The sequence below is a fragment of the Ovis canadensis genome, chromosome 3, assembly GCF_042477335.2.
Source record: "Ovis canadensis isolate MfBH-ARS-UI-01 breed Bighorn chromosome 3, ARS-UI_OviCan_v2, whole genome shotgun sequence".
In the NCBI taxonomy this organism is placed as follows: domain Eukaryota; kingdom Metazoa; phylum Chordata; class Mammalia; order Artiodactyla; family Bovidae; genus Ovis; species Ovis canadensis.
Genome location: NC_091247.1, coordinates 70,741,438 through 70,885,616, shown reverse-complemented (window position 1 = coordinate 70,885,616; position 144,179 = coordinate 70,741,438).

The following is a 144,179-nucleotide window of genomic DNA, read 5'->3' as shown; positions in this document are numbered from 1 at the left end:
TACTGAGTCAAACATTTTACAGGGATCCCAGGAATACAAAACAGACTTTCAGTACAACTTTGAACAATGTATTTGAGGTCAAAAGAAGCTAAAATCATAAGACCTTAGATATGGAAACAGGAAGTGATGGAGAAGAGATATGCCAACAGCATGCACTGAGTTTGCCCTCAGCTGTTATGACTCAAACGGGCCATTACTGGAAGAGCACTGTTGCTCAGCCTCAGGGTTCACACAGAGATTACTAGCTTGTTCTTTTATCTTTATTGTTACTACTATATACCCCAGCCATTACTGCTGTGTAGGACTGAACAACTGGTTGTTCTGACGTGGTTTTAAGCCTTTCCTAGATGCACCTAGCATTAAGCACTGCCAGTTGGGATAGGAAAATAGATGGGAAAGGGAAACCATTTCTTCTCCCCTGTTGCACTTTAAATCTTACAATACTCAATCAAGATTCTATGAAACAGCTGATTTTTTTTTTTTTTAAAGCACTTTTTCCTGATTTCCTCAACAGCAATGCCTGGAAGCATATTTGCATGCAAAATACACTGTGCTATAAAGTTGATAGCTGTGTTCCTTGCGAGAGCCATTTAGCATTGCTTTGTTTTGTCATTTGTGTGAGTAAAAGAGACCTAGTTTTATTTTTCAGAGATTTATGGGATCCAGTCATTTGTTTCAATGCAGGGCAGTTGAAATCTGTGCTTAGTCACCCAGTTATGTCCAACTCTTTGTGACCCCATGGACTGTAGCCTGCCAGGTTTCTATGTCCATGGGATTTTCCAGGGAAGAATAGTGGAGTGGGTTATTTCCTACTCAAAGGGATCTTCCTAACCCAGGGATTGAACCCACATCTCTTGCATCTCCTGCATTGGCAGGCAGATTCTGTACTACCGTGTTGAAAATCTAGCTGATCATTGAAATGACATATGACATTTTCTGGTGGTGAAGATGAGATACTTTTTTTTATAAGGCTTCTTTCACAATAGAGAAAGGGCCACACAATAATTAAAAATAATACTGTATCACAAGAAAATACAAAGCAGTGTCTATCCTATAATTATATTATCTAAATATTACATAGGATAGTGTGCAAAAGCTGCAAATATTATTAAAAATATAAATGTTGATCTGTTGGTAAATAAATTCATTTTAAATTTATTACTATGTTTTTGATAGTGTTAGTGCAATACATATTTTCTTCAAAAAAATTTTAAGTAGCAGAAGAATAACAGCAGTATATGTGTGAGTGGCCTGGTCAAGTCCGACTCTCTGTGACCCTTTGGACTGTAGCCTGACAGCAGTATAAACCTTCTTAAATACTTAAACACTTTATTGCAGATTCTGACTTAATGTATCAAATTACTGCTTTGAAACATATTCAGAGGCTTAGTGTTAGCCCCTTCCTGAATTACATATGCTTTTATTCTATCCTGAAGCAAATTCATAAAGAACTCTTGAAAATCTAAGAGGCCTGAATATGTGCTACGATAAGTTTCTCAAACCACTCACTTCATCTAAGTCTGGGGAAAGCAGTGAATATTCAGGATTCAAGGAACATATGTAAATTTTATAAATTAGATTAACAGCTTGATGAGGGCATCATTTTTTAAAGTGCACATTTCTGCTGCCCCAATACTAATATTCCTCTAGGAGCTGGCAGTACCTTAAAAAGCAATGATCAACAGAAATGAATGACTTCTTATAAATGGGCAATTTTATTACAGGAATCAAGAAGGTTTATAATTACTTCTGTTGCTGTTTAGTCACTAAATTGTGTCTGACTCTTGCAATCCCCTATCCATAGTCCGCCAGGCTCCTCTATCTGTGGGATTTCCCAAGCGCCATTTCCTTCTCCAGGGGATCTTTTTGACCCAGGATCAAACCCATGTCTCCTGCATTGACAGGCAGATTCCTTACTGCTGAGCTACCATAGAGGCTCCTGATTATGCCTATACATGTCCTTTAACTAATGTTACTGATGATAAGCCTCATGTTAAACAGTTACACCTTCTTTCTAAATTGTGTCATTCAAATTCCTGAGTCTTTCACCCTGTGTTACGTGTAAGGTTTGAAAGTATAATGGTGAATGTTGAGTCCCCAAGCCATCTCTTGTTTAAAAAAAAAAGATCATGCTTATAGTAATAATAGCTACAATTACTGAGGGTATGTAAAGTACTCTATCAGGCATGTTACATAATTCTCACTATAACATTGTGAGATCGCTTATTACTCCCATGTTATAACCATGATGTAAATGAAAATTCAACCCTAGAATAGTTGATTTACCTATTTCCTTCAAACTGGCTGGTATTACCTTGTAAGCTGAATTGCAAGCTATTTGAATTGGAAGCTGTACAAGCTGATTAAAAATTCTTCTTTTACTCTAGGGAAAAACCTCTGAGAATTGGGCTCCCAGCTATCTGAATATTTTGAGAGTGCCCACCTATAGGGACTCTGGCTGATTTTGTGTTTAAAAACCATGGTCCTTTCTCATCTACATTTCTAACTAAATAAGCCTACCTGACCAAAGGTAATTTAGAATATTAATGGCCATTATGGGCAATTTTTGAATCCCCAAACTTAATTCTCTTAAAAATCAATTTGGATTACAATAGCTCAAAATTTTCCATAACTGAATGGTAGGCCTATTTCAATTGGTGTTTTGAAGCTTACAAACATTATCTGGAGCTTAAAATTGCCTTTCTGCAAAATAAGATTTTAAGGTTAACTGAGGCAAACAAAGTGACTGACAAGGGATTACCCTCCAAAACATATAAACAGCTCATAGGCTTAATATTTAAAAAACAAACAACCTAGTCAAAAAATGGGTATAAAATCTAAATAGACATTTTTCCAAAGAAGACATATGAGTGGCCAAAAAGCACATAAAAAAATGCTCAACATCACTAATTATTAGAGAACTACAAATCAAAACTACAATGAGGTATCACTCACACTGGTCAGAATGGCCATTATCAAAAGATCTACAAACACTAAATGCTGGAGAGGTGGTGGAAGAAAAAGGGAACCTTTCTACACTGTTGGTCAGAATGTAAATTGGTACAACCATTATGAAGAAGAGTATGTTGATTTCTTTAAAAAACAAAAAAAATAGAACTACATATGATCAGGCAATCCTATTCCTAGGCATATATCTAAAGAAAATAATAATTTGAAAAGATATATGCATCCCAATGTTCACTGCAGCACTATTGACAATCGGCGGGAAATGGAAGCAACCTAAATGACCATCGATAGATGAATGGATAAAGATATGGCACATATATACAAAGGAATATTACTCAGACATATAAAGAATGAAATAATGCCATTTACAGCAACATACATGGACCTACAGAGTGTCATACTGAGTGAAGTGAGTCAGATAAAAACAAATATCATATGATATCACCTATATCTGGAATCTAAAAAAAAGTGGTACAAATGAATTGATTTACAAAATAGAAATAGAGTCACAGATGCAGAAAACAAACGTATGGTTACCAAGGAGATAAAGGGGGGATAAGTTGGGAGACTGGGATTGACATATACATACTACTATATATAAAATAGATAATAAGAAAGAACCTACTGTGTAGCACAGGAACTCTACTCAATAATCTAATGATTTATATGGAAAAATCTTAAAAAGTTGTTTTTCAATTGCTCAGTCATGTCTGACTCTTCTCATCTCATGGACTGCATTATACCAGGCTTCCCTGTCCTTCACCATCTCCCCAAGTTTGCTCAAACTCATGTCCATTGAGTTGATGATACCATCCAACTATCTCATCCTCTGTCACTCCTTTCTCCTTTTCCCCTCAACCTTTCTCAGCATCAGGGCCTTTTCCAATGAGTCGGCTCTTCGCATCAGGTGGCCAAAGTATTGGAGCTTCGACTTCATCTCAGTCCTTCCAATGAATATTCAGGGTTAATTTTCTTTAAGACTGACTGGTTTGATCTCCTAGTTTCAATTCTTTCTGTTTCCCAATTTTGATATCTTTTATTTCTTTTGTTGCAAATTTCCATGGCTAGGATCCATGATACAATATTGAACAGAAGTGATGGGAGTGAACATCTTTGTCTTAGCAGGGAAAGCATTCAGACTTTCAACATGAAGCATGGTGTTAATTGTGGGTTTATTGCATATATCTTTTATCAGTTAAAGTAAATTCCCTTGTATATCTAGTTTGAGGTTTTTTAAATCCTGAAAAAACAATTTTTAGCAAGTTCTTTTTCTCCATCTATTGAGATGACTTTTATGTACTTTCTATCCTTTTTTCCTGTTAGGTTTTCTTAAACCAACCTTGCATTGATAGGATAAATACCACTTAGCCGTGGAGTGTAACCCTTTTAAGTTTCCACTCAGGATTTGTTCAGCCAAACTGAAATCAAAGCCTTAGGCAACTGTGATATTACTACTATTTTCAGTAACATCCTGGGGGTGGGGGAGCAGGGCATTTCCACTGAACTCAATTCTAAGTGTAATCAGATACCCATATCACCCTGGAAATAGAGATTTTCCAGGAAGCTGCAAATTTGGGGGGTGGGAGAGTGTGGGGTGGGAAATGTACTGTCTGGGGATAGAACATTTAATGAAGCTCCAAAAGATGTCAGTCCTCATTGTTCACAAGGCTGCCAGCAGGAACCATGACACTGAGCTGGGAAAACAAAGAGGATGAGACTAGCCCCCAGTTAAAATACTAAAGATCCTTTCAACTTTCTCTTGCACAATGCTGTATAGTTTTTTCTTTGTCTTTGGTTAATTTCCATAGTTCTGAAATGGTTGTTTTTGTTGTTTTGCCATATTTTCTCTGTTTTTTATGAGAGGCTTAGTTCACTAAGGTCCCAAATGGTTCACTACCCACCAGTTCAGAAGACCTACTATTGCCTGGCTTAAGAGGATGGTTTGTGTACAACTGGACACACGATAGTTTGATTCACTGCAATGACTTGCATAACATTTTGTGAGAATTCAGAGCTGGACAGGACCATTTTTTCGTAACTCATTCAACAAATATTCATAAATATTTAAATTTTTAAATAATGTACATAATAATAATCAATGAATAAGACTACACTCCCATCGTCAACATGAGTAAGTCTGTCTGGAGCAGACAAACTATTATCGAGCATATATTATTTGCCACTCCTATTATTGAGATCACTTTTAGAAAACAGAGGGAAAAAAAACTGAAGAATCTTATATAAAAGACACTATATTAAGCTGAGACATGAAGGATGAATATGACATTTCCAGTTGAACCTAGCACAGGAGAATATCCCTTGGTATAGAACATGGACTTCAGAGAATGAAGGATCACATTTAATAAGGGATTATTCCTGATATTGGAGGCAGAATATTTAATAAAGCTAATGGTTCCTGCCTATTTAGTTTAACTCAACAGAGGGAAGAATAAATATTTTTTAACTGAGGAACTATATCTTCACTTGATCAAGAATTTAATAACAAAAATTTTAGATAACAAAAGGAAACAAATAAAGTTTGCCATTATAACATACCTAAGAATTTCATTGCATTTAGATGACAACTGGCTATATAAGCTATGCTTTACTGTCATAGTCAAATTCAGAGTTTATAAGTCTATAGTACCTATTTATTCCTGAGAAGTCAAATACTAAATTAAAACATATTAAAATCCCCCCAAAAAATCTACTTCTGCTTTATTGACTGCGCCAAAGCATTTGACTGTGTGGATCACAACAAACTGGAAAATTCTTCAAAAGTTGGAATATCAGACCACCTTACCTGCCTCCTGAGAAATCTGTATGCAGGTCAAGAAGCAACAGTTAGAACCAGACAAGGAACAATGGACTGGTTCCAAATTGGGAAGGGAGTATGTCAAGGTTGTATACTGTCACCCTGCTTTTTTAATCTATATACACAGTACATCATGCAAAATGCCAGGCTAGATGAACACAAGCTGGAATCAAGATTGCTGGGAGAAATATCAATAACCTCAGATATGCAAATGACACCACCCTTATGGCAGAAAGCGAAGATCTAAAGAGCCTCTTGATGAAAGAGAAAAAGGAGAGTGAGAGAGTTGGCTTAAAACTCAACATTCAAAAAAACCAAGATCATGGCATCTGGTCCCATCACCTCATGGCAAACAGATGGGGAAACAATGGAAACAGTGTCAGACTTCATTTTCTTGGCCTCCAAAATCACTTCAGATGGTGACTGCAGCCATGAAATTAAAAGATGCTTTCTCCTTGGAAGAAAAGCTATGGCCAACATAGACAGCATATTAAAAAGCAGAGACATTACTTTGCCAACAAAGGTCCATCTAGTCAAAGCTATGGTTTTTCCAGTAGTCATGTATGGATGTGAGAGTTGGACCATAAAGAAAGCTGAGTGCAGAAGAATTGATGCTTTTGAACTGTGGTGTTGGAGAAGACTCTTAAGAGTCCCTTGGATTGCAAGGAGATCCAACCAGTTAATCCTTAAGGAAATCCATCCTGAATATTTATTGGAAGGACTGATGCTGAAGCTAAAACTCCAATAGTTTAGCCACCTGATGCAAAGAACTGACTCATTGGAAAAGACCTTCATGCTGGGAAAGATTGAAGGTGGGAGGTGAAGGGGAGGACAGAGGATGAGATGGGTGGATGGCATCACTGACTCGATGGCCATGAGTTTGAGCAAGCTCCAGGAGTTGGTGATGGACACAGAAGCCTGGTGTGCTACAGTCCATGGGGTCTCAGAGTCAGACACAACTGAGTGACTGAACTCAACTGACCTATTTATTCTTAAGAAGTCAAAAACTAAATAAAAGCATATTAAACTCAAGCAAAAAGATTATATACAACTTTGTTTAAAAAGCAATGTGGGAGGAAGAAAAATGAAATCTGTTTGGTTTTGACCTTCCACCATACACAGTCTGAACTGCTCTGGTTAATGAAGACATTACCCAGTTGGAAAAATAGCTGAACGAAGCCCTTGAGTTCATAGAGCTCAGTGACTTCATGTGGGTGATTCAAGGAAAATTTCAAAATGCCAGATGTATACTTGCCATCAGATCTCATGGCATGTGTGCAACACAGGGAAGAAAACTGAATCCTAAAAACTGGCATTTGGGCCAAAGCTGCCTTTATTCAACATAAATTAGAATACACATTTCACAAGACTACAAATTCCATGTGGTAATATTTTCAAGTGCCACCAGTACTACTACCTTCTTACCTCAAATGCATGAAACAAAGCAGGGAAGAAGAATGAGGGAAGGGATAGTTAGGGAGTTTGGGATGGATATGTACACACTGTTATATTTAAAATGAACAATCAACAAGGACCTACCATACAGAACAGGGAACTTTGCTCAATGTTATGTGGGAGCCTGGATGGGAGTGTAATTTGGGGGAGAATGGACACATGCATACGTATGGCTGAGTAGACCTGCTTCTTCAACAACTCTAAAGTCTCTCTTGAATCACACTCCCATGACCAGGACAACCTCTCATCTTATCAAAAGACTGTGATCACTTTAAACCAATCATCTGTCCTCTTGTTTCTTCCCTTTCCTTTCAGGAGCTGCTTAAACAGGTTGCCTAGCAGCTTTAGGGTACTTTTTGGAAAAAGTTATACTAAGACCTTAAGAGACGATGTACATTTTAAATTATTTCCAAAGACAGAGAATAGGAACAAACTTATTGACCTTGCAGGCCTACAAGTCCTGTCTATTTTAGAGGGAAGGACAGAAGCTCAAGTCTGTAAGGTAGGAGACTCTTCAGCATCTGAGAAGAAATCATTTATTAGGCTTGTAATTGTGGTCCCTCACCTTCTGTTTTCTGGACTCATTAACTATGCTGTAAAGTGGGGAAAGCCTTATCTGTTCAGACATATTTTAAGCAACTAAGTATAAACCAAATATGTTTCTGTTAATGTTAAAAACCAGCACATTTACAAAGAAAAAAAAAGATAACACCTTTGCTATTCATCTGAAATTATCGCAAAAAATCCCCATGGAAAAGAAATGCAAAAAAGCAAAATGGCTATCTGGGGAGGCCTTACAAATAGCTATGAAAAGAAGAGAGGTGAAAAGCAAAAGAGAAAATGAAAGATATAAGCATCTGAATGCAGAGTTCCAAAGAATAGCAAGAAGAGATAAGAAAGCCATCTTCAGTGATCAATACAAAGAAATAGAGGAAAAGAACAGAATGGGAAAGACTAGAGATCTCTTCAAGAAAATTAGAGTTACCAAGGGAACATTTCATGCAAAGAAGGGCTCGATAAAGGACACATATGGTATGGACCTAACAGAAGCATAAGATATTAAGAAGAGGTGGCAAGAATACATGGAAGAATTGTACAAAAAAAGAGCTTCACAACTCAGATAATCATGATGATGCAATCACTAATCTAGAGCCAGACTTCTTGGAATGTGAAGTCAAGTGGGCTTTAGAAAGCACCACTATGAACAAAGCTAGTGGAGGTGATGGAATTCCAGTTGAGCTGTTTCAAATTCTGAAAGATGACGCTGTGAAAGTGCTGCACTCAATATGCCAGCAAATTTGGAAAACTCAGCAGTGGCCACACGACTGGAAAAGGGCAGTTTTCATTCCAATTCCAAAGAAAGGCAATGCCAAACAATGCTCAAACTACCACACAATTGCACTCATCTCACATGCTAGTAAAGTAATGCTCAAAATTCTCTAAGCCAGGCTTCAGCAATATGTAAACCGTGAACTCCTTGATGTTCAAGCTGGTTTTAGAAAAGGCAGAGGAACCAGAGATCAAATTGCCAACATCTGATGGATCATGGAAAAAGCAAGAGAGTTCCAGAAAAACATCTATTTCTGCTCTGCTGACTATGCCAAAGCCTTTGACTGTGTGGATCACAATAAACTGTGGAAAATTCTGAAAGAGATGGGAATCCCAGACCACCTAACCTGCCTCTTGAGAAATCTGTATGCAGGTCAGGAAGCAACAGTTAGAACTGAACATGGAACAACAGACTGGTTCCAAATAGGAAAAGGAGTACGTCAAGGCTGTACGTTGTCACCCTGCTTATTTAACTTCTATGCAGAGTACATCATGAGAAACGCTGGACTGGAAGAAACACAAGCTGGAATCAAGATTGCCAGGAGAAATATCAATCACCTCAGATATGCAGATGACACCACCCTTATGGCAGAAAGTGGAGAGGAGCTAGAAAGCCTCTTGATGAAAGTGAAAGAGGAGAGTGAAAAAGTTGGCTTAAAGCTCAACATTCAGAAAACAAAGATCATGGCATCCTGTCCCATCACTTCATGGGAAATAGATGGGGAAACAGTGGAAACAGTCAGACTTTATTTTGGGGGGCTCCAAAATCGCTGCAGATGGTGATTGCAGCCATGAAATCAAAAGACGCTTACTCCTTGGAAGAAAAGTTATGACCAACCTAGATAGTATGTTCAAGAGCACAGACATTATCCTGCCGACTAAGGTCCATCTAGTCAAGGCTATGGTTTTTCCAGTGGTCATGTACGGATGTGAGAGTTGGACTGTGAAGAAGGCTAAGTGCCGAAGAATTGATGCTTTTGAACTGTGGTGTTGGAGAAGACTCTTGAGGGTCCCTTGGACTGCAAGGAGATCCAACCAGTCCATTCTGAAGGAGATCAACCCTGGGATTTCTTTGGAAGGAATGATGCTAAGGCTGAAACTCCAGTACTTTGGCCACCTCATGCAAAGAGTTGACTCATTGGAAAAGACTCTGATGCTGGGAGATTTTGGGAGCAGGAGGAGAGAGGGACGACCCAGGATGAGATGGCTGGATGGCATCACTGACTCGATGGACGTGAGTCTGAGTGAACTCTGGGAGATGGTGATGGACAGGGAGGCCTGGCATGCTGCAATTCATGGTGTCACAAAGAGTCAGACACGACTGAGCGACTGAACTGAACTGAACCTGAGATAGCAACCCAAACTGTGGGATAGCCAGAGAGAGAATAAAAAAAGGGGGAGAAAGAGAGAGAACTTACCAGCAAAAAGCTCTAACCTAAAGCACTGTCGAACCCGCTCACAGAACAAAACACTGAGCAAATACCAAAGGAGAGCTAGCTTGCTGTGGACCGGCCCCTCCCCCCACGGGAGGCAGAGAGACCGGCGTGCAACAGCCAGAGCCACAAGGCGAGGGGCAAACTCAGCTGCAGAGATGGCATGCTCTACCAAACTGCAAGCAGGCTCCCAGTTGCTAACCAAGTCTTCCTGGGATCCTAGACGGTTGACATCTGCCAGGAGAGTCACGCCAGAGATGAGCTCCCCAGAGGAGACACACAGCACACCTGAGATGTCGCTCTCACTGCACACCCAGGAAACCGAGCAGCTGGGACCAGGGAGGTGATAAGATGTACCGCCCCACCTGGGGAGAGTGTTCTCACCAAGCACCTGGTCACCTGAGCTGCTCAGACCTGGGAAGGGCACAAAACACAGTCCCAACCGAGTCTGTGCCTTTGTGGAGTACCCAAGAACCTAAACCTGAGTGGCTTAGACCTGGGAAGTGCAAGCAACTCAGGGCCCACTTTAGACAGTTCCCCTCCAGAGCAACCTGGAGACTGAGCAGTGCAGGCTGGGAAAGCACACACACTGTGAGTGGGGGCAAACCCAGTGTGGCCCAGACACTGCGAGCACTTCCTACACATGCCAGTGATATTTGTTTGTAATGTTCCTCCCTCCCCACAGCACAACTGAACAAGTGAGCCTAAATAAATGACCACCTTCACCCCTTTGTGTCAGGGCAGAAATTAGACACTGAAGAGACTTTCAAACGAAGGAAACCAAAATAAACAAAGAAGAGGGAACCGCTTTGGAAGTGACAGGCGCAACAGATTAAAACCCTGTAGTTAGCATCGACTACATTGGAAGGGGCCTACAGACATTGAGAAGTATAAGCTGGAACAAGGAACTGTCTGAAACTGAGCTGAACCCACACTGCCCTCAACAGCTCCAGAGAAATTTCTAGATATATTTTACTATTATTATTTTTAATTTTTTAAAGTTCATTATACCTTTAATTTTCATTTTTAAAACCTACTATTACCTTGCAAGAAAAATACCCTATTTTTAAAGCAAATTTCATATATATATTTCATGTATATATCTGCTCTGAAGAGCAGAGACATTACTTTGCCAACAAAGGTCCGTCTAATCAAGGCTATGGTTTTTCCAGTGGTCATGTATGGATGTGAGAGTTGGACTGTGAAGAAGGCTGAGCACCGAAGAATTGATGCTTTTGAACTGTGGTGTTCAAAAAGACTCTTGAGAGTCCCTTGGACTGCAAGGAGATCCAACCAGTCCATTCTGAAGGAGATCAACCCTGGGATTTCTTTGGAAGGAATGATGCTAAGGCTGAAACTCCAGTACTTTGGCCACCTCATGCGAAGAGTTGACTCATTGGAAAAGATTCTGATGCTGGGAGGGATTGGGGGAAGGAGGAGAAGGGGACGACCCAGGATGAGATGGCTGGATGGCATCACTGACTCGATGGATGTGAGACTGAGTGAACTCCGGGAATTGGTGATGGACAGGGAGGCCTGGTGTGCTACGATTCATGGGGTCACAAAGAGTCGGACATGGCTGAGTAACTGAACTGAACTGAAACCTTTAATTTTCATTTTTAAAACCTACTATTACCTTGCAAGAAAAATACCCAATTTTTAAAGCAGATTTCATGTATTTATATTTTATAATTTTTGTGATTTTGTTTTGTTTTCTTAATATTATGTTTTGGATAATCTAACCTCTACTCTAGATTTTTAATCTTTGCTTTTTGGTATTTGTTATCAATTTTGTACCTTTAAGAATCCAATATTGAGTACTCATTTTTACTTAGGATTGTGATTGCTGGCTTGATTGCTCTCTCCCCTTTTGACTCTCCTTTTTCTCCCCCAGGTCACCTCTATCTCCTCCCTCCCCCTTCTCTTCACTAGTTAACTCTATGAATCTCTTTGGGTGTTCCAGGCTGTGGAGAACATTTAGGAAACCGATTACTGACTAAATTGGTCTCTCTCCTTTTGACTCCCCCTCCACTCCCCCTGGTCACCTCTATCTCCTTCCTGCCTCTCGTCTTCTCTGTGTAACTCCGTGAGCCTCTCTGAGTGTTCCAGACTGGAGAGCAAACAGGGAATTGATTACTGGCTAGATTGCTGTCTCCCCTTTTGATTCCCCCTCTTCTCCTCCTGGTCACTTCTATCTCCCTCCTCCCTCTTCTCTTCTCCATGTAACTCTGTGAACCTCTCTGGGTGTCACTCACTGTGGAGAATCTTTTCACCATTAACCTAGATGTTTTATAATCAATGCTGTATGGATGAAGAAGTCTTGAAGCTACTACAAGAATAAGACTGAAAACCAGAGGCAGGAGGCTTAAATCCAAAACGTGAGAACACCAGAAAATTCCTAACTCCGGGGAACATTAATCAACAAGAGCTCATCCAAAAGCCTCCATTCCTGCACTGAAACCAAGCTCCACCCAAGAGCCAACAAGTTCCAGAGCAAAACATACAAGCTAATTCTCCAACAACGCAGAAACACAACCCTAAGCATCAAAATACAGGTGGCCGAAAGTCACTCCAAACCCACAGACACCTCAAAACTCACTACTGGACACTTCATTGCACTCCAGAGAGAAGAGATCCAGCTCCACCCACCAGAACACTGACATGAGCTTCCCTAACCAGGAAACCTTGAAAAGCCACTTGTCCAATCCCACCCACAGGGAGGAACCTCCACAATAAAGAGGTACCACAAATTTCCAGCATACAAAAAGGGCACCCCAACACAGCAACCTAAACAAGATGAAAAGGCAGAGAAATATTCAGCAGGTAAAGGAACATGATAAAAGCCTTCAAAACCAAACAAAAGAGGAGGAGATAGGGAGTCTATCTGAAAAAGAATTCAGGATAATGATAGCAAAAATGATGCAAAATCTTGGCGGGGTGGGTTGGGGGGGAAATGGAGTTACAGGATTGAGACAAGGATTGAGAAGATGTAAGAAAGGTTTAACAAGGACCTAGAAGAAATAAAAAACTCAATCAATAATGAATAATGCATCAAAAACATTCTGGAGGGAACAATCAGTAGAATAACTGAGGTAGAAGACAGGATAAGTGAGGTGGAAGATAGAATGGTGGAAAAAAAATTGAAGCAGAGAGGAAAAAAGAAAAAAGAATTAAAAGAAACGAGGACAACCTCAGAGACCTCTGGGACAATGTTAAATGCCCCAGCATTCAAATCATAGGAGTCCCAGAAGAAGACGACAAAAAGAAAGGCCATGAGAAAATATTTGAGGAGACAATAGTTGAAAACTTCCCTAAAATGTGGAAGGAAAAACCACCTGAGTCCAAGAAACAGAGAGAGTCCCAAAGAGGATAAACCCAAGGGGAAACACCCCAAGACACATTTTAACCAAATTAATGAAGATCAAACACAAAGAACAAATATTAAAAGCAGCAAGGGAAAAAACAACAAATAACACACAAAGGGAATCCCATACGGATAACAGCTGATCGTTCAATAGAAACTCTTCAAGCCAGAAGGGAATGGCAGGACATACTTAAAGTGATAAAACAGAAAAACCTACAACACACATTACTGTACCCAGCAAGGATCTCATTCAAATATGAAGGAGAAATAAAAAGCTTTACAGACAAGCAAAAGCTGAGAGAATTCAGCATCACCAAACCAGCTCTTCAATAAATGCTAAAGGATCTTCTCTAGACAGGAAACACAGAACAGGTTTATAGACTCAAATCCAAAACAACAAAGTAAATGGCATTGGGATCATACTTATCAATAATTACCTTAAATGTAAATGGGTTGAATGCCCCAACCAAAACACAAAGACTGGCTGAATGGATACAAAACCAAGACCCCTATATATGCTGTCTACAAGAGATCCACCTCAAAACAAGGGACACATACAGACTAAAAGTGAAGAGCTGGAAAAAAGATATTTCACACAAATAGAGACGAAAAGAAAACAGGACAAACATATGGAGGCTAAACAACACACTTCTGAATAACCAACAAATCACAAAAGAAATCAAAAAAGAAATCAAAATATGCATAGAAACGAATGAAAACGAAAACACAACACAAAGCCAATGGCATTCAGTAAAAGTAGTGGTAGCAATACAAGCCTATCTCAAAAAACAGGTGAAAAATCAAATAAACAACCTAACTCTACACCTAAAGCAACTAGAAAAAGAAGAAATGAAGAACCTCAGGGTTAGTAGAGGAAAGAAATCTTAAAAATTAGGGCACAAATAAATGCAAAAGAAACAAAGGAGACCATAGCAAAATCAACAAAGCTAAAAGCTGGTTCTTTGAGAAGATAAGTAAAATAGGCTAACCATTAGCCAGACTCATCAGGTAAAAAGGGAGAAGTATGAAATCAACAAAATTAGAAATGAAAATGGAGAAATCATAACAGACAAAACAGAAATACAAAGGATCATAAGAGACTACTATCAGCAACTATATGCTAATAAAATGGACAACTTGGAAGAAATAGACAAATTCTTAGAAAAGTATAACTTTCCAAAACTGAATCAGGAAGAAATAGAAAATCTCAACAGACCCATCACAAGCACAGAAATCGAAACTGTAATCAGAAATCTTCCAACAAACAAAAGGCCAGAACCAGACGGCTTAACAGCTAAATTCCACCAAAAATTTAGAGAAGAGCTAACACCTAACCTACTCAAACTCTTCCAGAAAATTGCAGAAGAAGGTAAACCTCCAAACTCATTCTATGAGGCCACCATCACCCTAATACCAAAACCTGACAAAGATGCCACAAAAAAAGAAAACTACAACCAAAATAACTGATGAACACAGATGCAAAAATCCTTAACAAAATTCTAGCAAACAGAATCCAACAACATATTAAAAAGATCATACATCATGACCAAGTGGGCTTTATCATAGGGATGCAAGGACTCTTCAATATTTGCAAGTCAATCAATGTGATAAACCACATTAACAAATTGAAAGAAAAAAATCCATATGATTACCTCAATAGATGCAGAGAAAGCCTTTGACAAAATTCAACATTCATTTACGATTAAAAAAACAAAAACCTCCAGAAAGCAGGAATAGAAGGAACATACCTCAACATAATAAAAGCTATATATGATAAACCCACAGCAAACATTATCCTCAATGGTGAAAAATTGAAAGCATTTCCCCTAAAGTCATAAATGAGACAAGGGTGCCCACTCTCATCACTACTATTCAACATAGTTTTGGAACTTTAAGCCAAAGCAATGAGAGAAGAAAAAGAAATAAAAGGAATCCAGATTGGAAAAGAAGAAGTAAAACTCTCACTTATTGGAGATGGCATGATCCTCTACATAGAAAACCCTAAAGACTACACCAGAAAGTTACTAGAGCTAATGAATGAATATGGTGAAGTTGCAGGATATAATATCAACACACAGAAATCCCTTGCATTCCTATACACTAACAATGAAAAAACAGAGAAATTAAGGAAACAATTCCATTCACCATTGCAATGAAAAGAATAAAATACTTAGGAATAAATCTACCTAAAGAAACTAAAAACCTATATATAGAAAACCACAAAACACTGACGAAATAAATTAAAGATGACACAAATAGATGGAGAAATATTTCATGTTTATGTGTCGGAAGAATATAGTGAAAATAAGTATACTACCTAAAGCAATCTATAGATTCAACACAATCCCTATCAAGCTACCAATGGTATTTTTCACAGAACTAGAACAAATAATTTCACAATTTGTATAGAAATACAAAAAAAAAAAAAAAAAAAACCTCAAATAGCCAAAGCAATCTTGAGAAAGAAGAATGGAACTGGAGGAATCAACCTGCCTGACTTCAGGCTCTACTACAAACCTATAGTCGTCAAGACAGTATGGTACTGACACAAAGATAGAAATATAGATCAATGGAACAAAATAGAAAGCCCAGAGATAAATCCACACACCTATGCACACCTTATCTTTGACAAAGGAGGCAAGAATATACAATGGAGAAAAGACAATCTCTTTAACAAGTGGTGCTGGGAAAACTAGCCAACCACCTGCAAAAGAATGAAGCTAGAACACTTTCTAACACCATACACAAAAATAAACTCAAAATGGATTAAAGATCTAAATATAAGACCAGGGGGGCGGTCCTAAGATGGCAGAGGAATAGAACGGGGAGACCACTTTCTCCCTCACAAATTCCTCAAAAGAACATTTCAACGCTGAGCAAACTCCACAAAACAACTTCTGAATGCTGGCAGAGGACATCAGGCACCCAGAAAAGCAGATCATTGTCTTCAAAAACAGGTATGAAAAAATATAAAAGATGAAAAAAGAGACAAAGGAGGTGGGGAGGGAGCTCCATCCCAGGAAGGGAAGCCCAACCCGGGAAGGGAATTTTAAGAAGAGAGGTTTCCAAACACCAGGAAACACTCTCCCTGCTGAGTCTGTGGCGAGCCTTGGAAGCACAGAGGGCAACATAACAGGAAGGAAAAATAAATAATTAATTAAAACCAACAGATTATAAGCCCAACAGTAACTCCCCCAGCAGAAAAGCAACACAGAGGTCTGCATCCGCAACTAACAAGTGGAGGCAGGGCAGGGAGGCGCGGGAGGCACGGGCTGCAGTGCTTTGTAAGAATCACTCAGGAACACCCAGCGCATAACCAGAACGAACTAACTTGGGCTAGCAAACCAGACTGTGGGATAGCTACCACGTGAAAAGCTCGAACATAAGACACCACCAGGACTGCACACAGAACAAAGGACGGAACGGAAATAGCTGGCTACAGACCATCCCCCCACCGGGGACAGGCAGCCAGAGCTGTAAGGGCTAGAAAGAGGCAATGGCAGCCCCGGAGAGACTTTACCTACCAAACTGCAAGCAGGCTTCTTTGCTAAGACTTCTGGGGGTGCTGGACAGACACCATCTGCCTCACAAGGGGCGCCAGCGGTACACCCAGAAAACTGAGCAGCAGAGACAGAAAAGGTGACAAGTTGCAGCGACCGCGCTCACCAAACTACTGAGCTACTCGAACCTGGGAAGGGCACAAAACACAGTCTCAACCTAATCTGCGCCTCTGAGGGCCACCTGAGCGCGGAACCTGAGCGGCTTAGACCGGGGAGGTGCACACAGCCTAGGGCCGGCCTCAGACGGTTCCCGGCTGAGCATCGTAGAGCCGGAGCGGTTTGTGAGCAGCGAGCAGGGACAGGCCCAGCGGGGCTGAGACACTGTGTGCACACGACAGTGCTATTTGTTTGCAGCATCCCTCCCTCCCCACAGCGACTGAACAAGTGAGCCTGAAAAAAAAAGTGTCCACCACCTCCCCACTGTGTCAAGATGGAAATCAGACACTGAAGAGACCAGCAAACAGAAGAAGTTAAACAGAGGGAACCACCTTGGAAGTGACCCCACACTGCCCACAACACCAGAGAAAGAACTATTTTTACAATCACTCCTTTTTTTTTTCTTTTTTTTTTGTTGTTGTTGTTGTTTTTGTTGACGCTGTTGTGGGTTTGTTTTTTCTTCTTTTCTTTTTCTTCTTTTTTTTTCTAACTTTTTTAAATTGTTAAGTCTTCTATTTCTCCTCTAATTTTTATTTCTATAACCTACTATTACTTTTCAAAAAAAAAGACTATTTTTTAGAGCAAACACCATATATAGTCTTTGTGTGGTTGTTGGTGGTGTTTTTTAATAATTCTTGTGGCTTTGTTTGGTTTTTTGGGTTTTTTTGTTTGGTTTTTTTTTTTCTTTTTTTTTTCTTTTTTCCTTCTTCTTTTCTTTAATATTGTATTTTTGAAAATCCAACCTCTACTCTAGATTTTTAATCTTTGCTTTTTGGTTTTTGTTGTCAATTTTGTACATTTAAAAATCCAAACTTCACTACCCAATTTTACCTGAGAGTGAGATTAGTGGCTTGACCACTCTCTCCTCCTTTGGACTCTCCTTTTTCTCCACCAGGTGGCCTCTGTCTCTTCCCTCCCCATTCTCTTCTCTATCCAACTCTGTGAATCTCTGTGTGTTCCAGACGGTGGAGAACACCTAAGGAACTGGTTACTGGCAGGATTTGTCTCTCTCCTTTTCATTTCCCTCTTTTATCCTCCTGGCCACCTCTGTCTACTTCCTCCCTCTCCTCTTCCCTGTATAACTCCGTAAATGCCTCTGAGCGGTCCAGACTATGGAGCGCACATAAGGAAGTGAATACTAGCTAGCTTGCTCTCTCCTCTTTTGATCTCACCACATCTCATTCCAGTCACCTCTAACTACCCCCTCCCTCTTCTTTTCTCCATGTAACTCAGTGAACCTCTCTGGGTGTCCCTCAATGTGGAGAAACTTTTCATCTTTAACCTAGATGTTTTATCATCAGTGCTGTATAGATGGAGAAGTCTAGAGGCTACTGTAAAAATAAAACTGAAAACCAGAAGCAGGAGGCTTAAGTTCAAAGCCTGAGAACATCAGAGAACTCCTGAATTCAGGGAACATTAAGCAATAGGAGCTCATCAAACGCCTCCATACCTACACTGAAGGAACAGGAGAAATGCCCACCAAACCAAACAAAAAGGAAAAGATAGGGAATCTACCTGAGAAAGAATTTCGAATATTGATAGTGAAAATGATCCAAAATCTTGAAATCACAGATAAATAGCCTGGAGACAAGGACTGAGAAAATGCAAGAAAGGTTTAACAAGGACCTAGAAGAAATTAAAAAGAGTCAATATATAATGAATAATGCAATAAATGAGATCAGAAACACTCTGGAGGCAACAATTAGTAGAATAAAGGAGGCAGAAGATAGGATTAGTGAAATAGAAGATAGAATGGTAGAAATAAATGAATCAGAGAGGAAAAAAGAAAAACGAATTAAAAGAAATGAGGACAATCTCAGAGACCTCCAGGACAATATGAAACTCTCCAACATTCGAATTATAGGAGTCCCAGATGAAAAAGACAAAAAGAAAGACCATGAGAAAATCCTTGAGAAGATAATAGTTGAAAACTTCCCTAAAATGGGGAAGGAAATAATCACCCAAGTCCAAGAAACCCAGAGAGTTCCAAATAGGATAAACCCAAGGCGAAACACCCCAAGACACATATTAATCAAATTAACAAAGATCAAACACGAAGAACAAATATTAAAAGCAGCATGGGAAAAACAACAAATAACACACAAGGGGATTCCCATACGGATAACAGCTGACCTTTCAATAGAAACTCTTCAGGCCAGGAGGGAATGGCAAGACATACTTAAAGTGATGAAAGAAAATAACCTACAGCCCAGATTACTGTACCCAGCAAGGATCTCATTCAAATACGAAGGAGAAATCAAAAGCTTTACAGACAAGCAAAAGCTGAGAGAATTCAGCACCACCAAACCAGCTCTCCAACAAATGCTAAAGGGTATTCTCTAGACAGGAAACACAAAAAGGGTGTATAAACCAGAACCCAAAACAATAAAGTAAATGGTAACAGGATCATACTTATCAATAATTACCTTAAATGTAAATGGGTTGAATGCCCCAACCAAAGGGCAAAGACTGGCTGAATGGATACAAAAATAAGACCCCTCTATATGCTGCTTACAAGAGACCCACCTCAAAACAAGGGACACATACAGACTGAAAGTGAAGGGCTTTAAAAAGATATTCCACGCAAATAGAGACCAAAAGAAAGCAGGAGTGGCAATACTCATATCTGATAAAATAGACTTTAAAACAAAGGCTGTGAAAAGAGACAAAGAAGGCCACTACATAATGATCAAAGGATCAATCCAAGAAGAAGATATAACAATTATAAAGATATATGCACCCAATATAGGAGCACCACGATATGTAAGACAAATGCTAACAAGTATGAAAGGGGAAATTAACCATAACACAATAATAGTGGGAGACTTTAATACCCCACTCACATCTATGGACAGATCAACTAAACAGAAAATTAACAAAGAAACACAAACTTTAAATGATACAATAGACCAGTTAGACCTAATTGATATCTATAGGACATTCACCCCAAAACAATGAATTTCACCTTTTTCTCAAGTGCTCATGGAACCTTCTCCAGGATAGATCACATCCTGGGCCATAAATCTAACCTTGATAAATTTAAACAAATCAAAATCATTCTAAGCATCTTTTCTGACCATAACGCATTAAGAGTAGATCTCAATTACAGGAGAAAAACTATTAAAATTTCCAACATATGGAGGCTTAACAACACGCTTCTGAATAACCAACAAATCACAGAAGAAATCAAAAAAGAAATCAAAATATGCATAGAAACTAATGAAAATGAAAACACAACAACCCAAAACCTGTGGGACACTATAAAAGCAGTGCTAAGAGGAAGGTTCATAGCAATACAGGCATACCTCAAGAAACAAGAAAAAAGTCAAATAACCTAACTCTACACCTAAAGCAACTAGAAAAGGAAGAAATGGAGAACCCCAGAGTTAGTAGAAGGAAAGAAATCTTAAAAATTAGGGCAGAAATAAATGCAAAAGAAACAAAAGAGACCATAGCAAAAATCAACAAAGCCAAAAGCTGGTTCTTTGAAAGGATAAATAAAATTGACAAACCATTAGCCAGACTCATCAAGAAACAAAGAGAGAAAAATCAAATCAATAAAATTAGAAATGAAAATGGGGAGATCACGACAGACAACACAGAAATACAAAGGATCATAACAGACTACTATCAGCAATTATATGCCAATTAAATGGACAAAGTGGAAGAAATGGGCAAATTCACAGAAAAGTACAACTTTCCAAAACTGAACCAGGAAGAAATAGAAAATCTTAACAGATCCATCACAAGCACAGAAATTGAAACTGTTATCAGAAATCTTACAGCAAACAAAAGCCCAGGTCCAGACAGCTTCACAGTTGAATTCTACCAAAAATTTAGAGAAGAGCTAACACCTATCCTACTCAAACTCTTCCAGAAAATTGCAGAGGAAGGTAAACTTCCAAACTCATTCTATGAGGCCACCATCACCCTAATACCAAAACCTGACAAAGATACCACAAAAAAAGAAAACTACAGGCCAATGTCACTGATGAACACAGATGCAAAAATGTTCAACAAAATTCTAGCAATCAGAATCCAACAACACATGAAAAAGATCATACACCATGACCAAGTGGGCTTTATCCCAGGGATGCAAGGATTCTTCAATATCCGCAAACCAATCAATGTAATTCACCACATTAACAAATTGAAAAAGAAAAGCCATATGATTATCTCAGTAGATGCAGAGAAGGCCTTTGACAAAATTCAACATCCATTTATGATAAAAAAAAAAAACTCTCCAGAAACCAGGAATAGAAGGAACATACCTCAACATAATAAAAGCTATATATGACAAACCCACAGCAAACATTGTCCTCAATGGTGAAAAATTGAAAGCATTTCCCCTAAAGTCAGGAACAATACAAGGGTACCCACTTTCACCGCTACTATTCAACATAGTTCTGGAAATTTTGGCCACAGCAATCAGAGCAGAAAAAGAAATAATAGGAATCCAAATTGGAAAAGAAGAAGTAAAACTCTCACTGTTTGCAGATGACATGATTCTCTACATGGAAAACCCTAAAGACTACACCAGAAATTTATTAGAGCTAATCAATGAATATAGTAAAGTTGCAGGATATAAAATCAACACACAGAAATTCCTTGCATTCCTATACACTAATAATGAGAAAGTAGAAAAAGAAATCAAGGAAACAATTCCATTCACCATTGCAACAAAAAGAATAAAATAACTTAGGAATATATCTACCTAAAGAAACTAAAGACCTATATATAGAAAACTATAAAACACTGATGAAAGAAATCAAAGAGGACACTAATAGATAAATATACCATGTTCATGGATCAGAAGAATCAATATAGTGAAAATGAGTACACTACCCAAAGCAATCTACAGATTCAATGCAATCCCTATCAAGCTACCTGTGATATTTTTCACAGAACTAGAACAAATAATTTCGAGATTTGTATGGAAATACCAAAAACCTTGAATAGCCAAAGTAATCTTGAGAAAGAAGAATGGAACTGGGGGAATCAACTTGCCTGACTTCAGGCTCTACTACAAAGTCACAGTCATCAAGACAGTATGGTACTGGCACAAAGACAGAAATATAGATCAATGGAACAAAATAGAAAACCCAGAGATAAATCCACACACCTATGCACACCTTATCTTTGACAAAGGAGGCAAGAATATACAATGGATTAAAGACAATCTCTTTAACAAGTGGTGCTGGGAAAACTGGTCAACCACTTGTAAAAGAACAAAACTAGATCACTTTCTAAAACCACACACAAAAATAAACTCAAAATGGATTAAAGATCTAAACATAAGACCAGAAACTATAAAACTCCTAGAGGAGAACATAGGCAAAACACTCTCCGACAGAAATCACAGCAGGATCCTCTATGATCCACCTCCCAGAATTCTGGAAATAAAAGCAAAAATAAACAAATGGGATCTAATTAAAATTAAAAGCTTCTGCACAACAAAGGAAAATATAAGCAAGGTGAAATGACAGCCTTCTGAATGGGAGAAAATAATAGCAAATGAAGCAACTGACAAACAACTAATCTCAAAAATATACAAGCAACTTATGCAGCTCAATTCCAGAAAAATAAACGACCCAATCAAAAAATGGGCCAAAGAACTAAATAGACATTTCTCCAAAGAAGACGTACGGATGGCTATCAAACACATGAAAAGATGCTCAACATCACTCATTATTAGAGAAATGCAAATCAAGACCACAATGAGGTACCACTTTACACCAGTCAGAATGGCCGTGATCCAAAAGTCTGCAAGCGATAAATGCTGGAGAGGGTGTGGAGAAAAGGGAACCCTCTTACACTGTTGGTAGGAATGCAAACAAGTACAGCCACTATGGAGAACAGTGTGGAGATTCCTTAAAAAACTGGGAATAGAACTGCCTTATGACCCAGCAATCCCACTGCTGGGCATACACACTGAGGAAACCAGAATTGAAAGAGACACATGTACCCCAATGTTCATCGCAGCACTGTTTATAATAGCCAGGACATGGAAACAACCTAGATGTCCATCAGCAGATGAATGGATAAGAAAGCTGTGGTACATATACACAATGGAGTATTACTCAGCCATTAAAAAGAATACATTTGAATCAGTTCTCATGAGATGGATGAAACTGGAGCCGATTATACAGAGTGAAGTAAGCCAGAAAGAAAAACACCAATACAGTATACTAACACATATATATGGAATTTAGAAAGATGGCAATGATGACCCTGTATGCAAGACAGCAAAAGAGACACAGATGTGTAGAGTGGACTTTCGGACTCTGAGGGAGAGGGAGAGGTAGAGGGTGGGATGATTTGGGAGAATGGCATTGAAACATGTATACTATCATGTAAGAAACGAATCTCCAGTCTATGTCCGATGCAGGATACAGCATGCTTGGGGCTGGTGCACGGGGATGGCCCAGAGAGATGTTATGGGGAGGGAGGTGGGAGGGGGGTTCATGTTTGGGAACGCATGTACACCCGTGGTGGATTCATGTCAATGTATGGCAAAACCAATACAGTATTGTAAAATAAAGTAAAAATTAAAATTAAAAAAATAAATAAACCACAACAAAAAATAGTAAATAAATACAGGACCAGAAACTATAAAACTCCTAGAGGAAAATATAGGCAAAACACTGACATAAATCATAGCAGGATCCTCTATGATCCAGCTCCCAGAGTAATGGAAATAAAAGCAAAAATAAACAAATGGGACCTAATTAAACTTAAACTTGTACTTCCTTTTGTACAACTAGGAAACTATAAGCAAGGTGGAAAGACAGCCTTCAGAATGGGAGAAAATAATAGCAAATGAAGCAACTGACAAAGAATTAATCTCAAAAATATACAAGCAACTCCTGCAGCTCAATTCCAAAAAAATTAATGACTCAATCAAAAAATGGGCCCAAGAACTAAATAGATATTTCTCCAAAGAAGACATACAGATGGCTAACACATGAAAAGATGCTCAGCATCACTCATTATCAGAGAAATGCAAATCAAAACCACAATGAGGGACCATCTCACGCCAGTCAGAATGACAGCTATCAAAAAGTCTACAAACAATAAATGCTGGAGGAGGTGCAGAGAAAAAGGAACCCTCTTACACTGTTGGTGGGAATGCAAACTACTGCAGCCACTATGGAAAACTGTGGAGATTCCTTAAAAAACTGGAAATAGAACTGCCATACGACTCAGAAATCCCACTGCAGGCATACACACCAACATGTGTACCCCAATGTTCATCGCAGGACTGTTTACAATAGCCAGGACATGGAAGCAACATAGAGGTTTGTCAGCAGATGGATAAGAAAGCTGTGGTACATATACACAATGGAATATTATTCAGCTATTAAAAAGAATGCATTTGAATCAGTTCTAATGAGGTGGATGAAACTGGAGCCTATTCTACAGAGCAAAGTAAGTCAGAAAGAAAAACACCAATACAGTATATTAATGCACATATATGGAATTTAGAAAGATGATAATGATGACCCTATAGGCGAGACAGTAAAAGAGACACAAATGTAAAGAACAAACTTTTGAACTTTGTGGGAGAAGGCGAGAGTGGGATGATTTGAGTGAATAGCATTGAAACATGTATATTATCATATGTAAAACAGATCGCCAGTCCAGGTTCAATGCATGAGACAGGATGCACAGGACTGGTGCACTGGGATGACCCTGAGAGATAGGATGGGGAGGGAGTTGGGAGGGGGGTTCAAGATGGGGAACATATGTATACCCATGAAACAAAGACATGGTTTAAGCACAAGTATTCTACATATATATATATAACATGAAAAAATACATGAAACCCATTTCAAATGAAAAAAAGCTTCAAGACATGCCAGTGACTGGTTCAAACAGTGATGTGCTATAATTACATATAAGACAAATATTTACCTAGCCAAGAAGAAAAGTCCAAAGACAAAGATATGCCAGTTAGAATGTCTTCCGTGTTAAGCAACAAAATACATAACTACATAGGTCTTAAAGGATAAAGGCATTTATTATATCACTTAAAAAGAATTTGGAAAGAAACTGGTCCAGCTGGTTAATTTAGTGACAGATTGGAATAAACAAAGACCTGAGTGCTTTCTCTGCATTTTGTTATCTTCAAAGTGTTGCTTCCAAGTCTGTCAGATCAAGATAACAATGTGGCTGCCATTACTCCAGGTATCTATCCAGCAAATAATCATATCCAAAGTCCAGAAGGTGAGTTATTCCACACAAATATCTATCAGGGAGGGAAGACCATATATATGACTGCACAGGTTGAACCTAAGAACCCCAGAGAGGAGGTCACAGAAGCCATAATGAGTATGCATACTGTAGAGGTGACCATCTTTTTAACAGCCACATAGATACTCTATACTATAAACAGCTACAGTGACATTTAATTATTTTAGGCCAAATAAATTCTGATATCATGTTAAGCCTGTGAAAGTGAAAGTCGCTCATTTGTGTCTGACTCTTTGTGACCCCATGGGCAGCTTTATGGTCTATGGAATTCTCCAGGCTGGAATACTGGAGTGGGTACATCGTCCCTTCTGTAGGGGATCTTCCCAACCCAGGGATCTAACCCAGGTCTCCCACATTGCAGGCAGATTCTTCACTGTATGAGCCACCAGGGAAGCCCAGTAGATATCTTTAAACATTTTAAAGGGACAAAAATCACATCAGGAAGTTATATGTAGAAATATATAGCAATTTGCCATTTTAATTTTCACACACTGGTTCTTAATTTTTCAAACCTAGCAATTCCAGCAATTGCTTTCTGCTCCCAGAGAGCAACTGAAAGCAAACATAATTTGTTCTATCATTTCAAGTCATTGTCTTTTCCATAATCATAATCTCGTATATAATAAGATTAGCAGCTCTACTTTTTCTAACATGGCATTAAACCACCTTTCAATTGTCACTCTTAAATCAAAAATACTCCTAAATGTCAACTCATAAAAATTTGACAAGTCACTCCATTATTCAGGCTGTCCTTAAAGTGATCAGTAGTGGGCTCTGTGAGAGAATACACATTCCTCCCCCATAAAAACAATTTTAATGGTCTCAGCCACTCATTTTTTACAGAAAATATTTTCACTCCTGCTGCTGTGTAACCTCAGTCACAATCAACTCCAAGTATTAAAACGCAAAGGACATGCTAAAATAAACTATTTAATAACTGAAGTATGTTATCAACCCTATCCACTCCTCCCCTAGATTAGTCATTCAGTCTTACTTCGATACAGTGCTACACAGTTATTGGTGGCTTGTCTAGGACTTGATAAGCACATAAACTTAGAAAACCATGACAATCACTCCAGCCTCATAAAATATCATTTTTATGACTGCTATTTATGTACATCCAGGCCTCAGCATGGCTTGAAGATTTATTTAATAGAGGATGATAACAATCATGCTGAGTTACAACACACCAATATTAAGGTTGGAATTCATACTTTATTCTGAGTAGACATTGATGCTAGAGCTAGATGGAGGAACTTCTGTAATGGTCACATAACATGGGATTCCCAACCCAACCAAAAGACAATGAATTTCAATTCAGAGGTTTTTTGCTGTGTGTGTGTGTGTGTGTGTGGTGTTTGGTTTTGGTTTTTTTTTTTTTTTTTTTTTTGCATATATTTTTAAACAAGCAAGAGATGTAGATAAGATAAGCATCAATTCTTGTGCTGGAATATTGGCAAGAATCTCCAATCCAGAGGTAAAGAGGGTTAGTGGACCATTCAGTAACAGGAAACTAGAGGAGAAAATTGCAGTAAATGAGCCCAACCAGCATGTTAGTTCATTTCATCATTCAAGGCAAAACTTTTAGAAGTACTTTTCTACTAAGTATATGCTCTAAAGCTGGCATCCCCATTCTCTCCCCAACTGCCCCTATTCTAAACATGCAATCTATCATTTTAAAAATAATGATGCATTCAGAAAACCTCAGAAAGTCTTCAGTGTCTTAAAATAACTCCAACTGTGGCAACTGCCTGATTTTAAAAGGCCTTACTGTACATTATTCTGTGTCACATAATAGTCACATTGCTGTATTGATAACAAGCATTTCCAGAGATTTAATGGCATTCTCCAAAACCTCTTCATCATTTCTCTGAGCCACCTAGGGAGAGTGTACATTTCCCAGCTCCTTTTCCTCATTCCCCTGCTAAGAAACAAACAGCTTCTCTGGGATCCCACCCCATTTTAGAAATCTTGATGAGAATGCCAGACTTAGTTTCTACCTGAACCCCAGATTTCAGGACTTGCTAATGATGTGCTCATGTGGTAAGATCCAGAAGTGAAGAGAATGCTTTGAAATGAGGCCAAGAAGAACCAAGGATCCTGGCCTGCTTTTAACCATGCTAGTCCCATGTGTGACTCCAAATCCAAAATCTTTAGCATCTTAGTAAATGAAATGCAGCATCAGTTCAGTTCAGTTCAGTCGCTCAGTCATGTCTGACTCTTTGCGACCCCATGAATCGCAGCACACCAGGCCTCCCTGTCCATCACCAACTCCCAGAGTTCACTCAGACTCACGTCCATTGAGTCAGTGATGCCATCCAGCCATCTCATCCTGGGTCATCCCCTTCTCCTCCTGCCCCCAATCCCTCCCAGCATCAGAGTCTTTTCCAATGAGTCAACTCTTCACATGAGGTGGCCAAAGTACTGGAGCTTCAGCTTTAGCATCATTCCTTCCAAAGAAATCCCAGGGCTGATCTCCTTCAGAATGGACTGGTTGGATCTCCTTTCAGTCCAAGGGACTCTCAAGAGTCTTCTCCAACACCACAGTTCAGAAGCATCAATTCTTTGGCGCTCAGCCTTCTTCACAGTCCAACTCTCACATCCATACATGACCACAGGAAAAACCATAGCCTTGATTAGACGGACCTTAGTAGGCAAAGTAATGTCTCTGCTTTTGAATATGCTATCTAGGTTGCTCATAACTTTTCTTACAAGGAGTAAGCATCTTTTAATTTCATGGCTGCAATCACCATCTGCAGTGATTTTGGAGCCCAAAAAAATAAAGTCTGACACTGTTTCCATTGTTTCCCCATCTATTTCCCACGAAGTAATGGAACCAGATACCATGATCTTCATTTTATGAATGTTGAGCTTTAAGCCAACTTCTTCACTCTCCTCTTTTACTTTCATCATACACATCTGCAAATTCAGTCTTATTCATAGGCATATAAAAATTAAAATCAGGTATCTCAAAGTTAAATTTACATTACTTTTTACTACTGGCATTCCTTTCTACCCCACCAGTAACCAGAATAAAGCTTTCATATGAGAGATAAGCAAAAACACCTAAGAGATAAAAATTGTACAAAAATTAACAGTCTAAATATGAAGCAAACTGAAATGTGGTACCATTTTTGAGCAAGTGTTCAAGTGTTTAAAAAAGAGAAAAAATTAATCCTTGACATCATGTTCCTTTGAGAGGCATGAAATTAATGTCAATGGATTCTCTTTCTTTTCTAAGGGCCCAAACGTACTACTTGGTTTTACAGGGAACAACATTCACATACTTACACTATTGTAAAACCTACTTATTGGATTATAATTTTTAGAATCAACCTGAGGACAAAGTATAGCATACTTACTAACACTCACATCTAAAAATAATATCTTTACCTAGACCATACACAAAAACAAACTGCAGGGGGAAAAAAGGGCGATTATTTGATATTTTAAAGAGGGCCAAGAGGCCATGAAAAGATGCTTAATATCACTAATAATTAGGGAAATGCAAATCAAAATTACAGTGAGGTATCACCTCATACCTTTCAGAATGGTTATCAGCAAAAAGTCTACAAGCAATAAATGCTGGCAAGGGCGTGCAGAAAAGGGAACCCTCCAGTGCTATTGGTGGACATTTAAATTGACACAGCCACAATGGAGAACAATATAAATGTTACTTTTTTAAAAATCTAAAAATAGAACTACCATATGACCAAATAATTCCACTTCTGGGCATACGCTAAGAAAACAATAATTTCAAAAAGATGCAGGCACCCCAGGGTTCACTGTAGCACTATTTACAATAGCCAGGATATGGAATCAACCAAACTGTTCAATGACAGATGAATGGATAAAGATGCGGAACAAATACAATGGAATATTAGTCATTCAAAGGAATAAAATTGGGTCATTTGTACAGATATGAATGGACCTAGAGACTGTCATACAGAGTGAAGTATGTCAGAAAAACAAAATATTGTATATTGATGCACATACGTGGAATCTAGAAAAATGGTACAGATGAACCTATCTTTGGAGGGTAGGAATTATATACACAGACACAGAGAATAGAGGTATGTAGACGCAGGGGATGGAGGAAGAGAAGGTGAGATGAATTGGGAGGTTGGAATTGATGTGTACACACTACCATGTGTAGAATAGCTAATGAGAATCTGCTATACAGCACGGGGAGCCCAGCTCAACCCTCTGTGGTGATCTAGATGGGAGGAATGGGGGGTGGGAGGAAGATCCAAAAAGGAGGGGACATATATATGCATGTGGCTGGTTCCCTCTGTTGTACAGCAGAAGCTAACACAGTGTGCTTATTTGTCCAGTCACCTCTGACTCTTTGAGACCCTGTGGACTGTAGCCCACCAGGTCCTCTGTCCATGTGGATTCTTCAGGAAAGAAAACTGGAGTGGGTTGGTACGTCCTCCTCCAGGGGATCTTCCCAACCCAGGGATCAAACTCAGGTCTCTCACACTGCAGCTGGATTCTTCCCATCTGAGCCACCAGGGAATCCTGGCACAGTATTATGAAGCAACTACATCCCAACTTTAAAATAATAAACAAGACCCTATCTGTAAAACTAAAAACAAGTGACAAACTGATATGCATTATATTAAGAACTTCTCCAAATCAAAAGGAAAATTGATAATTGCATAGAAAAGATAAGGGAACATTATGAACAGGTAATACATAGAAGAAATAATGAAAGAGTAAGAGTATCAAATTCTGACAATTATGTGAAGGAAAATTAAAACAATATCATTTCTATCAGGTTGACAAAAATTAAGATGATTAACAACATTATCCAGTAATTGTAAGAATTTGGGAAATCAAGCAGTCTCATGCCTTATGAGTGAGTATGTAAATTGGTAATGCCCATCTCAGAATAATATGGCATTAACCAACACAGTTTATAATGTTCATACCCTTGGTCCTTTATTTTCTATGTACAGTTATCTATACTAAAGCATTACTCCATCTGATAACAAAGATGCATATAAAAATATTGTCACTGTATATTTTGTGAGTAAAAACTGAAAATAACTATCAAATTGATGAATGGCTACATAAATTACAGGGCATTCATTTTATATGCATTAATCTGAGAGATATGCTTGATGTATTACCTGAACCAAAATAACAGGTATCTGTGCAGTGTAAACAACATGACTATGTTTTTAATTTAAAAAAGAAAAAACTGAACTACCATCTGTATATATGTGTTAAGGTGGAAACATTTCCAAGTTCCTCTATTCATCATTAAAAAGGACAAGTCATAATGCATTCTTTGTTAAGATACACAATTTATACATAAATATGCATGCTGCTGCTGCTGCTAAGTATCTTCAGTCCTGTCCAATTCTGTGCAACCCCACAGTCGGCAGCCCACCAGGCTCCTCTGTCCCTGGAATTCTCCAGGCAAGAATACTGGAGTGGGTTGCCATTTCCTTTTCCAATGCATGCATGCATGCTAAGTCGCTTCAGTCGTGTCCGACTCTGTGCGACCCCATGGACAGCAGCCCACCAGGCTCCTCTGTCCACAGGATTCTCTAGGCAAGACTGGAGTGGGTTGCCACTTCCTTCTCCATAAATATGAATACATATGTATATATAAAATGATTTACGTAGTACAACATATAATATATAAATCAGTTGGAATGATATAGGCCAAATAAGTGATATTCTAGGTTGGTAAGGAAAGCATGAGGGAGAATCATAATTTTTAACAAGAATATACCCATTACTTTTTTACACAACAAGCAAAATGAACCAATTCTATGTAATACAGACTGACAATAAAACCATTCTAAAAAATAAATTTAATAAACTAAGCATATTTGTAAAACAGGAAATAAACCTGAACCAGAGAGTACCACCTCTCTCCATCTCCACACCAACACTATCCAGCTGGGTTAAAGGCTGTCAGTTTTCTGCTTACATTCTACACTGAAAATCTAAAATGTAAAGGGTCAAACCTTTCAGAAATGAATTCCCCCTATCTAACCATCAAAACAATTATTCTTTTGAATTTGTCATTCTTTTAAAAAATTATTTGACCAAGGGAAGACTAAAATGAAGCAGAATGTATTGATTACTAAGGAAATGAAGATAAGAATTCTGCCTTAATTCAATAATTGCATTAATTACTACTAAAGAGATGACGCTGAAACACTGTTACTGTAAGAAAATGCTACAGTGAAAAGTAATCAAAATAGTAGATTTTATCAAATGGTGAAGGTTAAAAAGATACACAATTTTCTTGGTTAACTACTCAGCTTGAACAAGACTTCTACATTTTTGGCATAATTCATTTAAGAATGAATATGCTGACTATGTTCTGTTAGGAGTAAAGAGGAGCACACATCTAATCAGAGTAGTAATCATCTTTGTGGTTTTTTGAAATTTCAAATAGCTCAAGACACATCAAGGAATTATAAGCATATTAACAAATCTATAGCTAGAAATTTTAAAAACAATGTCAGACTAGGATATGTTTTAACTACAAAACATCTGGGAATTGATAACTTAAAGAACCACATTCCACAAGTGCATAATTAAAGACAAGTCCTGTATCAGCTGGAGGGTCCTGATATGTTTTGGCTAGATTAAAATGAACTCAGATAATCTTCGCCGGCCTCATTCTAGTTAGGACCAGTTACTCAAGTTCTCCTAAAAAACCTGAAGGAGCACTAATTCTATCTGGTGTGTTAGTACTCTCATTCCAAATTCATCCTTGGTACTAATGTACTTCAGCTGTACTACTTGAGTTCACAAAAGCATTAATGTGGCTGTTGTTGTTGTTTAGTTGCTAAGTTGTGTCCAACTCTTTTGCAACCCCATGGACTATAGCCCACCAGGCTCCTCTGTCCATGCGATTTCCCAGGCAAGAATACTGGGATAGGTTGCCATTTCCTTCTCCAGGGGATCTTCCCGACCCAGGGATCGAAACCACATCTCCTGCATTGGCAGACAGGTTCTTTACCACTGAGCTACAAGGGAAGCCCAAAAGCATTAATATAGTTAGTTAACAAGGTAGCACATAGGGAAAGACGTGCAGTACAATCTATTTGAATTGATTTTAGCCCTCAGAATTTTCTCTTTCCAGCCCTCCTTTCTAGTCATCCAAAACCCCTAGATGTAGGGTTCACACTATTGGTCCCGAGCCTTTATCTTTTATGTGTATTTCTCTTAAGAGAAATCTACAAAATGATTAAGAAGAGATTATTTATTATGAAGACAAATTAAGCTTCCCCCATCTAAGAATGTAACATATTTCCTCCTCTTCTTCATAACTTTCCATTATTTTGCTCTTGGAAATTATATGCTTGTCTAGATAATTTGACTTTAAATTGCTCTATCAGAAAGGATGAGTTTAATGATAACAAGTTTAATGATAACAAGATGTATGCAGAACTCTCTCAAGAATGTTTCATTTTTTTAATTTCTCTTTTTTCAAGTACTTACATGTTTTAAAAAATATATTTTCTGAGTAATTCCACATGGTATAAATGCTTAAAATCTAAACAGATTCAAAGGCAGAAAAGAGATTCTACTTCATATCAGATTAACAAGAAATGGTCTAGCTCTGGGCGATAAAAAAAGCACAATGGGTTACTTGTTCTACACTTAAAAAAAAAAAAACCAGTTCAGAATCCCTAAAGAATGATGATCCTAACTTTTATTGCTTCCTAATACAGAAGCAATTTTAATGTGTGGCTTTGATTAAACAACAAGGGCAGCTCAAAACAATGACATAAGACATGAAAGGCTGAAGTATCTGAAATCTTTAGCATATTTATCATGTCCTGAAATAGATGGGCACAGAACAGATGAAGTGAAGGAGACATGTACATCTCAACCACAGAACTGAACTTAGTGAAACTTGCCGTTTCTTGAGTGAAGTATACTTTTGCTTCTACAGCTCAAATGCTGTCAAAATAAGGTTTCTCTGGAATTATGTCATAGATCATTATTGAGGAATTGGAAATCTTCAATTGTTCAAAGTGAACGTGAAGTCACTCAGTCGTGTCCGACTCTGTGACCCCATGGACTGTAGTCCACCAGGCTCCTCCCTCCATGGGATTCTCCAGGCAAGAGTACTGAGTGGGTTGCCATTTCAAAGTGCTTATGAAATGGGACCTGACTTTTATGCTCTTTGAATCACTGAAAGGTAAAGAAAAGAAAAAAGTCTAACTAATAATAACTAAGAGTATATTTACCCTCCATCATTCATTTTCAAGGTGTCTCTTTGTTACACTTTTGTTGTTGTTGTTTGGTCACTAACTTATGTCTGACTCTTTGTGACCCCATGGACTATAGCACGCCAGACTCTTCTGTCCTCTGCTGACTTTCAGGGTTTGCTCGGATTCATGTCCACTGAGTCAGTGATGCAATGACCATCTCATCCTCTGCTGCTCCCTTCTCCTCTTGCCTTCAATCCCTCCCAGTATCTCTCCCAGGGTTTTTTCCAATGAGTTGGCTTCTCACACAAGGTGACCAAAGTATTGCCACTTCCACTTCAGCATCAGTCCTTCCAATGAATATTCAGGGCTGATTTCCTTTAGGATTGACTGATTTGATCACCATGCAGACTCCTTGAGAATCTCCAAGGGACTCTCAAGAGTCTTCTCTAACACCACAATTGGAAAACATCAATTCTTTAGCACTCAACCTTCTTTATGGTCCAGCTCTCACATCTATACACAACTACTAGAAAAACCATGCTTTGACTACACAGACCTTTGTCTACATAGTGATATCTCTGCTTTTTAATATGCTGTCTGGGTTTGTCATAGCTTTCTTTCCAAGGAGCAAGCATCTTTTAATTTCCTGGCTGCAATCACCACCCAAGAAAATAAAATCTGTCTCTGCTTTCACTTGTTCCCCTTCTATATGCCATGAAGTGATAGGACCAGATTCCATGATCTTAGTTTTAGGGTTTTTTTTTTTAATGTTGAGAAAAATTCTGAAAAAGATGGGAATACCAGACCACCTGGGAAAGATTGAGGGCGGGAGGAGAAGGGGATGACAGAGGATGAGACGGTTGGATGGCATCACTGATTCGATGGACATGAGTTTGGGTAAACTCCAGGAGTTTGTGAAGGACAGGAAGGCCTGGTGTGCTGCGGTCCATGGGGTCGCAAAGAGTGAGGCATGACTGAGTGACTGAACTGAACTGTTATCCTTAATATAATCCCATTACATGAGTAGCTTAAGTATGACCATCTACACTTGTCAGACACAGATCTAAAGTCATACAGGTAGTGATAGAGAAAAGAGGAATTAAAACTCCAATATCCTTGCTCCTTTTCATTATTTTTTTTGGTTACCATTACCCCCACTGTCAAAAAATAAATAAGCCCCAAATGGAGTCACTTGTGCTAGGCTATGCCACCAACTGGGCCTTAATATCCAACCTAATTGATGCTTTAATCTCCCCAAGGGATGCAGTTTTATGTAGTCAATCAGAATTTTCTGATCAACATTAATGAGGTAATTTGTCACATGGGAACTTTTCCATCCCCCATCCAAAGGAAGAAGAGGTTGTAACCCATCTAACATTTTGTCCCCAAAAGGAGATGACCTAAATTGAAAAACTCTCTTGCTTGGTTATGGCTTCTCTGTTTTCCCTTTCTGTGATTGTGGTTTTCATTCTGTCTGCCCTCTGAGGGACGAAGGTAAGAGGCTTGTGGAAACTTCCTGGTGGGAGGGACTGGCTGTGGGTAAGACTGGGTCTTGCTCAGGTGGGCAGGGCCATGCTCAGTAAATCTTTAATTCAATTTTCTGCTGATAGGAGGGACTGTGTTCCCTCCCTGTAGTTTGGCCTGAGGCCAATATGGCAGGGGTAATGTTGACCTCCTTCAAAAGGACTCTTACCAACACACTTCAACTCCCAGGACTCTTGTAGTCAGTGCCCTTGACCACACAGCAAGCCACTGTCGACTCACACCTACACCAGAGGCTGCTGAACATTCGCAAGCAAGTCTGATTCAGTCTCTTGAGGGGTCGCCGCTCCTTTCTTCTGGGTTCTGGGGAGCACACAACGTTTTGTTGTGCCCTCCAGGAGTCTGTTTCCCTGGGGCTTCTCAGTCCTTTTGCCAGATTCCCAGGTTGGGAAATCTGTTGTGCGCCCTAGAACTTTTGCAACAGTGGGAGCACTTCTTTGGTAGAATTGTTCTCCAGTTTGTGGGTCATGTGCTCAGCCGTTCTATAGTGGCTCTAATGGCAACCTCCTCCAAGAGGACTTAGGCCACATGTTGTGCCTCCCAAGTCAGCTGCAGCCAGAGGCCCATCCCTGCAGCTGGCCACTGCTGACTCACGCCTCCACTGGAGACACTCAAACATTCAAAGGCAGGTCTGGATCAGTGTCATCCCTTTAGAAACCTATCCCTTTCTGTAGACTTCAAATTACTTGATGGGACACTGTCTGATTTATGAATTACTCAATGAAGTCAACTTGATTTTAAAAATTTACTTGGTTGAATTTTGTTTTGTAACACTACATGTCTATTCTTAGTTTGGTTCTTTTTCCTTCCTTTGGTTCCCACATTGCTATCCCTCATTTTGATTCCCAGTATCTCTCTGACTCAATGCAGACCATTTGGGGTTAAAATATCCAATTCAATATTTTGATAGGAACCATTCAATAAGTCAAGAGCCTCTTGATGAAAGTGAAAGAGGAGAGTGAAAAAGCTGGCTTAAAACTCAACATTCAAAAAACTAAGATCATGGCATCCAGTTCCATCACTTTAGATGGGGAAGCAATGGAAACAAGTGACAGATTTTATTTTCCTGGGCTCCAAAATCACTGCAGATGATGACTACAGCCATGAATACTTGCTCCTTGGATGAAACACTATGACCAACATAGACAGCATACTAAAAAGCAGAGACATTACTTTGCCAACAAATGTCTGTCTAGTCAAAGCTATGGTTTTTCCAGTAGTCCTGTATGGATATGAGAGTTGGACCATATACAAAGCTGAGTACCAAAGAATTGATGCTTTTGAAATGTGGTGCTGGAGAAGACTCTTGAGAGTCTCTTGGACTGCAAGGATATCAAACCAGCTAATCCTAAAGGGAATCAGTCCTGAATATTCATTGGAAGGACTGGTGTTGAAGCTGAAGCTCCAACACTTTGGCCACCTGATACGATCAGCTGACTCACTGGAAAAGATCCTGATGCTGGGAAAGATTGAAGGCAAGAAGAGAAGGGGATGAAGGAGAATGATGGTTGGATGGCATCACCAACTCGATGGACATGAGTTTGAGCAAGCTCCAGGAGTTGGTGATGGACAGGGAAGCCTGGTGTGCTGCAGTCCATGGGGTCACAAAGTCGGGCACAACTGAGTGATAGAACTGAACTCAATAAATACAAATGAACTTGAATCATTCATATAATCAGCAAGATTCATTCTCTTTTGCCTAATGCCTGTGTGTCTCTATAGGAATATCTTTAATTGTTCTTTATTTCTGCCTATTCTAGGGATATTCATCTGAAACAGCAAGAAGCCATGCCTTTTTTGCAGAGTACAGTACCAGAAGAAAACCTCAATCCTTCCTTCAAACAGTATCTTTCAAAGCATTTTTGAAAACATCATCTCTTATGCCTAGGCAATGAGACGGCACTGAAAATACACTCTTGACTTCTCCAAACAGTTTGGAGTAAGAATTTTCATAGCAGGCTCACCATTAAAACATTGACCAGATTTGTTCCAAAGGGACTCCAGTTCTATCTATCTCTGAAAATAGAAATTAAAGAGGCAGAGGGGAAAAGCTCTTAAAAATCCACAGCATTAAGTAATTCAATTGAAAAAGAGATCTTACCTACTGCAAGTTCTAATTAAAGTAGATTTCCACTTGGAATGGTTGTGTCTTCAAACAAAGGTGTTATTTTAATGAATACAAAAGGAAAGTGTTTTTATTCCTTTATACCAAAGAGCTGATAGTTGAGAAGAGCTTGGAAGGGAAGTGGGGTTGGGGGGCGAGGGGCGCTCACACGTCACTGAATCTGGAATATATGCAGATGTGTAAATCCAAATAAAAATTTTGATTTACAATTGACCTTATTCTTTTCTTTGATTTAATACTAACAGATTTTTTTTTAAGGAATCTGAATACTCTTCAGATATTTAGGCTTTGAGAAGTGGTTCTCCCACTGCATCAAAACCTAACAGACTTTTAAGGTTAAGTCTTTGTGATCACTGTAAATGATAAGAAGAGGAGTCATACCATGAGCCCACAGTGAGCCCATGTGTGTGTACTCAGTCACTCAGTTGCGTCCAGTTCTTTGCCACCTCATGGACTATATAGCCTGCTAGGCTCCTCTGTCCATGTAATTTTCCAGGCAACAATACTGGAGTGGGTTGCCATTTCCTACTCCAAGAGATCTTCCTGACCCAAGGATAGAACCCATGTCTCTTGTGTCTCATGCAGTGGCAGGCAGATTCTTTACCACTGCGACACCTGGAAGCCCACTGTGAACCCATTCTCTTCATATTTCCACAGCACTTGAATATGTTAATTCTTTGAAGTTATACGTTTTCATTTTAATCAAGTTACCTTGAACCACTGTAGCCACTGCATTGACCTTGGCCTTCAAAGATGGCAAGTAAGTGTAGCTTTTCAAATAATACATTTTAATCCATGCTCTGACTAAATTAACAATTTGTTCCTATGCTTTTCCATTTAGTACTGACAGAAAGCTCTCACAGATTTTCCTCGCTTACCATCCCATTTCCTTCTACTCTTTACACATTCTTAAGAAAATGTTTTAGCTGCCAAAAGCATTCCCATTAGTGAAGACTTTAATAAAAATTAATTATAAATGGAAACTTGAATAAAAGTTTTTTTAAAAAGAGGATGCCTTTCTATTTTACCCTGAATTTAAAGAAAACTGCTTCTGTAACAGTATTTCAGATTTTTGGCAGCTCTTCTTCCAGTTACATTTAAATTTAAAGGGAGAAAATTTCATCTTTAATGAGATAGCATGGAAGCACTTCTGTGTAATCAAAAAGAAATTCATTTGTAAATGTGGAACTTGTTTGACAGAAGGGAAAATTTTAACAAAGCAGGTTTGACCTGTAAAGAAATATCCAATCCTTCAGAACTACTGTCTAAAAATGCACATACGGCATTCACTGTAGAGCTCAAACATGCCCTGAGCACAGAAACTGAGAATACTAATCTAACTTACAAATGCAGAACTTAAGAAAGAAGTTGCACATTTTCTGCTGGAAAAGTCACTCTGGGGGTCAGGAAGACCAGATTCTAAGAGAAAGTCTCTTCACTAGGCTCAGGAAAGCTTCCTCAGGGAAGGAAGGAAAGGAGGGAAGGAGGGAGAAGAAGTGACAATCATTCTGCTCTGTAAGGTTGCTTCTTACTCTATCATTCTAACACTCACAAATTGTGATGGATGTCCAATCATCTTCAGTTCTGCTAATAAATCTGTACAGAACAGGCAAGTGAAGCTTTACTATTAAAAAAAAATGATATTTGCAAAAACGAATCTACAAACAAACAATCTGTAACAGCACTTATAACTCTAGGGGCAAATTTCAAAGTAGGAAAGCCATTTATAATGTTTTGATTTTCCTTCCAAGTGGCCACTTCATTTGGTCAACAAGCATTCTTCTAGGTAATCTATTAAGGATACAAAGTTGAATAAGACACACGTCCTGCTCTTCATAGTTTCACTAATGTAAGGAAAGAGAATCAAACAAATCATGGCAGCAATGGAAGTGCTATAACCAAGGTATGAATGAGGAACAAAGGTAAAAGCTTGTCTCTTCCCAGAAACATCATGGAAGTCTTTCTAGAAATGGTAGCAGCATTATATAATGATTAAAAGTGTGGACTCTGGAGCCATACAGCCTGGGTTCACCTTATTATTTCACCACTAATGAGCTCAGTGTCCTTGAACTGTCATTTAAACTCTCTGTGCCTCGGTTTCCTCTTCTTTAAAATGGGGGCAATAACAGTACTTATCTCATAGAACAGTGTGATGATCAAATGAATCAAAATATGTTTGAGCACTTAGAAAATTATTTTGTTCATAATAAGCATGTTAGGAAACCATTGACCAAAACTGTCCACCCTGGCCAGGCACAGTAATAACTACTTTGTGATTTGTCTCACAACAAGAGGTCTCAATAAGGAACACAGTGCTTCAGAAAACTAACCAGGAGAATTCTGGAGGGGTCAAAATGAGGGAGAAGACACCAACCCATAACATGTCCTGTCAACCTCTCAAAAACCCTCACGTTAGAAACCTTCTTGACCAAGAGATAGCACACCTCCAGGATGGGAATTGAATCAAACCACATACAGGCATAGGCAAGATGACTGGCCAGAGAAAACCCAGAAGGCTAACCCCACCATGGTAAGCCCTGAGACTTCAAGCCACATGGTCGAGCAGTCTGGGCTTCCTTACCCTGCTGCTGTCTGCCCAGGTGCCCCATCCCAAAGAAGTCTTTTGCTTTCCTGTATGTGTATCTCCTCAGACAATTCCTTTCTAAGTTTAACAAGAGCCCACCAGCAGTCCCTGGAAGCAATCACCATGCTGGAAAATATAAGCACAAAAAATATAAGGTGCTATTACTATTATTTTGAAAATCGATTACACATCATCTAGGAAGAAAAATATATGGGGAATAGTGGGCAGAAGGAGCAATATGTATAAAGCAGATTTTTATACAAAGGGACAGAATGGTGTGTTTAGGACATTTCAAAGAGTTCAACGTGGCTGGAATATTGCATACACCTGTAGAAATGAGGAAAGATGACACCAGAGGGATGGACAGGACATTTCATAAAGGCTTCATGCAACATGGTTAAAATATTTTAAAATAATTGAAAGATTTAAAGATTTACCTGGGTTCCTATGAAAGGCCTTATAGGCACAAGAAATGTAGGTGTTAGATGTAGAAATTATGCTCCCCAAAACAGAGGTTTTAAGTGTAGACATTTCTTTTAAAGTCTATGTTTTAAACTTGTAGGTAGGTAATAATTTCAACAACTTATACTGATAAGCACATAATTAGATTGGCAGTTTCCATTTTCTCAAACAGTAACACGTGTCTGACCCTTTGTGACCCCATGGACTGTAGTACATGAGGCACCTCTATCCATGGAATTCTCCAGGCAAAAGTATGGAATGGGTAGTTATTCTCTTCTACAGAGGATCTTTCCAACCCAGGGATTGAAACTAGGTCTCCGGCATTACAGGGAAATTCTTTACCTTCTAGGCCACGAGGGAAGCCCAAAGCTTACATGGTTAACTCTGAATTTAGCATTTTTAGTGATATACTTTGGAGGATATCATTCCAAAGCTTCTGCTTTAAATCTCAGACAATTGTGAACAATAGACATATCCTGTGTTTATTTACACCAATATTTCATTCACACACTAATTGTATTTCCCATTCATTTCTCCAAGTTCCTTTCCATGAGACTATGAATGTTAGCTACAGAAATGTATAGCCTGATATATCAGGAAAGCTGTCAGAAATGGCCAGAGGGAGAATTTAAGCTTAACATATATCTTAAATAATAATCCAGATATAGACCCTTTAAAGGAGCCTGTGAGTAGAATTGTGAGATTCATTATCAATGTCCTAGTTAGCATCTTATCAATAGCTCAAATTTATAATAGACCTACATCATATTTAGTTTTATCACATTTTTATGTAGTCAAGAAATAAAAAGAATGATCCACCTGTCTAACACTCATGAAATATTCCAGATTTTCTTTGGGATGCATCTAAAAATATCTTCAAGCCCTAAGCAAAAATAGTCCTTGCCTGGAAGATACTTGAACACAAAATCACAACTCCTGAGGCAAAAGAATAAAAAGTCAAATCTCTGTCCAGTTGCTCTGAAATCTGAAAGCCAAGGAAGAAAGAAAGATGGAATTTTCCTGAATATTTGAGATGATGCCACATATTTGATTAACACTGAGAACGACTGTAGCATGATGCAAAATACTCACCCACACAAAAAATAAATTTAAAAAAATAGATGGTGTAGGAGTAGGTGGATGTGAAGTACCTCTCTCTTCATGGATACATCAGGAATACACCTTCAGACACAGAAGTGCATGCAGAACACCAGCTGAGAGCAGACAGGAGTAACTGACCAGCGGAAAAGAATACATAGAACCACACAAAACTTGGGAGGAGGAAGGAACTAGGGGAAAAAACAGGAGTGTTAGTGGGACTGGACCTGCCCTCAGTGGATGGGGGAACTGAAGCAGGGGTCTGATCCCCACATCAGGGCAACGGTCTGAGTCAGAAGAGAAACATTTAAGGCTGAGAGTGAAACTGCTGATCTATGGCAGCCTAAATGGAATGAGAATCAGACAGTCCTTGCCACAGCCATACATATCCTAGACAGGAACCCTGGTCCCCTGGAAGGGGCAGCGGCTGGGAGCTGGAGTTTGGGGAGTGTGGAGTGATCCCAGGGCGAGGGCTGCTGTTGACTGTGGAGAGAAGGATTAAGAGGATGTAAGGGAGGAGATCGTGGTGGGAAATGCCGGTGGAGGAAAGCCAGGCAGCCATGGATGCAGGGTGATACTGCTGAGTCAGGTGTAGGGAGTGGAGCCATCATCATAGCCTCTCTCTCCCCACACACCAGCATCAGCAGCTGAACAACAGAGAGGCTAGTCCATCAAATGCCTGACACATTGAACTACAGAGTAGGACCCCACCCAGGGTGCCCCTTTAAGTTCCTAATACACCGATCTACAGAGTAGACTGCAGCCAGGAGGACCCCTCTATGTGCCGGACACAATGAACAACAGAGAAGGACCCCAGGCAATGGAGCCTTCCAAGTGCCTGAACGGGTGGAGCTATGGAGAAAGACAGGCCAAAGAGGTCTTCTGATTGCCAGTTTACAAGAGGCTTGAAAAACAGACTCTTATAGGGCCATAACTCCTGTGGTGGAGGCAGTCTGTGTTCCTGCACACTAGGTGCCACCAGGGTCCCCGCAAGCCAAGCAGCTGCACCACCTTCACGCTCAGCTCTCACTGGCGCAGAGCTGCCACAGGCAAAAAAGTCTTGCATCTATACATGCAGGGTTACTTTGGTCGTGTCTGACTCTGTGACCCTGTAAACTGTGGCCTACCAGGCTTCTCTGTCAGGGATACGGGGTCTCCTGGCAAGAATACTGGAACATATTGGCCAATACTGGTTGCCATACCCTTCTAGAGCACTATATTTCCTGCTGCCCTAGCCACCAACTCCCCTGAATACCTGGTGCTGTCAGAACCCCTGTGACCCAAGCAGCTGCACCACCTCCACACCTCGCCCTCACAGAGGCAAACCCAAGTCCTCCAGGGCAGCCTCAGGAGCAAACCCCAGTGGACAACCCACATGTAGAGGTGGAAATAAAACCACAGTTGACACCCAGGGACAGTGTGGCTAAGGAAGAAGACCCAAAACTTTCCCACCAGCTGTACAAGCTGCAGATTAAATCCACATGATCAATTAGGCAGACTCTGTGTTTATGGGATATATAATGGATCATCGAGAGCTCCCACAAAAGAAAAAGCACTAGTTCTGATAGCTGTGGACATTGGAAGCAAGAACACACAGGAGTATGACCACATTAGAATCTGAGATGCCACCACAGCAGGTCCAGAGATCAGCAGTGTTGGAGGGCATCCTAGGGTAAGGTAGATTGTGACCCAGTGAGGGAAAGGGCTCTGACAGCAGGGACTCAAGAAAAACATTTATTATTCTTATATTTTGACTTGTTCTGTAGAGTCTTTTGGATGTTTCTCTCTTTTTTTCTCCCCCTCACCCCGTGTTGTAGTTGTCAATTTTATTGGCACTATGAAATCTACTTAAGTTTTTGTGCATTTTTTTTTCTCCTCAGTCACATTTTTTATTGTTGTTATAAACCTCTGCCTCTACATTGGACTTTTGCAAGCCTGTAGAGTTTTCCTTTTTTTTTTTTTCTTCTCTTTTTTAATTTTTTTAAACCTATTATTATTTTTCTATATTTAGTCCTTTGTTTTCTTCTACTATTCTTTTCCCCTTGCAGTTAGTCTTTAATGTATATAAATATTCTTTATCTACCTCTATTTAACTTTACATAACTATTTTTTCTTTCTTTTCTTTCTCTCCTTTCCTCTCAACATATTTGTTAGTTTTATCTTCATTGCTTTATTCTCCAATTGGCACTTTGCTTTAGTTTTGTTGTCCAGTTTATTCTTTAGTTAGTTTTGTTCTGGTACGTATAATTTTTGGTTTCCTTTGTTCGCTGGGTCAATCTATTGTACTTTATTTTTGTTGGACTGTTTTGATTTTGCTTATGGGTATGTATGTATATGTGTATATTTATTCACACTTTTATTGTTGTTACAAACCCCTGCCTCTACATGGGGCTTTTGCAAGTCTGTAGAGTTTTGCTTTTTTTCTTCTTCTTCTTCTGTTTTTTCTTTTCTCTTATTATAACTTTAATTTTTTTAACTGATTATATTTTTCTACATTTATTCCTTTGTTTGCCTTTCCTACTGTTTTTTTCCCCTTTCAGTTAATCTTTAGTGTATATAAATCTTCTTCATCTACCTCTGTTTAACTTTGCATATCCATTCTTTTTTCTTTTCCTTCTTTCCTTTCCTCTCAACATATTTGTTAGTTTTGTTTCCATTGCATTATTTCCCACTTGGCAACTTGCTTTAGTTTTGTTTTCTAGTTTGCACTTTAGTCAGTTTTGTTGTTAACTGGTTAATAGATTTTTTATTTCCTTTGTTCACTGGGTCAAGCTACTGTACTTTATTTTTGTTGGACTGTTTCTACTTTGCTCATGGGTGTATATGTATATGTGTATACTCCATTATTTTAATTATTATTTGCCTGATTTTGTAACTGCCATTTGTCTGGGGTTCATATTTGGTTTCTCATTTTGGGATATTTGTTTTATTTTTATTATTTTTTTTATTTTTACTTTATTTTACTTTATGATATTTGTTTTAATCTCAATTAATGCCATAATAAAACACTTGTGGAATCTTCACTCCTGACCAGAAATCAAGCCCTGAGCCTTTGGAGTGGGAGCACTGACTCAAGACCCTAGACTATCAAAGAACTAATCCTAGGGAGTATCAACCAGTGAGAACTCACACAAATGAAACCACCTGAATACAAGATTCAGCATCGCCCAACCACCAGTAACATCCTGTGCATGACACCTCACCTAAACAACAAACAAAACAAAATACAAACACAATCATCAGCAGACAGGATAACCACCTCACTCAGCCTTGCCCATCAGAGGAAAATCAAGCAAGCAAACAAACAAACAAAAACTCAGCACAAATCTCACCCTATACAAGGCTTACACAAACCACTGGACAAACCTTAGCAGGGCAGAAACGAAAAGGAAGAAAGAATTCAACGTTCTTTGGGGAAAGATTTCAACTTTCCTTGAAGCCAGGGAAAAGGAGAACTCAAACATAGTAAGTTAAAAAAAATAATGAAAAGGCAGAAAAATACTACACAAATGAAGGAAAAAACCAGAAACACAGAAGTCCAAATAAATGAAAAGGAAATGGGCAAACTACCTGAAAAAGAATTCAGAATAATGATAGTAAAGATGATCAAAAACCTTGAAAATAAAATGGAGAAAATGCAAGAATCAATTAGCAAAGACTTAGAAGAATTTAAAAATAAACATAAAGAGACAAACAACACAATTACTGAAATTAAAAATACTCTGCTGCTGCTAAGTCGCTTCAGTCGTGTCCAACTCTATGTGACCCCATAGACAGCAGCCCACCAGGCTCCTCCGTCCCTGGGATTCTCCAGGCAAGAACACTGGAGTGGGTTGCCATTTCCTTCTCCAATGCATGAAAGTGAAAAATGGAAGTGAATTCGCTCAGTCGTGTCCGATTCTTAGCAACCCCATGGACTGCAGCCCACCAGGCTCCTCCATCCATGGGATTCTCCAGGCAAGAGTACTGGAGTGGGGTGCCATTGCCTTCCCTGCAGACACCTCTGGGACAATATCAAATGCACCAACATTTGAATGATAGGGGTCCCAGAATAAAAAGAAAAAGAAAGGGTATGAGAAAATTTTTGAAGAGATTATAGTTGAAATGTCCCCAACATGAAAAAGGAAATGGTCAATCAAGTCCAAGAGGCGCAGAGAGTCTCATACAGGATAAGTCCAAGGAGAAACACACCAAGACACATACTAATCAAACTAACAAAGATTAAGCACAAAGAAAGAATATTAAAAGCAGCAAGGGAGAAGCAACAAGTAACACACAAGGGAAACCCCATACACTTAACAGGTGATCTTTCAGCAGAAACTCTGCAGGCCAGAAGGGAATGGCAGGATATATTTAGAGTACTGAAAGGGGGAAATCTACAACCAAGATTATTGTACTCAGCAAGGATCTCATTCAAAATTGATAGAGAAATAAAAAGCTTTTCAGACAAGCAAAAGTTAAGAGAATTCAGTACCACCAAATCAGCTTTACAACAAATGTTAAAGGGACTTAATATAGTCAAAAAATTCAAGAGAAGAAAAAAGATCTACAAAATCAACCCCAAACAATTAAGAAAATGGCAATAGGAACATATATATCAATGATTACTTTAAATGTAAGTGGATTAAATGATCCAACCAAAAGACAGACTGTTTGAATGGATACAAAAACAAGACCCATATAGAGGCTGTCTACAAGAAACTCACTTCAGACCTAAAGACACACATAGACTGAAAGTAAGAGGATGGAAAACTATATTCTATGCAAATGGGAGGCAAAAGAAAGCTAGAGTAGCAATCCTCATATCAGACAAAATAGACCTTCCTTAAAATAAAGATTACAAGAGATAAGGAAGGACACTACATAATGATCAAGGGATCAATCCAAGAGAAAGACATAACAATTGTAAATATCTATGCACCCAACATAGGAGCACCTCAATACATAAGACAAACACTAACAGAGATACAAGGAGAAATTAACAGTAACACAATAATTGTAGGAGACTTTAACACCCGACTCACACCAATGGACAGATTATTAAAACAAAGAATTAATAAGGAAACACAAGTTTTAATTGATAACATTAGATGAGATGGATGTCATTGATATCTTCAGGACACTCCATCCAAATGCAAATGAATACACCTTCCTTCTTCTCAAGTGCACATGGAACATTCTCCAGGACAGACCACATCTTGGGTCACAAATCAAACCTCAGTAAAGTCAAGAAAATTGAAATCATATCAAGCATCTTCCACAACTAGATATCAATTACAAGAAAAAAATGTAAGAAACACAAAAACGTGGAAATTAAACAACACATTTCTAAATAATCAACAAGTTACTGAAGAAATCAAAAGGGAAGTCAGAAAATTTCTAGAAACAAATGAAAATAAAAAAACGGCAACTCAAAACATCTATGGGATACAGCGAAAGCAGTTCTAAGAGGGAAGTTTATAGCAATACAATCCTACCTCAAGAAACAAAAAAACATCAAATAGACAACCTAACTGCACCTAAAACAACTGGAAAAAGAAGAACAAAAAAACCCCAAAATTAGTAGAAGGAAAGAAATCATAAAGATCTGAGCAGAAATAAATGAAAAAGAAATGAAAAAAACAATAGTAAATATTAATAAAACTACAAGCTGGTTCTTTGAGAAGACAAACAAAATTGACAAGCCTTTAGCCAGACTCATCAAGAAAAAAGAGAGAAGAATCAAATCAACAAATTAGAAATTAGAAATGAAAAAAGAAAGGTTACAACAGACAATGCAGAAATACAAATGATTATGAGACTATTATGAACAACTATACAGCAATAAAATGGATAACCTGGAAGAAATGGACAGGTTCTTAGAAAAGTTCAATCCTCCAAGACTAAACCAGGAAGAAATAGAAATTATGAACAACCCAATAATAAGCACTGAAATTAAAGCTGTGATCAAAAATCTCCCAAAAAACAAAAGCCCAGAACCAGATGGCTTCACAGGAAAATTCCATCAAGCATTTAAAGAAGAGCTAATGCCTATCCTTCCAAAATCCTTTCAAAAAATTGCAGAGAAAGGAACATCCAAACTCATTCTATGAGGCCAATATCACCCTGATACCAAAATCAAAGAAAACACACAAAAAAGAAAACTACAGGCCAATATCATTGATAAACATAGATGTAAAAATCCTCAACAAAATTTTAGCAAACAGAATTCAGCAACATATCAAAAAGCTCACACACCATGATCAAGATGGGTTTATTCCAGGGATGCAAGGATTCTTCAATATATGCAAATCAGTCAACATGATACACCATATTAACAAACTGAAAAATAAAAAACATGATCATCTCAATAGATGCAGAAAATGCCTTTTACAAAATGCAGCACCCAGTTATGATTTAAACTCTTCAAAAATGGGCATAGAAGGAACCTACCTCAACATAGTAAAGGCCATATATGACAAGCCTACAGCAAACATTATTCTCAACAGTGAAAAACTGAAAGCATTCCCCCTAATATCAGGATCAAGACAGGAGTGTCCACTTTCACCACTATTATCCAACATAGTTCTGGAAGTCCTAGCTACAGCTATCAGAGAAGGAAAAGAAACAAAAGGAATCCAAATTGGAAGAAGGAAAGCTCTCACTGGTTGCAGATGACATGATACTGTACATAGAAAACCCTTAAGATAGTATCAGAAAATTACTGGAGTTAATCAGTGAATTTAGCAAAGTTGAAGGATACAAAATCAATACACAGAAATCACTTGCATTTCTATATATTAACAATGAAAACTCAGAGATAGAAATTAAGGAATCAATCCCCTTCACCACTGCAAAAAAAGAATTAAATATCTAGGAATAAACTTGCCTAAGGAGACAAAAGAACTGTACACAGAAAATTATAAGACACTAATGAAAGAAATCAAAGATGACATAAACAGATGGAGAGATATTTCATGTTCCTGGGTAGGAAGAATCAATATTGTGAAAATGACTATACTACCAAATGCAATCTACAGACTCAATGTGATCTCTATCAAATTCAGTTCAGTTCAGTTTAGTCACTCAGTCGTGTCTGACTCTTTGCAACCCCATGAATTGCAGCACACCAGGCCTTCCTGTCCATCACCAACTCTCAGAGCCTACTCAAACCCATGTCCATTGAGTTGGTGATGCCATCCAACCATTTCATCCTCTGTCATCCCCTTCTTCTCCTGCCCTCAATCTTTCCCAGCATCAGGGTCTTCTCAAATGAGTCAGCTCTTTGCATCAAAATCAGTCCTTCCAATGAACACCCAGGACTGATCTCCTTTAGGATGGACTGGTTGGATCTCCTTGCAGTCCAAGGGACTCTCAAGTGTATTCTCCAACACCACAATTCAAAAGCATCAATTCTTCAGTGCTCAGCTTTCTTTATAGTCCAACTCTCACATCCATACATGACCAGTGGCAAAACCATAGCCTTGACTAGACGGACTTTTGTTGACAAAGTAATGTCTCTGCTTTTTAATATGCTGTCTAGGTTGGTCATAATTTTCCTTCCAAGGAGTAAGTGTCTTTTAATTTCATGGCTACAATCACTATCTGCAGTGATTTTGTAGCTCCCAAAAATTACCAATGGCATTTTCACAGAACTAGGACAAAAAAATTCACATTTTATATGGAGACACAAAAGACCCCAAATAGCCAAAGCAGTCTTGAGAAAGAAGAATGGAGCTGGAGGAATCAACCTTCTTGACTTCAGATTATACTACAAAGCTACAGTCATCAAGACAGTATGGTACTGGCACAAAAACAGAAATATAGACCAATGGAACAAGATAGAAAGCCCAGAAATAAACCCATGCACCTATGGATACCTTATTTTTGACAAAGGAGGCAAAAATATACAATGGGGCAAAGAAAGCCTCTTCAATAAATGGTGCTGGGAGAACTGGATAGCTACATGTAAAAGAATGAAATTAGAACACTTCCTATCACCATACACAATGATAAACTGAAAATGGATTAAAGAAACTATGAAACTCTTAGAGGAAAACATAAGCAGAACACTTGATGACATAAATCAAAGCAAGATCCTCTATGACCCACATCCTAGAATAACAGAAATGAAAACAAAAGTAAACAAGTGGGACGTGACTAAACTTAAAAGCTTTTGCACAGGAAAGGATAATAAGCAAGGTGAAAAGACAGTCCTCAGAATGGGAGAAAATAACAGCAAATGAAACAACTGACAAAGGATTAATTTCCAAAATATACAAGCAGATCATACAACTCAATACCAGAGAAACAAACAACTCAGTCAAAAAGTAGGGAAAAGACCTAAACAGACATTTCTCCAAAGAAAACATACAGATGACTAACAAACACATGAAAAGATGCTCAACATCACTCATTATTAGAGAAATGAAAATCAAAACTACAATGAGATATCAACTCACATCGGTGAGAATGGCCATCATCAAAGTCTACAAATAATAAATGCTGGATAGGATGCGGAGAAAAGGGAACGCTCTTGCACTGCTGGTGGGAATGTAAATTGATACAGCCACTATGGAAGACAGTATGGAGATTCCTTTAAAAACTAGGAATAAAACTATCATAGGACCCAGCAATCCCACTCCTAGGCATATACCCTGAGGAAACCAAAATTGAAAGAGATACACGTATCCCATTGTTCAGTGCAGCACTATTTACAATTACTAGAACATGGGAGCAACCTAAATGTCCATCAACAGATGAATGAATAAAGAAGATATGGTACATATACACAATGGAATATTACTCAGCCATAAAAAGGAATGTGTTTGAGTCAGTTCTGATGAGGTGGATGAACCTAGAACCTATTATACAGAGTGAAGTCAGAAAGAGAAAGATAAATATTGTATTCCAACTCATATATACATAATCTAGAAAAATGATAATGAAGAATTTATTTACAGGGTAATAATGGAGAAACAGACATAGAGAACAGACTTATGGACATGGGGAGAGGGAAAGAGAGGGTAAGATGTATGGAGAGAGTAACAAGGAAACTTACATTACCATATGTAAAATAGATAGCCAAGGGGGATTTTCTGTATGGCTCAGGAAACTCAAGCAAAGGCTGTGTATCAGCCTAGAGGGGTGGGATGGGGAGGGAGATGGGAAGGAGGTTCAAAAGGGAGTGGATATATGTATACTGATGGCTGATTCATGTTGAGGGTTTGACAGAAAACAAAATTCTGTAAAGCAATTATCCTTCAATAAAAATAAATTAATTTTAAATAAATATAAAAAATTTTTTAATTGTTTTTAAACTTGAAAACAGACATTGTATGTTTGTGTAAATGTATAAAATTACTGCTATTAAATCAAGTCACTTAGAAAATCAAGTGGAAACATCTGAAAAGAAATAAGGAACAGAAGTGTATTGTTTTCCCCAGACCAGTAGTTAATGTCTCAGGACCACTTTACATTATTAACAATTATTAACAACCAAAAAGAACTTTGATTTTGTAGGCGATATGTATTGATGTTTACTATTAATATATTAGAAGTTTTAAATATATTTATTTAATAATTTATATGAAAATAGCCATAATAACCAGACAGATTAAAACATTTTTTTAATAAAAAGTGGTTTTATTTTTAAAACATAAAAGTAGTGAGAAGAAAGGTATTGTCTTACAGCTTTGCAAATATCTTTTAATAGGCTCAGTAGAAGACTACTGAATTCTCTATTGCACTATGTTCTTTTGTTTAAAAGACATGAAAGGTTAGTTGAAAAAGGAAGTATATTAATAACATTTTCAGATAATTTTGGGTATTACATATGCATACTAAGTCCAAAGTGAACAAATGGTAGTTTCTTAAAGTTTAGCTGCAATGTGAAATTTGGAACTATGTCAATGAATTTTGTATACTCATACTTATGTTAAAATCACTTATCTATCTTGTATTTCAAATGGATCTTTTACTTACGCATGATTACGAATCTCAGCTTTGGTCATTTGGAAAATATTGGTTCATGAGTTATGCAAACCTCCCAAATGTTGGTTGTTGTTGTTCAGTGGTTAAGTCATGTCCAATTCTTTGCAACCCCATGAACTGCAGCATGCCAGGCTTCACCGTCCATCACTATCTCCCCGAGTTTGATCAAACTCATGTCCATTGAGTCAGTGATGCCATCCAACCATCTCATCCTCTGTCATCCCCTTCTCCTCCTGCCTTCAGTCTTTCCCAGCGAGTCAGCTCTTCACATCAGGTGGCTAAAGTACTGGAGTTTCAGCTTCAGCACCAGTCCTCACAATGAATATTCAGGGTTGAATTCCTTTAGATTCCTTGATCTCCTTGCTGTCCAAGGGACTCTCAAGAGTCTTCTCCAGCACCACAGTTCGTAAGTGTCAATTCTTCAGCACTCAGCATTCTTTATGGTCTAACTCCCACATCCATACATGACTACTTGGAAAAACCATAGCTTTAACTATACAGAACTTTGTCGGCAAAGTGATGGCTCTGCTTTTTAATACACTGTCTAGGTTTGTCATAGCTATTCTTCCAAGGAGCAAGCTTCTTTTAATTGCATGACTGCAGTCACCATCCACATTGATTCTGGATCCCAAGAAAATGAAATCTGTCACTTTCCACATTTTCCCCGTCTATTTGGCATGAAGTGATGAGACAAGATGCCATGATCTTAGTCTTTTAAATGCTGAATTTTAAGCCAGCTTTTTCACTCTCTTTTTTCACCTTTATCAAGAGGTTCTTTAGTTCCTCTTCACTTTCTGGTAACTTCTATCAAATAATATAAAAACCAAATTCATTAATATATCACCAAACTCATCAAAAAATCTTCAATTATTGGGAAGCTATCAAGCTTACAATTACAAATACAAGTTTTCCAAAATTCTAATTTTCACTTGAAGTCTCAAATTTCATCACTGGTGAGTATTGTGTATGGAAGAAACAGCCTCACTTCATTTATACTCATGAAAATAGCTGACTAAATGTACAAGTTTGATAGTTTTTCTGTCTCTATTTCAAAAATTGTGTTCTATAAGTGGCTATTGCAGCTGTCAACTCAATCATACAAATGCTTCTTCTAAAGACAATTCACATATTTCAGTGTGCTTTATGCATGTATTCTTAATATAAAATACTAAAAAGACATGTACTCAGGGATCAAATTTTAATTAAATATTTATTACTGCTTTTTTGAGAACAATCTTTATTTTTTTAATAATAGTACATGTATGGTGGTGGAGAATGCAGTTTAAAGCTATAGCTTTGATTTACAATTAAGGTATCAACAGTTTGTCATTCCTTTTGCACCACTGTATAAATATCAGTTCAGTAAAAATAATAGATAACATCTTATCAAAGGGTCTCAGAGATGCCAGGTTTTGTGGACTACAATTTAGGAACAGCTGTTCTAGCCCTTCTGTTCTTCAAATGATTCCTATGACTTCAAATCCCCTTAGTTTCCCCTAGTATCTCTCTTGTCTATATACAAAGCCTATCAAGGTTGAAAGTGATGGCAGTCAATCCTAGCTTCTCTGCTGCCTGAACTTTATCTAAGTGTTAATTTCATCCCATTGTAATTGCTAGCAAGTAGATCAGATTGATCAATAAATTCATAGTCAGTGTTATTTTTATCTGTAATATTTACTTCCACAGAAACTACAAAACTAAACCATACCAAGAAAATGATTAAAGTTTCCACTTCTGGATGTATAACCAAAAAATTGAAAGCAGAGTCTCAAAGAATTAGTTGCTTACGCATGTTTATAGCAGCACCGTTCACAACAGGCAGGAGGTGGAAGCAATACAAATGTCCCTCCACAGAAGCATGGATAAACAAAATATGGCACGAACATACAGTGGAGTATCATTCAGCCTTCAATAGGAAAGAAATTCTGTCACTTGCTACAATATGGATGAGGACATTATGCTAAATGAAATAAGCAAGGCACAAAGAGGTAAATACTATGAAATTCCACTTACACAAGGCATCTAAAGTAGTCAGATTCACAGAAACAAGAATGGTGGTTGTCAGGGGCTGAAGGAGGAGGGAAAGGGAAACTGTTTAGTAGACATCAAGTTTCAGATCTGGAAGATGAAAAAGTTCTGGAGATGTGTTTCACAATAATATGTGTACTTAACACAAAAATGGCTGCGATGGTAAATTCCATGTCTTTCACCACAGTAAAAAAATGTCAATTATATTTCTAAATACATCATACACCCAGTAACATTCAATGTATGTTTCATTTATATTAAGTACAAAGAGAGGCAAAAATGATCTAAAATATAAGTCCCTTGGACTGCAAGGAAATCCAACCAGTCCATTCTGAAGGAGATCAACCCTGGGATTTCCTTGGAAGGAATGATGCTAAAGCTGAAACTCCAGTACTTTGGCCACCTCATGCGAAGAGTTGACTCATTGGAAAAGACTGATGCTGGGAGGGATTGGGGGCAGGAGGAAAAGGGGACGACCCAGGATGAGATGGCTGGATGGCATCACTGACTCGATGGACATGAGTCTGGGTGAACTCCAGGAGTTGGTGATGGACAGGGAGGCCTGGCATGCTGCGATTCATGGGGTCGCAAAGAGTCAGACGTGACTGAGTAACTGAACTGAACTGACTTAAAAGAAAGAAAGAACGAAAACTACAGAAATAATTATCAATAAGGTCAAAATCAAGATTAGCTTTAGTGTGGAAAGAGGGGTTGTGATCAGGAAAGGACTGAGAGTAGCTTCTGGCAGGCTGGCAATGTTCTGATTCTCAACCTCTGTGGCAGAGACAGGGGTATTTACAGGTATTGTAACAATCTGTTAAGGGTAAATCTATGTGTTATGCATTTTTCTGTCTGTGTGTTATTTTTTTTCTTTTTACCACCAGAACAAAAAAAAATCGAAAGAAGGAAACCAAGGCACTGAGACCTTGTAAGTTTTCTGTCTTCACATGACTTATAAATGGCAAAGCTGAAGAACTCAGTTCTCTGGACCACAGGGCCCATTTTTGTAGCTAGTTAATGGGTACAAAATTAAGAAATAAACCTTGAGTCATGAAAACTAAGGTCTGAAAGTATTAGACTGGAGAAAATCTCAATGACACGTAAAGATAATCCAAAATACAATTTGCAGAAGCCAAACAACCGCTCAGTTCAACAAGAATCAGATGAACTTATAAAATGTGCCAGACCCTACACTATATATTGAAAATAGAGAAATAAATAAGACACATTCCCAGCACTTGAGAGTTTTGTAATATAGTGAGACAAATATATCAGTTTATCATTACAACACAGTGTGGTCTCTCACAGCCTGGGAGGTCTTGTGTGGGGTGGAGGGGGTGAGGAATGGGGACAGGACTGTGGGAGCTTCAAGAACTCTTATTCTGTGAATCACAGTTAGAAATGAGTTGGAAATAGGAAAGAGTAGAAAGGGTCTTTCAGACAAAGAAAACATCAGCAGAACTGGAATCAAGAAAACCCTCAGTATTATACATATTGCAGAAACACGATGTGTGTGATAGAAAATGGCCAAGACAAAGCTGGAAAGATTTGGACAAAGATCCATTTCTCCCTGCCACCTAACAAGTTACCAGCTAATAACGAACAGATAGCATTATGCCTACAACTAGCTCTAAGGCTTGGGTATGTCATTTCCTCTGTCAGAGCCTCAGATACCTTGTTAAAGAGTGACCTTGAATTATTAACGGATAGCCTCCAAGATCAGCCACTCCTGGATCTGATTCTAAAGTCTCATGAAGCAATGTCACATCTGGCAATCAGTGTCATTAAACACTTCTGTGAAAAAAAGAAACTAATATAGAGGTCTATCCTATATAACTCAGAAAAACTGAAAGCTCAAGCAAGGAATCAAAAATGAAAAGGTATAGAAACTGCCTCATCAAATACAAAGATTACCAAATGCAAATCAAAACTATACCTAGTGTATAAAATGCCTCAGACATACCGCTAATATTTTTTGAATGTTTACCCTACATCAGATGCCTTACCTGTATTATTTCATTTAATCCTCAAACACCTCTGAAACTGGCCTTCTTGCCTTGATTTTAAATAAGAAGAGTCAGAGTTTTGGGATACTAAAAAACTTCTCCAAACTCCTCATGAAGGAGGTAGGAGAGCTGAAGTTGTGCAGGTTTGTCTGCTTTAAAGCTAGTTCTCTCAACTTTCCGAATATATTAGGATTCCTATAAAAGTAAGTGGAAAGAATATGCTATTTCTTGAGAATCCATATACTCAATTTACATAAGCCCAATATCACCACTCTCAATTCTATGTAATATTTATGCTTCACTTTGCATGCTTAGAAGATGTAAAAAACATGACAATGATAGCTTTTAGCAACTGAATTAGTTTATCCAGAAATTATCTGTTCAAAATAAATGAAATTATATTTACAACTACCCAGGCTGTACTGAAAACGCTTTTAAGCAGCCCAAAATGCTTTTAAGCAGTCACTGTAAGTTTATTCATGTGTTGAAATAAGCACTGAAACAGTAACACAAAAAGAAAAAAATGGAGTATACTAAGACTAAATTAAGAGTCTCCTTAAAATAGCAATCCCCAAGGCAGTCATAGACACTAACAAATCCATTTCTAAGGAGTTATTTCCAAGGAAGGAAAATAAAGATCTTGAGGCCTTGGCTGTTGCTATTGAACAGAAAAGCAGATAATCAAATGAAATAAGGCATTTCCAGTGACTTCACAGGAGAGGTGATTGCTTGGTTCAGAAATTAGCTATTCTCTATCTTTAGATAAAAAATGGTTTCCCCCTAAATCTAACATAAATATTTAATTCTGTGCAGGCCTTTTATTTTTGATTAGCTATTAGTATATGATGAGCATGACAAAAGGAAGAACAGTGAACACCACAGCAACAGCAATGAGACAGGAACAGCACAGAGCCGTTCAAACTTCATCTAAATGCCGTTCTTGAACTTGACTGGGTGCCAGAATCCCCTGCAGGGCTTATGAAACACAGCTTAGTGAACCTCACCCCCAACCTCCGACCCCATCCCCACACACCCAAGCTTCTGATTCAGTAGTCAGGAGAGGGGCCCAAGAACTTGCATTTCAATTACCTTCACTGGCAATGCACTCTGTAAACCACATCTATGCCTGGTTTTGGAAGTGAAGTTATAAATTTCCATGTACTATTTATAATTAATAAGTGGATTCATTGTTGATAGATGACAATCCTTCAAGTGTGTGGTGGACAGTTAACAGACAGATTGCTTTGGTTATTTGCTAAATGTAAAATTGTTGTCGCTATTGTTTAGTTGCTAAGCTGAGTCCAGCTCTTTTGTGACCCCACGGACTGTAGCCCACCAGGCTCGTCTGTCCATGGGATTTCCCAGGCAAGAATACTGGAGTGGGTTGCCATTTCCTTCTCCCATTCTGACCCAGGGATTGAACCCATGTATCCTGTATTGGCAGGTGGATTCTTTACCACTGAGCCACCAGAGTAGCCCAAATGTAACTCTAATCAAACTTTAATCATTGGGAAGATTAACAGTTAATGTTATGCTTAGACAGAATTCTAAGTTTGCATTTTTGCTATAAATATTTAATAAAAAATCATAACATCTATTGAAAAGCTATTGCATGCCAGGAACTGTGAAACTTATCTTAATACCTAGAATTTGATTTAATCTTAATTAATAATCTAATATACAAATTTCATTATTATTGTTTTTCCCAGTTATAATAAATATTCTTAGAGAAGTGAAATCACTGCCAAAGTTTACACTGTTAGTAATTGATGGAAGCAAGCTACAACCCAAGGAATCTGACTCCAGAGTTGGAGTTTCATTTTGCCTCATAGTCTATGGCTTCCTGAATAAATAGCACAGTGACTATCAGCAGTGAAAATTATCATCTCAAACTCTAAACCGAAATGTGAAACTCTAAAACCAAAACACGAAATAATTTATGAGCATAGGCACAGAATTCCACAGGATCCCAGAGCCACTGTACCAAAGAATGTGTGGTGGTTACACCACTAAAAATTTTAAAAAGGAGAACTTGGTGTATAAAAAGTTGATGGTGCTGAATTAGCCATTCTTCTTCTTTTTATTATTTTTACTTTATTTTACTTTACAATACTACTGGTTTTGCCATACATTGACATGACTCCACCACAGGTGTACGTGAGTTCCCAAACATGAATCCCCCTCCCACACCCCTCCCCATAACTTCTCTCTGGGTCATCCCAGTGCACCAGCCCCAAGTATCCTGTATCCTGCACTGAACATAGCCTGGCGAATCGCTTCGTACATGATATTATACATGTTTCAATGCCATTCTCCCAAATCATCCCAACCTCTCCCTCTCCCTCTGAGTCCAAAAGTCCCCTCTACACATCTGTGTCTCTTTTGCTGTCTTGCATACAGGGTCATCATTGCCATCTTTCTAAATTCCATATATATGTGTTAGCATACTGTATTGGTGCTTTTCTTTCTGGCTTACTTCACTCTGTATAATCGGCTCCAGTTTCATCCATCTCATCAGAACTGATTCAAATGTATTCTTTTTAATGGCTGAGTAATACTTCTTTGTGTATATGTACCACACCTTTCTTATCCATTCATCTGCTGATGGACATCTAGGTTGTTTCCATGTCCTGGCTATTATAAACAGTGCTGCGATGAACATTGGGGTACATGTGTCTCTATTCTGGTTGCCTCAGTGTGTATGCCCAGCGGTGGGATTGCTGGGTCATAAGGCAGTTCTATTCCCAGTTTTTTAAGGAATCTCCACACTGTTCTCCATAGTGGCTGTACTAGTTTGCATTCCTACCAACAGTGTAAGAGGGTTCCCTTTTCTCCACACCCTCTCCAGCATTTATTGTTTGTAGACTTTTGGATTGCAGCCATTCTGACTGGCATGAAATGGTACCTCATTGTGGTCTTGATTTGCATTTCTCTAATAATGAGTGATGTTGAGCATCTTTTCATGTGTTTGTTAGCCATCTGTATGTCTTCTTTGGAGAAATGTCTGTTTAGTTCTTTGGCCCATTTTTTGATTGGGTCGTTTATTTTTCTGGAATTGAGCTGCATAAGTTGCTTGTATATTTTTGAGATTAGTTGTTTGTCAGTTGCTTCATTTGCTATTATTTTCTCCCATTCCGAAGGCTGTCTTTTCACCTTGCTTATAGTTTCCTTTGTTGTGCAGAAACTTTTAATTTTAATTAGGTCCCATTTGTTTGTTTTTGCTTTTATTTCCAATATTCTGCGAGGTGAGTCATAGAGGATCCTGCTGTGATTTATGTCAGAGTGTGTTTTGCCTATGTTCTCCTCTAGGAGTTTTATAGTTTCTGGTCTTACATTTAGATCTTTAATCCACTTTGAGTTTATTTTTGTGTGTGGTGTTAGAAAGTGATCTAGTTTCATTCTTTTACAAGTGGTTGACCAGTTTTCCCAGGACCACTTGTTAAAGAGATTTTCTTTACTCCACTGTATATTCTTGCCTCCTTTGTCAAAGATAAGGTGTCCATATGTGTGTGGATTTATCTCTAGGCTTTCTATTTTGTTCCATTGATCTATATTTCTGTCTTTGTGGCAGTACCATACTGTCTTGATGACTGTGGCTTTGTAGTAGAGCCTGAAGTCAGGCAAGTTGATTCCTCCAGTTCCATTCTTCTTTCTCAAGATTGCTTTGGCTATTCAAGGTTTTTTGTATTTCCATACAAATCTTGAAATTATTTGTTCTAGTTCTGTGAAAAATACCGCTGGTAGCTTGATAGGGATTGCATTGAATCTGTAGATTGCTTTGGGTAGTATACTCATTTTCACTATATTGATTCTTCTAGTCCATGAACACGGTCTATTTCTCCATCTGTCAGTGTCCTCTTTGATTTCTTTCATCAGTGTTTTATAGTTTTCTATGTATAGGTCTTTAGTTTCTTTAGGTAGATATATTCCTAAGTATTTTATTCTTTTCGTTGCAATGGTGAATGGAATTGTTTCCTTAATTTCTTTTTCTACTTTCTCATTATTAGTGTATAAGAATGCAAGGGATTTCTGTGTGTTGACTTTATATCCTGCAACTTTACTATATTCATTGATTAGCTCTAGTAATTTTCTGGTGAAGTCTTTAGGGTTTTCTAGAGTTTTACTTCTTTTCCAATTTGGATTCCTTTTATTTCTTTTTCTGCTCTGATTGCTGTGGCCAAAACTTCCAGAACTATGTTGAATAGTAGCAGTGAAAGTGGGCACCCTTGTCTTGTTCCTGACTTTAGGGGAAATGCTTTCAATTTTTCACCATTGAGGATGTTTGCTGCGGGTTTGTCATATATAGCTTTTATTATGTTGAGGTATGTTCCTTCTATTCCTGCCTTCTGGAGAGTTTTTATCATATATGAATATTGAATTTTGTCAAAGGCTTTCTCTGCATCTATTGAGATAATCATATGGCTTTTATTTTTCAATTTATTAATGTGGTGAATTACATTGATTGATTTGCAGATATTGAAGAATCTTAGGGTAGGTTTCTTTCCAAGATTTTTTTCCATTTTCACTAAATATTAAAATTCTATGTTAAATGAAACTCAACTATGAGAGCAAAATGATGCCCAGGGAGTGGGAGTAAGGAAATGTTCAAAGGACATAGGAAGCTCAGTCATGTTCAAGATTAAAGTCATGTTCAATATTAAAGCCTGCAGTATTTCAAAGGAATACTAGACTCCCAGAAGTTGGATATAGTGCAAAGATATGACATTAAGACTAGACATAACCTAGAGGCCAAGCAACAAACAGATAGGTATCAGAGAGATGCATCCACATATATCAGCCTGTGTTGTAGTTAGAGAAAAACTGGGAAGCAGTACTAAAAACAAACAAACAAACAAACAGAAATTATTTTAGGAGTTAGAATACATAGAGATAAGCTATGCCTCAGGAGAAAATAATGAAGTATCATTGATCATAAACTGGAGGCACTAAATTCCAAACAAGATTTCCAGGGAAAGTTAAAGTAAGATTCATGGATATCTCCACCTGGGAACTTACTAGCCAGCACCACAGATCCTAACTCTGGTTGGGGAAAACAGCAAGATATTAGGGTTGAATCTTGCCAGATTAGAAAGACCAAATGAGCCAAGAAATGCAGGTGGCCTCTAAAAGCTGGAAAAGTCAAACAGCTTCTCCCCAAAAGCCTTCAGAAAAAAATGCAGCCTTCTTGATACCTCAGCTTTTAATCCAGGGAAATTTATTTCAAACTTCTGATCTCTAGAAATATAAGAAAATAAATTGGTGTTGTTTTATTCCAGTACATTGTGGTGATTTATTCCAATAGCAAGTGGAAACAAAAATAAGAAGTAAATAATTTGATAAGCAGAAATATGGGTAAATACAATAGACTTTCCTTCTTCTCTAAAGTTCTAAATTATGTTTGATGGTTGAAAAAAAATTATAACTATCCAATGTGGTTCTGCTGCTGCTGCTAAGTCACTTCATCCATGTCCAACTCTGTGCAACCCCATAGATGGCAGCCCATCAGGTTCTAAATGTATATAAAATAATAATATAATTTTATTATAAACATTTATAAGTTAACAGATACCATAATTGTTTTTACATATTTATAAACAAGGGAGGAGAAACAAAGTGTAAAGGGAAGTAAGGTTTCTATATGGTGCTTGAACTGGCAAAGTGAGTACACCAGTAGATTCTTATAACATTTTGTATGTGTAATGTTATATCTAGAACAACCACAAAAGAACTATATATAGAGATATACTCAAAATCACTATAGATATTGATATATTTTGGATATTAATCTCTTACTAGTTATATTATTCACATTCTGTAGGTTGTCTTTTCACTTTGTTAATGGTTTCCTTTGCTGTGCAAAGACTTTTAAGTTTCATTAGGTCCCATTTGATATTTCTATTTCCTTTGTCTTAGGAGACAGATCTAAAAAATTACTACTACAATTTATGTCAGTGAGCATTCTGTCTAAATTTTCCTCTAGGAGTTTACAATTTCTGGTCTTATATTTTGGTCTGTAATCCATTTTGAGTTTATTTTTGTATATGGTATTAGAAAATGGTGTACAATTTCATTTACATGTAGCTATACTGTTTTCCTGTGTCATTTATTGACTCTTTCTCCAGTGTATATTGTTACCTCCTTTGTTGTAGATTAATTGACCATGAATGCATGGGTTTATTTTAGGGCTTTCTATCCTGTTCTATGTGTAGATCTGTGTGTCTGTTTTTGTGCCACTACCATTCTTCTTTGACTACTGTAGCTTTGTAGTATTGTCTGAAATCAGGGAGTATGAGTCTTCCAGCTCTGTTCTTCTTTCTCAAGATGGTCTTTTGTGTTTCCACACAAATTTTAAAATTATGTGTTAGTTCTTTGCAAAACTGACATTGGTATTTTGATAGAGATTTCACTGAATCTAGTTCCAAAGAATAGCAAGAAGAGATAAGAAAGGCTTCTTAAGTGAACAATGCAAAGAAATAGAGGAAACAATGGAATGAGAAAGACTACAGATCTCTTCAAGAAAATTAGAGATACCAAGGGAATATTTCATGCAAAGATAGTCACAATAGAGGACAGAAATGGTATGAACCTAAAAGAAGCAGAAGAAATTAAGAAGAGGTGGCAAGAATAAATAAAAGAACTATACAAAAAAAGTGTTAATCATCTGGATAACCACGATAGTGTGATTGCTCACCTATAGCCAGACATTCTGGTGTGTGAAGTCAAATGGGCGTTAGGAAGCATTACTATGAATAAAGCTAATGGAGGTTATGGAATTCCAGTTGAGCCATTTCAAATCCTAAAAGATGACCCTGTTAAAGTGCTGCACTTAATATGCCAGCAAATTTGGAAAACTCAGCAGTGGCCACAGGACTGGAAAAGGTCAGTTTTCATCCCAATTCCAAAGAAGGGCAGTGCCAAAGAATGTTCAAACAATGGTACAATCACATTCATCTCACATACTAGCAAGGTCATGCTCAAAAATCCTTCAAGTTAGGCTTCAAACTATGTGACCCAAGAACTTCCAGATGTAAAAGCTGGATTTAGAAAAGGCAGAGGAACCAGAAATCAAATTGCTAACATCCACTGGATTATCAAAAAAGCAAGAGAGTTCCAGGAAAACATCTACTTCTGCTTTATTGGCTATGCCAAAGCCTTTGACTATGCGGATCACAACAAAATTTGGAAAATTCTGAAAGAGATGGGAATTCCAGACCACCTTACCTGCCTCCTGAGAAACCTGTATGCAGGTCAAGAAGCAACAGTTAGAACTGGACATGGAACAAAGGACTGGTTCAAAATTGGTAAAGGAGTACGTCAAGGCTGTATATTGTCACCCTACCTATTTAACTTATATGCAGAGTACATCATGCAAAATGCCAGGCTGAATGAATCCCCAGCTGGAATCAAGATTGCCAGAAGAAATATCACCAACCCCAGTTATACAGATGATACCACTTTAATGGTAGAAAGTGAAGAAGAACTAAACAGTCTCTTGATGAAGGTGAAAGAGGAGAGTGAAAGTTGGCTTAAAACTCAACATTTAAAAAACTAAGATCATGGCATCTGGTTCTATCATTTCATGGCAAATAGATGGGGAAAAGATGGAAACAGAGACAGACTTTATTTTCATGGGCTCTAAAATCACTTTAATAATTATAATCCTTTCAATCCAAGAACATGGTATATACTTCCATCTGTTTATGTCATCTCCAACTTCTTTCATCAGTGTCTTATAGTTTTCTGAGTATTACTCTTTTACGTCCTTAGGTAAGTTTACTCCTAGGTATTTTGTTCTTTTTGATGCAACAGTCAATGTGTTTACTTCCTTAATGTCTCTTTCTGATATATAAATAGCTCATACTACTCAACAACAACAAAAAAAACAACAATTAAAAAAATGCACAGAAGACCTGAATAGACATTTTCCCAAAGACCACACACAGATAGATGGACAGCAGGCACATGAAAAGCTTCTCAATATTGTGAATCATTAGGGAAATGCAACTCAAAATCACAATATCACCTCACATCTGGATAGCTATTATCAAAAAGAGCACAAATAACAAATATTGGCAAGGACATGGAAAAATAAAGAACTCTTATGTACTACTGGTGGCAGTGTAAAGTGGTGGAGCTGCTGTGGAAAATAGTATGGAGATTTCTCCAAAAGTTAATTAAAATTCAAGTCAATTTAATTCTAATTAAATTTAAAAATTAATTATGAGCCATTAACTATCACAACTCATCAATTCCACTTCCAATATAAATTGAAAAGAAACAAAAACACTAATTCAAAAGATACATGCATCCCAATATTTATAGCAGTATTATTTACAACTGTCAAGATATGGAAGCAACTTCAGTGTCCATCAACAGATGAACGGATGAGAGGATGTGGTATGTATATATTTACATATAAATGTATACGTATACACAATGGAATACTACTCAGCTATAAAAAGGGTGAAATTTTGCTATTTGTAATGAAATGAATGAACTTGGATGGTATTATACTAAGTGAAATAAGTCAGATAAATAAGGACAAGTGGCATATAATAGCATGTTCATGTGGAATCTAAAAAAGACAACAAACTAGTGAATATAACAAAAAAGAAACAGACTCACTGAAACAGAAAAGAAATTTTTGGTTCCCAGTGTATAGGAGGAAGGAGGGAGGGGCTATACAGGGGTAGGGCTTAAGAGGTAAAAGCAATTATGTATAAAATAAGGTACAAGGATATATTGTACAATGCAAGGAATATAGCCAATATTATCTAATAACTATAAATGGAGTATAACCTTTAAAATTGTGAATCATCATATTGTATACCTGTAGCAAATAATATCATACATCAACTATGCTGCTGCTAAGTCACTTCAGTCATGTCCGACTGTGTGCAACCCCATAGACGGCAGCCCACCAGGCTCCCCGGTCCCTGGGATTCTCCAGGCAAAAACACTGGAGTGGGTTGCCATTTCCTTCTCCAGTGCATGAAAGTGAAAAGTGAAAGTGAAGTCACTCAGTCATGTCTGACTCTTCGCAACACCATGGACTGCAGCCTACCGGGCTCCTCCGTCCATGGGATTCTCCAGGCAAGAGTACTGGAGTGGTGTGCCATTTCCTTCTCTGACATCAACTATACTTCAATTTAAAAAACACTATAGATGAATCAGAATGGAATTCTAAAAAATGTTCAAGTAAACCATGTGAGGCATAAAAATAAGGGGAAAAAAAATAACAAACAGAAAACAAAACTTAAAATATCAGACTTCAACACCACCAACCAATAGTACCTAATCAATATTTATAGAACATTTCACCCAACAAAAGGTGAATATACATTATTTTCCAGTAAATATAGCCCAAGATAGACCATATACCTGGCTAGCAAACAACATTTAACAAATTTAAAACAATTGAAATCATACAAAATGTGCTCCCTGACCACAATGAAATCAGATTAGAAATCAGTAAGAGAAAGATGACTGCAAATTAATGAACACATTTATAAATAATCCATTAGTAAAAAGGAAGTTTTAAGGGAACTGAAAACATACATTAAAATGAATGAAAATGAAAATGTAAAGTATTATAGTTTGTGGTACACCATTAAAGCAGTACTAAAGCAAAATTTCTATACTAAATACATAGACTAGAAGAGCTTTCTAGGTGGCATGGTAGTATAGAATCCACCTGCCAATGCAGGAGGCACAAGAGACAAGGTTTGATCCCTGGGTCAGGTATATCCCCTGGATTAGGAAATGGCAACCCATTCCAATATTCTTTCCTAGAAAATTCTATGGACAGAGGAGCCTGGCTAACGTAATATTAGCAAATATAATGCAACATAAACTATAAAAAGAGTTAAATAGTGGGCATTATAGAGAAATGCAAGGCTAATTCAATACTGAAAACTAATCAATGTAATCTACCATATAATCATGCTAAAGAAGCAAAAACACAATTCTATATTAAGTGAAGAAAAAATATTTGAGATATAATTCGATTATATCTAAACTGGGGAAAAGAGGAAGAGTGGGTTTGGGTGAACTCTGGGAGTTGGTGATGGACAGGGAGGCCTGGCGTGCTGCAGTTCATGGGGTCGCAAAGAGTCGGACACAACTGAGCAACTGAACTGAACTGAAAAGCATTTGATAAAATTTAACACCCATTAAGAAATGTCTCTTAAGAGTAGGCTGCCCTGGTGGCTCGGATGGTAAAGAATCTGCAAGCAATGCAGGAGACCCATGTTTGATCCCTTGGGTCAGGAAGATCCCCTGGAGAAGGAAATGGCAACCCACTCCAATACTCTTGCCTGCAGAATTCCATAGACAGAGAAGCCTGGCAGGCTACAGTCCATGGGGTCATGACTGAGTGACTATCTCACAATAGTAATAATAATATCTCATAATAACTGAGTGACTCACTCACAATACTAAAGACCCACAGAAAAATGAGAATAGAGAGTAACATCCTCCAATGATGAAGATAAGCTACAAAAAGCCTACAGTAAGTGTTACACATAACAGCACAAGATTTAAATGCTTTTCTGCTAAGATTGGGAACAAGGTAAGGATGCCGACTCTCATTGGTCCTCTTCACATGACTAGAAATAGTGAATTTCTAATTATTATATTAAGGAAATAAAAGGCATACAGATTAGAAAGGAAAAAATAAAACTATCCCTGTTTGCAGATTGTCTATATTGAAAATTCCAAGTAATTGACAAAACAAAAGCCAGAAACAAAAAAACTACCTCCTAGAACAAATAAGTGAATTCAGTGAGACAACAGGATGTACGATAAACCCACAGAAATCAAGAGGATGTCTATATTTTAGGAATGGACATGTGGACAAGAAAATTAAACAGAATACTACCAATCACCAGAAACATAATAATAAGCTAGGTATAAATCTAACTGAATATACTAAAAATTACTAAATGCTGATAAAAGAACTCAAAGAATATATAAACAGAGATGTGTTCATGGATTATTGTTGTTTAGTTGCCTATCCATATCAAACTCTTTGTGACCCCACAGACTGTAGCCCACCAGGCTCCTCTGTCCATGGGATTTCCCAGCCAAGAATACTGGAGTGGGTTGCCATTCCCTTCTCCAGGGCATCTTCCTGACCCAGGGATCAAACTTGCATCTCCTGCCTTGGCAGACAAATTCTTTACCACTGAGCCACCAGGGAAGCCCCATTCATGAATCAGAATACTCAAAATAATAAAGATGTCTATTTTCTCCAAACTAATACACAGGTTTAATGCAATTCCTTTAAAAAAAAAAACTCAGCAAAAATATTTTAGATCTAGACAAGGTTATTTTAAAATGTATATAGAAAGGCAAAGGAACTAGAATTACTAAAACTATTTTGAAAAGAGAATAAAATGAAAGAAATCTCTCCAACAGATTTTAAGACGTCACATAGCTACACAAAATCAGACAGTGTGGTATTGCCAGTAGGACAGACACAAATCAATGAAACAAAACAGAAAACCCAGGAGCAGACCCACTCAAGTATATCCAACTGATTGTTGACAAAGATGCAAACATAATTCAATGTAGAAAACAGCCTTTTCATAACAGAAGGGGCATTCAAAGGAAAAACAAAAATAAAACTTGACCTAAGTTTCATCCCTTGTACAAACATTAACTCAAGATGGATCACAGGATCAAGTATAAAAACCCCAACTACGTGGCATTTAGAGAAAAAAAAAATAGGAGAAAAAGTTAGGAACCTAGAGCTAGGCAGATTTCTTTCAACTTAACACCAAGAATACAATCCATACAGGATAAAGCTGACAAGCTCAACTTCATCAAAATAAAAATATTTACTCTGTGAAAGAACTTGGAAAAAGAATGAAAAGACAAGGTACAGCCTGGGAGAAAATATGGGCAAACCACATACAAAAAAAAAAAACTACTGTATAAAATATATAGTTCAGTCCAGTTCAGTCGCTTTCAAATCTCAACAGGAAAAAAATACTCAAAGAAAGCTCATTAAAGAAGACATACAGATGGCAAATAAGCATATGAAAACATGTTCTATATCATATATCATCAAGGAAATGCAGATTAAAACCACATAGCATTACTCATATATTAGAATGGTCAAAATCCAGGATAAGGATGACACCAAATACGGGTGAGGATGTGGAGCAACAGGAATTCTAATAGGTTACTGGTGAGACTGCAAAATGGTATAGCCACTTTGGAAGGCAATTTGGTGGTTTCTTACAAAACTAAGGGCTTCCCTGGTAGCTCAGCTGGTAAAGAGTTCGCCTGCAATGCAGGAGACCCTAGATCAATTGCTGAGGAAGATCCCCTGGAGAAGGGTAAACACAGTCTCACTGGTATGATTCATCGATTGCACTCCTTGGTATTCACTCAGATGAGCCACTTATGTCCACACAAAAATCTGAACACAGATATTTATGGCAGCTTTATGCTTACTGCCAAACCTTGGAAACAAACAAGATGCCCTTCTGTAGGTGAATGGACAGACAAAGTGTTGTGCATCCAGATGATGAAATACTATTCAGCATTAACAAGAAATTAAGTCTTGAAAAGACATGGAGGAAACAATACACATGACTAAATAAAAGAAACCAATCTGAAAAGGCTACACACTATATGATCCAAATATGTAACATTCTGGAAAAGGCTAAAGCATAGAAAGCAAAAAAACAAACAAACAAAAATCAGTGGTTGGAGAAGGCAATGGCAACCCACTCCAGTACTCTTGCCTGGAAAATCCCATGGATGGAGGAGTCTGGTAGGCTGCAGTCCATGGGATCGCTAAGAGTCAGACATGACTGAGCGACTTCACTTTCACTTTTCACTTTCATGCATTGGAGAAGGAAATGGCAACCCACTCCAGTGTTCTTGCCTGGAGAATCCCAGGGACGGTGGAGCCTGGCGGCTGCCCGTCTATGAGGTCGCACAGAGTCAGACGTGACTGAAGCGACTTAGCAGCAGCAGCAGCTAGAGGTTAGGGTTGAGAAGAAGGATAAACAGGTAAAGTACAGAAGGTTTTAGGGTGTTGAAAATACTGTGTGATATAATGATGGATACACATCACTGTACATTTGTCCAAACCTACAGAATATCTCATACCAAGAGTGAACCATAATGCAAAGCATGGACTTTGGGTAATGATTATGTATCAATGTAAGATCATCAACTGTAACAAATGTAACAACCTTGTGGTGGGGGAGGGGGATGCTAATAATAGGGGAGGCTCTACTTGTATGGAGAGCACAAGGGAAGTTTCTGTACTTTCCCTACAATTTTGCTATTAACATTACATTTCATTTTTCTTAAAAAGTTTCATTTTTCTTAAAAGAAAATAGGCAAAAGACATTAATGGATACTTTACCAAAGAGAATATGCAGATGACAAACACATAAAAAGGAGGTTCAACATGGAGCTATTAGGGAATGCAAGTTAAAACCACAGTGAAAGGCCATTATACACCTATCAAAATACTAAAATAAAACATACTGACAATATCTCATGCTGACGAGGATGCAAAGAAAGTGGATCACTCATACACTGCTGGTGGCAATCTAAAATTAGTACAACTGCTACAGAAAAGACTGGCAAGTTTAAACAAAAACAAAAATTGCAAACCTTACACAAATATTACAGCAGCTTTATTCATAAGAGCTAAAAACTGGAAATGTGCTTAAGTAGGTCAATGATTAAAACTAACTTAATCTTTAAAACTAATGATTAAGACTGTGATAATCTCCATACCACAGACTACTTCTCAGTAACAAAAAGGAAGCAACTGCTGCATGTAATAAGCAGGTTGAATCTACAGAGAATTATCCTGAATTAAAAAGCCAATCTCAAAAGGATACATAGTGTATGACTCCTTTTACAGAAAATCCTTGAAATGATAAAATTATAGAATGGAAGGCAGATTAGTGGATCCAAGAGGTAAAGGAAGGTTGGAGATGGAAGTGAAGTGGGTGTGGCTATAAAAATGTCAGTTTGAAGGATTTTCAACTTTTCTGTCTTGACTGTATCAGTATCAATATCTTGGGTTATCATAATACACTAAAGTCTTGCAAGATGTTACTTACCATTGGAAAAGTGGGAAAGGATACAAATGGCAAGTTCAGATTCCCTATCCCACTTCCAAAGAGACTCAGTCACACAGTCTGGAATGGGATTTGGAAATCTGCATGTTTAATCACACCTGGTGATTCTGATAGCATGGTCCATAGACTGCAGTGAGATGAATACTCAAATTTGATGCAATATGCCTCCAGTTGAATTGCTTCCTATAAATCAGCTCTGCTCAGACTAGTATAATATTTGGAAGAAAGCCAAACCTCTAGGAAGCAGAATTGCCACATCCAAGCTCTATTCTGTCACCAATCAGCTGGTTTCTGACATCCAAACTACATGGCAAAGGGCCTCCTCCACAGAGAACAGTTCTTAGTGTGAGGATCTGACTAAAACAATTGGATCTTGCAGGCATTCCTTTAACAGTGCATTGGGGAACAGTCATGGCATATCATATCCTAAAAATGTGAAAAGTGAGCTACGGTCTCCTTTGTGAATAAAATTTATCCAAAAAATAATTTGCTGCAAATGCTGTGCAGATAACAAAACAGAAAGTGATGCTGCCACTCCTCACATTTCAGTGACTCTTCACTTACTCCTCTAAAGGAAAAATAAAATTACATCTTCACAAAGTGAGTTTCTCTTTTAGATGGGTAATGAGGAGAATGTATTCTAATCTTGTCAACCATTCAGGTGTAATTAGAGATAGGCTACTTTATGAAAAGGAATGTCAGTCTAGTAAAAAAGAATGAGGTCTCTATTAAGCAATACAGTAGCTAGAAAACAAAACAAAAAAAGACTCAAAGGAGAATAACTGAGATTATTTTTGAATTTGAAAACATTTACTAGCTACACATTGCCTAAACTGTTTGTAGATCTATTGCCTTGGTTTCTCTTTGATTGGAATTATCAAGTTCATAGCACATTTTTAAATCAGAAATGATACACCAGACTTCTGAACATTACCAGGAACCAGATTTCTCCCTCTCCAGGCCTAATGATAGTCTGATTGGCAATAGCCAAAGGGAAATGTACTGATCAAGGAAAGCGAAAATGTATTGGATTAAGTAATGAATGTACAAAATGTGTTTGATTAAAGAGTATTTAAAAGAAAAGGCAGGGCTTCCGCGGCAGCACAGTGGTAAACAATCCATCTGCCGATGCAGCAGACATGGGTTCGATCGCTGATATGGGAAGATCCCATATGCCTCAGAGTGACCAGTCCATGTGCCACAACTATTGAACCTGTGCTCTAGAGCCTGGGAGCTGCAAATACTGACCCCAGGCACTGCAACTACTGAAGCCTGGTCACCCTAGAGCTTGTGGTCCACAACAAGAGAAACCACCACAATGAGAAGCCCACACACAACTAGAGAGTAGCCCCCCCTCTCCACAACTAGAGAAAGACCACACAGCAATGAAGACCCAGCACAGCCAAAAATAAATAAACAAATAAAATTATTTTTAAAATAAAAGGCATAGTTATAAGACAATGCATATTTGGGAATAGTGTGCATGTTTCTTTTACAAAACTTTGATATTTTCTATCTGTAGAATCAGATAAGCAAGATTCAACCCTACAGAAGAATAAGTGTCTTGGTCAATAGATTCTTAAGGGGAATTAGACATGAAAAAAGGAAGCAAGCATTCAGTTCTGACATCCCTGTAATCACAAGTGAAAAAATAAGTATGGAGGATACGCTAATACAGAGGACAACTATTAGGATCATATTAAGGAAAGAGTTTCACTGTCAATCAGAAGACTTAAAAGGATGGGTTGTGCCAGTGAATTTTGAAACTTTGGGGCAGGGTGCATGCCTCCCATTACAGCCTGTTAATAGTATGAATAATCCAAGAGTTTTTTAATTTAAATGGCTTTGTCTGTCCTGCCTAGCTGCATCTCTAACCCAAAAATGACAAGGCTAACACTCCTGGTGGTTTTCACAGGCTGAGTTGTATTGCTCCTTATTGAAGTCAGAAGTCTACCTGATCAAGAAAAGAAGGGACAACATAGGGTAGTGAAAGTTTCTTGCTGAACCGTGAAAGACGCCAGGATTCTTGGCCACTGGAGGAGAAGATTCAATCTGGGGCCAGAGACAAGGCTTGATCGCTTAGAGTTTTTGTGTAATAAAGTTTAGTTAAAGTATGGAAGAGATAGAGAAAGCTTCTAACACAGATGTCAGAAGGGGGCAGAAATACCCCGCTGCTAGTCTTTAGTTGGATGTTACATAGCTACTCAGTTCAGTTCAGTCGCTCAGTCGTGTCCGACTCTTTGCGACCCCATGAATCGCAGCATGCCAGGCCTCCCTGTCCATCACCAACTCCTGGAGTTCACTCAGACTCTCACCCATCGAGTCCGTGATGCCATCCAGCCATCTCATCTTCGGTCATCCCCTTCTCCTCCTGCCCCCAATCCCTCCCAGCATCAGAGTCTTTTCCAATGAGTCAACTCTTTGCATGAGGTGGCCAAAGTACTGGAGCTTCAGCTTTAGCATCATTCCTTCCAAAGAAATCCCAGGGTTGATCTCCTTCAGAATGGACTGGTTGGATCTCCCTGCAGTCAAGAGTCTTCTCCAACACCATAGTTCAAAAGCATCAATTCTTTGACACTCAGCCTTCTTCACAGTCCAACTTTCACATCCATACATGACCACAGGAAAAACCATAGCCTTGACTAGACAGACCTTAGTTGGCAAAGTAATGTCTCTGCTTTTGAATATGCTATCTAGGTTGGTCATAACTTTTCTTCGAAGGAGTAAGTGTCTTTTAATTTCATGGCTAAAATCACCATCTGCAGTGATTTTGGAGCCCAAAAAAATAAAGTCTGACACTGTTTCCATTGTTTCCCCATCTATTTCCCATGAAGTGATGGGGCCAGATGCCATGATCTTCGTTTTCTGAGTGTTGAGCTTTAAGCCAACTTTTTCACTCTCCTCTTTCACTTTCATCAAGAGGCTTTTTAGTTCCTCTTCACTTTCTGCCATAAGGGTGGTGTCATCTGCATATCTGAGGTGATTGATATTTCTCCCGGCAATCTTGATTCCAGTTTGTGTTTCTTCCAGTCCAGCGTTTCTCATGATGTACTCTGCATAGAAGTTAAATAAGCAGGGGGGCAGTATACAGCCTTGACGTACTCCTTTTCCTATTTGGAACCAGTCTGTTGTTCCATGTCCAGTTCTAACTGTTGCTTCCTGACCTGCATACAGATTTCTCAAGAGGCAAGTCAGGTGGTCTGGGATTCCTATCTTTTTTAGAATTTTCCACAGTTCATTGTGATCCACACAGTCAAAGGCTTTGGCATAGTCAGCAGAGCAGAAATAGATGTTTTTCTGGAACTCTCTTGCTTTTTCAGTGATCCAGCGGATGTTGGCAATTTGATCTCTGGTTCCTCTGCCTTTTCTAAAACCAGCTTGAACATCAGGAGGTTCACAGTTCACATATTGTTGAAACCTGGCTTGGAGAATTTTGAGCATTACTTTACTAGCATGTGAGATGAGTGCAATTGTGTGGTAGTTTGAGCATTCTTTGGCATTGCCTTTCTTTGGGACTGGGATGAAAACTGACCTTTTCCTGTGGCCACTGCTGAGTTTTCCAAATTTGCTGGCATATTGAGTGTAGCACTTTCACAGCATCATCTTTCAGGATTTGAAATAGCTCAACTGGAATGCCATCACCTCCACTAGCTTTGTTCATAGTGATGCTTTCTAAGGCCCACTTGACTTCCCATTCCAGGATATCTGGCTCTAGATGAGTGATCACACCATCGTGATTATCTGGGTCGTGAAGATCTTTTTTGTACAGTTCTTCTGTGTATTCTTGCCACCTCTTCTTAATATCTTCTGCTTCTGTTAGGTCCAGACCATCTGTCCTTTATCAAGCCCATCTTTGCATGAAATGTTCCCTTGGTATCTCTAAATTTCTTGAAGAGATCTCTAGTCTTTCCCATTCTGTTCTTTTCCTCCATTTCTTTGCACTGATCGCTGAAGAAGGCTTTCTTATCTCTTCTTGCTGTTCTTTGGAACTCTGCATTCAGATGCTTTTATCTTTCCTTTTCTCCTTTGCTTTTCACCTCTCTTCTTTTCACAGCTATTTGAAAGCCCTCCCCAGACAGCCATTTTGCTTTTTTGCATTTCTTTTCCATGGGAATCGTCTTGATCCCTGTCTCCTGTATAATGTCACGAACATCATTCCATAGTTCATCAGGCACTCTATCTATCAGATATAGGCCCTTAAATCTATTTCTCACTTCCACTGTATAATCATTAGGGATTTGATTTAGGTCATACCTGAATGGTCTAGCGGTTTTCCCTTCTTTCTTCAATTTGAGTCTGAATTTGGTAATAAGGAGTTCATGATCTGAGCCACAGTCAGCTGCTGGTCTTGTTTTAGCAGTCTGCTAATTAAAGAAAGGAAAGGTCTCAAAATTCAGAGAATGAAACCAGGCCCCTCACCCCCAAGATGCATTTTGAGATAATCTTGGCACCAGGTGAGTCATCCTGGGCCATAAAATGATTGACATGAATCTTGAAAAAAGGCAGATTCCCATACAAATGTATATTTTTATTAACATAGATTAGGAGAACAATGTCTGAGTATAACATACTGGTATGTCAAGTGGGTCTGAGCCTTTAGGCAGAACTGACTTGAAGACAGAGTCTGAGGTAATTGCATAGTACATTAACATAGCTTAAGACAAACATTTCCATTTTAAAAAAAATGCATTGGTTAGCTCAAGGTTTGAGGAAAGTTAAACTCAGGTGGAACCAGGTGTCATTATGGCAACACAGAATTTTAAGAGAAACCTCTTTTTAAATTTGTATAGAAAAGGAAAAAAAATATAACACTAGTGTGTTTCCTCCTGCCACTTAAGAGCGAAGAAGGCGATGGCACCCCACTCTGGTACTCTTGCTTGGAAAATCCCATGGATGGAGGAGGCTGGTGGGCTGCAGTCCATGGGGTCACGAAGAGATGGACACAACTGAATGACTTCACTTTCACTTTCACTTTCATGCATTGGAGAAGGTAATGGCAACCCACTCCAGTGTTCTTGCCTGGAGAATCCCAGGGACGGGGGAGCCTGGTGGGCTGTCTATGGGGTCACACACAGTTGGACACGACTGAAGCAACTTAGCAGCAGCTCAAGCCGCTTAAGAGAGAGATAAAAATTGTCTGACACTTGCAGCCTATTTCCTCTGTTTGGAGACCCCTGGCCTTCTTGCCTATTACCCTCTCAGTAATAACCCCACCCCCTCAACTTTTCTTATGCCAAAGACCATCAAGAAAATAGTAATATTCGTTCAACACACCGAAGTAAATTGCAGGAGACTGACAGACCTCGACGTAAGTCCTGGTTAAAAAGTCATTGCCATTTCTTCATTATTGGGTAAGAAAAATAAAACGCAAAAAGGTAGAGAGGATATTAAGCATAGAATTTTTATGGAACTTCCAATTAAAATCTTTCAACATTTTTAATGAAGCTCTTTTAACCATTGTGGGGCAGTGGGGTTGGGGGCGGGGACCTGAATTAACAAGTTATGTACATGGCTATAGTTCAAATTCTTTTATTCAATTCCTGTTCAAGACATTTTAATGATGATCTCTATAAATTTTTGATGGGCAGCACAGAGAGCAACTTTATGCTTACTAGCAGATGATTTTTTAAAATATAAATCTTCTTATGCAACCATTCAAAATTTTACAACAGCTGAAATTATATTTAAAGAATTTAAGAGCTCTTCCCTTGACAAATGTAACTGTACAATTTCTTATAATAACATGAAGAGATTTTAAATCCAACTGAACTTTTCATATCAAGTATTTCAAAATAATGATGAAGCCCTGATTTGCATAACACATATATTAGTGAAACAGAACCCTGCAGCTAGTTTGGACACACTAATAGGACCTATCTATGGAGAATGGACAGAAATATCTAATATTTGACAAGGAGTTTTTGGATTTCTGTCTAAAGGTGCAGTCATGAGGAACTCCAGTGAGCCTCCCCACCCCCAACAGGCATCACCTTAAACTGCACCCTTGGCCAGTATACCTAGAGCATAAGACCACCCAGTAGTGCATGGATGTCTTCATACGAGAGGTAGCAGAACATTCTGCAGCAATTTGATGGAGGAGGTGTTGAAGCAATAGGCTGCCCCAGTACAGAAGCCAGGCCAGATGAGTGTCTGAGGTCTTTTACCATCCCCAGCACATTCGAGGACTATGCTCCAGACTCTCTGCTCTTGGCCCCCACTCTGAGAAGCCCCAGACAAGATTGCTCCCTTTAGAGAGAGCTGCTTGGGAATTCTAGTCACTCAGCCTTCTTAGGGGATGAAGGGATCAGTGTCTGCATGTGTGGCAAACCTGGTAAGAAGCTCCAGGATAAGGGAGTAAACACAATTATTTTAAGTAGGTGTGTCATATAAGTTTATTTTGTCAGTGTATATTTAGATATACTGATGCTCACTGCTCACACACCAGCCTTCCAGTGTCACATCTTTCTTTTGTCTAAAATGGAACAGGGTAGCAGACCTAATTGGTTCTTAGTTGTATATTGTGAATGTCAAATGAGCTTCCACACCTGAATGAGACACACAGAAATATCTCCAAATAAAGCTGTCATTGGCAGAGCATTCACTCACTCGTTCACTTATGAAGCACCTATTATGTGCCAGAAAATGTTTCAGGAACTAGAAACGAAGTAATGAACAAAACAGACAAAATGTCTTCCCTCCTAGAAGTTACTTTCCAAGGGAGTAGAGGAGAGATATATCTTTAAAGTAATAATAAAGAAAGAAGTTACATAGTGTTAAATTATAAGTGTGCTATGGAGCAAACAAAACAGAGAGAGTGTATAGAGTGCTAGAGTGAAGGAAATTTGGGGGAGTTTGCAATTTTAAACACAGTGGTCAGAGAAAGCCCCACTGAGAAGATGATGTTTGAGCAAAGACTTGATGGGCATGAGGAAGCCAGACACATGAGTATCAAGGCTGGGGGACATCATTACAGACAGAGGAACCATAAAGGCCCTGTGATGAGAGTATGCCTGGCATTTTTGACAATCACCAGGGAAGCTAATGTGTCTAGACTGAAGCAATAGAAGTTACATCCATAAGTAGAGTATGTAAAGTAGATCATGTAAAACCCAATAGACCACTGACCTCTACTCCACATGAGCTAGAGATCCACTGGAGGATATTAAGGAGAGAGATAAGTTTTGACAGAATCATTCTACTCAATGCATTAAGAATAAACCATAATTTAGGTTTATTTGGGCAGGGTAGGATTGAAGAGACTATTTCATTCAGAGGCAGCTACAGTAACATAGCTGAGAAGTAACAATGGCTTGGACCATGAAAGTAATAGTGTAGATGGCAAGAATTGATCAGATTCTGGGTCTCTTTTCTATCTAAACTCTATCAGACTGCATATTTATAAGAAAAGTAGAAGAGACAAAGGCAACTTCAAGGTGTTTGACTTGACCAATTGCAAAAGTAGTTGCCAACTGAACAAAATTGGAAGACTGACAAACAACTTGAAGATTAACTATAAAGCTACAATAATCATGACAGTGTAATATCCATGAAAGAAAAGACAACCAGACCAATGGAACAGAATAGAGAACCCCAAAGATATAGTCAACTGATCTTTGACAAAGGCACAAAGGCAATATGATGGGACAGTAAGTACTATCTCTTCAACAAATGGTGCTGGAACAACTGGACAACAAACACCAAAAAAACCCCACAAAAGTCTATAAAAAGACATTTTCACAAAACTTAACTCAGAATGTATCATAGATCAAATGTAAAACACAAAACAATAAAGACCGAGAAGATAACAAGAAAATCTAGATGACCTGCAATATGGTGATGACCTTTTACAGACAACACTAAAGACATGATCTATGAAAAAAAAAAAAAAAGACATGATCTATTAAAGACATAATTCAAATATACAATTAGGTATCACCTCACACTAGTAAAAATAGCTGTCACCAAAATCCACAAACAATAAATGCTGGAGAGGATGTGGAGAGAAGGGAACCCTCCTACAATGGTGGTGGGAATGTAAATTGGGACAGCCATTATAAAGAACAGTTTGAAGGTTCCTTAAAAAACTAAAAATAGAGTTATCATATGACCCTGCAATCCCACTTCTGTGCATATTTCTGGAGAAAAATATGTCCAAAAGGATATATGCACCCCAATATTCATTGAAGCACTGTTTACAATAGCCAAGAAATGGGAGCAATCTAAATGTCCATTGACAGAAGAATGGATAAGGAAGATGTGGGTACATATATACGATGGAATATTTCTCAGCCATTGAAAATAATGAATAATGCCATTTGCAGCAACATGAATGGACCTAGAGAGTGTCATACTTAGTGAAGTAGTCAGACAGAGAAATATCACATGATATCCCTTACATGCAGAATCTAAAAAGAAATGAACTCATTTATGAAACAGAAATAGACTCACAGACTTAGAGAATGAACTAATGATTACTAGGTGGGAAGGACAGAGGAAGGGATAGCTTGAGAGTTTGAGACCGACATGTACACACTGTTATATTTTAAATGGACAACCAACAAGGACCTACTGTGTAGCACAGGGAACTCTGCTCAATGTTATATGGCAGTTTGGATGGGTGGGGAGTTTGGAGTGAATGGATACATGTATTTACGAATGGCTAAGCCATTCTGCTGTGCACCTGAAGCTATCACAACATGGTTAATCAACTATACTCCAATATAAAATTTAAAACTTAAAAAAAGAAATAATTCATGAACTATACTTCATTAAAATTAAAAAATTATGTTCTATAAAAGTCAAAATCAAGAGAATTAGAGGACAAGCCACAGAGTGGGGGGAAATATTTTCAAAAGACATATGATAAAGAACTGTTATTCAAAATAACAAAGAATTCTTAAAACCCAATAATAATAAAATTCAAACAACCTGATCTAAAAAATGAGCCAAACACTTTAACTGACACCTCATTAAAGATATATACAGAGAGCAAATAAACTCATGAAAAGATATTCAATATCATATGTCATCAAGGAATTTCAAATTAAAGCAATAAATAAGATATTACTCATACCTATTACAAGGGCTAACGCTGGAACACTGACAACATTAGATGCTGGTGAGGATGTAGAGCAACAGAATTCTCATACATTGCGGGTGGGAATGCAAAATGGTACAGCCACTTTGGAAGGCAGTTCAATGGTTTCATACAAAACTAAACATACTTTCACCATATAATCCAGCAAATGCACTCTTTGGTATTTATCCAAATGAGTTAAAAACTCATGTTCACATAAAAACCTGCACATGGATATTTATATCAGCTTTATTCGGCAGTTTGACAGAGCTTGGTCAGCATGGCTCATAGCTTCACTGAGTTACCCAAGCCCCTCTGCCATGACAGAACTGGAAGCAAAGTTGTCCTGCAATAGTTGAATGAATACACTGTGGCAATGGAATATTATTTCGTCCTAAAAAGAAATGAGCCATCCAACTGTGAAAAGACATGGAAAAAACTTAAATACATATTACTAAGTGAAAGAAGCCAGGATGAAAAGTCTGCTCACTGTATGATTCCAAACATACCACACTCTGAGAAAGGCAAAAACTATGGAGACAGTAAAAAGATCAGAGATTCCTGGAGAGTGGGCAGGGATGCGAAGAGTTTTGGAGTGGTAAATCTGAGAAATGGATTACTATCAATTCCAATCCCCTATGATGAAAAGGACATCTTTTTTGGTATTAATCTAGAATGTGTTCTAGGTCTTCATAGAACTTTTCAACTTCAGCTTCTTCAGCATCAGTGGTTGGGGCATAGACTTGGATTACTGTGATGTTGAAGGGTTTGCCTTGGAAACAAACCAAGATCATTCTGTCATTTTTGAGGTTGCACCCAAGTACTGCATTTTGGGCTTTTTTGTTGAGTATGAGAGCTACTGCATTTTCTTCTAAGGGATTCTTGTACACAGTAGTAGGTATAACGGTCATCTGAATTAAATTCACCCATTCCTGTCCCTTTTAGTTCACTGATTGCTAGGATTTCGATGTTCACTCTTGCCATCTCCTACTTGATCACATCCAATTTACTTGGATTCATGGACCTAACATTCCAGGTTTCTATATTGTTGTTTACAGTATTGGACTTTACTTTCACCACCAGACACATCCGCAACTGAGCATTGTTTCCGCATTAGCCAGTTGCTTCATTCTTTTTTAGAGCTATTAGTAATTGCCCTCTGCTCTTTCCCAGGGATATATTGGACACCTTCCAACCTGGGGGGGCGGGGGAGGGGGTCATTTTCAGCATCATTCCTTTTTGCCTTTTCATACTTTCCATGGGAGGCTCTCCAGTGGAGTGGGTTGCCATTTCCTCCTCCAATGGACCACATTTTGTCAGAACTCTTCACTATGACTCGTCCATCTTGTGTAGCCCTGCAGGGCATGGCTCACAGCTTCATTGAGTTACCCAAGCCCCTTTGCCATGGCAGGGCTGCAAGTTTGACCTTGGAGTACAAAATAAAGCCAGGCAAAGGTTAACAGAGTTTTGTCAAGAGAACACACTGGTCATAACAATCACTCATTACCAAAAACACAAGAGACAACTGTACACATGAACATCACCAGAGAGTCAATATCCAAAACCAGACTGATTATGTTCTTTGCAGCCAAAGATGGAGAAGCTCTATACAGTCAGTAAAAATAAGACTTGGAGCTGACTGTGGCTCTGATCATGAGTTGTTTATTGCAAAATTCAAGCAAAAATTGAAGAAAGTAGAGAAAAACCAGTAGGCCATTCAGGTATGACCTAAATCAAATCTCTTATGATTATACAGTGGAGGTGACAAATAGATTCAAGGGATTAGATCTGGTAGACAGAGTGCCTGAGTAACTATGGATGGAGATTTGTCATGCTGTACAAGAGGCAGCCAAAACCATCCCAAAAGGAAAAGAAATTCAAGAAGGCAAGGTAGTTTTCTGAGGAGGCTTTACAAATAGCTGAGGAAAGAAGAGAAGTGAAAAGCAAGAGAGAAATGAAAAGATATGCCCAACAGAATGCAGAGTTCCAAAGAAGAGCAAGGAGAGATAAGAAAGCCTTCTTAAATGAACAATGCAAAGAAATAGGAGAAAACAATAGAATGGGAAAGACTAGGGATTTCTTCAAGAAAACTGGAGATATCAAGAGAATATTTCATGCAAGGATAGACACAATAAAGGACACAAATGGTAAGGACCTAACAGGAGCAGAAACGATTAAGTAGAGGTGCCAAGAAAACACAGAAGAACTGTATAAAAAGATCTTAATGACCTGGATAACCATGATGGTATGACCACTCACCTAGAGCTGGACATACTGGAGTGTGAAGTCCAGTGGACTATAGGAAGTGTTACTACCAACAAAGCTAGTGGAAGTGACAGAATTACAGCTGAGCTATTGAAATTCTTCAAAGATGATGCTGTTAAGTGTTGCACTCAACATGTCAACAACTGATAAGTCAGCAGTGGCCACAGGAATGGAAAAGGTCAGTTTTCATTTCAATACCAAAAAAGGGCAATGCCAAAGAATGTTCAAACTACTGTACAACCACATTCATTTCACATGTTGGCAAGGTTACACTCAAAATCCTTCAAGCTAGACTTCTGCAGTATGTGAACCAAGAACATCCAGATGATACAAGCCGGGTTTCAAAGAGGAACAAGAGGTCAAATTGTCAGCATTCACTGGATGGTGGAGAAAGCAAGGGAATTCCAGAAAAAAAAAAAAATCTATGTCTGCTTCACTGACTCCTGGAAAGCTTTTGACTGTTTGGATCCCAACAAAACTGTGGAGAATTCTTGAGATGAGAATACCAGACCGCCTTACCTGCCTCCTGAGAAGGCTGTATGTGGGTCAAGAAGTAACAGTTAGAACCTGACACAGAACAACAGACTGGTTCAAAATTGGAAAAGGAGTACAACACAGCTGTATATTGTCACTCTGCTTATTTAACTTAGATGTATAGTACATCATGTGAAATGCTTTGCTGGATGAAACACAAGCTGGAATCAAGACTTCCAGGAAAAATATCAACAAACTCAGACATGCAGATGACATCACCCTAATGGCAGAAAATGAAGAGGAACTAAAGAGCCTCTTGCTGAAGGTGAAAGAAGAGATTGAAAAAGCAGGCTTGAAACACAACATTCAAAAAACTAAGATCACATCATTTAGTCCCATCACTTCCTGGCAAAAAGAAAGGGGAAAAGTGGAAGCAGTGACAGATTTTACTTTCTTGGGCCCCAAAATCACTGTGGATGGTGACTGCAGCCATGAAATTCAAAGATGCTTGCTCCTTTGAAGGAAAGCTATGATAAACCCAGACAGCATATTAAAAAGCAGAGACATCACTTTGCCAACAAAGGTCCATCTAGTCAAAGCTATGGTTTTTCCAGTAGTCATGTATGGATGTAAGAGTTGGACTATAAAGAAAGCTGAGCACCAAAGAATTGTGGCTTTCAAATTGTGCTGGAGAAGACTCTTTAGAGTTCCTGGGAAAGCAAGGAGATCAAACTAGTCAATCCTAAGGGAAATCAACCCTGAATATTCATTGGAAGGACTGTTGCTGAAGCTCCAGCACTTTGGCCACCTGATGTGAAGAGCTGACTCATTGGAAAAGACCCTAATGCTGGGAAAGACTAAGGGAAGGAGGGAAAGGGGACAGCAGAGAATGAGATGGTTATATAGCATCACCAACTCAATGGACATGAATCTGAGTAAACTCTGAGATGGCGGAGGACAGAGGGGCCTTGCCTGCTACAGTTCTTGAGGTCACAAAGAATTGTACATAGTTTAGTGACTGACGACAACAACAATATTACTATTCAAGTAGCAATGTTGAGTAAACATATAGATACGTGTCTTGAGTTCAGGAGAAGAGAAAGCAAGCAAGAGATCTGTAGAAGGGTAGATATGTAAAACCAAGAGATTTGCGATTGAATTTTAATTGTTAGGAAAAGAGACAAATAAAAATATAAATTGTCTGATGTATATGAACCTCAATGATCCAAGAATGGGTTCTGCAAATAATAATATGGAATTAGGAACTCTCAAGTATATAGCTATACATTTGAGACCTATACTTCAACCCTATAGCTAAGAAGTTTGGATTTTTGCTTTCTTTTGGGTTTTTATTGTTGTTGTTTTGTACTTTTTTTTAATGCAGGCCTAATTATGCCATAACTGTGCTCAGAACTCTTTAATGTCTCCCCAAGTCTAAGAAGGAAGCAGAAACGCCTTAGTATGACTTGTGTATTCATCATGTAGCATCTGCTTAATGGTTCATTCAGCCTCATTTCTTGCCACTATCCATCACTTTCACAAAGTATTCTTCACTTCAAAGAGACTGAATGATTTTTAGAAACACAGAGCTTCCATCTCTTTCTGATTTTGCCTCTTCCCTGCTCAGACAGTGAAGAATCCACCTGCAATTCAGGAGACCCTGGTTCCATCCCTGGATTGGGAAGATCCCCTGGAGAAGGGAATGGCTACCCACTCCAGTATTCTTGCCTGTGAAATCCCATGGACAGAGGAAGCCAGTGGACTACAGTCCATGGGGTCACAAGAGTCAGACATGACCGAGTGACTAAACTACCACCACTGTCTTTCCCAGGCTAACTCGTATTGCTTTCATAAGGTTATGGTTAAATATTATTTCATAGTTCACTTTAATTGCCTTTTAACCAACTAAGTAGTCAACTCTCTGAAAGGCAGTGTGCTTGTTTCCTGTGGCCATAATAAATGACCACAAGCATAGTGGTTGACAACAATGGACGGCTGGAGGCTCTAGGGGAAAAAGTTTCTCATTGCTTTTCCACACCTCTGAAAGCTGCTCCCTCCTAGGTTCAGGGCTCTGCATCAGGTTGCCTTTTCTATCCCAGCTTCCATTGGCACATTACCTTCTTCTCTCATACCTCCCTCTACCTTCCTCTTATAAAGAACCCTTGTAATTGCATTTAGAGACCACTCAAATAATCCAGAATAATCTCCTATCTCAAGATCCTTAACTTCATCACATTTGCAAAATCTCTTCTGCCATGTACGGGAACATATTCACAGGCTCCTTGAATTAGGACCTGAATCCCCTCTGTGGGCCACTGTCCAGCCTACCATAGTCAAGACAGGGTCTGCTCTGTTTGTCACTCTAGCCCCAACAGCTAGCACGGTTACATAGTAAGTTATCAGTTTACATTTTCAAATGAAGTTGGTGAGTTTTTATCACCTAAATACCTCATTAATCTTCCTCTTAGATATAATGAGAGAAAAGTCATTATCTCCTGTCAACTTACTGTTGATAAACAAAAAGAAGCTTTCACTGGAGCAAACAGAATTTGTTCTTCTAGTATCAGATTTGACAAAGTTTGTTAAACTGTGGGGGTGCAGGGGGAGCAACCTGGGTCAGGTTATTTAGCTGATATGTAGAAAAGGCCACTGGGGTTCCTACCAAATTTAAATCTTACTATAAACTTCTAATTGCCTTCACAAAACTTAAATAATAAATCCTTCTGGGAGGACCAGTGCTTTCTGCGAGAATGGCTAATGAGGGTCAGTTTAGGGGATTTAGTTAACAGGGGTGAGGGAAGTCCTGGGAGTCTGGATCCCAAGGACACAGGCAAGGCTTGATTTTCTTAGTCTAATCAGAAAGGAAGCATTTGGGGATGAAAAATTCCCAGTAATGTTTTCCTTTCATAGCACAGTTCATTGAAAAGTTTAAATGCATGAGAAAACTAGTAAAGGAAGTACAAAACAGAGTTAAGTGATTTTAAAGAAAATGTAAGTAAGAGCTACTCTGGGTACATAGTAGTACTAGGAGTAGTGTTAGTCACTCAGTTGTGTCTCTTTGAGACCCCATGGACTGTAGCCCACCAGGATCCTCCATCCATGGGACTCTCCAGGCAAGAATACTGAGTGGATTGCCATTCCCTTCTCCAGAGGATCTTCCTGACCCAGGGACTGAACCTGGGTCTCCTGCATTGCAGGCAGATTCTTTACCATCTGAACTACAGGAAAGTCCCACAATAAAGACATCTCTCATCTTCCTTCCCAGTTAACTATTGTCAGGTGACTAATTGCTAACAAATGGGATAAAGTGGTTGCTATGTGTGCAGCTTCTAGTAACAAACATCAAAGGCAAAGGCAGACCCTTCTTTGCTCCATTTTTCCTTACAATGGGCTAGAAAGTGGGTATGATGATTAGAGCTCCAGTAGCTATTCTGGATCATGAGGCAGCAGGTTAAGAATGTCAGAGTATCAGGGTAGAAGGAGGTGACTCCTGATAGTCAGGGAGCTACCATACAAATCCAGCATTGCCTGTTACACAGAAAAAGAATTTTGTTTTGTGTAGGGCACTTTTATTTTGATTTATCAATTACTCATAACTGTATCTAATCCAAAATGATTGAGAAGGTAGGTTCTTGGAAGTAACAGCTGAACTTAAAAAAAAAAAAGTCATTGATTTCATGGATGTGGTAGACACCTAGTGCAATAAGAATAGAGTTACCGCAGAGTAAAAACTGAGTGACCCCTGTTTTATGACAGGACAGCTTTAAGGGCAGTCTAAATTCTTAGTCAAGCTGAAACTTGTTCCCCTTGCAAGGCAGATAACATGCCCAACAAGGCTGCAGCTCTAGGGGAAATGAAAGGAAAGATTCAGAATGCTGGTTGGTGATTGTTGACTACTGCTTTCCACTTTTAACAAAGACCTACAAGAAAAAGTTAAACTCAGGCTGGAGCCAGCCAGCATGCAAGCAGAGATAGAAGGCAATTCATCACTTTGCTAAGGGAGGTACCCTCTTACCTACCTCCTGAAATGTAGGTTTATGGAGAGTTCAATGATTCAGAACATTGCTAGGTTGAAAAATTTTACAGCTTCATATCTTGAATTTTACAGTTTGACTATTTTGAAGCAGTAGAGGGAGACTGGGAGGTGGGGTAACTGAGAGGTTGAAGACTTCAGCAAATTACATTTAAGCCCACCCTACAAAGATGGAACATACTGGCAAAGATGGTATTATAGGTGTTTCCTTCACTCCTGATGCAGAGAGTCACCAATAACATGAGGTGTGGTGGAGGGGAGTCTTAAAAGTTTTAAAAGTCTTAAAATCACAGTCTTAAAAACAAGGTTTATTCAAGAATTTTGACTGTGGTCATCTATACATGAAATTGACCAAAACTGAATGCATTGAAAGACTGTTTTTCTGTTTTATTTTGTGTCAGAGAATTGTATTGGCAAAATGTTCATGTCTAGTCTGCATATGCCTTGTATTAATCATCTGTCTAATAAACAACCCCTAACTTAGTGGTTGAGAGTTGGCCTATAATGAAACCTGAGCACTGAAGAATTGATGCTGTTGAACTGTGGTGTTGGAGAAGACTCTTGAGTCCCTTGGACTGCAAGGAGATCCAACCAGTCCATCCTAAAAGAAATCAGTCCTGAATATTTACTGGAAGGACTGATGCTGAAGCTGAAGCTCCAATACTTTGGCTTCCTGATGCGAAAAACTGACTCACTGGAAAAGACCCTGATTCTGGGAAAGACTGAAAGCAAGAGGAGAGGATATGACAGAGGATGAGATGGTTGGATGGCATCACCAACTCAATGGACATGAGTTTGAGCAAGCTCTGGGAGTTGGTGATGGACAGGGAAGCCTAGCATGCTACAGTGCATGGGGTCGCAAATAGATGGACACAACTGAGCAACTGAACTGAACTCAACTTGGTGGTATGAAACTACAATACTTAATTGTGATTACAGTCACCCCTCACAGTCTTGGGAGACTGCTGTGCTCAGTTAGGTGGTTTACACTTAGAGTTGTTCATGCACTTGCAACCAGACAGTGGCTGGTGCTGGAGTTATCATAACAATTTTCTCATTCATGTGTCTGGTGGTGTTTGATGCTGGCTGTTGCCTAATAATGGAGAAGGCAATGGCACCCCACTCCAGTACTCTTGCCTGGAAAATCCCATGGATGGAGGAGCCTGGTGGGCTGCAGTCCACGGGGTCACTAAGAGTCAGACACGACTGAGTGACGTCACTTTCACTTTTCACTTTCATGCATTGGAGAAGGAAATGGCAACCCACTCCAGTGTTCTTGCCTGGAGAATCCCAGGGATGGGGGAGCCTGGTGGACTGCCAGCTCTGGGGTCACACAGAATCGGACATGACTGAAGCGACTTAGCAGCAGCAGTTGCCTAATGAATGTCAGCTAAGTCCCCGAGCCCAAATACTATATGTGACCTCTCCATGTGACCTGGCCTTCCTTTTAACATGGTGGCTGGTTTCCAGGGCGCAAGTTTATCAGTGAATCAGGTAGAAGTTGTGTCCTCTATGACCTAGCTTTGGAAGTCACAAGGTACCATTCTTCCCTACAATGTTGTTTGAGGCAGTCCAAAAGTTCCAAGTTTCATGGAGAAGAGGACACAGACTCTACTTCCTGATGGGAAATTAATAGGAAGGTTTTAAGAAGAATTGGTGTATCTTTGTAAAATACAAGTCTATAGTGGTCTAGCCTGGCAACCCACTCCAATATTCTTGCTTGGAGAATCCCATGGGCAGAGGAGCCTGGTGGGCTATAGTCCATGGGGTCGCAAAGAGTTGGACACGACTGAGCGACTTTACTTTGAGCCTCCAAACTACAATTCCTGAGCTCCTCATCCCAAAAGATAGCAAAAACAGTACATGATCTGAAAAAGTTTCAAGGCCCTCAATAAGGGCTTACTACCCATGATTGTCCTCAGAGGTGTCCTTGAAGGTAAAGGGAAATGAAAAACTTCCCAGGAACAAAGCCAGAACCACAGAGCATAATGGACAAGGGAGTTCCTCCAAAAGAACTAGGGATCCAAGTACTAAAGGAACTTATCCCATACTGTTCCAGCCCATAGGGAATTTGGAATTTCTAAGGACTGGTGACTGATGGGTGTTTCCAGTTCTCCTCATCTCTGAATGGGAGATTTTATTGAAATTAGCCTGCTTCTTCTCCATTATTGAATATTGGATGTGCTTATGGAAGACAATCTGAGTTTTAGTTTTTGGGTTGCCAGAATATAAGGATTCATATCCAGACCTGATGGATAGGTTTGCCTTTGTTCCACAGATCCTGGCCTTAGAAGCTTAATATGATTTGTGCCTACTTCCCTAAGAAAGTATGGCCAAAAATATGAAATCCAAATTTGTCCCAAATACTCATGTTCACCTTCTTGCATAGGTATATAATAATTCACTTTCAGTTAGCCCATGGCACCATAGAAAATTTGCTGTGTATCCCAGCATTCCTTAGAACTGTGTGCTGGCATGTAATTAAGTTCTAGGAGACAGAAACATTATGTATAATTTCCAATAAACGTCCTTAAAGGGAGAAGACTTGCCTTTCATCAATTCTTTCTCCTTTTTGCTAAACCACTGTGATGTCTGGAATTTAAATGGCCCTCTTGGGCCATAAGGCAGTATACACTGAGATGGTTGAGCAGTAAAAGGTGTCACTGTTCCTTGATGATTCTTAAGCTTTCATCCCCATCCTGGAATGCCTACTTCCAGGTTTCTTTATATGAGAGAAAACTCTGCGTATTTAAGCTGCTATTTGTTTCAGCTTCTGTTACTAACAGCAAATCAAATCCTACTTACTGTAACATATAGTTGAGTGGGGGATAATTCTATAATAGAATGTAAACTAAAATAAACATTAATTGTATAATTATACAGTGACATCCTTTCACACAAAATCAAGTGACAAAATGTGATTTGGGGAAGTCCTCTGCTCCCACATAGTAGCCAAAGTTTCTCTTTCAAAATGCAAACCTGATCCCATAACTGCCCAGCTTAAAACTATCCTATGGGGACTTCCCTGGCAGTGCAGTGGTTAAGCCTCTGTGCTCCTAATGCAGGGGGTGCAAGTTGGATTCCTGGTTTGGGAACTAAGATTCCACATGTTGCAGCCAAAAAGAAAAAAAAAAAAAAAAAAACTTGAGAAGAAAACTGTCCTATGATTTACCTTTGGACACATCTCCTTATCCTGGCATACAATTTCCTATGTGATCTGGTCCCTGCTATCCCTCCAAGCCCATTTATTCCCAAGGTCCAACCTATCCTCTGACATCTCCCTACACTTGTTTTTCAGTTCCTGTTGCTCAAAACTGGACTTGGAGGCAGCAGATCATGTGATTGAAGAATACATTCTCCAAAATAGGTAGTAGCTTCTCAACTGTTTTGATATTTTAAAATAAACAACTATTAAGATTACAGTGAGAGAAAGCATAATAAACCAGGATCATAATATGTGTAATGCTGCTGCTAAGTCACTTCAGTCGTGTCCGACTCTGTGCGACCCCATAGACAGAAGCTCACCAGACTCCTCTGTCCCTGGGCTTCTCCAGGCAAGAATACTGGAATGGGTTGCCATTTCCTTCTCCAATGCATGAAAGTGGAAAATCAAAGTGAAGTCACTCAGTTGTGTCTGACTGTTAGCAGTCCCATGGACTGTAGCCTTCCAGGCTCCTCCATCCATGGGATTTTCCAAGCAAGAGTACTGGAGTGGGTTGCCATTGCCTTCTCCAGATATGTGTAATGGAGGTGATCAAAACGTGGCTCTTCCATGTCACCTCACCTACAACCTTTGATCTTTGTCACCATGTTCCCTCCTACATGATGCTCTTCCATTGGCTCTTCATCCAGAAGAATTTATTCATTCTTCAGGTATCAAATATCCTTATCAAATGTCCCTATTAGAGTAACTCATCAAGCCACGCAACTTTGTATGATTATTTGATAATAGGTCAGTTTTCTCATGCAACCATGTATATCTGTGTTTGTGAATACTTGATAAATGTCAGTTTTCTCCCAACTAGATTGTATATTCCATAAGTCAGACAAGATGCTGGTTTTAGCTCCTCAGGACTTCCCCTCAGAGCAGAGCACTGTGGCTAGCATGTAATGAGCTCTCAATAAATATCTGTTGAATGAATAATTGAGATGCCCAAGGCTGAGCCAAAAAGAATGAAAAAAATTGATAGCGTGAGAATGAAAAGAAGAGCTGATGAAAAAGTACGTAGTCACAGCAGCATAAACATGGATGACATATTCAGGAGAAGGTAATCAGTGTGCTGCAAATCACTGTTCCAGATGATAAGAGAATATAAAGGGGTATAAAGCATGGCCATTGCCATTTAGAAATGCACAACTTAGGGTGTAATAAAACTTGTACCAAAGAAAAATAGTCAGCTAACCATGAGAGGCATTAAAAATATATGTTAAATGAGTAAGAGCAACCAACAACATGCCATAATTTACATTAAGAAAAATTAAAACAGATTAGAAGAAATCAGGGACAATAATAATTTTCATGTCCCTTGTTATGTACTAGGGACTGCATTAAGCACCTGATGTGTTATCTTACCTAATCTTTATGATAACTAATGAGTAAGGTATTAATAGTCTTATTTTAAAGATGAGACTCAAAGCATTTAAACATGCCTAAGTAACGAAGTTTATATATAAAATGCCAGACTTTGAACCCTAGTCTTTCTAAATTCAAAACCAATATACTAATATCTATGTTATAAAGATGAGTTCAGCTGGACTCCAAAGAATAGGTAGGAAATACACAAGCAGAGGGAATGTATGAAGGACAATCAAGCAAAGAGTATAAAGTGAAAAAAAAAAAAAAGAAGAAAATTAAGGTGTGATGAGTGGATGGCTTAGTCAAGCCATAGGTAGAAAGCCCATGAAGGAGTAGGATACAAGGTAAAGTTGGGGATATAGTTCCAGTTAGAATGAAGACAGCCTTTAACAGTAGGCCAAGTAGGCTTTTATCCTATAAGCAACTGAAAGTTACTATAAAGTCCAGGGTTGGCAAATGGCAAAATGAAAATGGAATGATGGTCTGGTTGGAGGGAAAGGGAAAAAGAAAAGAAAGAAACAGATTCACATAGGAAAACTCAAAATACCTGAGGTCAAAAAATGTTATAACTGATAAGAATTGTAACTTAGTACTTACCTCATTTTACAGATGAGTAAACATTAATAACCTCAGATATGCAGATGACACCACCCTTATGGCAGAAAGTGAAGAGGAACTAAAAAGCCTCTTGATGAAATTGAAACAGGAGAGTGAAAAAGTTGGCTTAAAGCTCAACATTCAGAAAATGATCATGGCATCCAGTCCCATCACTTCATGGGAAATAGATGGGGAAACAGTGGAAACAGTGTCAGATTTTATTTTGGGGGGCTCCAAAATTACTGCAGATGGTGATTGCAGCCATGAAATTAAAAGACGCTTACTCCTTGGAAGAAAAGTTATGATCAACCTAGATAGCATATTCAAAAGCAGAGACATTACTTTGCCGACTAAGGTCCGTCTAGTCAAGGCTATAGTTTTTCCTGTGGTCATGTATGGATGTGAGAGTTGGACTGTGAAGAAGGCTGAACGCCAAAGAACTGATGCTTTTGAACTGTGGTGTTGGAGAAGACTCTTGAGAGTCCCTTGGACTGCAAGGAGATCCACCCAGTCTATTCTGAAGGAGATCAACCCTAGAGTTTCTTTGGAAGGAATGATGCTAAAGCTGAAGCTCCAGTACTTTGGCCACCTCATGCGAAGAGTTGATTCATTGGAAAAGACTCTGATGCTGGGAGGGATTGGGGGCAGGAGGAGAAGGGGACGACAGAGGATGAGATGGCTGGATGGCATCACTGACTCAATGGACGTGAGTCTGAGTGAACTCTGGGAGTTGGTGATGGACAGGGAGGCCTGGAGTGCTGCGATTCATGGGGTCGCAAAGAGTCAGACACGACTGAGCAACTGAACTGAAACTGTAGCCAGGACAATTTAAGAGACTTCCCAGAGATTCCTATAATTTTTAGGACTGTAACTTGATTTTCTATTATTTCCACTATGGCACAAGTCCAGAAACAGATGAAAAATTTAAGACAGAGAGAAAAACCAAAATCATAAAGACCTCTCAAGTTTTAGGCCAGAACAACTTTGAAAATAATGAAATCAGTGTCAGATAAAAAATACCACCCCTCCCCCGAAAATAAAAATACAATCCCTGTGGCAGACAGGCTCTAAGATGGGCCCCAGTGACCTCCATCTTCTGCTATTTATACCCTTGTGTAATCTCCTTCCCTTGAGAGTCACCTGGCCTAGCAACTAGCTTCCAATCAATTGAATACCACAAAGATGATGGAGTAGCACTTCCATAATTATATTACAGGAAGTTAGTTGTATCTTCTACCTTACTAGCCAACAGAACCTCCCTCTCGGTTGCTCTGATGAATCAAGATGCTGTGCTGTGAATGGCCCTATAGATAGGTACACATGGCAAGGAACTGAAAGCAGTCAAGAGCCCGCAAAGGAACTGGTGCCTCTGGATCAACAGCGTCAAGAAACTGAATCCTGCCAATAACTATGCAAACTCAGAAGTAGCTCTTTCCGCAGCTGAACCTTCAGATGAGATCCAAACCTTGGCTAATGATTTCATTGCAGCCTTCTGAGACATCCTAAAGCAAAGACCATAGCTAGGCAGTGCTCAAAATTCCTGGCCCACAGAAATGTTGGTGTAATAAATCGTATACAGTTTAAGCCACTAAGTTTGTGATAACTTGTTAGGCAACAATAGATAATTAATAGAATTCTATTGAAAGAAAAGGCTAAGTTTATTTTCTGAGGCAACAGAATAATCAATTGTAGTTTCTGTAAGGCACCAGGGATCGAATCCACATTTTCTAGGACAATAAACTGGTGAACAGTGAAAAAGCTAAGGGATTATTAAAATTTCAATTAAGACACTTGGTAGGGAAAAAACAAAAATGAAATTATGCGTAATGGAAATTAAGATAAAAGGTTTTAAGAGAACTTTGGAGAAATAATGATATTGTTTGGAAATTTTTCTTGAGATACAAAAATTTGTACAAAAACAAAAGAGACATTGGCAGTAATGTGGGAAGAAAAGAATAAGCAACTAAAATCATTATGTATACACACACTTGGAAACCTCAGGGAAAATTCAGCAACTCATGAATTTCTCTGTCAGTACCTCTTTTTCACTTTCCCAACACTATCTAACCAATAAATAGCACAACTCCAATGACTAGGTATCCCTGGAGAAGAATAAACCATGCAGATATTATTTTTTCAGAATATTAACATCATCAATTTGGAATATTGTAAATAGAGACTTCCAGAATATTTTTTAAGATATCCTTTCATTTTACCTTCAACTTTTCTGATTTGGCTTTTTTAAAAACTAAGTTGAATTTTTATTCAAATGCTCCTTCCTTAACAGGAACACATTTTAATAGTCTAGTGGTTGCACATGGGCTTTATTTTCCTTTAAAAGAATTTCAATTAACTACCCTATCGTTCTTTCACCTGGTAATCTGGACTCAAGCACAGAGGGGAAAGTCGAAATATAGTTGACAACCTAAGACATAATACATTGACTCTTGAGCAACACAAGTTTGAAATGCATAGGCTCACTTCACAGATTTTTTACTACACAATAGGCAGTTGGTTGATTCAGCAGAAGCAGAACCATAGTATATACAGAAAGAACCACACAGTATATACAGAAAGTGACTATAAATTATCTGTGGGTTTTCAGCTGCATGGAGGGTGGGCACTCCTAACACCCACATTTATCAAGGGTCAACTGCTTCTCAAAAAGTCATCTTCCTTTCAATATGAGGGTTTATAAGGTTTCTTAAGAGTCCACTTCTTAACTGTGTTTTAGTTCAGAGATGAAACAGGAATTCTACTCTACACAGGCACATAACAAATATTTAAACTATAAACAATCACCTATCCCAAACCAACCAAAAGAATCTCATTAATGTCCCAAACAAACTGTCTTAAGAAAGAAGGACTTTTTCCCCATCCCAAGCTCTCCAAAAGCAGAGAAGAGATGCCAATGCATAGAGAGTTACTTTCTCAAGGTATTCCCAGGAATGTGGAAGGCGGCATACTAAAGAAGATTGACATGACTTCTGTTTCAGCAGGGCCTTTATTTATGGAGGAGTTGTGCAAGTTACAAGTGCAAGAAACATGTGTTTTATTCATCCACTATCTTGCACACTACCCAGCATAGGCATTTGAGAAATATGCCTTGGTAAATTACCATTCAAGGATAGCAAGAGAGCAAGAGAAAGAATACAGCTGATGTAAACTCTTTACCTCCTTAAGAAACTATAGACTTACATTGAGAACTGTCTACATTTAGTATAAGAACCTTAATGTATAAGGAGGTAACCCTGCCAATACAGAAACAGAATACTATAGAAGGTCATTAAGAATCAAGAGCTAATCAGTCTACATACAGAACCAAGACAATGAAAGTGATGGTGTGGACAGGACCAGCAGTGAAAGAACTTCCACCTAGTGGGGCTTTATTAATTCATTGCATTACAAAGTTGGAAGATAGATATTAGAACCACAAAATAGTAGTTTATTATATATGTGATCATGCTTATTTTACATGTGAATAATATATTTTATATGTAACCATGTACTGGAGTGTGGAGTATCACTCTCAATGTATTCTTTTGTTATCATCATAAAGCCCTAATTTAAAAAAAAAAAAAGCTTAAATATCAAGAAACTCTTCAATACTGCTGAAGAGAAGACAGCTGAGCTGAAAGGACAGAACTGAAATGGCCTTCAAGATTCTGGTGCTGCTTACAAAAGCGTGTTCAAATAAACTTGTTCCTACCTGGCATTGAGCACTCTGTATATTATCCTAGAGTGGATGTGGGGATCAGAGTACCTGTTGCCATATTTGCAGCCATTACCACAAGTAGATGCTCAGTAGCCATCTAAAGCAACTACACTGGTCAGGATTCTTGAGAGAAACACAAGCAATAAGAAACATTTGGCAAGTCTAAAATTTGTAGGCCAGGCCAATAGGCGAGAAACACAGGCAAAATTCCTATGCTACGGTCTTGAGACACAATTCTTTCTCTTCTGGGAAACCTCCAGTTTTGCTCTTAAGATTTTTCAACTGATTAAATGAGGCCCACCCTCATTTTGGAGTGTAACCTCCTTTACTTGTGACTGAGCACAACGCAACTACTTCTATATGTAGTCAGATATAGATGTTAATCACATCTATAAAGTATGTCACAACATCTAGACTAATGATTGACCACACAAATAGGCACACACTATATACTTTATAGTCAGGTTGACACATAAAATTCAACCATCACACCAAGAGGGTAGAGCTATCAAACTAAACCAACCCATGGAATCCTTAAATTTCTAACAACTCATTGTCCTAACACATTTTTAACTTCATTGCAGAATCCATTACTCTCTGAATACAGAGTGTATGTAGATGAGGCTTTATTAAAAAAAAACTGCCATCATGCATATATGATGTTCGAAAACACTGTCTTAAACCAACACTGTAAGTGGTAAAATTACAAGTCTACAATTTAAACGGAAGCTCTGAAATAACCTCCCTTGCATTTACCGGAAATATTTTATTGTTAATTAGGATGGAAGATGAAACTACCTACTAAACTAGCTAAAAATCTTATGAACATTATAAAAAGGTTTCTGCATTTTTCACCATGTTAAGTCAAACCATGACAGAGTTTCATTCTATTGTGGCTACCATCTGAAATGAATCGATTTCCTTATATCTGTAGGTCTAAATGCAAACCTGTCAATTCAGATAGCTTACATGGTAACATTATTTCTTATTTATAGTATTCTCTCTTTTATTTATAGTATTCTCTCTTTCTGGACCATCTCTGTCCTAATCGATTTCTTTTGAAAGGAAGGATACTGCAGCCTGATAATTCAAAGGTTTTTATATAGTAATCCCACTGCTAATTAGTATGCTATATGATCACTTGATTTGTTTTCTCTCAATAGGTTTATTGACCCTAGACTTACTGTTTTGCATTTATTTGTAAATTGAATTTTCAATTATTATCTGAAAACAATAAAGAGACTATGACTACTCACGATCAGTTCGCCTTATTCTTCCAAACCTGATTAGCAGCATTTTTCACTGTTTTGAAAATGTTTAGAAATGTAACGCTTCCACTACACCATTTATAAGGACTGAGCAGTGATCAGCTTCAGGGTATTGCTGATCTGGTGGTAATATCTTGTCAACTGAGGAGACTGTCATCTTATCACTTCACTCTGATACACATCTGTAGTTGGCTGAATTATATCTTCCAAAAAGATATGTTTAAATTCTAATCTCTGTGAATATGAGCTTATTTGAACAGAAGTTCTTCCCAATGTGATCAAGTTAAAATGAGGTCTGACTAGAGTGTTATTTGGACATTATTTAAGAATTAATTTCATGTCATTTGTGCTCAAATATTTGATAGATATCAAATAGGTTGATATCTATATATATTGCTTATTAACTTTGTATTTAAAATAAATTGATTTTATTTGGAGTATCTGTATTTCAATTCTTTGAGATATAAAAGGATAAAATGTTATTCATAAAAACATACATATGTTATTCTGTAAAAAAAATTAAGCAGTGCCTTAGACTTAGAGAACAAACTTATGGCTGCTGGGGGAAGGTAGGGGGACAGGGATAGTTAGGGAGTTTGGGATGGATATCTACACACTGATATATTTAAAATGGATAACCAACAGGACCTACTTCATAACATATGGAACTCTGCTCAGTGTTCCATGGCAGCCTGGATGGGACAGGTGTTTGGGAGAGAATGGATACATATATATGTATAGCTTAGTCCCTTTGCTGTTCACCTGAAACTATCACAACATTGTTAATTGGCTATACCCAAATACAAAATGAGAAGTTAAAAGAAAAAATTGAACAGTGCCTATTCAGCCATATGGTAACTACAATCAAGGGCTTCATAAAGGTAATCAAAACTTTCATTGCAAATGACTGAATGAGATACCCTGAAAACAAATACTGAATTTGAAAGATATTGGAGAATATGCTGTCATGTGGACACTGTTTTGTGTCAAAGATTTTGCAATCTTCTCTAAATCAAATAATTTACAATATAAGTTTATATATAAAGATACAAGGTAAATAAGTTAAATAAGCAGGGTGACAATATACAGCCTTGACGTACTCCTTTTCCTATTTGGAACCAGTCTGTTGTTCCATGTCCAGTTATAACTGGTGTTTCCTGACCTGAATACAGATTTCTCAAGAGGCAGGTCAGGTGGTTTGGTATTCCCATCTCTTTCAGAATTTTCAACAGTTTGTTGTGATCCACACAGTCAAAGGCTTTGGCATAGTCAATAAAGCAGAAATAGATGTTTTCCTGGAACTCTCTTGCTTTTTCCATGATCCAGCGGATGCTGGCAATTTGATCTCTGGTTCCTCTGCCTTTTCTAAAACCAGCTTGAACATCAGGAAGTTCACGGTTCACGTATTGCTGAAGGCTGGCTTGGAGAATTTTGAGCATTACTTTACTAGCATGTGAGATGAGTGCAATTGTGCGGTAGTTTGAGCATTCTTTGGCATTGCCTTTCTTTGGAATTGGAATGAAAACTGACCTTTTCCAGTCCTGTGGCCACTGATGAGTTTTCCAAATTTGCTGGCATATTGAGTGCAGCACTTTCACAACATCATCTTTCAGGATTTGAAATAGCTCAACTGGAATTCCATCACCTCCTCTAGCTTTGTTTGTAATGATGCTTTCTAAGGCCCACTTGACTTCCCATTCCAGGATGTCTGGCTCTAGGTGAGTGATCACACCATCGTGATTATCTGGGTGGTGAAGATTTTTTTCATACAATTCTTCTTTGTATTCTTGCCACCTCTTCTTAATATCTTCTGCTTCTGTTAGGTCCATACCATTTCTGTCCTTTATCGAGCCCATCTTTGCATGAAATGTTCCCTTGGTATCTCTAATTTTCTTGAAGAGATCTCTAGTCTTTCTCATTCTGTTGTTTTCCTCTATTTCTTTGCATTGATCGCTGAGGAAGGCTTTCTTATCTCTTCTTGCTATTCTTTGGAACTCTGCATTCAGATGCTTATATCTTTCTTTTTCTCCTTTGCTTTTTGCTTCTCTTCTTTTCACAGCTATTTGTAAGGCCTCCCCAGACAGCCATTTTGCTTTTTTGCATTTCTTTTCCATGGGGTTGGTCTTGATCCCTGTCTCCTGTACTATGTCATGAACCTCATTCCATAGTTCATCAGGCACTCTATCTATCAGATCTAGGCCCTTAAATCTATTTCTCACTTCCACTGTATAATCACCCTGCTTATTTAACTTCTATGCAGAGTACATCATGAGAACGCTGGACTGGAAGAAACACAAGCTGGAATCAAGATTGCCGGGAGAAATATCAATAACCTCAGATATGCAGATGACACCACCCTTATGGCAGAAAGTGAAGAGGAACTAAAAAGCCTCTTGATGAAAGTGAAAGAGGAGAGTGAAAAAGTTGGCTTAAAGCTCAACATTCAGAAAACAAAGATCATGGCATCCGGTCCCATCACTTTATGGGAAATAGATGGGGAAACAGTGGAAACAGTGTTAGACTTTATTTTTGGGGGCTCCAAAGTCACTGCAGATGGTGACTGCAGCCATGAAATTAAAAGACGCTTACTCCTTGGAAGGAAAATTATGAGCAACCTAGATAGCATATTCAAAAGCAGAGACATTACTTTGCCGACTAAGGTCCATCTAGTCAAGGCTATGGTTTTTCTAGTAGTCATATATGGATGTGAGAGTTGGTCTGTGAAGAAGGCTGAGCGACCAAGAATTGATGCTTTTGAACTGTGGTGTTGGAGAAGACTCGAGGGTCCCTTGGACTGCAAGGAGATCCAACCAGTCCATTCTGAAGGAGTTCAGTCCTGGGATTTCTTTGGAAGGAATGATGCTAAAGCTGAAACTCCAATACTTTGGCCACCTCACGTGAAGTGTTGACTCATTGGAAAAGACTCTGATGCTGGGAGGGATTGGGCGCAGGAAGCGAAGGGGACAACTGAGGATGAGATGGCTGGATGGCATCACTGACTCGATGGACGTGAATCTGAGTGAACTCCAGGAGTTGGTGATGGACAGGGAGGCCTGGCGTGCTGCGATTCATGGGGTCGCAGAGTCGGACATGACTGAGCTACGGAACTGAACTGACTGATACAAGGTAAATGATTGGTCCTGAAACAAATCTTTAACCCTTTTCACAGGGTGTGATTAAAATCTGACCAGCTTAGCCAAAAAAATAGCCTCTGTTTCCTTTGAGTCTGATCTGGACCTCTCTTTTCTTTACTTCATGCCGCTCAGGTGCTCTGCCATCTACAAATGTCTGTTCCTGACTGCTGAGTACATGATCCCTGCCTAGACACTTATTTAGTGTTCTTAAATACAAAATTTTTGAATGACGGATTGCTATATAAAGCTTTTCTTCCTTCCCATACCACAGCTAATGCTGCCTGTGTGGTACCACAGCTTTCTATTCTCTTTATAATCAGGACATTCAGCCAGCTGTCTTCTGCAGCGATCCCTGTGCAGCTGCATGAAGACAACAGGGCATTTTTAAATCCTGTGAAGGACTGTATGATATGTTTACAATTTGTTCTTTGCTCTCTACCCCTACTATTGTTTTTCTGACACTCAACTTGGTCACCTGACTTGCTTTGGCCAATGGAACATGGGCAGAACTGATACATGTACATCCAACCTGAGAGCTTAAGAGTCCTAGCAAGTTTCACCAGCCCCTTCCATTCTTGTATCCACTATGAGAAGAGGATACTCTGTGTAACCACTGGTTTCAAAGAAGGACAATTTTAGACCAGATTTAAACCCAAAGTGCAGCCTGTCTCTGCTTAGCCCAACCAAGTCTAGCAGAGTCAATCAGAGTCCCTGGACCTTCAAACCAAGGAGTGAGAAATAGATTTTGTTGCTAGCCACTGCAATTTGGGGAGTTACACAGCATTATTCTGGAGAAGGGAATGGCTACCCACTCCAGTACTCTTGCCTGGAGAATTCCATGCACCAAGGAGACTGGTGGGCTGCAGTCCATGGAGTTGCAAAGGGTCAGACTTGACTGAGTGACTAACACACACACACACAGCGCTCTTACAGCAAAACTAACAACAAAAACTCTTATGATAGGAAGTCTCTTCCTAAATATGGACCAAGCTGAAAGCAGATATACCACTATGAAGTATCATGATGAAAATATGCCAATAAAGCTGCAACATTAAAACCACTGGAAGCAGTAATTCTAGAACACTGCTAAGTAACTTCTTACCTAAATTGTTTTACTTCAAATTCTGTTCTCATTCACCTATAAGACACAGATTAGGAGACTGGAACTTTACAGAGCCTGTAATCTCATCATATGAAACACCAAAAAAACAGTCAGCTAGTGGTCTACCAGCACTATGATAAACTAGGGAAGGAAATAATATCAGGAAACTAGAAGTGTTCAAAATTAAATGTCAGGAACAGAAATTGAACTGCTATGGTGTATACAGGGCATAGCAGTTTACTTACCTTTTAGTTCTCTCTTAACCCACAGAGTTTGGGGATATTTGTTACTTTCTCATTGCTCACTATCTATTTCACATTCTTGATTTCCTTGAGGATAATAAACTTCCCACCACTGGATCAGTGGTCTTATCCTCCCTTAATCAAGCTAGACAAATCAGACAATCCTTTTTAAGAACTGAATCATGATCCAAATGCTGAAAACAACTAGGGAAAATTAATTTGAGAGCTCAACCTGTACAGACATTTCTGCTACCAAGACTACCTGGACCTGCCTGGTTCTTGTCTGCTCCACATCTGATGATTGGACCTTCTCTCCAAACCTGTGTGTTCACTCTCACCCTTCACGAAATTCCATTTTGTTGTAAATTGGTCAGAATTGGTATGTGTTGCTTGTAAACAAAGAGCCCTGAGGGCTGTTAGAGGAGAAAATGGGAAAGGGAGAGGAGTGGAAGACTGTCTCCAGCTAAGAAAGATCCAGGCCCATCTCAGTTTCACTGACTAATCTGTGTTTATTGATGAGACCCAAATACGAAAGTGTCATGGAAAATGATCAGCCCACTGAAAAGTAAGACAGGTACAATTATCCAAACTCTCCTTCCAGAAAACAATGTCAATGAATATATGCAAACAGTATGCAGTCATTGGTGTTTTAGGGAAAAAAAGCTTTTAAATATAGATTATGTTGGCAAGCTCATCACTTGGACAGAAACCCGGCATTTTCCTCCTGGACTTCAAACCACATCACAGATATTTGCCTAGCACCATGCAATGGCCACCTCAGATGGGGTGCTATACATCCATGCAACTTTCCAGTACAAAAAATGTTCTGTTAAACTGGGTTTTTCATATATATCCATGTATCTTTAAATCATTTCTAATTTTAGTTATATCATTCTGAAAATTTCTTCTTCTCTAAAATGACTTAATTCCAAGTTCTAGTGAATTCAGTATCTTCATTCTCTTCATTTTATCAGTTCAGATAAGTTATCTACTCTAATCCTTAATTTTTCTGAATTATAGAAACCAAGCCTGCTCTACCACTTATAACCGCCTTGAGTACACAAGAGAGATCGCTACGCCCGCAGAAACCAAGTCACAGCCTGGCTGATTTTCAGACATGCTGGTGTCCCTCTGAACCAGCTCTCTTGTCATCAGTCTCTACCTGCACAAACACTGTGAGTGCATCCTTAATTTTCTTGACTAACTTATCAGCAGCCCCATTAATATTCTAAATTATCCTTTCTGGAAGACAAATTGGCTTGCTATTTGTCTCCTTTAAACATTTTCTAATCACAAAATGCGGCCTCAAGTTTCCTGTTACAAAGTCTTAGTGTATAATCTTTCTTTCATTTTCCAACCAAAATTCTGTCCTCCTGCATTTCCACATGACAGCTGTGACTTTCGGTCTCTATGATCCTACTTTGTCTTTCAAGAAGTATTTTTGGAGCTCCTACTATGTGCCAGGCCATCTCAGTGATTCCAGAGGTGCAAAGTAAACAAGAGTCCCTGCTCTCCTAAAGCTGGTAATTTTAGTGGGTAGAGACCAAAATTAAACAAACCATTCCATTATAGTATGGCATATTGGGATATGCTGTTGTTTAGTTACTGAGTCATGTCTTTTGTGACCCCACCCCCACCCTCCATGGATAGCAGCACACCAAGCTCCTCTATCCATGAGATTTCCCAGGCAAGGATACTGGAGTGGGTTGCCATTCCCTTCTCCAGGGGATCTTCCTGACCCAGTGATCAAACCCAGGTCTCCTACATTGCAGGTGGATTCTTTACATCTGAGCCACCAGGGAAGCCTCTCTTGATGTTGTGGAGGCCATTGAAAGAAGAAATAAAGTGCTTTGGGGACTTTTTAAACACTTTAAGAACCCAAAGAAAATGGATGAAGAAGTTTCAAACCCCTTTTTCAGCACTTCCCCTAAAGCAGTTTTAGTAGTGGACATTCTCACCATTATAAATAATGTTTGTTTGCTTTAAAAAAAAAAAAAAAAAGACAACAGGCCCCAAAATAGAGTTCATCAGGCTAAGTCCCATGTTACCAAAAGAAAGAAAAGAAAGTGAAAGTCACTCAGTTGTATCCAGTTCTTTGTGACCCCATGGACTATACAGTCCATGGAATTCTCCAGGCCAAAATACTGAAGTGGGTAGCCTTTCCCTTCTCTAGGGTTCTTCCCAACCTATGGATCGAACCCAGGTCTCCCACATTGCAGGCAGATTCTTTACCAGCTGAGTCACCAAACCAAGAATAGATTACACTTATAGCTCTCATAAATGGAACCAAGAATCATCTGATTAACAGTTAGGCAGTGTGCCTGATACACCCCTGTCACTCCCTAAAAGGAAAATAACCTTGGAATAACCATCCTACTATTTTGCTTAGTATAACTTCCTCATTCCCATTCCTTTCTTGCTATAAAAGTCTTTCATTTTATAAAGCTCTTCAGAGTTCCTTTCTATCTGCTAGATTGAACATTGCCTGATTCAAATAGATTTTCACTCAAATAAACTCTTAATATTTTTAATATGCTTCAGTTTAGCTTTTAACAGCAGTCATCTACCTATCAATATAGATAGTCATCAGGCACATAGACTTAGATCAGTCTGACCAGGGTCCAAGTTCTATCCTCTATGCTTACTAATATTAGGGTAAGAAATTTCCCCCAAGGGTTCTTCCCCAGACTGGGTATATGATTTACAAACATTTTTGACCAAAAATTGGAACTTGTTCCAAAATCTGCTTTTATATTAACAATAAGTGCCACTTTGATTTTTAAGTAGCCCTTTATATTCTTTAAAGCACTGACCTGCACATGGTCTTATTTCATCTTCATAAACACTCCATGAAACATAAAAGGCAAATAGCAGAGCCATAGATTCTGAGAAATACAGAGTTAATTGAAAATTAGCTTACAAGAAAAATGAAGGCCCCTATGCTTGAAATTCTCTAAAGTCATAAATGATCTCACTTTATAGATAAAACCACTGAGATTCAGGAAAGTTAAGAGGTGTACCAACCAATTTCACACAGTCACAGTGTGTTATTATAATCTGCTCAGCCAATGAAGAAACTGGAGCATGAAAAGGCAGATAGCCTGACTTAATGGCCAAGGCAGGCATAAGGTCCTTAACTCTAAGGCTTAAACTTTTTTCCATTCCTACATGTGCTTTTTAAGTCAAAGTTTGAACTGCACATCTGAGAGCTACCAGAGTGGCCCAAAATTCCTCTTGTCTGTCATGAAATTCGATTTCCTCCTACAAAGCAGTACTTAGGAAAGCCTTATTTAAAAACATCACCCAGCTACAAATGAAAATCTTCCCAACAGGGACAAGATGGAACATCTGCCTTCCTTTTGCTTAATAGAACACTGCAGAGCTGCTCTCTGCTTGGATAAATGCTATTTGGGTTTTCTTGATTTCTGAATGGTTTCTTAGTATCGCTCTCTTGAGCGCTCTCTCTCTTGGTATTGTCATTGTCTTCTTGCCCAGAATTTTATGTGTAATCGTCTGTTCTACTATTGGCTTTTCTGAAACCAATCTTCCTTGTCTTTTGTAATTATGTAAAGCTGTTCTCTTTGCAGGCCACACACTGTAGATATCTAAAACCTGGAGAGAAAACACCCTAATTGTAATTATAATGGATTTCAAATTCCTATTATTCATGTTGGAGAGAAAACATGCAGTGAGGTTTCATTACCCATTTCATTTAAAACTTGGAAAAAAATAGTACTTGAACTTATTTTTGTTAGAGCAGGCAGTCTTTAATTTAAAAACAAATCCTTAATTACTTCTTCAGAATTTTTAAAACATTCTATTTTTATCTACCTACTCAAGTTAAAGAAAATTGAGGTCTTTTAGTTGGACCACACAAATACAAGTAAAACCAGCCTTTGTTGTTGTTTAGTCGCTAAGTCGTGTCTGACTCTTTTGTATCCCATGGACTGTAGGATCCTCTGTCCATGGAATTTCCCAGCAAGATTACTGGAGTAGGTTGACATTTCCTTATTCAGGGGATCTTCCTGACCCAGGAATTAAACCTATGTCTCCTGCTCGGCAGGCAGATTCTTTTCCACTGAGCCAACAGGGAAGCCTAAAACCAACCTTAGCTATACCAAAAATCAACCAACTAACCTCGTTCCAAGAAGACAGATCAAATTTCAAAACTAGCAATCATTTTGAGATTGTGAACCCCAGCAGTAGCCCTGTTACTACTCTTGATTATTATGCAGGTCTTGCACTAATCTAATTAAGTAAAATGGAAATCCAATTTCAAGCATTGTTGTACATATTTGCATATGACACAAGTACTCAAAAGTCTGTCTGAAGTTAAATGAAGCACATGTACAGCCTCCTTATCAATTCGAGTTTGGCTTTTCCTTTCAGTTCCATTTTGAAATGTTTCACCCTCAGCATCTGCAAACCACTTACAGTCCAAATGCCACTGCTAATAGCTGCTTGCTTTAGTACTGCCATCTCTCTTAGCATTAGTAACAAGGACTGGGCACAATTCAAGCTTGTATTTCTGAAGAAAGAGTCCTCTGGGAATTTCTTAGTAAATGGAGAAGCAAATAAATGCTATACTTACTGCCAAGTCAGTTCCTCTTAGAATTTGGGAGGATGTGGCAGGAGGAATTTTTTTTTTTTTTTTGAATAGTCATAACTTAAGTGCAAGCTCAGTCACTTCAGTTGTGGACTTTAACATGGGGGACTGCCCACCAGGCTCCTCAGTCCATGAGATCCTCCAGGCAAGAATACTGGAGTGGATTGCCATGCCCTCCTCCAGGGCATCTTCCCAAACCAGGGATCAAACCTGTGTCTCCTGTGTCTCCTGCATTACAGGCAGCTTCTTTACCCACCCGAGCCACCGGGGAAGCCCCAAAAGTAAGTATCATAAAGGAATTCTATTCTGGGTAAAACTCTTGAAAAAAAGTCTTTTTTTTTCTCTTGGAAAAAAAGGCAGTGCATGAAAATGGAACACCAACGGGATGATGACAGAGCCAGCCTCAGCTACTCTTGTTCCTTGGAAGTCCTCATAGAAGAATTGTCAACCAGTTGTCAACCATTTCAGCTCATTGGAAGAGCCAAGGCAGTCAGGACTCTATTATACCTCAATGTGGACACAGCTGTGACAGGTGCGGAGGGGAAAGTGGAGCCCTTGCCACAGCACTGGGTCTTCTCAAAGCCCTGGAGAAAAACTCAGTGTTCCATCTACTCATCTCAATCTAAGTTTTACAATGTTCTGGTTAAAGAGCATTTGTCTAGAACAGAGGGGGGAAATGTTCCACTCATATTCTATCTGTACTTTGTGATTACCAATGGCATCTAACAAAAGGGAAATGAAGTAGAAGAGTGAATTAAATGTGGAAGGAGAGAGAATAGACGCAGATGCAATAATTAGCAAGCATTTCTTGTCATCATGACAAGAAAATTGATTGCTTCATACTAGGAAAGAATAGCAAATGAAGGACTGGAGATTCATGTTAGCATTTGAGGCTATGCATTCAACACAATACTTCAAAAGATAATGAATTAATTCAGAAGAACTTTGGAATAAGAGCCACTAGCATAGCTGTGGACATTTGACTGTGTTCTCTGCAGTGTTCAAGAAATTTGGTTTACAAATGAATAAAGCATGATTTTTTGCCCTTGAGTCATTCATAGCTAGTGGACCAGGAAACTAGAAACTGGAAGGAAAGGAAACTAGAGGCTGGATGAATCCCTTTGCCTTGGAATCAAAATCTAGATTGCTAAAATTGCCAAAAGCTCACAAACTCACCTGCAGAGTATCCTTCTTACCTCTTCTCTGGCTTGTAAACTATGCTAACTTGGCAGAAGTCAGTTAATGAAAGACCCTGTCACTTGTTACCACAGACTAGCTTGAGGCTTAGGCATTTTAATATTATTGACTTAAAATTCTGGGGCACATGGTTCAAATGTCTATAAGCATTTTTAGACTACAGAAGTACTACCTAAGTAGTTTTTTAATCCAAACTGATTCTATCCTTCATTTTAAAATATTTGTATCTTTCTCAGAGATAGATTCTCAGAAAAATTCTCTCCTTGTCTATAAAACAAGGTTAATATAATACCTGCCTGCCTTATTTACTTATAAGGTTTTGAGAGGCTCAAATAACTAAAATTTGTGAAAGGTATTTATAAAATGCCATGTTAATATTAGCACCCATCAAACTTTGCTCAATGTTATGTGGCAGCCTAAATGGGAGGGGAGTTTAGAGGAGAATGGATACATGTATATACGTGGCTGAGTCCCCTTTCTGTCTACCTGAAATTATCACAACATTGTTAATCAGCTATACCCCAAAATAAAATAAAAAGATAAAAATATCAAAAGTCATAACCCCCCAAAATACATATATATATTTTGGGGGGGGTTCTGACTTATCTTTTTATTTTAATAATAATGACTGCTTATGTATATATATAAGCAGTCATCATTATTGTACTCACAAGAGCTAAGGCTGCCAAGCCAGTGGATGGAGTTCTCATTTACAGACCCAAAGGGAAGACAAGCATGAGAAAAAATGACTGAAAGCTCAAATTAAAGGATTCAGTTAATCACAGACCCAAAAGACCTCTGACAAAAGGAAGACCAGAGGAGAACACAATGGACTAGAATCAAGACAACTGGGATGTGGTCCTAACTCCACAACCAGAAGTGCAATTTGGGCCAAGCCAAATGATTTAGGATTCATGCCTCATTAATCCTCATCTTTCAATGTGTTTTGAGCTCTTTCCGTGATAAGCCTGTTATATGCAAAATTACATTCAGAAAATTGAATAGTCCACAATATTCAATTTAGAATGTGGGTTTGTACCACACAATCAAAAGCACTCATGTGAGATTTAGTCAAGACTTAAATAAAACTAGCGGCCAATGAAATAAATTGTTCACTGTTAAACTGGGGCATTGAGTAAATAATTTCAGATTCTGAAAGGATTCACCTGCCAATAATTAATTGGGTTTTTAAACTCAAAACTTCTATCTTTATTATCTCATTTGCTATAATTCTGCTACTGACTGACTAAATGTGTTTGCACTTGTTTTGAAGAATGCAGGGTCTGATTCTGCCACCCTTAAAGTGAATAAAGGAATACAGGTGAGTCCCTAGCATTTTGAAAGCCCTCAGAGTCCATCAGAAATCAGAAACATAAAAGGAAATAGAATTATAATGCAGAAGCTCTGGGTCTGTAATCTGGACAAGCATGGGATATTTTTACCACATCAACAAATGACGTGGAACAATTGTGTCGGTCGGGATTCAATGCAAGAAATAGAGAACACTGTTTCAAAAGAAGAGGACTTAATAGGGAATTTGGTATTTTCAAAATTGTTGGAAGGACTGGAAAAGCAGAAAAGTCAGGATGCTGTCACAGGCTGGATTTTCTTCTTTTTTTTTCTTTTTTTGCTTCAAAACCACGCCCCTTCAGCTGTGACCCAGAGGTTACTGAACTACTGCTGTGCCCATCCATGTGCTCCACACTCGCAAGCTCATGACCAGAGAGTAGAACGTGGGATCTGGATGCTGGAAGCGTCTCCGCCCCTAGGAGTCTGCACGTCAGCTGGCACCTCTGAAGAAAGACATCCTCCACCTCCCTTACAATCCCATGCACTGACATCTCATTGCATGAATGTAAATCACATCCATCCAAAGGCTAAGAAAAGGAGTCTAAGAAATGTCATTTTTAGTCTCATAGCCCCTTTTACATGAATTGGTTGGAGGGATAAAAGGAAGTGGAAGTGAACGCTAAGTATAATAAAGTATATTTAGCCCAGCAAGTTATACACAAAGCAAAATTCTAAGCTTCTTGAAAGATTAAAAAATATACAAGGCAAGAACCTTTCCCTCAGTAAGCACTTATTCTAAGGAGACAAGAGACATATGCGAGGAGTTAAACATCAATAAAAGAGAGTCATTGGTATTCAGTGTAACAGACAAGTGGTTATGGGACTGAGTATAAAGTTTCATGAGAATGATTAGCAGTAAGAAAATTGGCTTTGTGTTAAAACACAAACTACTTGCTTCTCTTTATTAGCTCAAACAATTCCAGTAATGAAGAGAGCATCACTAGCATAAAGGGATGAATAGGGATTTAAGACTTTCCAGGGTTAAAGCAGACCAGCAACTTCAACAAGATCTACCCAGCTCTGAAAATAAGTGAAATCTTCAAGAGGAATTGACTGCGTGGCTGGCTGCAGTCCATCATTAGTCAGTTCTTCTCTTGTGCTTGGGTTATTGGGTCACTATAATGAGGGAAACCGCAACAATCTAGATTAGTAAGTAAAGCAGTAAGCAAAATTGGGACTGTAAGTAAATGAGAAATAACAGTGTTCTCACAGGGCAAGATAAAACACCTTCCACGAGAGAAAAACAATACAGATATTAAGGGATTGACTCTGAGACCACTGACCATGGTAGGAAGCTCCTGGAAAGCTCATAAATTAAGGCCCTCTGAGCCAATAACTGGATGGCATCATCAACTCAATGGACATGAGTTTGATTAAACTCCAGAAGATAGTGAAGGACAGGGAAGCCTGGTGTACTGCAGTTCATGGGGTCACAAAGAGTCGGACACAACTGAGCGACTGAAAAACAGCCTACGAAATCCATATCTTCACTTAAGCTTTACTTCTATGTGGCAAACCACAGGGACGTTTTCTGTTGGGGAGTATTTACGGTCTAGTTTGAGTTAGTCCTTTATTCAAGGCCAGAGTCTCTGACTACAAATACCTCTGCAAATGCATTCAGTGCCCATCTGTGTTTAACTCTTAATAGGTGGCACAAACAAGCAGACGATGGAGAGCCAGCAAAAAGGATTGGTACCATGAGCTGGAGTGATCTGAGAAGATGCCATTAGGAGCATTAACTCACAGGGGCTAATCCCATCATCTGTAAAAATAGTTACATTATGTGGAACACAGTTTGATTTCCTCCAGTTTAAAGTAGACATTTCTTGGTTGGAAGGAAACATCATGAATTCTGAATCAATATTCTGTGGTATACACATCTCTGTTTCAGAATCACATATAAAGGAGGAAAAAAATGTTATCTCTAGGCAAATCTGTTTTCAGGCTTTCTTTCTGGATTTCTTTCTTCAGGATGTCAATCATTTCAATTCTTTGCCCATTTTTTAAAGAATTAACTGGCATTGTAAAGCAAGAAATAAAGTTTCCAGGATTTACCCCATCAATGCTTGTGGTTAGGTCACAAATTATCTTTGGAGCAAAACCAATATAAATTCTTTGAAGGGGCTTGCCTAGTTTGGCATAATTAAGTACAATTCAATTACAATTTGGTGACAAAAGTGTTCTACTGGGGCAGGTACTTAAGTAAGATTGAAGGACCTGCTAAGAGGGCACTAACCTAGTGAAAGGAGGTCTCCTGGAGAGAGTGATGTCTATATCTTTAAGAGAGCATTTTAAAGTACTGGATTCTTCCCAAAAGGAGAGAGGACAGCAGCACATTGAGATAGTGGCATAGATTGTTCTCCCCAGGAAAGTGGCTCTGAGATTTGCATATGGATCTCAAGGCTCTCTTGGATCAATACCTGTACACGAGCAAAGAAGTACTCCTGAGCAAAGGGTGACGTTGGAAGTGTGAGGGAGCTGAAAGAGAGGCCTCAGCCAATCCCAAAGGGAGTTCTGAGGGTGGGGAGGCCCTTCAAAGATGCCTCATACGGAGGCAAGGGGATATCTATCTGTATTAGAAGCAGGTAGCCCAAAGCAGGTACAAATTTTGGGTAAGGCAGCTCCCTTCATCTGAGGAGAGTTCGTGGGGAGGCACCCACCTGGGAGTTGGCAGCTGGAAGAGTGGAGCACCTGGGCAGTGCCCCACAGATGCGAAAACCCACTGCCAGCAGGTCATTCTTCTTTGGCCTCATCAGCAGAGCCCTCTGTTTCTCCATGGTAACCAGAATAAGCCATTATGTTGGCAAGAGCCCCAAATCTTCCATTAACAGAGAAGCATTTATTTGGCCTACATTTCCTACAGCCAACCTCATTTTTTCACACACTGGGCTTTTCTACCAAATTGACCTGATGACAAGTTCAGAGAAGGGCTTGATCTAAGAGATCCACTGTCCCTGAAGTGAAAGCTCGATTCCCTCAAATGAGAAAGATCTGCTGCCCTCATGGACACCATCAGAAAAGTAACAACTTTAATTATAAAACAATGACTAGTTTTGAAGAATATACATACCAGAAATTTTTTATCTGTTACCCTGTTCAAGGCGATTAGTTGTGGGGAATTCGTACTTGACATTGTTTTAGAAACTGCTCTTGGAAATTAATTTCAAAGGCTATGACACATTTTTTAAAGAAGAAATATTGTTATGTGATGGAGAGAAGTAAGACTTAGGTAAAATGGGTTGGAATTCTCAAGTTTACCACATATTACAGCTATTTGTCCTCAGCCAAATCATTTAACCTTTCTAAGCATCCTTCTTCTTTTCATATAAGATTGTAATAATAACTATTGTCATTGGATTATCATAAGAAGTAAATGAGAACATGTACATAAGATTCTGGAACATAAGAGATACTCAGAAAAGGTCAGTTTCTTTACTTCTTATTATTCTTCATTCTCTCTTTTCTCAATGAGGAAAGTCAATATCAGGAAAAGGCAATATTTCTCAGATATTAGAGCTGTCCTTTTAAAAATCTTTTTTATTTTGGAATAGTTTCACACTTACAGAACAATGACAAAGTTACTTTAGAGAATTTTCAGATGCCCTACACCCAGTTTCTGTTATCAACATTCTCAGTTCAGTTGCTCAGTTGTGTCCAGCTCTTTGCGACCCCATGAATCACAGGCCTCCTTGTCCATCACCAACTGCTGGAGTTCACTCAAACTTATATCCATCAAGTTGGTGATGCCATCCAGCCATCTCATCCTCTGTCGTCCCCTGCTCCTCCTGCCCCCAATCCCTCCCAGCATCAGAGTCTTTTCCTGCGAGTCAACTCTTCGCATGAGGTGGCCAAAGTACTGGAGATCCAGCTTCAGCATCAGTCCTTCCAGTGAACACCCAGGACTGATTTCCTTTAGGATGGACTGGTTGGATCTCCTTACAGTCCAAGGGACTCTCAAGAGTCTTCTCCAACACCACAGTTCAAAAGTATCAATTCTTTGGCGCTCAACCTTCTTCTCTCACATCCATACATAACCACTGGAAAAACCATAGTTTTGACTAGATGGACCTTTGTTGGCAAAGTAATGTCTCTGCTTTTTTTTTTTTTACTTTATTTTACAATATTGTATTGGTTTTGCCATACATAAACATGAATCCGCCACGGGTGTACACGTGTTGCCAATCCTGAGCCCCCCTCCCACCTCCCTCCCCATACCATCTCTCTGGGTCATCCCAGTGCACCAGCCCCAAGCATCCTGTATCCTGCATCGAACCTAGACTGGCAATTCATTTCTTATATGATATTATACATATTTCAATGCCATTCTCCTAAATCATCTCACCCTCTCCCTCTCCCACAGAGTCCAAAAGACTGTTCTATACATCTGTGTCTCTTTTGCTGTCTCGCATACAGGGTTATCATTACCATCTTTCTAAATTCCATATATATGTGTTAGTATACTGTATTGGTGTTTTTCTTTCTGGCTTACTTCACTCTGTATAATAGGCTCCAGTTTCATCCACCTCATTAGAACTGGTTTAAATGTATTCTTTTTGATGGCTGAGTAATACTCCATTGTGTATCTGCTTTTTAATTTGCTGTCTAGGTTGGTCATAACTTTCCTTCCCAGGAGTAAGCATCTTTTAATTTCATGGCTGCAATCACCATCTGCAGTGATTTTGGAGCCCAGAAAAATAAAGTCAGCTACTGTTTCCACTGTTTCCCCATCTATAGCTTAAGGTGTTAATTTCTAAACTCCCTTTTTAAGCATTCTCACCTCTATGTGCATGTGTGCGTGTGTGCGTGTGTCTGTGTGTGTGTACGTGAACACATGCCCACCAAATCGTTTCACTCATGTCCAACTCTTTGCAACCCTATGGACTGAAGCCTGCCAGGTCTCTCTGTCCATGGAATTCTCCAGGCAAGAATACTGGAGTAGGTTTCCATGCCCCCCACCAAGGGATATTCCTCACCCAGGGATTGAACCTGCATCTCTTATGTCTCATGCCCTGGCAATGAGACAGTCTCTTTACCACTAGCATAAACTGGGAAGCCACATTCACACCCCTATCTCCTACTGATATGAATAATCTTTCAAATCCAAGCAAAAATGATGGTGGGGATAGAAAAAGGATCACCAAAACATTTCAGGAGATTTGAATTCTAAGATAATGTCTTTAATTGGATTCAAGATGCAAATTTTGATCTTTCACAGATAAAGACCCCAGTGAATGACACTTCTATAGTAAATTTATGGCAGTCTCTTTCTGAAACTTTTAATAAAATAAACTTAATAAAAAATATGCCTCAAAACTTATTAGTAATGACACTTCCATCTTGAGAGACTTGGCCATGAATACTTGGTCTGAAAGTATAGGAGGCTGTGGGCTTCACTGAGAGTTTGTGGTGGAGTTTTATCAACAATAGATCCCTTTTGCTGAGGCCATGTTTTGAACACCATTCTCACAGGTCCTCATTTGGCTTCTTGCATAGTTAATGCGGCCTCCATATAGAATATGCATGCTACTGACCAAGGGGCTGAACTATTCAAATCACTGAAGCATCTTACAGCTAAGGATTAACCAAATCTCCCTCTATGCTCCAAAGTAATTAAATCATGCAGTCTATGGGCCAATCTGAGAATTGGGAATACACCTGAAATTTCATAAAGACTCATTAAACCATCAAAGATAATCCTAAGCAAAACATACTTCTATGTTTACTCCCTTGGTTGTTGCATGGAAACAGAAGTGTTTGCTTGCCTGCTGCAATAGTGAATGCTCCTGACTCTGCCTTTGACTTAGATAGTGAAGAATGTATAGCTTCTTTTGGACAGACACTGACTACAGTTCTGTGCTCCTGTTTCCCAGAAAGACAGTAACCCTCAGTGTGCAGAGCTGTTAAACCCTGGGAGCAGACCTCAGAGAACTGGAAAACTGGCAGCCCCTCCTATTTTATTTTATGCAGAGTTCGGATTATAACTCTGAATGCTTTTGTGGGAAGAAGAATCCTGTAACTCTATGGCAGGCCTCTTATGTTGCCTCCGTGGCTTGCTGCTAATGAGGCTAATGCTCCCCACCACAGTACTCATGTCACACTGTGTTCTGACCGCAACTCTACCTACGTGTAACCCCAGGCACATAGCAGACATGCTAAGACAGCAAACACTTATTTGGAGGAGGGACAGGCCTTCCACTGTTCTGTTACTCCTCCTACCCCTGAAACTCTAAGAACTTTCTTCCAACTCTTCTCACTAATTCTATATCTAACAAAGGAAGAGAAAGCAGTTAAAGAAAATTCAGAGAACAGAAAAGGAGATGCAAATGGACAGATGCTATTAGTATGGAAAACCACTCGGAGAATACTCGGCAGAATTATCATCAGTTCCTGAATTTCAAGTGATTTTAGTAACAGAGAGATATGTCCCTCCGACAAGATAGAATAGGAAACAGGTCCCAACTTACTAATTCTTTGTAGCTGTGTACAGGCATGGATGTATCTCCACGGCCACATGCAAGAGGATACAGTAGGCTTGTGGACCCTACTCATCATGGGCCTATAACTCTTTTTGAAATAGGGACTCTGTGAATCTCCTGTTTCTCTAGCCATTGAGAGGACTCAGTGAAAGCTGAGAAATTTAGTAGAAGTGTGGACAAAGCCCATGTAAATTCTGCAGACTCCATCACATTTTTACATCTTATTTAAACAATTTGCAAGACTCCTCCAGTTGTCTCTAATGCCTGCTACTCAACCCTAAGCAACTAGAATAAAAGCAGTATTTAGTGGAGGTACCACACTGGGGGTAAAGGTTATTAGAATACAGAAAACTTAAAAACAAAAAAGGGAGCTTCACCCTATAAGGGTAGTAGAGTTCTTTGAAAGGTCAGCCACAGTGGCGCATGCAGAACGTGTTTGCCATATCCATTATGCGCATCAGGAGAGTGTGGCTTTGGCCATATATGTATAATTGGAGAGCTAATGAATCACCTTGCAGTGGTGACCTCTGAATTAGAACTGCTTGAAAGTTCCTGTCAGAGTTAGTGCTTTGCAAAAATCAGCTGCTTATAGGCGGTCAATGCAATCAACTATGTTCACTAGAAGCTTGGGCTAGAATGAGTTAAAAAACTTACTGTCTAGCTATGAAACTTACACACTTGTAATTTATTTATAAATGAAAATTTTTTCATTTGTAGAGTATTTGTTCTCAGCATATTGTCTCACAGATATAGGGCTCTATGCTTAATAACTGCTTCAATTATTTTTCAATTGCTTTATCTTAACATACTTCTCTCCAGCATTAGAAATTTTGACAGTGTATTCATATTATACCGTCCCTGGGATTCTCCAGGCAAGAACACTGGAGTGGGTTGCCACTTCCTTCCCCAATGCATGAAAGTGAAAAGTGAAAGTGAAGTCATTCAGTCGTGTCCAGCTCTTGGCGCCTCCATGGACTGCAGCCCACCAGGCTCCTCCATCCATGGGATTTTCCAGGCAAGAGTACTAGAGTCGGGTGCCATTGCCTTTTCCATTCATATTATAAGAGACCTTTAAAATATGATATGATAAACACCTTGGCACCATAGTTGCTTATTGACTTCAATGAAATGAACTATTAATATTTACAAATCCAATACTCTTCTCTCAGTACTAAATTTAATTGGAAGCTGGAAATAACAGATGTCCAGACAAAACTTTCCCCTCAGTTTTTCATATCTGCAAAAGTGAAATATTCCATATAACTGCTTGGTAGGATGCAGTTTTGAAACTGAACCAATATCTCTTCAAATACTAGCCATATAATTTATACAGCATCACACAGCTCCAGGCACCTCATCAGGAAAACAAGGTTAACTTTCTCATAGAGTTGTTTCAAGCATTGGATAGGAAATTACATGTAAAGGAACCTATCAATAATGAACATTCATTCAACAAAATTTTATTTTTATTTTGTTTTCGTTGGAGGATATTTGCTTTACAATAGTGTGCTGGTTTCTGCCATCCATCAACATGAATCAGCCGCAGATGAACCTAGAGCCTATTGCACAGAGTGAAGTAAGTTAGAAAGAGGAAGACAAATACTGTATGTTAACACCTGTGTATGGAATCCACATATATGGAAGCCTGTGTATGGGCTTTCCTGATAGTTCAGTTAGTAAAGAATCTGCCTGCAATGCAGAAGACCCTGGTTCAATCCCTGGGTTGGGAAGATCCCCTAGAGAAGGGAACAGTTACCCATTCTAGTATTCTGGCCTAGAGAATTCCATGGACTGTGTAGTCCATGGGGTCACAAAGAGTCAGATACGACTGAGCAACTTTCATTCATTCTTGGAATCCAGAAAGATGGTACTGATTATCTTCTTTGCAGGGAAGCTATGCAGATGCAGACATAGATAACAGACTTTTCAATAAAGATTTTTAAATCTAAATCCTTCTGCTCTAAGCTTTCAACCTATAAGGACAGATAGAACCCAAGGAATTTCCTTTGATCTAGAGAGTTCAGCCTCCTGAACTCAGTATCCTTCACATCTTGAATCCACTCCTAATCTCTTCCTAATCCCACGCAATATACACCATGGCAGATTACTTTAGTAAATATTTCTGCTTTACATGGAGCTGAGACATCCATTTAATATCAAAGAAAGATCAAATGGGTAATAGGAGTTAACAGAGAAGTTTCCTAAGAGCAAAGGATGTGACTACTCATCTTTACAACACGGATGCACATAGACACACACAGGAGATGCTTCGAGACATTTGCTGTGTAAAGGACTTTGAACATCTAATCACATAACCTCTCTGAGCTTCATCTCTCAAATTAATAGATTAACAATACTGACTTCACAGTATCACTATCAACGAGAGAATGTGAATATGTCTCCAACAGTAGCTGGGCTGTATGTGATACTTTATTTAAATCATTGACTTGAACCTCCAGCTTCCTCCACATGACTGGCAAGCTTATAAAGACCCCTTTCCTCAAATTTGTGTCTAAATCAAAATCTGTGTCATATATTAAAGGTATAAATATGAGTGCTTTACACTATAGTGAAGCTCTCATAGATAGATATATACTATCATTTTAGGTAATCTCTACACCTGAAATATGACAATTCTCTTTGAAAACTTCCAACCTGCCATAAATTTGACCTACTATTTTTTGTAGCTAAAACAAGGCTTTCTTCTGAATCATCAACTACCTACACATCAGTAAGAATCACTTTATTAAGACAAACTGCTAATGCTTCATCCTGGTCTATATTCAGGACAGAACTTTCCACACTTTCATACAGTATGAGAGAATAAAAAACAGCTGACAATTGATAAGAGTGTGTTTTGGGCAGCCTGGTTTAGTAACTAAGCCATGTTCAACTCTTGCAACCCCATGGACAGTAGCCCACCAGGCTCCACTGTCCATGGGATTTTCCAGGCAAAAATACTGGAGTGGTTTATCATTTCTTTCTCCAGGAGATCTTGCTGACCCAGGGATTGAACCTGGGTCTCCTGCACTGCAGGCAGATTGTTTACCAACTGAGCTACCACGGAAGCCCATTCTCTTTTTCTTTGGAGCAGCCTATTCTCTTTCAAATAAATGTCTCATGATTACCTCCTCTCTCCAGAAAGAAGACTTCTATGAAGTTTGTTGTTACTCTCACAATGCTTCTTAGAATATTTCTAAGTCATATAACTTTCACTGGGGTTTGGTCTTCAAATTTGTGTCTGTCTGCACTGATCACTGATTGCTTCCCCCAAAGCTAGTTCCACCTTGTTAGCTTCCTATTGGCAGGGTCAAAATTCAAAAGAGTTAACACCCAGTGTTGGTTCCCTGGTGGCTCAGAAGAAGAATCTATCTGCCAATGCAGGAAATATGGGTTTAATCCCTGGACTGGGAAGATAACCTTGGAAAAGGAAATGGCAACCCACTTCAGTATTCTTGCCTGGGAAATCCCAGAGAGGAGCCCAGCAGGCTACAGTCCATTGGGTCTCAAAGAGTCAGACATGACTAAACAACTAAACAAAACAACATAGCTCAGCAACTAGTCAGAGGGGATGTTGGCCAAATGATCCAAGCTGGGTACCAGGGACCACCCTGATCAGTCTTCAGCTCTTTACTTCTGAAGAGGTGGTCAGGTAGGAGGTCAGGATGATCGCCAGATGATGAGCATCACTCAGGAAGCTCAAGACAATAGCTGTCCTGATGAAAAATTACAGAAATGAAGAACCCAATATGCAAGAAGCTAAAGTTCCCAACATTAAAAGATAGTTTTAAGACATACAGATGGCCAAAAAGTACATGAAAAGATGCTCAGCATCACTAATTATTACAGATTGTAAATCAAAACTATAATGAGGTAGCACCTCACACCAGTCAGAATGGCCATCATCAAAAAGTCTGCAAATAACAAGTGCTTGAGAGGGTGTGGAGAAAAGGGTTCCCCTCCTACACTATGGGTGGGAACATAAGTTGGTACGATCATTATGGAGAAGAGTATGTGGGTCCCTTAAAAAATCTAAAAGTAGAACTACCATATGATCCAACAATCCCATTCCCGAGCACATATCCAGAGACTATGGATAAGACTACAAGACATGGGAACAACCTAAATGTCTGTGGACAGAAGAATGGATAAAGATACGGAACATATATGAGGGGATATTACTCAGCCATTAAAAGAATGAAACAACGCCATTTGCAGCAACATCGATGGACATAGAGACTGTCATACTAGTGAAGTGAGTCAAACTGAAAAAGATAAGTATCATATTACATCACTTATACATGAAATCTTAAAAATGGATACAAATGAACTTATTTACCAAATAGAAACAGACTCAGAGACTTCAAAAACAAACTATGGTTACCAAAGAGGAAAGTTGGGAATAACATATATGTACTACTATAAAATCGGAGAAGGCTATGGCACCCCACTCCAGTACTCTTGCCTAGAAAATCCCATGGATGGGGGAGCCTGGTAGGCTGCAGTCCATGGGGTCGCAAACAGTCGGGCACGACTGAGCGACTTCACTTTCACTTTTCACTTTCATGCATTGGAGAAGGAAATGGCAACCCACTCCAGTGTTTTTGCCTGGAGAATCCCAGGGACGGGAGAGCCTGGTGGGCTGCCATCTATGGGGTCACACAGAGCTGGACACAACGGAAGTGACTTAGCAGCATACATAAAATAGTCAACAAGGATCTATTGTATAACACAGGGAACTCCACAATATTTCATAATAACCTATATGGGAAAAGAATGAAAAAAATAGATATAGGCAAATGTATAACTAAAAAACTTTGCTGTACACATGAAACTAATGCAACATTGTAAATCAACTATAATATAAAATTAAAAGAAAAAACTTTAAGACAGCTATAAGGGCAGAGTGTTGAAATCTCTATTTAAATACAAATTACCTGATAGAGAAACTCCTCCAAACACTTGCACCTATTATCACAGTAGTACCTACGGTTGAAGATGCAGCCAGTGGACACTGTTAAGCTCTGGGAGGCAGGAGAAACTCTGGCCAAAAAGACTGCAAAGCTGAGGGAAATAGGGAAGGTGGGAGGGTCCTAGGGTGGTCTAGAGTCCTGGGGAGCAGAGAGAAGCCACCTAGCTGACCCATACACCCCTCATAGCACAACACTTTGTGCAAGGTTTTGCTGAAAAAATTCAACCACAGTATACAGACTGATGCCATTCCTGGTTTGGGTTTTCTCCCATTATATTAAGTAAAGATAAGTGAGTAAATTAACTCAAGGCTGCCAAACCTTTTCCAACCTTTTGTTAAAAGACATATTGATCAACAGTTATTTAAAGGTAGGGCTTTTAATAGCCAAAATCTTTTACAGAAATTTAGGTTCTTTATAAGCAACTCATCACACTGTTTTAAAGATGTCTAAGGAAGTGGCTCAACTTGAACTCCTGTGAAATAACCACAGATGGTTAAGAAAAAAGATGAATGGCCTAGACTTGCAGAGTCATATAAATGAATCACTCCCTACAGAAGCTATTTTTCAGAAAAACTCAACAAACTATCTTAAAAAAACAATAGATTCTATGGTTTAATGACCTTCACCCTGATTTAAACTAACTTTGCGTTCAGTGGGAACAGAAGAGAATAACAGCGCAGAGGAATCACTGTAATTCAATAAATCTTGTGAGCATTCTGATCTTTGTCAATGTATATCTAACACCTCAAATTATTTTACTTTAGTATCACTCTGTGAACAAGGCTTCATGTGCCAGTAGGACAGTTTATAAGCTAATTAAATTCAGTTATATTGAAAAATTTTCTCTCTGGCTTTTCACTGCATTTGATTTTAGCATTGTATTACAAATTCTTTCATATTGATTGTTTTTCTAATGGAAGTATTGATCCCACCATGAAAGAGTCATTATTTTCCATTTGAAAAAAATGTAAAATCTCAAAGCTACCTACCACCTAACACTTAATATATATGTGGACAAGAATATGATTCAGTTAAGTTGCTCAGTCATGTCCGACTCTTTGCGAACCCATGGACTGCAGCACACCAGGCTTCCCTGTCCATCACCAACTCCCAGAGCATGCTCAAACTCATTTCCATAGCGTTGGTGATGTCATCCAACCATCTCATCCTCTGTCATCCTCTTCTCAAGAATAAAGTATCTCTTGCTAGAAAGCTATGTATGTGTGGGGGGATTTAAAAAAATAACCCTCTAATATGGTATTATTATGCATTTTTTTTGTATTTCACTTCTGCTTTCATTCTTCTACCTGAATGACTTGTGAAAGGGCACAGTTATACCATTCCAGAAGAAGTGACTGCTGGAGAGTGGGGAAGAAAGGGCAGAGAAGCCCAAGAGTTAATACTTAAGAAGAAGGAAAAAAAAAATTTTTTTTTTAAGCCAAAATAGTGAGACAATTCTGGAAGAAATATACAGGGAAACTGAAGGTTGCACACAATCTAGAAATCAGCACATGGGCAGCCAGTGGGTTGAATTGGGGAAGTAACACCGGAGAAATTTATTTTGAAGGCAGGATGCTGGGGTAACAGCAGTGCATGAGCAAAGACATGAAGCAGCAGCTGGTTCCTGCCAAGCAGGCACTCCTCCTTGATGAAAGAAATAGTGCCTACCAACCCAGATTCTGGAGACTGGTTTTTCAGGTTCAAATACAGCTGAAGTGATCAAGAAAATTATTTAAGTCCCCACACATAAAATGAGACTAGCAAAAGACTCTACCTTGTGGACTGTTATAAGATTTAAAAGAGTAACTATTTAAGAGCCTAAAGCAGTCCTTGCAAATATATGATGACATAAACTTTTATTCAACAATAAAATGAAATCAAAGAAATTAAAAGATTTATGACATGAATATGTAAATAGGGATCAATTAATTTCATGTGACCCAGTCATATGAATATTTCTTAGAATATTCCATCAGCCATATGCCTTTCCTCTGACCCTGATTTTAATTTAGTGTGAGAGACCAAAAGACCAAAGGTCACAACCTCCTGAATCCCACAGACTTTGCTTGTCCATTTCCCCAACAATGGGGGCAGAACTAAGCCTAACCTTCAACCCTTCAAGAAAGCAACAGGAACATTTGAGCAGGAAATGTGATTAAATTAAGGTCCTGCCAGTACTTCCACATGCTTATTTTCAGAATGGTTTAATTAAAGTTTCTGACATGAAGAGAGCTATTTCTGTTCATCTATTCAGAGCTGGTTATGGAGGGGAAAAAAATTGAAATAGGCTGTTTCAGTCAATTTGTAACAATACAGTTGTACAATAAGCTGGAAGCATATAAAGAAAGTTAGTCTATATAATTTCTCCTCTTATAGAAGTATTCATTAGAGAACAAATTGAGGTCTCAGATAGTATAATGTTCAGGCAAGCCAGTCAGAGGAGAACATAGTTGTTTCAGAATGTTCAATGTGGACTCAATACCCAAAATTCTAACTGTATCCCTATTTTATCATTAATTCATTTTGAAAAGCAACAGAATGGTCAGACTGAACTAATTAATGCACTATTTAATAGCTACTTGTTGCTGATTTATGCTTAATATGCCTTTAAATTATAGACATATATGCATTATTTTTAGTAACTAAAATAACAGAAACGAATTAATTATCTGCAAAGGATTTGGATACTCTAGCCATTGTTATATCCAAATGGGGAAATGGGTACCATATATCAGAAAAATATCTAGAAGCCATTCAAGTTTTCTGAAAGGAAAAGAGCATGGATATAAATTCTAAACAGTTTTTCTCTCCAGACTGAAAGAACTTTATCAGGTCATAGATCTTGTTCATCTCTTTTCCTCAGCCTGAAACCAGAGACGGCTACAGGACTATTTATTTAGGCTGCAATGCGCCAGCTCCATTTGTCAGCTGACCTGGGTGGGTGAACAATGGCAGGACTTGTCAGTCACCTAGAGGGTAGCAGCTGCTCTGAGTTCTGAAGAGACCCGAGGAGGGGAGCGGCAGCCTTACGTCATACACCAGAAAGCTGCATCCTCTCACCCACATGGATGTGTGTGCTGCCTCCACACACCTGGGCCAGGGCTTTGGGTACCATCCATTATGCCAGTGATCACGCAAGTCTCTAGCTTCCTGGGGAGCTAAGGTGAGGAATGCTTAATTGCACTGCAAAACAGCTTTTGCAGAAACAGATGTAGCCTTTCACATTCTGGTGACTTTGGGGAGGGTTGGGAAGAAAAAAGTAGAGGGAGGAGAAGGGATTGAAAAAAGAGAGAAGGAATAGAGGGATGGGGAGCAAAGATACAATACCTACTAGATTTCTGTCTCACTTTTCATCTGTCTCTATCACACAAGTGGTACCTAGAGAATAAAGGAATGGCCTAGGGTGGGGATGTGGTTGTCATTTGAACAAATGTGCTTTACTAGATTTAGTCACAGAGTGAAAATAGCAAATACTTATCAGAGCTTTATTAAAATATAACTGAGATTCTGTGAGATGCACAACTTGATGTTCTGACATATGTACAAATCATGAAACCATCACCACAATCAAGATAATGAACATATCCATCACTGCCAAAAGTGTCCTCGGGTCTTCTCCTGCTCCCTCCTTCCCTCTCTGCCCACTTTCAGGCAAACATTATCTGCTTTCAGTCACTAGAGACTAATATGCATTTTCTATGATTTTTTATATAAGTAGAATTGCATGAACTTTTTTGTCTGGCTTTGAGGGAAGCATATGCTTTTTTTTTTGCATTTTCAATTTATTTAATTTTTTTAAATTCCACTGTGGTAAGAACACTGAAAAACCAACAAAGTAAGGTCCCTATCAAATTACCCGTGACATTTTCACAGAACTAGAACTAGAACAAATAATTCTAAAATTTATATGGAACTAAAATCTAGAATTACCAAGGCAACTGAGAAAAAGAACAAAGCAGGATGCATAACCCTCCTAGGCTTCAAATGATACTGTTTAGATACTACAGTAATCTAAATAGCATGGAATTGGCACAAAAACAAATATATGGATCAGTAGAACAAAGCAGAGAGTTCAGAAATAAATCCACACACTTATGGACAATTAACCTTTGAAAAAGGAAGCAAGAATATACAAATTTGTATAGCAAAGGAAAGCATCAACAAAATGAAAAGACAATCTGAGAGAAAATATTTGCAAGTGACCCACAAGGTCTTAATTTCCAAAATATATAAACAGCTCATACAATAATTTTTTTAAAAAACCAACTGCCTATGGACACCTTATCTTTGGCAAAGGAGGCAGGAATATACAATGGAGTAAAGACAACCTCTTTAACAAGTGGTGCTGGGAAACTGGTCAACCACTTGTAAAAGAATGAAACTAGATCACTTTCTAACACCACACACAAAAATAAACTCAAAGTGGATTAAAGATCTAAACGTAAGACCAGAAACTATAAAACTCCTAGAGGAGAACATAGGCAAGACACTCTCAGACATACATCACAGCAGGATCCTCTATGACCCACCTCCCAGAATACTGGAAATAAAAGCAAAACTAAACAAATAGGATCTAATTAAAATTAAAAGCTTCTGCACAACAAAGGAAAATATAAGCAAGGTGAAAAGACAGCCTTCTGAATGGGAGAAAATAATAGCAAATGAAGCAACTGACAAACAACTAATCTCAAAAATATACAAGCAACTTATGCAGCTCAAGTCCAGAAAAATAAAGGACCCAATCAAAAAATGGGCCAAAGAACTAAATAGACACTTCTCCAAAGAAGACATACAGATGGCTAACAAACACATGAAAAGATGCTCAACATCACTCATCATCAGAGAAATGCAAATCAAGACCACAGTGAGGTACCACTTCACACCAGTCAGAATGGCAGCAATCCAAAAGTCTACAAGCAATAAATGCTGGAGAGGGTGTGAAGAAAAGGGAACCCTCTTACACTGTTGGTGGGAATGCAAACTAGTACAGCCACTATGGAGAACAGTATGGAGATTCCTTAAAAAATTGCAAATAGAACTCCCTTATGACCCAGCAATCCCACTGCTGGGCATACACACCAAGGAAACCAGAATTGAAAGAGACACGTGTATCCCAATGTTCATCGCAGCACTGTTTATAACAGCCAGGACATGGAAACAACCTAGATGTCCATCAGCAGATGAATGGATAAGAAAGCTGTGGTACATATACACAATGGAGTATTACTCAGCCATTAAAAAGAATACATTTGAATCAGTTCTCATGAGGTGGATGAAACTGGAGCCGATTATACAGAGTGAAGTAAGCCAGAAAGAAAAACACCAATACAGTATACTAACACATATATATGGAATTTAGAAAGATGGTAATGATAACCCTCTATGCAAGACAGTAAAAGAGACACAGATATATAGAACGGACTTTTAGACTCTGTGGGAGAGGGAGAGGGTGGGATGATTTGGGAGAATGGCATTGAAACATGTATACTATCAAGTAAGATACGAGTCGCCAGTCTATGTTCGATACAGGATACAGGATGCTTGGGGCTGGTGCACGGGGATGATCCAGAGAGATGATATGGGGTAGGAGGCGGGAGGGGGGTTCAGGATTGGGAACTCATGTACACCCGTGGCTGATTCATGTCAATGTATGGCAGAACCAATACAGTATTGTAAAGCAAAATAAAGTAAAAATAAAAATTTTTTAAAAAAACTGAAAAATGAACAGAAGATATAAATAGGCATTTCTCCCAGAAAGACAGAGATGGTCAATGGGTACACAAAAAGATGTTTATCATCACTAATTATTAAAGAAATGCAAATCAAAACTACAATGAGGTACCACTTTACACAGGTCAGAATGGCTATCATTAAAAAATCTACAAATAATAAACGCTGAAGAGGGTGTAGAGAAAAAGAAACCCTCTTACACTGTTGGTGGGAATATAAATTGGTCAAGCCACTACTAAAGACAGTATGGAGGTTCCTCAAAAAACTAAAAACAGAGTTGCCATATGATCCTGCAATCCCATTCCTGGGCACATACCCAGACAAAACTTTAACTGGAAATGATACATGCACTTCTATGTTCACAGCAGCACTATTGACAAAAGCCAAGACACAAAAACAACCTAAACATCCATGGAACAGATGAATGGGTAAAGAAGATGTGGTGTGTATATGTGTGCGTGTATATACACAACATATATATACACATACACATTGAAATATTAAGCAGCCATTTTAAAATGAAATAATGCAATTTGCAACAACCTAGATGGACCTAAAGATACTAAGCAAAGGAAGTCAGAAAAAGAAAGACACATACCATATGATATCACTGGCATGTGGAATCTAAAATATGAAACAAATGAACATGTCTACAAAACAGACTCACAGACAGAGAAAACAGATTTACGGTTGCCAAGTGGGGGTGGGGGGAGGGAGATTGGGATTCGCAGATGCTAATACATATATATATATATTTAACTGATATACATATGTAACTGAGTCACTCTGCTGTACAGCAGAAATTCAAACATTGTGAATCAACTATACTTCAATAAATTTTAAAATTCATTAAGAGGGTAGATCTCATGTTTAATGTGCAATACAGTATTGTTGATTCTAAGTACAAAGTTGTATAGCAGATTTCTAGAAAGTATTCATCTTGCTTAACTGAGACTTCATGCTCATTGCCTAATATTAGTAACACCCCATTTCCCCTTCCCCGCTCCACCCTTGGCAATCAACATTCCACTGTTTATTTCTATGATTTTGACTGTTTCAGAGACCACATATAAGTGGAATCATATAGTCCTAGCCTTTCTGTGATTAGCTTATTGCAGTTAGCATACCTCCTCAAGATTCATCCATGTTGTTACATACTGCAAAATCTCCTTTTTTAAGGCCAAATGTTTTTCTATCATTTTCTTTATCCATTCACCTGACAATGGACATTTAAGTTGTTTTCACATCTTGTCCCTTGTGAGTATTACCTTAATAAATTTGGGAGGGCCAATCATCTCTTTGAGATTCTGATTTCTGTCTTTTTTGGATAAACACTCAGAAGTGAGATTGATATATATGTTAGTTCTATTTTTTATTTTTTGATGCACCTCTATCCTCCATAACAGCTGCACCATTTTTCATTCCCATCAAAGTTGCCAAGGGTTCTCCACGTGCATGCCCACACTTGTGTTTTATTTCTTTGATAATAGCTGACAGGTAGAAGTTGGTATCTTCTTGTGGTTTTGATTTGTAGGTTCCTGATGACTAGTTACCTTGAGCATTGTTTCATATACATATTGACCATTTGTATGTCTTCTTTAGAGAAACATCTTTTCAAGTTCTTAGCTCAATTTTTAATTTGGTTGTCAGGGATTTTTTTGCCATTGAGTTGTAGGGCTTTCTCACACACTCTTTTGCCCATCTCACTCCATCTTTCTCTTCCTTTTCTTTAACTTTAATCAGTTTTTAATTCTAATGCTTGGCAGCCAATGCAAAGGTATTTATAACCCATTCACACAAACCGGAACTTCACACAGACCATGGATTATGATTGGGTTGATGTCCTGATGAGACAAGTACAAATGTGTTACCCATCCCAGACTATTTGAAACTCTCCTCCTCACAGGAATCGCAGTGGTCCCTGGTCCCAAAGGCAGAGTATATTATCGCAGGGGATAATAACAGGAGTTATACTTTAGATGCTGCAGATCACCTATTTAGCACACACTCTTGAGTTCATCTTGGAAAAAATGTAAACATGGTGTCTGTCATTTTACCCCTACAGCTTCAATCCTTTGAACCTTCAAGAGCCCACCCATTAAGAATGCACATAGATTTTGAAATCACTCTGCCTTACTGTATTTGGGCTGCTTTAACAGAATACCACAGACAGGGTGGCTTGTAAACAACAGAAATGTATTTCTCACAGTTTTGGAAGCTGGGACATCTGGAGATCGAAGGTACTGGCAGATCTGCCATCTGGTGAGTGCCCACTTCCTAGTTTATGGATGGCTGTCTTCTCACTGTATCCTCAGATGACTAGGTTTCTCTCGTGTCTCTTTTGTAAGGGCATGAAGCTCATTCAGAAGGGTTCTACCCTATGACCTCATCACCTCCCAATACCCCATCTTCTGTTATCATCACATTAGGAATTAGGTTTCAACATACGAATTTTAGGAAGACACAGAGTCTGTAAGAACTCTTTCTTGAACTTTGGAGTTGATCAGTTAACCTGGGGTGAAGTAATAATAATGGGAAAAGAGTACAAGTGAAAGATAAAGAGATTTTATTAAAGGAAGTTAGAGATCTACCACCTACCCTGATTCCAGAGCAGCTCTAGCAGCCATCTTTGAACTCCAGCGCTAGTGTTCAGACCTGCTCAGTGGGAACGCTGCCCAGCTGGACAGCCTGGAAGAGCAGGCTTGCAACCTGTGGGCCACACTGAAAGTCTCTGAATATCAGAAAATCCACAGGAGCAACCAGCTCTCCCCAAGCAGTGAAGTTTCCTCTCTGGGACCAATCATAACTTCACAGAAGGAAAGTAACCCAACTCTAAAGAAAAAAGTGTTTCCTGAAACCTGAACATTTGAGTCACAACAAGTACCTGATCCAGTTCTGCAGACACGAATTCTTGCTGCCAGCAAAACCAGTAGACTGAATACAGTCATTTTGACTCCTGTAGAAAAAAAGTCATTACTCAATAACACAATCACATTCCCAAGGGGAATATCCATGCCAAAATAAGGTGTGTGAAGAAATCAACTAAGGAAGGATGGAGAGAGGAGATATGAAAGGACAGCTTATAATCCTGGAAACGAGAACTTCTGTGGGGCCTTGGGGGGAGTCATTTCACATTTCAGGACATGTTTCCCCTTTTGTGGAGTAAGAAGTTCTGGCGAGAAGGCCCCACCTCCTTTCCAAGCTCCAGTACTCAGCAAGGCACAAGGAGAGGAAAGAAATAGGACGATAGGACCAGTAAGATTCAGACTCACCAGTGTGGGTTTGTGGCTTTAAAAAAAATAATTACATCTCAAGACCTAGTCTAGCTGAAAGGCAAAAGACAGCCAGACAGAAAGCACAAATAGGACATCGATCCAAAAAGGTCACAGACAAGCCATTCTGGATCTCAGCCCCAGACTCAGCCATCCACCAAGAAATTTAAGAGGATGTCTCCAAGAGTCCAGCTGCTTTTAAACCAGCGTCTCCACTTCAAATGGCAAAATAATTCCATCTGACCATTCCCTCTGTAGTGAGGGGTTATAGCTATAAACCTGCCAGCACACTGGCATTGCTGGCATTTACACTGCAAGGTCACTGGCCTGTGAAATACATTCTGTAGTACTGGTGAAAACAAGACCAACTACAGAGGTCGATGTGTGGTCCAAGACCAGGGTCAGATCCCAGGGTCTCATACACTCCACCACTCCCTGCTCTCAGTTGAAGGCAGTAATCTTTAATAGTCTGGAGGATTTTCTCTGCTCCTATTCTTAATAGCTTAAGGAATCAAATGGACTCTCCTCAGAAGAACTGTTCTCAAATGAAAATAACAAACAGTGCCAAAACCTGTATAAAAAATGGTTCTCAAATTCCAGTGAGCATCAAAACTACCTGCAGGGCTTGTTAAATCACAGATTGCTGGGCCCCAGTTCCAGAGTTTCTTTCAGAAGGACTGAGGTGGAGCCCAAGAATTTGGGTACTGATGCTGCTAGTCTGGGGACCACACTTTGAGAACTGCTTGAAATAATTTTCTTTTCTTGGCTTGGATAAATTTAATTCTTGACCCATCAATGGCAATAATATTTGACATTTATCAAGGATTCACTATGTGCTAGACAGAAAGTGCTAAGTGATTTACTCACAGAAATCATGTTATTTATTCCTGATACTAGCTCTTTGAGGTATTGGTCACTCATTATTTCTTTTTCACAAGTAAGGAAGCCAAAGTTTAAGGAGATTATGAAGAGAATAGCAGAAGAGAGGCCAAGTCCCATGGTGATCTCTGGGGAAACTGAGGTAGCAAGTAGAATACCAAATGGGTTTGCATTTGGAATCTGAAAAATCACAGCTAAGGAAGCAGGAAATGAAAGAGACAAGGAAAAATAGAAGTCCCAGTGAAAAATGTCTGGCTCTTCACAGGAAATGAGCCGATAGATTCAAAACCAAAAGCCATCACTACCTCCAACTGTATTCCCAGTAGGACAGAGTTCTCACATCCTACAGCCTTTGAGGTTGAATAGATGATGGTGGAATTGTCACTGCTGCTGTTATTGTTAGAGTCAGTAATATTATAATTATGCATCTGATTGTCTCCAGATGATACCACATTCCTTAAAACTCTCTTAAGGTTTAGGTTGTTATGATTTTTTAAATTTTTTTCTCACACTCCATGTACTTCAGAAGCAAAAGTTAGGGTATGTGTGTGAGAGTAATGCTAGGGACTTAACACAATATAAGTTTTCTCTTGCTCCTATAAAGTCTAAACTAGCGACCAAAAGCAGCAAATATTCAGGACCCCAGGATCCTTCTATTCAGTGACTGGGCATCCCCCAGGGTTCCTCCAGGATCCTCTGTCTCCATCAAGCAGACAGGAGAAGAGAGAGAATGAAGCATTGCACGTAGAAAGCTTCTATGGGACAGGACTGGAAGTGCTGAGCATAGTTCCATCCTAATTCTGTGGAGCAGAACTACATCACTTGACCACTCTTAATGACAGAGAAGGCTAAGAAATATTGTTCGTATGCCCAGGAAGAAGCACTACCAGGATCAGTGCGTATCTGGGTAGTGTTTGTCACAGTAATTGCTGCCAGACCATTTGTCATCTTTCTTCCTTCAGTCCAAAGCACTTCGAGTCATTAGCTGCAGACTTTCTCACACCCCTATAAGCCTCTCAGGAACTCCCCTTCATTTACCAGTGGATTTGGCACCTAGTTTATTGTCTCTCTACTTCTCCATCAATCTTGACATCGTCAATATCTCCAAGGATGAGCCGTTCACCATCACAGCCTCTCTGTTTCTTGACCTCCTCACCTCTAGCAAGTTTGCTTTTTTTTCCCCTATCTCACCTCACCTCTACCTCTCCCACCGATCTTAGTGGAACCCACTTGCAGGAATTTCCAGTTCCTGCCCACCAACCACCATCATTTATCCTTCCAGTGTACTCGTATTATTCCCACTGCAAGACTGCTTGACTTCATTAAAAACACCAACCCACTGATCTCAACAATGTTCACCACTCTCACCCCCTTACCTCCTCATTCTTTAGGTAACCCAGCTTAGCATTTAAATAATCACTCCTCTAAAAACACGGTATTTCCCTGATCCTCATCCATATTATCCCATTAATGATCACCACCTCCAAAAACTCCAGACTGGCTATCCTGTACCTGCTGCCTCTCCCAGGCTTGCTCCCAATTAGCTAAACATCTTATTCACAAATATTTCAGTGCTTCTCCCAAACCATTTCTGCATCCACTTAAAGTTAGACTAGGCAAACAGGTAGCTAACTACAGCCCATCTGAACCAAATTCAGCTCAATGCCTGTTTGTGTAAATTAAGTTTTTTGAAGCTCAGCCTCAATCCCTGGGTAGCAAAGCTTCTCTGGCTACTTTAGTGCTACAACAACAGAGGTGAGTAGTTTTGACAGAGACTGTATGGCCCACAAAGCATAAATTATTTACTGTCTGCCCTTCACAGAAAAATACTTACCAACTCCTTGTTTACTCATGTTCAGTGCCGTCTGAGTTTTAATGGCCATAAAATGTGCCATGTATTTTGAAAGGTTTTTCTTTTATTAAAGGATGGTAAATTTTAATTCCTTGAATTATTTATAATATTCAATTATCTGTAAAAATAATTGATAGAGCCCTGATGCCACATTATGACTATACATATTTATGTATGCTAATTCACTTTACATTTTTTGAGTACCTTAAATCATCATCCTATTGGAACTTAAAATAGTCCTGTAATGAGGGAGGGGCAGCTATTACTGGCTCAATATTAACAATGAGAGAAGAAGCGAACTGAGGCAAGGAGATTAAATGACAACCCATCAGATAACTGCACCTGGGCTGAGATGCCAACTCCAGAGTCTGGCTCCTCGCCAGCCAGTGCTGTCTCACTCAGCACTGCTGCCTCTCACAGGGAGAAGGCACCTGTCCTTGTGGAAACACTGGGTCCTCTATCCCCAGTGGCACTCCGATCACAGGGCTCTGTATCAGAACACACTGGCCCCAGCCACAGGCCAGCATGCTAACTCCTGACACACTGCCAAAGGCCTGGGATAAACGCCTACACAAAACACCAGAGTGCAGACAGCACCACACCCAGGCTTGGCATCATTTTTCTTTATCGGAAGGTAAAATGTAATTGCCAAGGGAAAAAAAATCACTGCTTTCTCTGAATAGTAACCCTACCAACCACACAAGTGAAGGGTAAACTGTCTTGTCAGTTTCCCTAGCTTCCTGAGTCCTCGTCACACTTTCTCATATGTATCTTCCTCCAAAGTAGGATGAAAGCTGACCTTCAGGTGTATTTATGGCTCACCTAGAACAACATCAGCTGAAGACTTCTAATTGCTTTGAAAGTGAGCAATAGAACTAGGATTGTGTGATTATGTTTAACATATAAATCTTAAATTGGGAGACCAAAAAAAAAAAAAAAATGACCATTCATGACTTCCACGGAAGGTCATTTAGCAACAGCAAAATCTGGCTTCAGAGCCAACCAGCCACCCTCAGACACCCACTGTGTCTCCTACCTTCTTGAACGAAGAGTGCTCACGGTTCCTTCCTGTCCATAATCCGCAGGGACTCATTCAGCCAAGTGTGCTGGTCTGCCATCATTCAGCTCACTGATCCCAGTCCAGAGTTCATGCATATTGCGTGCAGCTGAGCCACTCTGGGGAGAGCCTCTGCCTGTGTAAATCAATAGACGGGATTCTTAACCCCATGTCACTCTCCCATTTGACAAACGCACAACTTGAGCAGAGCTCCCCCCAAGCCAGCCTGTCCCAGCCTTCATCTCAATACCTCTTCTCCCTCAAACCCAACCCTTCATCATTAACATCAACTTGCCCTTCAGGATATCACAGGGCAAGGGGCTGAACTAGATCAACCCTCCAACATGTTCCTAAAACAACTGGGAGAGGAGCTAAATACTTCCTAGGAGAACTTCCTATTGCAAACTGAACACTGGAATAGATGTGCAATAAACACTAAAACTGCAAACCAAAGTCAAAAAAGCTAGCTATATGAACACTGTACCCAAATTACTTCTCTTATCTGTGTCCTTTTGTCCATCCTATCAAGGAGTCTAATATCTTGAAAGCAGGAATAATATCTTACCTTTTAGTAGCAGCTCCAGCCCTAACACACGCCCTGACGTTTAAGAGACACTCAATACTAGTTTACTTAATATTGTTAGATTGCAGAGGGTTCGGAATTTGTATTGTCTTTGGAGTCACAGCTGAAGGTCACTGCTATATGACCAAAATGCAATATTAGACAACGTCGATTTTACCTAGATGGATGATTCTAACTGAAAGTCCAATTTGTAATAATACCTTTATCCTATCTCAAAAGCTACTAGAAGCAGCAATCATACTTAAAATGTTCCATAAAGAAATGTTTTGACAGCTTTTTAGTATTTTCTTCAGTGTGTGATTTTTTTTTTTTTTTTAATATAGGACCTAGCTGAAAATAAAGCACTTTTTATACTGCAGAGCTCAACCAACTAGACTGGCTGTCCAGTAATCCTATCAGGCAATTCCAGTTGTTTTAATATGGAATCTAAAAGGACAAAGTCATCACAAGCTTGAGAGTGGCCAGCCCAGGTCACACAGAAGCTCATAAGCCAGTCTGCAAATAGAAACAAGAATTCCTGGTGGTGGTGTCTGAGGCTTCCATACTGAAAGTTTTAGTCGCTCAATCATATCCGGCTCTTTGGGACCCCATGAACTGTAGCTCACCAGGTGCCGGGGTCCAGCCCCGGTGGATCCAGGGAATTCGAAGCGGGGACGGCGTTGGGGAGGGAAAACTTATTTATTTATTAATATAAGATTAGATTAGGAAGAAATAGTGTAGTAGGAAAACTAAGTGGACAGAAGAGGCTGATTAACTTGCGTTACGTGGAAAACCAATAAAGTTCCAGACAAAGAGCTTGCACCATCTACGTTAGGCCTCCGGCACCCGTTTGAATATCGGAGAGTGCCCCGCCTTGGGTGCTCTCTCTTACGAATCTTAAAAGCCAGGACAAGTAAGTAGACATAGTGAGCCTCCACGCCCCAGATAGGAATTCAGTCTGAAATTAGAGTAAAGAGAAGACATGACGGAAACCAGTCCAGCGACTGGCTCTCCTTCTATTGTCCTTCAAGGCCTTTTATACGTTTGATTATACATAGAGATCAATGGGTAATACAAAATTATGTAGCGTTAGCAGCCCAGACTCTGTCTGTATATCTTTTTGTATACAAAAGGTCTCAGGTGATTTACATTATCTTCTGGCCAAGAGGCTTGTTAACACTTTTTGGCTCTCTTCCTTAATGAATGTTAATTTCGTTTCCCCTAAGTGTTTTTCTTTAATCTGCATCTCCTTAAAGCACTAAAGTTACTTCTCTATAGAACAAAGGCTCAGTGGGTTATAACAAAGAAGGTACTTAACTCAAAGATCTAATGTTGCTAATACCAGGTCTACTACTTGTTTTTCTATATACCAACTATATCTAAAAATAAAGGATATGAAAATTTGGCAGCAAGTATTGGCTCAACAAATGAAACCTTTAATCAGTCCTATTCTAATGATTTTGACTCCTAGGAAGCCCCTACATTCCTAGGATGTTTTAAGCTTCCTGTGCCTCCTGCGGTCAGGAGGCCTCAAACAATCACATGCGCAGCTGTACGAGTCCTGCAGGCAGGCTAAAGCGCCATCAGAGGGGTTTTTGGATTGAAACACTCTTTCAAATGCAGAAGACTAAAGCCCTTAATTGACTTTTTCCAGAGAATGTCAGAAGAGTGGAAAATCAGGCAGATTCTTATTTTTGGGGGGGTACATGCTCAGGAAATACCAGGGGGAAAACCTGAGATCTGACTCCACCTTGCACATCAGATCTCTGCCGCATGACCTTGTCACGGGTGGGATTCCTCACGCTGGCTCCCAACAACCGGGCTCCTTTGTCTATGGAATTCTCCAGGCAAGAATACTGGAGTGGGTTTCTATTCCCTTCTCCAGGGGATCTTCCTGACCCAGAAATTGATTCTTTACCATCTAAGCCACCAGGGAAGCCTCTCCACACTAAAAGTCACTGTTTCTGAAATGGTCTTTATAGACCACTTTGCTGGGATACTACCTTTGTCCTTGAAGAAGTGGCTTCTTGCAAAAGCACCACTAACGGTGTTGAGCTTCATGCAAATTCTAAGGTGTCAGTTCAGGAATGTAGATCTTATAAATGGGCACATCTTATAAATGAACGTTACAACTCAAGCCACAGATTAAACATTAATAGCAATGCATAAAAAAGGCCCAGAGGAGGAGAGACTAGTTAGATTGTCCCTAATAAGAGACAGATGCACATTTATATTTTCCATGTATTCATTTTTCAGTAAGATTCCAAACCCCCCTAAGCACAGACACTTTATGGTAAATCAAAAATAAAAGAATTACTGCATACATTTTCACATCCTTCATAAGATGCAGGAGAGTGTTTTTGTCTGACTTGTTTTTGCTATGTTATTCCTAGCCTACTTTAATAAGAAAGTTTCAGTCTGATCTAATTCAAAATCTCCATGGCATCCTCTCCATAACTTCACTCGTCTCTTTAATGACTAGGACTTAGAAAAGGGCTCTTTAAATCAGGGTTGCTTGTTACTTCAAGTAGTTAACAGCTTTTTAAAATGAATCTTGGTATAGTCTCTTGATACTCCCAGAAAATTATTTTTCAAGGCAAAAATTTACCTGTTTTATCATGAACACTAAACATTTCTGTGATCCTCTAGGGAAAGAAAAAGCTAGAATTGAATATGTTTCTAGAAATATTTTGAATCCTTGCAAGCATATGTTACATCCATTATAGATAAAACTCCTTCTGGGTCATGTCTCTGGCGATAAATGAGTGGTTTCTTGTGTATAAGCACAGGTACTGAAGGCCAGCTGGTACAATGCCCTCTGTGGAACTTTTTAATCAAATCTTGCACACAACCAGGGCTCCAGAGGTGATCTTATTTCTTCTCGGAGAAGCAGTTCTGTTTCAATTAGTATCTCAATATCAGAAAACACTGCCAGAAAATCACATAATCAAAAGGGAAAAAAATTTTAAGGACTTAACCAGTTCAAAAAAAAAAATGGAAGTAGGTAATTAAAGATTAAAAATACTCTGAAATCTTACTGTGGCAGTATAAACATGCCTCATGATACCATGGCAACATGCTCTCTTTTTTTAATGAAATTGATTAATTAGCCTGTGAGCTTGAAAAATGTCAGAGCAAAAGGATTGAAAATGCCTCACTCCAAGCTAACAGCTTACCTCACCTCTTCCTTCCTAAGCATGTCAGTTGGAAACACTAGAGGTTGATCTGTGGAAGAAATCTCCAACTACAGCTCTGTTTTAAATGCACGAAGAATGTGAAGGCTTCGATAGCATGCATTCCAAATCAGTTCTGAAGATCCATAGATGAGAGAGTCTCAGATACATCAAGGTCAAATGAAGCACCACACCATTGGACTGGGGCACCAGTGCACAGAGAGAAATAGGAAAGTAGCTTTGCAAATAGAACCCACTAGAAACAAATTTATGTATGTGTCTGTGTGTATGATATAGCAATGAAGTAAAGAGATCATTTCCACAAGTCATATGTGGAATAGTGTTATAGTCATATTTCATGTGTATCTATAAAGATAAATAGATGCAAATATATTAGCATATTTTACATATACTATAAATCTCTAGGAGTTACTAAGGAGAGGAGCAAAATTAAATGCTAGACTTTCCCGCTCCTTCAGGGTTAAGGAGGTCATATTCTTTTTTGGAAGCAAAAATGAGGACTATCTATGTTACAAGACCAAGCCTATTCACAATAAATACACAGATTGCTGGCCACCTCTGTCTTATTTTAGTATCACTGTCTCACTCACATAAAAAGAAAGACATCTCCACACAACACCTCTCTACTGCACAAGGACTAGAAATTTCTGTCATTAGATCAGAACTATTTGCATTTTGGTCTAGACAGCTCTTTGTTGGAGACATTCCTGTACATAGGCAATGTTTAGCAGATTTCCTATAATGGCTTCTGCCCTCTAGATGCTGGTAGCATTCCCCAGCTGTGACAACCCAAATCGTCTGCAGACATAGCCAAATGTCCCTTGTTCGGGGAGGTGGGTGAGGGACAAAACTCCCCTCCACTGAAAATTCCTGCATTAGAATAATCAGTGAGTAAAAAAAAAAAGGAGGGGGCGGTGCAGAATAGAGCACTATCTCTCAAGGAAATCAGTGCAGACCACCCAAATGAGAACAAACAGAGGCTATTTATTCAGAGCTTGCTACAGCAAGGGAGTCAGCCACCATCCTCTGTAATTGGCAGAGACTCAGAGGCAGGCAGAGTAGTGGAAAGGCTTTATAGGGAAAACAAGAGGAGAAAAAAAAAAGGAAGGTTTCAGCAGTGTGCTGGTGGGCAGTTATTGGCGTGAGGAAGCTGGAGGCAGGGCACCTCATGTGATTGTTTTGGAAGCTTATTTGGCTTTTTCTGTTGGCCCTGAGTTGGACATGAGGGCAAAACCCAGGGAAGCTGGCTTAAAACAGTGCAACTATACTATGCAACAGTTCTGTAGATTAAAAGTCTGACGGCTGCAGTCAAGTGTCAGCAGGCCGTGTTCCTTCTGCAGACTAAGTGAGAATTTATCTTTTAACCTTTTCCAACTTCTAGAGGCTGCTCCCATTTCTTGACTCACAGCCACCTTCCTCCATCTTCAAAGCCATCAATGTCACATCTCCCTCTGATTCTCCTCTTCTGTATCTCTTACAATTTTAAGCACCCTTGTGGTTAATTGGACCCACCTGAATAACCCAGGCTACTCTATTTTCAGGTCAGCTCTCTTGCAATCTTACTTTACTAATTAATAGCTTAATTATAAATTAATTCTATCCAAAACCCTAACTCCCTTTTTCTAGCCAGCATAATATAGTGATGGCTCTAAGGATCAGGATAGACATCTTTGGGGGTCACTGTTTTTCCTAAAACATCATTCAAAGAACAAAATGTGATCCCTGGACCAGCAGCATCAGCATCACCTGGGAACTTGTTAGAAAAGCAAATTCTGAGGGCCCACCCTGGATCTACTGAAGAAAAAGCTCTGTGGGTGGGTTCCAGCAACCTGGTTTAACAAGCCTTCCAGGTGATGCATTTTCAAGGTTGAGAAACACTAATCTATACTCAGATTGCATGGTCTTTATATGAGGCCTTTGGGAACAATTTAATTCCTTAGAAATATGCTGTTTACCAGAGTAATCTTCCCAAAATGTAAATTCTACTTACATCACTCCTTTACTAATAATCCTTAAATGCATCTCTCCCCTGATCTCATTGGCTAAACTCCACACATGTCAGCATGGCATGAAAGCCCCTTCCTCATCTCACCTCTGCACATCTCTCCCCCTCCTCTCTCCCCTCTCTCCCACCCTCCCCAAGCTTCTTGCAGCTCTGGGCTCTTTCATGTATTTGATGCCTCCTCACATATGCTCTTCCCTCCCTCTGGAAAGTTCAGCCTCTTTCCTGGCAAACTCCACCCCCTCCCTCATAATGTTACTTCCTCCAAAACACTGCCTTGATCTTCATGGGAAGTTGAGGGTTGCATCTCCTGTGGCCCATGGTCTCCTGCATAAACTTCTACATAGAGCTTTCACGGGATTGAGCTTACATGTCTGTCTCTCACCCCAGACTCTGAAGCTTTCATGTGCCAGGAAACCTGGCACAATGGTAACCCAGAACAAACAGAGGGCTAGGAACATAAGATTCTTTGCGAATGTTTAAGTATATAAATAAATGATAACGTTTAATGAAGCATTCTTCCATTCAAATACCTGGTGATATCCTAAAGGCAACTATCATTATATAAATTTGTCCAGAAAAAAGGTTTCCTGAAGACAGATTAATATTCAACTGACTCTAGGAATAATCACCTTAATCTTCAATGAGAAGGAACCCCTCAAGGGCAAGAAAATATTGTTAAAACCCTCCTCCCACATCCCAAACTTATTTCTTCACACATCCTACTGCTCCTCTCTGAAAACCATCTGGAAACCGATCAAAAAGCCATGAAACAAATGACTGGATGTGGGTCAGCTTGGCAAAGGGGTTCCACAGTTCTTTATTGTGTACTCCACATAAGCAGCCCCAACCTGACGTGGTGGGGTGGGGAGGAAAGGAGAAGTTAAGTCCTCACACTGCTGTAGAGGTACCTCCTATCCTAGGCAGACACCAAGAATTACCGCCAGCTAGTCCACTGCAGAGACACTGGTGAGTTCCTAAGCTTCATATCACAGAAGGGCGTCAAGAAGAGAGGAGAGCAAATGGCGCAGCAGGAAGCAGCTGGGCTTCCGCCTGTGGGCCTACAAACTGAGACCTGCCCTTGCCCAGGTTTAGGACCAAAGAGAAAACCCAGAGTCAGCAACACAGACCCAGTGGTATATGGACGGTGGAGCTTACCTGTCTGAAGCATGGTCCTGGAGCAAAACCTCACTGTGTGGAGCAGACAGTGGGCACTTCCAGGCGGCAGTCTTCACTCCCACTCTGCACTCCACCCGACCAGGAGGTTAGTATAGGGGAATTGATGTCAGGTGGGCTCGTTAGTTACCAGGGAAACCAGCACAGGGTCACGCCCCTCACTGCCTTTTTGAAGAGCACAGTCACCAGCTGGGGCCTGCCTACAGCAGGTATTGGGTTGGCCAAAACGTTTGTTTGGATTTTTCCATAAGATCTTAGGGAAAAACCCAAACAAGCATGTTGGTCAAGCCAGTATGTAGGAAGGTCAGTGAGGTGCAGGTGAAGGAGGCACTAGCGGAAGAGGGACGAACAGAGAGCAAGAGAACAGCCACCCTGAATGGCCTGACCACATAGAAGCAGAAAGGTTTTAAGTCAGGTCTCCAAAGCAGCATCTTCAGGTTGTGGATGATAGCTAATTAGTGGGGCATTTAACAGTTTCTTGAGAGGACAACCTGCGATATTTTCCATAAGGGAGAATATTTTTTATAGAACAGAGTATTAAAAAAATAGGTGAAAGCATACAACACATAGAAAGGGTTCAGTATTTTCAGTGAAACTTCAACTCAGTGATTCACACCCATAAATTTGTTTGGTTCTGAGATCAAAGACTTCACTTACTGTCAAGGTCACTTCACTTACAACTCAAGGTCAATACAGTTGGAAAAACACTGCTCAAAGGGATGTTGGAGTGACGCTGGACACTCCTCATGGACAACCCTTTTCTCCTCAGCTGGAAGGGATTTCACCCTGAAAAGACTGCCTACTTTGCACAAGATAATTGGCACTTGGGACACATGGCTCGTGATTCATTGTTTGCATATGTGTCCTAGCTTCTCAGTTGCACCCTCAGCTCTCCATGGAACAGAACAGCCTTCACGCCACAGTTTGCTGCCAGCCTGGCCCAGGGCCTCGCACACAAAGTAGATTTTTAATGAATATCTATGGGTTGGCTGAATTATACAAACCATCATTTATTAAGAGACTCAGGTAAAATGCTTAGAGGGGAAAAAGAAGAATTTCAAAGAAAGAGTATAAACTTATTAAATGTTCAGCATCCATGCCTAATTGTCCAATTATGCTGCTATTTGGGGGTATATCTGACATGGAGCATTATAATAAAACCAAAATGGGCATGTGCCAAGAAGACAGTGTAGGAAGACCCTAAACTTACCTCCTCCCACTGGCATACCCAAATGACAACTACATAGAGAGCAGCTATCTATGAGAATGACCTGAATACCAGTGGAAAAGATTTTCCACAACAGAAGATATAAAGGGGCCAAACAAGATGGGTAAGAGGGGCAGAGATATAGGGTACAGTCAAGACCCACACCCCCAGGTAGCCAACCCACAAACAGGAGAATCAGCACAATTGAAGAGGTTTACCCAAGGAGCATGGGCTTCCCCAGTGGCTCAGTGATAAAAGAATCCACCTGCAATGCAGGAGATGCAGGTTCGATCCCTGGGTCAGAAAGATCCTCTTGAGAAGAAAATGGCAACCCACTCCAGTATCCTTGCCTAGGAAATCCCATGGACAGAGGAGCTTGGCAGGCTACAGTCCATGGGGTCGCAAAGAGTCAGACACGACTTAGTGACTAAACAACAACAATCCCAAGGAGCAAGGGATCCAAGCTACAATCAGGCTCCCAGCCCAGGGAAGCTGCCCTGAAAAGACTAGTCTCTGAAGGGCTTGTGTATGGGGACTTTCCTGCAATACAGGAGACTGGGATTCTATCCCTGGGTCAGAAAGATCTCCTGGAGAAGGGCATGGCAACCCATTCCAGTATTCTTGCCTGAAAAACCCCATGAATGGAGGAGCCTGGCGGGCCACAGTCGCTATGTATGGGAGAACCAGAAGGCTGTGTAAAACAGGGATTCTGATCTTTAAGAGCACAATACAAAAGCTCACAGGCTCCAAGTTCCAGAACAGAAGTAGTAATTTGAAAAAGCCTGGGTCAGATCCACTCATGCATCTGGGATCCCCCTAGGGATCTGGGTAGCAGCCATTTGGGGGAGCTCATTCTACCACAAGGACACTGATGCTTGTAAGTACTATTTTGGAGTGCTCTCTCCAGCCTATTAGCCCTGGGGGTCTTACCCACCCACCAACAGGCTGGCACTAGCCCTGAGCACCCATAGGCCCTGCAGCCAGTCATCCCAAGACTTGGCCTTCAACCACTACATCAGGCAGAGCCTGGCAGTCAGCTGGGCTGGGGCCAGCCCTACCTACCAGCACACTCGCAATAGGTGGCTCTGCCACAACGAAAGAGCCCATGCAGCTCACATAAGGGGCACTCCTACAACATAAAAGCTGCTGGGCCCCCTAGGACTTCTCCAACATAAGGCCACTTCTCTGAGATCAGGAAAGGTAACCAGCCTACTGAATATGCAGAAATAAATGCAAAGAATTAGGCAAAGTGAGGAATATGTTCCAAATGAAGGAACAAGACAAAATTTCAGAAAAAAAATATAAATGAGGTGGAGATAAGCAATCTAATAAAGAGTTCAAGATAATGATCATAAAAATACTCAATAAACTCAAGAATAGATGAACACACTGAGAATTTTAACAAAAATTTAGAACATATAAAGAACCAAACAGAGCTAAATATAATAAGTAAAATAAAAATATACTAGAAGTAATCAACAGTAGATCAAATGATACAGAGGAATAGAGCCACAAACTGGAAGTGAGAGTAGTGAAAAATACCCACGCAGAACAACAGCAACAACAGAAACAAAAAGCAAAAAAAAAAAAAAGAAAGAAACAAAAAGCAGGATAAAGATGACAGAGTGGGAAGACCCTGGACTCACCTTCTTCCATGAACACACCAAAACTACAACAATATATAGAGCAACATATAGAATGTTATATAGAAAATTTAGAACTTATCACTTACAGGTTACATGGAACATATAGAACAATATATAGAGCAATACATAGAATGAGCTGAAGACCATCAGAACAGTTCTACAACCAAGGAGATAAAGAACACACCACACTGAGACAGGTAGGAAGAAAAGAAAAATGATCTAGTCAGAACCTACAAGACTGGTGTGTGTGTGTGTGCACGCTAAGTGGCTTCAGTCATGTCCAAGACCGTATGACCCTATGGACTGCAGACTGCCAGGTTTCTCTGTCCATAGGAGTCTCCAGGCAAGAATACTGGAGTGGGCTGCCATGCCCTCCTCCAGGGGATCTTCCCAACCTAGGGACTGAACTCGCCTCTGTTATATCTCCTGCATTGGCAGGAAGGTTCTTTACCACCAGCACCACTTGAGACGTCCCAAGCCTGGTGGGTCACCCCAAAGAGGAGGGGGATATCACAAACTTAGGAATCCTCCCTAATGAGCAAGGGGTTCAAACCCCACATTGGACATCCCAGCACAGGAGATCAACACTGAGAAAATGAGCCCCCCAGGCTGGTTGAGAAAACCAGTGGGCTTACTACAGGGCTGTGGGAAACTGAGACTCCACTCTTAAAGGGTGTGTATACAGAACTGCTCACTTTCAGTCCCAACACAGAGGCAGCAGATTAAAAAGTGCCTTGTTCTCTGGCCAATCTGCCCAGACCACTCCAGCTTCTCCCCAACATACACTGGACTCTGGTTGCCAATAAATTCCAGGAGAAACCACAGCTCACAGCCCCTCATCCAGCTCCTGCCCCATCCCCCACAAAGCAGTGACCATCATCACATGGCTCCAGCCCCATGCCCCATGAAAAAGGCAACCATCATCACACCCCAGAAGAAGCCATGGCTTGAACCCAGCTGTTTCTCCAGCTCCTGTAGCTCCATCCTGTTCTTTGCCAAGGCAGCAACTGCCAGTATGCCCTGGGAGGAGCTGTGGCTCACACTGAGCTCTGATTCTAGCCCTTCTGGCTCCAGTCTACCCCTGGCCAGGGTGCAGCCACCTGTGTATCCCAGGAGAAGCCTAGCCCATGCCAAACTCCAGCTCTAGCCTTTTCCCTCTGTCTCAGTCCTGCTCTGATAAGGCAATGCCCCAGTGCATGGTGGAAAAAGTCCCAGCCTACACTCAATTCAGATTCCATTCTCCCATCAAAGCCACTGGGCCCACACAGAGTACATAGGGAGATGCCCAAAGGACACACCTGCAAGACCAGGATAAGTAACCGTTTCATCTAATTTCATAGAGATAAACAGAGAAAGTAAAAAAAGAGAGAGGAGACAGAAGAATATGTTCCAAATGAAAGAACAAGATGAAACCTCAGGGAAAAGCCACTAATGAAATGAAAACTGAATAACTGACCTAATAAAGAGTGCAAAGCAATGGTCATAAAAATGCTCACTGAACTCAGCAAAAGAATGAAGGAATTCTGTAAGAACTTCAACAAAGAACTGGAAAATATAGAAAAGAACTACTCAGAACTGAAGAGTAAACTAAAATAACTGAAATGAAAAATACACTAAAAGAATTAACAGCAGATTAGAAACATACAATCTCCCAAGTCTGAATCAGGAAGAAATAGAAAATATCAACAGACCAATTACCAGTAATAAAATTGAATCAGTAATTTTAAAACTCCTAATAAACAAAAGTCTAGGACCAGATGACTTCACAGGGGAATACTACCAAACATTTGAGAGTTAATACTTATCCTTCTCAAAAAAATTCCAAAATATTGAAGAGGAAGAACACTTTCAAACTCATTTTATGAGGCCACCATTGCCCTGATACAAATACACTACTGAAAACCAGACAAATACACTACTGAAAAAGAAAATTACAGGCCCATATACCTGATTAGCAAAGTGAAAAAAATCCTCAAAATATTAGAGAACTGAATTCAACAATACAATAAAAGGATAATATACCATGATGACCAAATGGGATTTATTCCAAGGATGGAAGGATGGTTCAACATCTGCAAACCAATTAACATGATATACCACGTTAACAAAAAGAAAGATAATCACGTGATCATCTCAATAGATACCGAAAAACTTGACAAAATTCAAATTTTGTCAAAAAAGTTTTATTTATGATTAAAACTCTCAATAAAGTATATATAGAGGAAATATAACTCAACATAAAAGGACCAAAGCCAACATCATACTCAATAGTGTGAAGCTAAAAGCATATTTCTCTAAGACTGGGACTAAGACAACGATACCCACTCTCACCATTACTTGTTCAACACAGCACTGCAAGTCCTAGTCACAGCAATCAGACAAGAAAAAGAAATAGAAGTAATGCAAATTGGAAAGAGAGTAAAAATATCACTGTGCAGATAAATGATACTATGTTGGGAAAATTCTAAAAGTGAGACCCAAAAAGCTATCAGAATTAATAAATTCAGTAGAGTCAAAGGATACAAAATTAATGTATAGAAATTTAATCCATTTCTATACACTAACCACAAACTATCAGAAAGAGAGATTAAGAAAAAACCATTTATAATTGCATCAAAAAGAATAAGACATGTAGGAGTTACTAGGATTTACACCTAGATTTAGGAGTAAATCTAACCAAGAAGGTAAAAAATCTCAGAAAACTATAAGATATTGTTGGAAGAAACTGACTATGAAACAAATAAATGCAAAGATATGCCATGCTCATGGATTAGAAGAGTTGATGTTAAAATGACCATACCACCCAAGGCATCTGCAGATTCAATGCAATCCCTATCAAAATACCAATGGCATTTTCCACAAAACTAGAACAAATAATTCTAAAATTTTCATGAAAACACAAAAGATTCCAAATAACCAAAACAATTTTGGGGAAAGAAGAACAGAACTATAGGTATCATGCTCCCTGGTTTCAAACTATGCTACAAAGTTCAATCACCAAAACAGTATGGTAGTAACACAAAAACAGACACATGGACCAATGGAACAGAATAGAGAGCC